Raw genomic sequence first — 144,179 nt, forward strand, 5'->3', positions numbered from 1 at the left:
GCGCACACAGTGCGAACTGCTTTGCGCGTTTTGCAGGGAAGTTCTCCGTGCACCTCATCTGATCTTCCGTGACATTCGCCTCATCGATTTAGGCCACTGTGACGTTTCTTAGGGGATTTCCAGAATCCACTCCGTACAGCGATCGTCCAAGGACTCTTGCACACTGGAAGGACAATATACTCTCAGCAGTAGCCCGCACATCCAGCTCTATGCCAGCCAGATTCAAACGGAAACTCAAAATTCGAAAAACTCAGTGTATTGATAATAAAGACATAATTTTCAAACACCTATAATATTAATCCTCGCATTATCAACGTTTTTCATGGAGACGGGGGGACTTTATGCGCACCATAAAAAGTAAGAAAAAACAAAATTTTTAATTGTTGTTGACATATATTAACATCATACTTTTGAAGAGGTATTGATGTGTAAGTTCGGCTTAGAACTTCAAACTATCTTTTAGCACACATACAAAAGAAAACTAAATACAGATTTCGTTATTTCTCACACCATACATTTAAAGAGATCTTTATGTCTAACAATGGTCCAAAAACTAGAACCTATGAAATCTCGTAGAATATTTAATCACAAAGACAAATATTTATTTCAAAATTTTAAGATACACTGACGAAAAAAACGAAACACCAAAAAATAACTTACGTAGAGTAATGAAATTTCGGGAATATATCTCGTCTGATGACGTTCCGTATATGTTCAAGTGGAAACAAACCTGGTACTCAAGCAGGCCAAGGCAACATGTCGGCACTATGTACAGCATGTTTGGTTTCAACAGCGGTATGCAGGCGAGCGTTATCTTGTTGAAAGACACCCCCTGGAATGCTATTCACGAACGACAGCACAACAGGTCGAATCACCAGACTGACGTAAAATTTCGGTCAGTGTGCGTGGGGTAACCAGGACAAAAAAAAAAAAAAAAAGGCTCTGAGCACTATGGCATGAGCACTATGGCACTTAACATCTATGGTCATCAGTCCCCTAGAACTTAGAACTACTTAAACCTAACTAACCTAAGGACATCACACAACAGCCAGTCATCACGAGGCAGAGAAAATCCCTGACCCCGCTGGGAATCGGACCCGGGAACCCGGGCGCGGGCGCGGGCGCGGGCGCGGGAAGCGAGAACGCTGCCGCACGACCACGAGCTGCGGACGTAACCAGGACAGTGGTCCTGCTGTCATCTGAGTTCGCACCCCGGATCAGAGGCCCAGCTGTCTTCAAGAACAACGGTGGGCTGGCAGCGCTCAACTTTCCAATCCATGCAAAGATTCAAATAAAAATTTCAAGAAGATCAGTTATTTGTATATACAGGGTGTAAATTTTAAGTTGGCAAACCAGAATAACTCGAAACATGCGCTTCACACGAAAGAATGTGTAGAATCCAAACATGATTATTTTCGAGGGGGACATCTGTTGGTGCTAAAATTAGCCCGCCACCCCAGCCCCCTTGGGTTGGGACGGGAGGCAACTTCAAAATTTGAAATGGGAACCCCCTTTTTATTGCAGAATCAGATTCTACATAAAAAAACTACGTACATTTTGTCTTAATTAATTGTTTTGATTCTTGGTAGTTGGCGCTCTAGTTCAAGAAAATTCATGTTCTCATTTTTGTGTGGAAAATGGTTACGGATAAATAACAAATTGCTCGTTCTCAAACCCCACCCTATGTGAGGAGACGGAGGGTTTTTGTGTTAGCGAATCAAAATTTACGAGCTAAATAAGTATGTTTTATAGCTCAATACACAAGCAGGTACTGTATCAACTTCGCCACAACAGCCAGCCACATCCACGACACAGCCTCCGTGCTTTTCCACCGTCCAAGCTACATGCAGTGAACAACAAGAGGAATGGAACGAGCACTACGTTCATTTCGACGTTCAATGTGCTACACGTCAAGTGCAGTGTACTGTGAAACTTTCTCGTTTCACGTCAATGGGTGTTATAGGTGTTTACCAACTCCCTCAGAGGTTATTCTCGACTAGTAGGCTAGAGTTGCTGGTTTTTGAAGATTGCGGGGAAGGTCAGAACAGACATACCATCAATAGGTCACTGAACCTCAGTCTTTGACACGACAGTGTAGCTTGCAATGTAGCTGTGGACGGCAAACGTAGTGAAACAATGGTTCGTGATGCAACTATGTACAATGTGCCAAATCCTACTTTGAAACAAGTGTTACAAGTTATTGAACATCAGGACTCATGTGATAGTGCCGTGGAAAACTTTGAGGTAGCTCCCATTTGCAATGTAACACAAAGTGACAAACAGATACGGTCTTGCCACCAACCACCACACACAAACTAGCCACCGCGCCATGGATAGAGTAAACAAGCGTTAACGCATGTTTCTGCTGTGAAATCATGTCAAGACAAAATTTCCCCTCGTGGAACGTGACCTGCTTTGCTTCTGGAATGCCAGCTCATGTGCAGTCTGTATACTTGCATCAGAAAAAGAACTCTACCCACGTTCGCTCTCATAAGTGTGAAGCACCTTCACATTCAGAGAACCTAGTTTTTTCTATCCGGCTACCGGTACTAGTGATGATTAAATACAGGATGTGCCTTCACCCTGCCAAAATGCTGTGCAACGACAGTGAGATAAACTGTTTGTGACCTTAGTGAGTGTCAGAGGCTGTTCAGTTAGGCACTGACACTTCCGTTTCGTTGCTTAATCGTGCCACTTATGAACAGCTGGGCTCGGCACAGTTCAGAAAATCTTGCACGCGACTTACTGAGGATAACGGTCAGGGCATTCCGCTACTTGGTACGCGTTGTTTACCTGCCACATTCCAGTCTCACACCAAAACAAGGACATTTACAATTCTGCGTTCACGTCGCTGTGAAAATATTTTTGGATCTGATTCATTTCATTTGTTTGGTCTTCCTATTCACGACAATGTACTTTCTGTTTATGCCTTCAACTCAAAACGCAGTATTACTCAATTGACTGTGGTGTTACCTGATTTATTTTCTGAAGGACATTCTCTTCAGTCGTCGTTGGTCCCGTTCTTGCAGGATCTTTTTCTGGTCGCAGCTATGTCGGAGATTTGATGTTTTACAGGATTCCTGATATTCACGATATACTCGTGAACTCGTCGTGCTGGAAGATCCCCCATTTCATCGTTACCTCGGAGACGCTGTGTCCCATCGCTAGTTCGCCGGCTGTAACACCACGTACAAACTCATTTAAATTTTGATAAACCTACCACTGTAGCAGCGGTAACCGATCTAGCAAATGCGCGAAATACTCGGCGAAATACTTGCTGTCTTATGTAGGGATTGCCGACCGCAGCGCCTTATTCTCCATGTTTACATGTCTCTGTATTTGAGTACGCATGCCTATGCCACTGTTTTGGCGCTTCAGTGTATATTACGTGTTACATGAGAATTTTCACATGTAATGTATGTGGTATCTTAGAGCTAAAATAACCCACTAAATATAGTTAACAAATAAATAATAACAAAAAAACTGTCGTAACAATCGTCAGTCAAGAAGTTCTGACTTTCAGGCATTCAAAGTACTAACTTCTTACTTCTTAGATCCCTACCCGACTGTGTTTCTCTCTTGAGATGAATATGAGACTACATGGTGCTACATAATGGTTAGGTAATTAATTGCGATAGTATGAAGCACGATAAAATATAACAGTGACACCAAAGGATTTGAGAAAATACGTAATGTTGTAGTAGACAAATTGTGGAGCAGAAATAAATGTGGCTATTAGTGTTCTGTATTGATTCGACTGTTCCTGCAGTAGCTATTACAATGACACCCACCTTAAAAATATTACTTACTTAAAATATAACTTCGTTCCTACGCTACATCAATATCATACCATTCATTTTTCATATTTTAATCAATGTGTTTCTCATTCATTACAGCTGAGAGGCAGCCCAAACATTCTGCGTCGCTTCACAAAGACGCAGTGTACATATCTGTCACCTGCCAGATGTTATTTCAGTGACCACAAATGCCGAGGAAGGCGCAGTAGGAACACTCAGCCGTAGCTGCCGAGCCAAGTGGACTCCGTGCTCCGGGGAAACAGGTTAGTGCTTTCATAAGTAATAATATACAATGACGAATAACTGCCATCCGAGTAGTTCGTAATTTAGTACAGAAGAGTCACATCTAAACCAACGGTCATTAAAGCTGCGGGACTTTGACCTTGAAGGCGACACGCAATAAACGGCAAATTAGCTGAAGTGCACAATATGCTTTTACATTCACATTGTTTGAATATCAGCGCTGACGCGCGACGTGGATAGGAATAACGCCACCTGCATATTGAATACAACTGAAGGACAAGCATGGTGTCTCTCATTCACAAACAGTATTTCCACGTTATTTGTTTCTGATATGACAAAGATATGCCTCGTGTAAGAAGGAGATATACCAGTACCTGCCGAATGTCGTCGATCTCAAGGGCTCAGCATTTGTTTGCTGAGTACGGGCTTGGCGACCCCACGATTCCTGAGCTGGGGACTGGTAAGCGCCGCCAGTCCCCTGCCACCGCAAACTCTGGGCACGCTTCAGCGACCACCGTGTGGCGCGGCGGTGGAACGTAGTGTGTCTCAGGAAATGGGGATCTTGGGTTCACTGCCCGGATCGCGAGGATGGAATAAACCGCTATAAAAAAAAATGTCCATCTCTAGGTGTACTGCTCGCTGGTGAGATGCATGGCTGTTGAGGTGGAACAGTCGTTAGCGGGCAACCTCTGGGGACGCCGCCGCGCCTCAGTCGTATAAGGCTTACGCAGGAATGTGGGGCTCTGTCTGAGTGGACCCTCATTTCCCTAGCTGCTCGTGGGACCTAAATAGAACCCTCGAAATCTTCTTTTGCTCTTCCCAGCGGGTAGGGTCTACCGCCTGGGAGTTCTCTCACCCATTCATCAAACAGAATGAGGGAGGTTAGTCCTCCTGATAATCAACTTTTTATCAGTAATGGGGCTCAAGGAGTCATGAATCCTAACGTCTTTGTAGTGATCAAAAGGAAGGAAGGGGTGTTTGAAAATGTGTCCCCCTCCTATAACCATAAAGGCTTAGAAGGGTTGGCTGGCTATTAAACGGTTGCGAAATGGTTCCTTGCTTGTCGAGACTTACCAGGCAAAGCAGGTGGAACTTCTTATGAAGTCACAGAAATTGGGCGAGTACGACATCATTGTTGAGCTGCGTAACTCCCTTAACTCCAGCCAAGGTGTGGTAACCTACGGTGATATTATGGACATAGACGTTGCTGAACTGAAACCAGAATGGGCACCACAAGCGATCATAGATGTGGGACAAAAGACACGCAGGAACAATGGAGAGACTGAGGAAACTGCCACTTTTATTGTGACCAATTCTCCAACGCTACCTGGACACATCACCACAGGTTTACTCCGACTTGTGGTTTGATCCTATATACCTAACACTATGTGAGACTTCAAATGCCAGTGTTTTGGCCATACAATGCTAAGTTACAGATGCGAAGCGACTTGTGGGAAGTGTGGAAAGGCAGCCCATGAAGCTCGGACTGACTATCCGTCTCCAGTAGTCTGCATTAACTGCTCTGGGAGCCACCAAATCTGGATCCGAGCCTGCCCTGTTTTTGCAGAGGAGCGCAAAACTCAGGAAATCAGTGACCAAAGGATCCCCTACGCAAAAGCCAAAAAGGACTATCAGGCAATGAAACCCCCTGTCTTTGCCACTTCTTATACAGCAGAAATCTGTCATTAAGGTCGACGCTTCGACTCAAACGACGTCCAGTGTACCATTATCGACCACTAGCACCTGTACTTGCACCTGCATGAGCCAAATCCGAGTGAGGACATAGCGATCCAGGCAGCTACAATGGAGGACACAAGCAATGCTTTCGCAGGGTGCAGCCCAAAGGAACCCCAAAAGCAGAGTGCCTCTCAACGGCAACTTTCTTCAAAGAAAGGTGACTCTCACGACCCCCCTTCCCCCTCATCCTTACTGGGAAAGGAACTCAACATTCAGGTCAAAAGCTGACCCTGGCGCCATCAGATGTCATTCTGGCATGTCTGACTGATGATGAGGACACCATGGATTTTGATGCCTCATCATCAGACAAAGTCAGCCCCACCACCCTGCATCGCTCTACAAGCGCCTCACCACCTCGGTGCAACGACAGGGGTAAATCAAGACCACATTGATGAAATGGCTCCCGTACTCCAATGTTATATCAATGGGAACAGGACTCATCTGGAGGAATTGACACTCCTTGTACAGGACAGCCATTTTTGCCTTTGCCTTCAAGAGACTCATTTTAACTAGACTGACACACCTGTACTTGGAGGGTATCACCTTTACAGAAAAGAAGACCTTTCTGGCGATAGGACAAAAGGTGGGGTTGCAGTGTTTGTAAAGGACACATTTCACTCCTCATCTATTTCCTTAACAACAATACTACAAGCGGTTGCTGTTCGGATAGTAGCCCATATTGACTTTACTGTGTGGTCTTTGTACCTACCACCCCGTGAGCCTCTTGACAGTGGGGTCCTCACTCATCTCCTTGATGAACTCCTCCACCCATTCCTCGTTTTAGGGGATTTCAATGCACGCAGTGCACTATGGAGTTCCCACACCACTTGCCCAAAGCGTCGGTCACTTGAGGATCTACTGCACACAACAGATCTCACACTGTTGAATATGGGACAAGTTACCGATTACAGCAGCACTACAGGTTCGTCTACGGCCATAGACCTCTCCTTCTGCTCGCCTGCACTTGGAGACACTGCTCAGTGGGCAGTGGACGATGACCTTCCTGGTAATGACCATTTCGCTATCTGGATCCATCTGCCTGATGGAGAAGATCCTGAAAGAAAGCCACCGAGATGGTTGTTCAGAAAGGCTAACTGGATGCTTTACAGGTAGTTGGCTGTTTTGGAGCAAGGTGATGACATCCATGCCATTGATGCATCCATCCCAAAGTCTGCGAAAAAGCCTAGGAAGTGACCTGTCCCTTAGTGGAACGATGAATGCCGTTTTGCAATCAGGAGGGCAGCAATGTGCAGATTTAGTCGACGCCTTACAGATGAGAATCTTGCAAACTTTCGAATGGCGCATGCAAAGGCGAGGAGAATAATTCGGGAGAGGAAACAGAGGTCTTGGCAAGAGTCCACACCCACATGTAAAGTATGGGAAGCCATTAGGAGGATCTCAAGGCACAACTCTCGCCTGCCAATAGCAGCTGTACGAATACACGGGTCTGTTGTAACATCGACAAGGAATATAGCTCAGACAATAGCTGAATCATATAAATCCATTACGGACGATTCCAGCCAGGATTACACTTCTGTCGATATCGGGAGGCACGGGAGAAGGCCGATCTTGATTTCCGTTCTACCATCATGGAAGAATACAACCAGTCTTTCTCTCTGTGGGAGCTGGATTCTGCATTGTCAGTTGCTTGTGATACGAACCCTGGAAGCGTCCTGATAACCTACAGAATGTTGCAACAGTTGGACTGACAGTCGAAGGAAGTCCTCCTTCAGCTCTCCAATGAAGTTTGGATAACTGGCGACTTTCCCAACTCTTGGAAGGATTGTATTTTAATCCCAATTTTAAAACCAGGAAAGGATCGAACAGACCCTCGTGGTTATCTTAGTGTTAGCCTAACAAGCTGCGTCGGAAAGACACTGGAGCGTATGGTCAATCGGCGTCTGGTGTGGATTCTGGAAACCAGGTACCCGCTCAGCCGCTCCCAGTATGGGTTCAGGAGGTATCGCTCCACTCTCGATAAACTGACCCTGCTCGAAGCTGCAATTCAACAAGCTTTCCTCCTAAGCAGCACCTTATCGTTGTTTTCTTCGTTTTGGAAAAGGCCTATGACACTACCTGGTGGCATAATATTTTGTCGCACCTCCATTAGTGTGGATTCCGTGGATGTCTACCTACCTTCATACCGTCCTTTCTCTCGGACAGATATTTTAGACACAGGATTGGCAATGTCCAGTCTGAGCGTTTTAGGCAGGTGAATGGTGTCCCTCAAGGGACTATTTTAAGTGTCACAGCTTTCGCCATCGCAATCAATAGTATTACAACCACAGTGCGACGTCCAGTAGTATGTTCCTTGTTCGTGGACGACTTCTCCATCTTCTGTGCATCCTCCAGCCTCACCACGGCTGCTCGGCAATTGCAACTGACGATCAGGCGGTTGGATGAATGGTGTTGCACCACAAGTTTTAAATTCTCATTAGAGGAAACAGATTGTTTTGATTTTAATCGTTCCCGCGGTCTGTTTAATTTCCCCCTTTCTAAAACTGGGGGACACTGTTCTCACTTTTAAGGGAAAGGTGTCGTACCTTTGGTGAGAAGTTAACATGGTTGCCACACTATCAATAACAGAAACAGATGTCTCAAGGCCTTAAACATCCTTGAAAGTGTCAGTTATAGGCCTTCGGGAGCCGACAGAGCGCGTCTGCTCCAACTCTATAAGGCCTTTGTGAGATCCTGGCTTGAATAAGGATGCCAGGTTTATGAGTTAGTGAGGCCTACATACATTAAAATGTTGGATGCAGTTCACCAAGAGGGTATTAGGCTGTCAACAGGGGCCTATCGCACGAGCCCTGTTGTTAGTTTGTGTGCGGAGGCTGGTGAGCCTCCGTTGTCTATTCGACGTCTCCTTCTCGTGGTACGCCAAGCATATAGGGCACTGTACGTTCCTACGTCGCCAGCATCCAGATACGTTGTTCAGCCGCCACTGGAATGGCTGTCTGTTCGATCATCGACCACAAGCAACAAGGCCATTTGGGATCCGTGCAAGGGAGAGCCTTCAGTTTTACAGGTGGAGTGCATTCAGGTCCAAAGCCAGGGATGGTGTAGGGTCTACCCCTGACTACTACCGAGGCTCTGATTGCTTTTAGAACTGACTGCTTACAAGAAGCATTGTAAGCAGACCGTGTTTTTAAAATAAAAATTTAATAATTTTTACGTAGCCACCCAGATTTTATTACCATCTATACGAATAGTTCTAAGCAGGGAGATGTTTTCGGTTGTTCCTCAGGATAGGGCTCCAAGAACAGTTTTCAGTTTATTACGTGGAACTGTTTGCTATCCTGAGGGCAATGGAGACGGCGTCGTGCCAAAAAAATTATAATCTGCTTCGACTCTCAACGAGCCCTTCTCGCTGTTGGACAGGTGTACCCAGCAGATCGAATGGTGCAACAAGTGCAGGACGCTCTCGTTCTGTTGCGAAGGCGAAACAAGGAAGTCATTTTTTGCTGGGTCTCAGGAAAACGAACTCGCTGATGCTGCTGCTAAGGATGCTTGCTCCCTTCCTCCTCCTGTCCGCTGTTCAGTCCCTCTTCCGGCTGTCACTTCATTTGTGAGCAGGAAGGCCATGTATTGGTGGGAGTCCCAGTGGCTGGAAGTGAGGAACAATAATCTATGTTCCATCAAGACTTCAGTGCGACCATGGATCAACTCCTTCCGCTCGCGACGGTGTGAAGAAGCAGTCCTTACTCGACTCAGACTGGGACATTGTCGATTGACACATGGCTCCCTCTTACGTCGGGAGGAGCCCCCAATATGTGAGAGATGTGGGGCACAGCTGTCAGTACTACGTCTTTTAACTGAGTGTGTTTTATATGACAAACTGAGGGTTGAACTGGGTCTCTCACACGATCTTCCCTCAATTTTAGCTGATAACGAGGCTAGTGTTGCTCGTGTCTTAAAATTTTGCGTTGTGTCCGGAAGTCTTCCAAAAATACCTAGTGTGAGGTCGTGATGTGTAACAAAGTGGCTGGGTCACGTATTATTTCTATGTCGTCATCCAGCCACATTTATTTGTGCCTTTTTAACAGCATCTTTGCAGGTATTTTCTCCATGACTTCATTTAGTTATCACGCTATGTCTGGCTGAGGTTTTATTACGGGCTTTTCTGAACCTCACCTTCTTGGGATTCCTTTAAATTTCCTGTGGTGGGTTTAACGTAGTTTTCCAGGTTATTCATCTTCTTCCATAGATTATGAAAATCTTCTTCGGTATAACATTAATGCAAGAGCGCAGATGACCTAGCTGTTTAGGGCCCTCCGCCATCAATCGTCATCATCATCATCATCACCGAATGTCGACAGCGTCAGAATCTTCGTTTAACAAGACTGCATCTTATTGTTCTAGGCTACTGCTGTTTGCTTTAATCGCAATCCTTCGACTCTCATGAGTCTATAGAACTGATAGGATCAGCAAGTTCATACCCGACGTCATGCTAGGTATCCTCGACAGTGGGAGGGCGCTGCGGTTTCAGGGAGCAGGTAAACAGGTAGACTGGGAAACCCCAGGTGCACTTAGTCACTGGAGAGGAACGTGACGTTCCAGCCAGCATGGTGGAAACGAGAGACTACCATACTTACTAAATAGACCAATATCCCATAAAACGTGATCGAAGACAGCTGTAACACAATTAAACACACTTACAGAAGCATACAAGTAGTTTATGACTTATGAATTATCTGTTGCAAATAATATGAAATTTTAAATTAATACTCGTATATTATCAAAGTCTTGGCTGAAATGGATAAACTATGTCTCAATGGATAGAGACTGAAGAGCTCCGTCAGAGAGTATCAGAAGAATACAAGATAATTTAAACTATATGACAGACTGTGTATTCTGTACTATTAAAAGCTCAGTTTTACACAGAACAAGGAATAAAGTGACGAAAGTAGTCGCAGTGTAATACATTAGGCTACGCTGCTTATCTGTAAATGTATTACCTCCTATATATTTATAATTTTCACAAAGTAAGACATCGTAGAACATTGATAACAGTGGCATTACTGTAGTTTATCAGAAATCTAAAAGACTCAACAGAAAGCGACGTAATTATCTTAAAGGTGATAGAAATTAAGTTCAGTCTGGCAAGTCATATCTATATGTGTAATATACGATATATGTTTGGTAAAATGTATGGTCAGCTCTGTACGAGATCTTTTGGAACGACGCTCTAAGGGCTTAAATAGGCGGTGGCCATCATGGTCAGGAACAGTCGTTGTAGAGGTCTGTAGCAGTGGAGACGTATTTATAAATCAGAAGTGAGTAAGTCGCGATCTGAATGTGTTTGTAATCTTCCGAGTAAAATTTTGTAAACTTGTGAAATTATCAGCGTGGTGATGGCGGAAAACGTAGCAAATTTTTTAGGAACAAATCATGTGCATTTACAATATTCTCGCGTGTGAGAGAGTATTTCGAACTTGCAATAATTCTTGAAAGTTGCTCATACTCAAATTAGCATATTTTTTGAGTCTGTACGCATTTTCAAGTTGTAAGAATACTTGCAAGTTGGGCAGATGCAACATAGAATATTTCCATTAGTCAGTGATTATTTGGACGTGTAATAATATTGGTACATATGATAGACTTAGTATAAACTCAGCTTAAAATATCTTCATGAAGTTTAGCTATTGCAGAGCTTTTAACATCCAACACAAGTGGCAGAACTTAAAAAAAGCTTTGATAGTTTGCTGGGAGTACATGTTAGCTAATGTGGTGCACGGTTTTGTTAATATTTATAAGAATCATTAGTCCTATCACTGTGATAATTCAACACAAAGGGTAATCAATAAACTATGCTAAGCCAAACCCAATGTAAGTTGAGAATATTGCTTGAATTTTTGGCATCATATATTTCAATCCTGTTTGTATTTACGACCTATATAATCTATAGAATGGGTAGTATGAAGACTGAAAGTGTGTTGCAGCAAACGAAGCGATAATGTTGAGCAAATGAAATCATTCTACAGGAAGCTGAACACAGTGCAATAGAGGCTCCTTAATGGGGACTGCCACCTAATTTGCGATGGAAGGTCAGTAAAGAATTTCTGATTCTCTTCGTGAACTCAGTATATTGGAAGAAACAAGTATAGCGATTAAGGTCCTCAATAGGAGTAGTGTATCCTCTACTGATGTGAATTTCCATCGCTGTAGACTGCTAGGTCAAATGTGAACGGAGTGTAGCCAGTTATAGTGTAAGAAATGTGGGAAAGTAGAAGACCAGGAGTTGAACTGCAGGAGTAAGGAGTATAATGGTAGAATATGAAATGCAATCAACTGTTAAATGTAATGGCAACTTCGAACCCATTGAACGGTGTTCCCAGTTATATTTGATGCTACAAGAAACCTGTGTAGAAGAAAATGTTTCTTGATTGGCAAGGGAGACAGAAGGTCCGTATGTCTGTGGCAAGTCTACAGGTAGTTAGACCTTCCACCCTATAGGTTATGTGGTGTGGGTGGAATAACGTTCAATCACAAGGATCAGCAACGTTAAGTAAGTATATTGTAGTACAAAAATTCGGGAACTGGGGAACAGGACGTATTGCCCCATACAAGTGGAGGGAACTGTGCAATCCTAGGATTGTTTTAAATTTATAAGCACCATGCTAACGCTGACATTTGAAAATTTATAGCGGACATTGGGGCCTTTGTTAGTACTAGAGGAAACTGTTGTCAATGATATATTTTTGCAAGGCTTATCTGTCATGAAGGAAAAACGAATTAAATTACTTACAAAGTTATTAAGACTCATTTTATGTGATAATGCACCACAAGGTACAAGGAAGCTACTTCTGGTGAATGTAGGAACAGAATTACTTGCTAAGTTATTGCGTGTGATAGAAACATTGTACAAGAACAATGAGTTGGGTACTTAGCAGTGTTTTATATGCAGAAGTGTGTAGGTGAAACAAATGGTGAACAAGTAATGCTGATCAACGTAGATAATTTTGATGCCGAAGCCTCAAAGCTCTCTAAATATTATTGATTGCCAATTTGGATGTTCTAGATAAGAATGATCTAGACAGGATAAGTTCAAACTTCATCCACGGGCAAGCCACTGATATAAATGCATTATGGGTACAAGTGGTAGATTTTGAATGGTTGCAAAAAGTACCTATCGAAAAATAATTTGTGGAATTCAAGGGGCTTTTTAATCCTTTGGGTCCATTAACAGAAACTCTGGAGAAGCATAGGAGTCCTGTCTGAACCCAATCACCTGTGCATCATAAGCCATACAGGTTACGCCATCTATAGCTAGTAATGCTAGGGTTCTTCACCAGCAATCACCGAGGAAAGCACAAGTCCATAGGGTACACCATTCGTAAGAGTGTCTAAGATGTCTTCAGATAGAAAAGGAAATATCACTTTTCCTTTTATTACAGGTACCTCAATACATGTACGACTACAGACAAATATCCAGTACCAAATACTATGGAAAACATAGGGTACTTGGGACAATGAAAATGTTTTTCCACATGGACATTATCAAGTAGATGTAGGGCAAGAGAAAACAGTATTTATAATTCTTTTGGATCATTCCCAGTATCTGTGAAAGCCATTTGATTCAGAAAACGATCAGTCACGTTTCAATGAGTGTTGGATGGATTTTTGAGAAGATTGAGGCTATAGAAGTGTATTGTACAGGATGGCGGGTATGGGCAGACGGTGGGCGTTATGGAATAATAGTGTAATTTTTAGAGAAAGGCCATTTATTGGCTAAAGCATGATGAAAAGGGGCTACATAGGCCTAGGGAGGTGAGGGTGAGCCAGAGCTTACAATTTGGCGAACATTGTTCGCGAAGCTACCGAAAATGGTTGTCTGCCAAAAGTAAGTCCACAGTGCCGCAGCACCGGGAGAAGCGGGAGATGTTCAATGCTACAGGGCGCGCATCCGACTCGCGGGTGAGCAAGAATACAAGAGAGCGGGCCCGGCGACGGGCGGCCGGGTAGGTTCGACGCACCACGCGGCTTCCTCCGCCCTGATTGGTCAGGACCGAGCAAACCGTGCGGGCGCCTGGCGCGACGGTGACAGCGGCGGTGGGCGGCGCGGCGGCGGCGGCTGGCGCGGCGGCGGATGACGGCGGCCCGGCCGGTCGCGCAGCGCAGCGAAGGCCCCTCGAACTCAGGCAGCGGGCAGCGCGGCGGCGCCCGGCTCACGTGGCTGACTAGCGTGGGCTGCCTCGCTGCAGCGCGCGCCCTGTGCGTGTTTAGTGGAGCAGCCACGGCCCACGTGGAGCAAACGTGGCAGCCGGTTGGCGCATTCCATGCGCGAAGTGTACGGCGTCTTGCCGGGAGAAATTTAGTGTAGCGCCAAAGTCACTACGGGAACGGCATCCCACTTCTGACACCAATTGTACAGGATGGCGGGTATGGGCAGGCGGTGGGCGTTATGGAATAATAGTGTAATTTTTAGAGAAAGGCCATTTATTGGCTAAAGCATGATGAAAAGGGGCTACATAGGCCTAGGGAGGTGAGGGTGAGCCAGAGCTTACAATTTGGCGAACATTGTTCGCGAAGCTACCGAAAATGGTTGTCTGCCAAAAGTAAGTCCACAGTGCCGCAGCACCGGGAGAAGCGGGAGATGTTCAATGCTACAGGGCGCGCATCGGCTAACCATCCAAGTGTAATAACATTCACATTGTGCGAGGGAGTGTCTCGTAACTCAATATATTTGCTAAACACCATAAAGTGAGATTGACAAAGGATGTAAAGGATGAGCCAGACAATAAGAGATTTTACTTTATTATATGAACCTCCAACCGATTTAACTTCATTTTTCCATTGCGGTCAAGCCACGGCCGGCAGTGTTAGCTGCCTGTAAATTCTTTCGTCCCACGGTCTAGTAACAGGAAGTCAGCACCGATGAAGGGCACCTTGTTCACGCGCCTCTCTCGTGTGCTGACGAGGTAACGCCGCCCCAGGCGCCGCTTAGCAGGCAACGCTCTGGAAAGTTCCATGCCGCCCGCACGGTTTGCTCGGTCCTGACCAATCAGGGCGGAGGAAGCCGCGTGGTGCGTCGAACCTACCCGGCCGCCCGTCGCCGGGCCCGCTCTCTTGTATTCTTGCTCACCCGCGAGTCGGATGCGCGCCCTGTAGCATTGAACATCTCCCGCTTCTCCCGGTGCTGCGGCACTGTGGACTTAGTTTCGGCAGACAACCACTTTCGGTAGCTTCGCGAACAATGTTCGCCAAATTGTAAGCTCTGGCTCACCCTCACCTCCCTAGGCCTATGTAGCCCCTTTTCATCATGCTTTAGCCAATAAATGGCATTTCTCTAAAAATTACACTATTATTCCATAACGCCCACCGCCTGCCCATACCCGCCATCCTGTACAATTGGTGTCAGAAGTGGGATGCCGTTCCCGTAGTGACTTTGTCGCTACACTAAATTTCTCCCGACAAGACGCCGTACACTTCGCGCATGGAATGCGCCAACCGGCCGCCACGTTTGCTCCACGTGGGCCGTGGCTGCTCCACTAAACACGCACAGGGCGCGCGCTGCAGCGAGGCAGCCCACGCTAGTCCGCCACGTGAGCCGGACGCCGCCGCGCTGCCCGATGCCTGAGTTCGAGGGGCCTGCGCTGTGCTGCGCGACGGCCGGGCCGCCGTCATCCGCCGCCCGCCGCTGTCACCGACGCGCCAGCCGCCGCCGCCGCGCCGCCCACCGCCGCCATCGCCGACCGGCCGAGCTAGCGCCGTCCGCCGCCAACACATTTGCCGCCGCCCGAGGGTCCGGACGCCGCCGCCGCCGCCCTCTGCCGCCCGCTGACCATCGCCGCCGCAGCCACTGCACCACGCCGTCGCCGCCACCACTGCGTCGCACCGCCTCCATCGCCATGTAAGTCGCCGCGATGCTTACAACTATAGCTTCGACGATCTTCCGCCGCTGGATTGAGAATTTTTGTGGCCGTCCTTTTCTTGTAACAATCATTACTTTTTTCTGGTCACTAGCGTCCCATAAAATTGTAAACATGCCGATGGGAACACGAGCGACGGAACGGGATACCCCCACAGAGGCACCTGTCTCGCAAGACCCGCTCGAGGCCGTAAATGCGCAAATGCGCCAGTTATTCGCGCAAAATCAGGAGCTACTTGAGCAAAACCGCGTCTTGAAACAGACGCTGGAAGCTAGTGCGCGAACTTCCATACCTGTGGCTAGCTCCACCCCTGTAACAAATGCTCAAACAGAGGCAACTAACACTAGTTCTGTCTCTAATACAAACGCAACAATTTCAGCTAACATGGCGACTGTAAGCAATTTTCCTGCGTCTGATTTCATTCCCACCTTTTCTGGAAAGTCCCACGAAAATGTGGCTATGTTCTTACAAAATATTCGTGATGTGGGTCGCACGTGTGCCTGGTCGGATGATCTATTGGTCAATGTAGCCAGACTGAAGTTGACAGGGGAAGCTCGAATGTTTATAGAAACGGTGGACGAATTGCGTGACACGCACGATTTTGAAGTATTGGCTCGCGGATTGACTACGCGTTATTCCGATACCAGAGGTACCGCATATTACAGAGATCAATTATCAACCCTTAGGCAGAAGCCTAATGAGGATTTTGATGCCTTTGCAGATCGCATACGAGCAGTATCTTGTCCTACCTACAAGCTAGGTGAAAATGCCAGTGAAAACAGAATTTTGCGCTCAGAAGCGGAAGCGCGTGCAATTGATGCATTTGTTCGCGGTATTGACCCCCGCATCGGAGGAGAAGTCAAAGCAGCCTCCCCCACTTCCCTGTTTGAAGCTGTTCGTTTGGCAATGTTACGCGAAGAGGTATTGCGTTTTTGCGCTGCCGCACCGCGCCCATCGGACCCAGTACCGGTCCCAGCAAAAGCAGTATTCTGTCAGCGTTGTGGGAAGCCCAACCATACGGCAATGCGTTGTCGCGCGCCGTATTGCACTATTTGCCAGACAGTAGGCCATGCTGATAATGTTTGCCCCACAAAGTCACCATTTTGTAATCAGATGCGCGGCCACCGCCGCAACGCGGGGTCGAATCAGGGAAACGCTTAGGGGGCAGGTTCCGCCACCCACCCGCGCCCCCGACAAAAATAATACACCCGGTTAGGACCGAAAAATGTAAAGAGGTGGAACATGTTAGTCTAGTTGGCATACTCGGGAACAAATTAGTTAGAATTTTAGTTGATACTGGTGCTCAAGTTAGTGTACTGTTTGTGGAGAAGAATGATCGAAGGGTGTTACAGCCACCCCGGTACCATATCAGTGGCCTTGGAGAGGAAGTAATTGTCCCTGCAGGTTCGTGTGTAGTGAATCTGCAAATAGACGAGGGTAAATACAGTCAGAGGATGGAAGTAGTAAGGCTAAAGAAGGGTGAATTTGACATCATACTAGGGAATGACTTCCTGCACCGTTATCAGGGGATAGTGGATTATCGAACGCGTACTGTGCAGTTCGGCGAAGCAATTCACCGATTTGGCAGTGCGCACCCCCGTCAGACGCGAGGGAGCTGCGAAAGGCGCCGTTCACAGTCTCCCATAAAACCGCAGATCTGGACGATAAAAACCACTGACCCTGTGAGGATAAAAGGCGGAAGTGGAAAGATTCTCTGGATAGATGTCAAAAGTCAAGAACAGCCTAAGACAGACATTCTGGTTGACCCGCTCACCCAGAATGATGTTTTAGATCGTCAGTCAGGAGATATAAAGAGAAGTATCTGCCGACCGGAGAGGAGACAGAAGGGTTTTGCGATACCAGTAAGTATAGATAATTTTGGTGTAAAAGATGTTGTGATACCGAAGGGTACTATTGTTGCCAGTGGACAGGAAATTTTTGAGGAAATAAGAGGAGCTGAGAAGCAGCGAGATAAAGATGACAAAGGAAGGAGAAGAAAGAAATGTTCACTTAGAGAAGTGCGATATGTCGCGTCGACGATAAGGAGTCAGTTAGAAGAGAAGTTAGGGCATTTAAATAGTGAGGAGAAAAGGATGCTGCAGCCAGTATTAGAGGAAGGTAAGTTTTTTGATTCCACATATTTCTGTATATAAAATACCACGGAAGGAGTCGCGTAAATACCGCCGCTGTTGTCTACAGCTGTTCTCATGCGCCGAGCCCCGCCCCCCTCAGTCAGCTGGCGACGCGGCCCCCTTCCCTTCCCTCTCACCGGCCTGCAGAGAGAGAGCGGCCATTGCAGTTCCCCCTTCCCCCACCCACCGTCTCTGTCATGGCGCGTGCAGCATCTGCACCTCTCCCCTCGCCCCTCCGCACCACCTTCCTATCGCCCTGCAGGCCACGTGCCTCAGCCACGCTACACATTCGCACATTCGTACGTTGCAGTTTAAACAGCAAACCTAAAGGGATGGTTATAGAAATAAAATCACCAGCTTAATATTGCCCTACAGATTTTATTAGTCTTATCTAAAGACGGGAATCTATTTTTGACGTCTACCCGTGTTTTCAGTATGGAACAAAAATCGTGAGAGAACTTTTTCCTGGTACGCATTGTCTAAACCATCAGGATTAGCAAACGTTGGAATTTCAGATCGATCTCCGGCTTTGTTGTATCACCACCACGGTTAATAAACGGATCTATATGGCGTCAAGGAAGCCGGCACTTGCCGCTATATTTGTCCTGTAAACGACCGCTGTGTGGGAAACGCATTAGCCAAGGAGTTGGGTTTGGAATGCCATCGCAAAATACAGTTTATCTAGAAGCCTGACACCTGCCAGTTACCTAAATTTTGGAAGAAGAGAGTGTTTAAGTAAAATATTTGGAACCAGATAGTTTTGTGATCTCCAGCGATTTATGTTATTAGAGTCCCTTAGAAAAGAACATCCTCCATGCATAACTGTCGTGAACAACATAAGATAACTCTGGAAGGAAATTTTGTAACTGTACCGAGAGATTAACTCCACGCGTAGCAAGAGGACGGACCCAGCGTGAATGCCAGTTATGCTGCCGAGCCAGTGAAACCGGACGCAGCCGTACTGTCAGCTGTGCTGTCAGCAACTTACAATCTCACGAGCGCGACGCGTGTCGCACCTTAGCACCTCAAGCTGCACTGAATCTCAACACAGAAAATTCTTAACCATTGTATAACGAACCATTTGAATAACTTTATGCACATTTTCAATACTAAGGAATTTACTTTGCTCCCCACACACTTTATATACTATATGACAAATGAACTCTAATTTTATTAAAAACCAAAGCACCGACAGGTAAGTCATATCGACGTCTTCCGAGATGCAACTAGCTTCGTCGAGCCGCCAATAATGATTATATGGAAGCAGGTAGGTGAGAGAATTAACAAAAGGAACAACAATCATATCCTTGAACGATTGACTGGGTGACTGATAATCACAAGTATTTGCAAAAACAAATCAACACAGGAAACGGTGTATCACATGTTTAATAATTATTGGTCTGTTCATTGAAGGCGACACAAAACCACTTTTCTTCAGAATCTTGTTAAAGGGAGTATTAACATGACATTACGCTAATCCACAGCATTACACACAACATTGCCATTACTTAATGACAGTTTTCTTGTGGGTAGAAGTACCAAAGATCGGTTGGAATGAAAATACAAACGAGAGCATAAAGGAATACCATGGGATACATACATTCATTTTGCTACGAAATGTAACTGGAGGATAAAGAAGTTTTGTTTGAAGGAAATAATATTTTAAACTTTTGCTTTTGTTGCGGTTTTGCCATGTCTTGTATCACTATGACGAGTTGCCAATTACTTATGTCTAATTACTTATGTCTAATTACTTATGTCTAATTACTTACGTCCAATTACTTAAGTCCATGTATTATCTTATTGTTGTTCATTTTGACTGTTTTATTACTACCTATTTAGAGAATTTTGCTAAAGTTTTGCCAGCACCAGTAATTTAGTGTTTGTATCAAAGTAGTGTTTCCATGTGTCACTCTGTTACTAGATTGATGAGGATAATCATTTTGTATGGTTTTCATGTATGCTAGGATAGGTTCCCGAGTACTGCCAAGTATTTGTTTAATAATATTGATGTCTTAGGTGATAAATTGTTTTGGAAGAGTAAATTAGGATGTAACCATGTTTTATTTTTATTTGTATTTGAATGTTCATCTGGAGGGACATACCACATGCCTACCCCCGTGATAGATAACCTAAACAGAGTGAATCACACCCACAGAATGAGTAAGCTTTGGCCATGTACCTAGCCTGTTCGATGAACAAGAGAACCACCCGCAAGGGCACGTACCTTACGTGACGCGGCTGGCACCCGCGCGGTCCCTTAGCTGTCTGTGTCGTTTCTTCACTTTTCAATTTCGCGACATAGTCCATCCTACCCACTTTCGTCTTTCTACTATCAACAGAACAACACTTGAAGAGTCATGCACCACCCGCAGGGGCACGTACCTGACGTGACGCGGTTGGCTCCCGCGCGGTCCCTTAGCTGTCTGTGTCGTTTCTTCACTTTTCCGTTTCGCGACATAGTCCATCCTACCCACTTTCATCTTTCCTCTCTCAACACAACACATGAAGAGTCATACACCACCCGCAAGGGCACGTACCTTACGTGACGCGGCTGGCTCCCGCGCGGTCCCTTAGCTGTCTGTGTCGTTTCTTCACTTTTCCGTTCCGCGACATAGTCCGTTCTATCCACTTTCATCTGACAACTTTCAACCGAACAACGCCTTTTGCAGTCTATTACCCGGGCGTATCCTAACACAAAACTATTCAGCCCACACTTTGCTCTTCCATCTCGAAGAAGAGTTCACGAGAACAGTGTTCCGTGCTCTCTGACGACAGCTGATCAGGCAACGTCAGACGCGAACCGCGTCTAGCCCGCAGCTAAACGCCAGTAAGCGGAAATCTCTGTTCAAAACCTTGAGCCGCCTTTGTTTTCCCATTGTATTTTCCGAAGAAATACCGACTATTGAAGTAGTAGCATTTAACTGTATGACATGTCCCAGGACACTGCGATATAACCAAGGATAGACGGAGTTTTAAGCAACCAGCTGGGACCGAGGAGGCCAGCACCATTGAGTTATAGAGACGGCGAGTTTAGTCGCAAAATGTTGAGAGGATGAAGACGGCGAATTTGGTCGCAAAGTAAAGTTAGTTGCAAGACGTTGAGAGGATGAAGACGGTGAATTTTGTCGCACAGTAAAGTTAGTCGCAAGATGTTGAGAGGATAAAGACGGTGAATTTTGTAGCACAGTAAAGTTTCTTTTTATGTAAGAGATGTAGATTTGAGGAAGAAGTATGAAGGAACTATCTTGGAGTCGCAGAATTGTCATTTACACAGTTAAGTAGGCGACACCGTCGTGTCAACGATGCGCCGTGCACTATACCTTCATAAAGGAAAAGTCCTTCAGAAATTACGCTCAACTTAGTCTTTTCTAATTCAATTCCTTACGCTTTCTGTTCCCACTGTGGAAATCTCTAGGTTCTTGTCGAGTTTTGCTTTTCCCTACCAACGGCGTTGAATTGCACTATACCTTCATAAAGGAAAAGTCCTTCAGAAATTACGCTCAACTTAGTCTTTTCTAATTCAATTCCTTACGCTTTCTGTTCCCACTGTGGAAATCTCTAGGTTCTTGTCGAGTTTTGCTTTTCCCTACCAACGGCGTTGAATTCCTCCAGGGCCGTGTACCTTACACGTTGCGGTTAGCGCCCGCAGAGAGCCCAGCTGATCGATTTATTCCTTCAATTTTCGGTTTCGTAAATCGATCGCCTACCTATCGCTTTCGTCTACGCGTCAGTGGCTCTTGTCTCCATATGACTACTATAGTCTAGCAGCGTTCATCCTGCGCCCAGCCTACTCTCAGGCTGATTTACTACTAAAGATCAAACAGTGTCACGCCCTTAGGGGATCCACCCATTCTTGGGTCCTTGCCATTCATCTCGTTTTTCCCTGTGTTATTTCCTGTTCTTGTGAGCACTTTTGACAAGTGCCACAGCAGACAGTCCGCCACCTTGTCAGATGTCCGCTTTCTAATATTCTGTCCTCCAAGATGGCAGAGCCTCCACAAATTACAGCAAGGCAACTGCTCCACCGAGTACCACACCTCGTTCGGAACCTAAGCCGTCTACCGACGAATCCATTACTTTGTGTTGCGGACTGCTAATTGTTACCCCTCGTTGGTCAGTTAATAGGGAGTGTTGGGGTTACCTTCCGGGGACTGGGAAGGTGAAGCTGTGGCAAGTCCGTTCTGCAAAGAATGCCGAACACACTTCTCCCTCCGGCGCCACAGTGAAGAACTGGAACAGTAAGGGGGTTTCCCTGCCTTTGGGGTCTGTCTTCCTTTTTCTTTTCTCGTTCCGAGCACTCCGAATCTTCTATTTCCTGAATCTTCTATTTCCTGTCCTACTTCTCGTCAGAGTACTCAGCTATCCGTCCCTCTGTCCGCTATGGACATCGTCTAGTTTTATTTTTCTCGTCTCGTTAACAACAGCGTCGACATCCAACGACACAATCTACGCCCCACCTGCACCAAACTGGTGTCACTTTTCTTTGTCAATTTCACTTGATATGTTCGGCAAAAATGTTGATGCATGAGGAACTTTTTCTCACACTTAGAGGGTCAGCCCTAAGAGGCACTTAACTTTCTTTGTTTAGTAATATGGAATATGCAGTAAATTTAATATGATATTTGTGTACTTCATTTTTATATTTTCATGAACCAATTTACTAATGCATAATGTAACAACTCATCCAGCTAGATGTCACGCGTAATCCCACTTCTATTTTGTTGTATTTGACAGTCGGCATTTGACAGTCGTAGACCCCTCGGCTGCCGCGTGCAGCCCTGACGCCGCGCTGGCCTTGGAAGTTATCTGCCGCGTGCGATTCTTACGTAGCGCGAAGATTCGGCCTTGCAGCCAGCTGCCACTCTGATGTAGCCTCCGCGCAGGTCTTTAGCAAACGGTTCCTGTTGGAACACCACTTATAACCTTTCATGCCACTAAGGCTTACTCAGTATTCGCGCCCCTTTAATTATGTTTTTTATACCTGACAGCCCATTCATGATTCCCTTGTCAACTAACGTGCCAGCTTTATCTAATAAATAAAATGATCACCTTCTATCGTCAATTGATGACTTGCTAAAAAATGAAAAAGGACAAATTTCTTACGTTCGCCTGTTGGCACTTAAATGAATGGTAAACAGCCACAAACTAAACTCAACAATAAAGAGAAAACAAGAACCTATCAGGCGTGTGCCCTCCCTTAGTTTTAAGAGTGCAATTCTATCACCTAATGTGGAAAAACTAGTGTAGTGTAGTGAAGTGTTCCCTTAGTGATAACTCCCTTTTCAACTGTGTTTTGAAACATGTGGACCTCCCCTCATACCCCCCTACCCTGCGCTGAGTTGCAGTGCACGGACCTGGCCACGGCCACGCCCCCTTCCTGCCGGCAGCCTGCGCGCTGCCCGCTGAGGACAACATACCACGCCGCCTCGCGCCAGGCGCCCCCGCAGTGACTCACCAGTGGTGTTATGTTTATATTTTCAACTTATTCCAACAAAAGCAAAAAAAAAGACATTTTTACTTCAACTTAGCAACAAGAACACTTGACATCTAATTCACACTGTCATGTTTTGTTCGAATTTTATTTTGATATTTTATGATGTTTTGATGTTTATGATTTGATGTTTTATGATGATTCTTGTATACACACAATATAGTTGACATGTGTAAGTCCCCTTGCGACCCTTAGGAGGTCTTTAGAGTCTCTATACCCTCCCATAGATTAAGACCCCTGCCGTCTTCCGTGAGGGCCATTCTTAATCAAGTCATGTTTACTTTGTTTTGCAAGCTAAATTTGTTTACATTCAAATAATAATTACATTGAGCGAATTCACATACGTTCTCCGCTCCCACGGAAGGGGGAGGAATGTAAAGGATGAGCCAGACAATAAGAGATTTTACTTTATTATATGAACCTCCAACCGATTTAACTTCATTTTTCCATTGCGGTCAAGCCACGGCCGGCAGTGTTAGCTGCCTGTAAATTCTTTCGTCCCACGGTCTAGTAACAGGAAGTCAGCACCGATGAAGGGCACCTTGTTCACGCGCCTCTCTCGTGTGCTGACGAGGTAACGCCGCCCCAGGCGCCGCTTAGCAGGCAACGCTCTGGAAAGTTCCATGCCGCCCGCACGGTTTGCTCGGTCCTGACCAATCAGGGCGGAGGAAGCCGCGTGGTGCGTCGAACCTACCCGGCCGCCCGTCGCCGGGCCCGCTCTCTTGTATTCTTGCTCACCCGCGAGTCGGATGCGCGCCCTGTAGCATTGAACATCTCCCGCTTCTCCCGGTGCTGCGGCACTGTGGACTTAGTTTCGGCAGACAACCACTTTCGGTAGCTTCGCGAACAATGTTCGCCAAATTGTAAGCTCTGGCTCACCCTCACCTCCCTAGGCCTATGTAGCCCCTTTTCATCATGCTTTAGCCAATAAATGGCATTTCTCTAAAAATTACACTATTATTCCATAACGCCCACCGCCTGCCCATACCCGCCATCCTGTACAGTATAGTGTATCTCGACGACATTACTGAATTTGCAAAGGATATAAAGCAAAAAGTTCAATTATAGAAGGAAGTTTTTAAAAGGTCCATTCTTCATGCCTTATATTAAGGGTAGAAATGGTACATTTTGCACTGAAGCAAGTGAAGTATTTGGAACATGGAATTAGCGAGTGTGAAGAAGAGGTTAGTGAAGGCTGTGTGAAATTTTTCAGTTTTTCCAATGATTAAGAAGATAGAGTGGTTTTCAAGATTAGAAAATTACTGTAGGAGGTTCACGCTGAGTTTTCCTATTATGCCATGATCACTCATTCATTTGTTGAATGAAGATTTGCAGTTTCAATGAACAGCAAAAAGGTCAGACAACAATTGAAAACTTAAAAGAGTTGCTACTAACTAGTCATGTTATGGTCCTCCCAGAGGTCTGTGAATGCACTTCTCTGATAGATTTTAACTGCAAATACAAGTCTTCATTGCTCAACTTGCTCAACACTAGTGTGTTGTCAGTCGAGCACATGAGACCCTGATTCTAAAAACATTGAGAAGAGTCGCTTCTCAGTCTTTTGACTATTTATTAGTACATATAGGACCCACAACCAAATGAGCCCTATTCTCCAAGAACAGTGGAGTCATGAGATTATTGACGAAGAACATGATGACACAAGTGCCTGACCTCCACCCCCATACTGTCCCCTCCCGCTCCTCTTCCCCAGGGGTGACATTCAACATACACAGTAAGCACAACTGTATCAGGTGAAACCTGATACTGCTCATACCGGTGGTTTTCTGGTTCGTACATGCCCATTGCTACAATATCCCGTAAAACCTGATCCAAGAAAGCTGTAATGTAATTGAACACACTTACAGAAGTGGAATGACCGAAGGGTGCTTGTAAACATGCCCTCAAGCAGAAAAGCAGTTTCTTTTTTGTGAATTATCTAAGTTTCGCTAATCATATGAAATTTAAAAATTAGTGCTCATATATTATCAACGTCTTGGGCGAAATTGATAAACTTTGTCTCAATGGGTAGAACCTGAAGCCCCCATCAGAGAGTATTAAAAGAATAAAAGGTAATTTAAATTATATGACACACTACATATTGTATACTACCAAGAGGTCAATTTTACACAAAACAAGTAATAAAGTGAGAAAGTAATCGCAGCGTAATAAATTATGCTAGTGTATTTATCTGCAAATGTATTAATTCCTACATACTTTTAATTTTCACACAAACATGGCAAACGTACGATTACATTGACAATACTGTTGTTTGTGAGAAATGTAAAATATTCAACAAAAAATTAAATACATTATCTTAAAGGTGATAAAAGTTAAGTCTAGCCTGGTATGGCATATGTATATGTGCAATATGTGATATATGTTTGGTACAATTTGGAAAACTTTCTATGAGATGATTTTTTGGAACCAACGTCTAAGGGCTTAAAGAATCAATGACCATCTTGGTATGGTACAGTCGTTCTCGACTGCAGAGCAGAACAGTGCAGACGTAAGTATACATGAGCGGTAAGTGGCGATCTGAAGTGTTTGTAATCCTCCAAGTAAAAGTTTGTGGAGTTGTGGAATTATCGGCGCGATGATGGCAGGAAACGTTGCAAATTTTTTAGGAACAAATCATGTGCATTTAGAATATTTCCGCGGGTTAGCGAGTATGTCGAACTTGCAACAATTGTTGCCAGTTGTATGTTCTTAAATTAGCATATTTTTATCAGTGTGTAAGAGTTTTGAAGTTTTAAGAATACTTGCAATTTGGGCAGATGCAACACAGAATATTTCCATGAGCCAACTATTCTTTGGACTCGTAACGATATTCGCATATGGGGCAGACTTAGCATAAACTGGACTTAAAATAATTTCATGAAGTTTAGCTATTGCAGAAATTTTTGACATCCAGTATAAGAGATACGACTTCAAAAAAACCTTGATTGTTTACTGGGAGTACATGTTTGTTAATGTGGTGCACAGTCTTGTCAGTATTTTCAAGAAGCATTAGTGGTATCGCTGTCATTATTGCAACACAAAGAATAATCAAAAAAATACACGTTTGTTATACCAAACCCATAGTGAGTTGATAATATTGTTTGAATTTTTGGCATGACATTTTTAAATCATACTTGCATTATGGCCTCTATAATCTATCGACTGGGCTGTATGAAGATTAAAAGAGTGTTGCAGCAAACGAAGTCCAAACATTTAAAAATCAATCGGTACGTATATTCTATTTACCGAACAGTCGCAATGCGCACTGCTGGTCATTGGAATTCTAAAATTCTGTTTTTGAAGCACAGTTATAACAAAACAAGTTCTTAAAATTCAGGAATCATTTCTTCGCCACAAAACGATGGTATTTTGTCTTATTTGTTTCTCCTATGGCGTTTCTGAGAAACAGTTACTATTAAAAATCTTAACATCGACAACGTAAGCACCATTATTAGTTTAAACGACGTTTTATCTTCTCTTTTTCAAATTTTTTTCTAGTCCACAAGTACTGTGTTGGCATGACTGGTTGGTTGTCTGTGCCAGTTTTCTCAAGTAATTATGCCAGTGTAGTTGGTACTGTGACGTATATTTATTTGCTGCTAGCTTTAATCAGAGTCAGAAGTGCCGGTTTTATCTATACCTTTCTTAGAGAAAATTGTGTTGCACAACTAACTACCAAAACTGAATTTTTGTGATTATGAATACCAGGATCTGGATTGGAGTAACTGGCCGTTGAGAAAACTGACTTCTGCATTGACGCTTGATGACAGAAACGAGGTGGGAATATCAGTAAGAATTTAACTGAATTTTATTGTACAAAGCAGGGAATCATACGAACAAACACCGGATTTTATCTTCAGAATGTATACAGCTGTGGACGGATTTAATGTGAATCGTTCTTCCTTGATAATAACAGATTACTTTCAGGCCCAAAAAGTACCTGTTGTCTATGGACATCTATATCAACAACATGGATTTGTCAGCTTCCCAGTTACTATATTCTGTGCTTACAGTAGGATCCATAGAATTTTACCTGATTCCCATCTAACATTGTTGATAACATTTTAATAGCTATAAAATTGGTTAGACGTAGGAATTGTTTCAGTTCGAAAGCGATAAGTCTACCGACCTGGAAGGATTTTGCATCAATTTGCGCTTAAGATCCTTTGATTTTTTATGCTGATTAAAGGCTTTGGAGTTGTACATTACTCAGGAACAAGAACAGTTTTGTACTGCTTTCAGATCTTGTACACCTGCATTTTTTCATCTAGTTATTCCAGTCACTGATGTAGCGAATGAAGCTGACGATACTGGGGACTGCTCGTAGATGTAAGTAAGGAATCATCATCCGGACAGTATTTCGAATAGAGTTAGAAGAAAAAATATTTTCTGTACTTATGAGGGAAGGAACTAATTTGTAGTATGTTCTGTTGGAAGAGAATCATTTTGAGCTTTTACTTTTGATGTGATGAGTGTGTTACATTAACGTTTAAAATATGGGTAGGTCTCTGGGACTATTTTATACAATGGGAGATAGTGACTATTAAAACTGAACCATTAAAAAACAGGTTTTGTGTTGGATTACGAAAAGTACGAGGCACCAGGGTTGTGGTTACTGGGGTTGACTCACATAAACTGAACAATTGAGATTTCCTTTATTTATACATTGCTGGGATAGTAACAAAAGCAAATGTCCATCAGTAGCACTACTAGCATTAGAGAAGACGAAATATACTTCGAGGCAGATTTACGTCGAGTGACTACTGTTTCTTATTAGTAAACATGACGACTGTTTTTTCACATAACTTACATAGTTAGCCAGTGACATATTTAATCTCAACTGATAATATACCAGCTGCAATCAGAACATACACTCCTGGAAATTGAAATAAGAACACCGTGAAGTCATTGTCCCAGGAAGGAGAAACTTTATTGACACATTCCTGGGGTCAGATACATCACATGATCACACTGACAGAACCACAGGCACATAGACACAGGCAACAGAGCATGCACAATGTCGGCACTAGTACAGTGTATATCCACCTTTCGCAGCAATGCAGGCTGCTATTCTCCCATGGAGACGATCGTAGAGATGCTGGATGTAGTCCTGTGGAACGGCTTGCCATGCCATTTCCACCTGGCGCCTCAGTTGGACCAGCGTTCGTGCTGGACGTGCAGACCGCGTGAGACGACGCTTCATCCAGTCCCAAACATTCTCAATGGGGGACAGATCCGGAGATCTTGCTGGCCAGGGTAGTTGACTTACACCTTCTAGAGCACGTTGGGTGGCACGGGATACATGCGGACGTGCATTGTCCTGTTGGAACAGCAAGTTCCCTTGCCGGTCTAGGAATGGTAGAACGATGGGTTCGATGACGGTTTGGATGTACCGTGCACTATTCAGTGTCCCCTCGACGATCACCAGTGGTGTACGGCCAGTGTAGGAGATCGCTCCCCACACCATGATGCCGGGTGTTGGCCCTGTGTGCCTCGGTCGTATGCAGTCCTGATTGTGGCGCTCACCTGCACGGCGCCAAACACGCATACGACCATCATTGGCACCAAGGCAGAAGCGACTCTCATCGCTGAAGACGACACGTCTCCATTCGTCCCTCTATTCACGCCTGTCGCGACACCACTGGAGGCGGGCTGCACGATGTTGGGGCGTGAGCGGAAGACGGCCTAACGGTGTGCGGGACCGTAGCCCAGCTTCATGGAGACGGTTGCGAATGGTCCTCGCCGATACCCCAGGAGCAACAGTGTCCCTAATTTGCTGGGAAGTGGCGGTGCGGTCCCCTACGGCACTGCGTAGGATCCTACGGTCTTGGCGTGCATCCGTGCGTCGCTGCGGTCCGGTCCCAGGTCGACGGGCACGTGCACCTTCCGCCGACCACTGGCGACAACATCGATGTACTGTGGAGACCTCACGCCCCACGTGTTGAGCAATTCGGCGGTACGTCCACCCGGCCTCCCGCATGCCCACTATACGCCCTCGCTCAAAGTCCGTCAACTGCACATACGGTTCACGTCCACGCTGTCGCGGCATGCTACCAGTGTTAAAGACTGCGATGGAGCTCCGTATGCCACGGCAAACTGGCTGACACTGACGGCGGCGGTGCACAAATGCTGCGCAGCTAGCGCCATTCGACGGCCAACACCGCGGTTCCTGGTGTGTCCGCTGTGCCGTGCGTGTGATCATTGCTTGTACAGCCCTCTCGCAGTGTCCGGAGCAAGTATGGTGGGTCTGACACACCGGTGTCAATGTGTTCTTTTTCCCATTTCCAGGAGTGTATATTTGGTTATTGTTTAAGTTTTAATGGCAGAGTGCTTTACATACAAATATACTGACTATCTTTGCTATATCACAGACAATATAATTTCACTCCTAAATAGTGTTATCTACGTTAACACGTTATCTTAAGAAAGGAATGTGTTTAAACATGAAACATTTAGAGTAACATTGGTGAAATTTACAATGAACTGTTTTGATTCAATCTGTTCGTTCACAATAATGTCTTGATGATTTATCATATATAAGAAACTCTCTATTTCTTGTAAAATATTTAGCACATGTCCTTTTTCATTGGTGTGTGGAACTTGTTGTTTTAACGGTGAGCCAATGAAGATAATACCATGGCAGTGATATTCAAATGTGGTATGAACATTGTTTTGAAAATTCCTTCTGTCTATTCTAATGTATATTTTATTTTGGCTTCCATATGTCAATTTATAAACACAAGGTCGAGTAAATTTACAGCACTGATCTAGAGAATGAGATATTTGTGATCTCATTATGTTGCGTATAATCATGTTTATTTTTCTCAGACTGTGTTTTTTTGAGGTTTAAGTGTAATTTGATCTGTTAGTTTTCCTCAACGTAGCAAATATTTACACTGTTTGACAAAATATAGGTACTATGAATGTCAAATTGGTAAAAGAAGCAAACGGTATATGGCAGGAATCATGTCCGAAACAAACTGTATGAAGAGAACGCTCAGGTCATGCCATCTCCACCATGCAGAGTCAACGTTCTTCATGCTAAACAAAAAACGCGAGAAAATCATCAGATATGACGCAACGACACCAGTCGAATCTCAACAGTCACCAACCGACCCCAACAATCTCAGCAGCCTCAGCAATCTCAGTGCCTCCAACAACCAGCTACTCATTGCTAAACAAATGATTCTCCTCACGAAACGGACTCTCCTGACATACATAACGGCGAAAGTTTTTAAAAGGTGCGCTCCAGGCGTAACTCGAGATGAAACTCCAGCATGTCCACAGAATCCGGTGAGAACCCAGTAATGATTGCTCTGAATGTTCTAACTAGAATTGTTATCATTGAAAATCTGGACTCCAAGGAAACCGTTAAGTCTTTTCATACCTGGACTGAAAGAATTCAACCTTGTACAATTTGTGATTTACATGAAATAAAGAAGAAACCGTGTCGAACTCACCACTCAGCAAACCGACTTTGAAACCAAACTTAGAAATATAAAAATAATTATAAATAATTGACAAGACTTTGAAAGATATAATTGACAACATACTACAACATTATATCACATGAACAAGCTGGTTTCAGAAACACAATCCCGCTGATCCATGATTAAGGCTAATTAGCAATGCAGCGGAAGCCTGGAGTTTCACAGGTGCAACTGCTACCCTCTTTCTGGACACAGAACGCGCTTTTGATAAGATACAGACATCTTCACAAAGTGCTAAAGCACAACTTCCCACCTGCAATAGTATCATTATTAGCTAACCTCATTTGAAACTGGAAGGTACGACTACGAGACGGGGGTCAAAAATCGTCCTCCTCCACACCCAGACCGCGAGTGCCCCAGGCTGTCGTCATATCCACTCAGTTATGGACGATATACACAGCGGATATCCCAAGACCCCGGTGGTGGAATGAAGACATGGTTCTATAAGCAGATGACACCACTTGATTGCAATCAATGAACAAGTCAACAGCTACATCAGCAAACTTGAAACGTAGCCCAGTGAATGGAGAATCTGATTGATCTACTACACCAAAAAGTAAACCTTTCCTTTTCAGACACGGCAATCTTACTAATCGCCGACTACAGGATAACCCAAAAGTCTACATTCGACTTTGTGGACAAGAAATTGCTCCACAACTAAACGTCAAATATCTTGTCTACAACTGTCTAGATGAACTCTTAAGTAGCCAGAAAGACATGACTGAAAAGATTAGATAAGCTGAAAGCCGACATAATTTTGTACGTCTCACGAAATATCAAACACATGGACTGGAGCTACCAGTTTCTCTTCTTACATTCTGATGACACGAAAAAATAAACTCTGTCTGCTAACCAGAGGATGCTTCAATTAGCTGAAGATCTACGATATAGCTTCCAAACAAAGTCCCTTCACGAAACAGTTAAAACCAAGAACACACTGCTGAAGATCTACGGTATAGCTTCCAAACAAACCCCCTTCACGAAACACTCAAAACCAAGAACATACTACACAGAATAAAAGAAGAAATCACCAGATTCAGGGTCAACAGACTACGTAACAACAGACTCACAAAATCACTCTTGTAGCCCTATAATACAACGTTAATTTTTCCGAAATTCAAAAGTTCATTTTCCCCTATATTTTTCTCGAAGCAGTATCCAATTCACTTTAACAGAATCCTCTGGAAAACGAAGAACTCAATGAAACTGTCCACAAACCAAGAGCACCTACAAGTATTTGGGATAATGTAGCAGCCTGATATAGAGAAGAACAACTTACTGAGCAATATTACTTCAATCAACTTCTATAGCAAAAGATAATATTCCCTGCAGCGGCAAGATTTTAACGTTTCTCGTCTTCCACAGAATTAGACAGAAACGTTTCTACACCAACGAATACAAAATCACACTATAGCATTATCAAGACCACTGAGACAATATGAACGTACATAAGACAAATAACGGGCAACAAATTTCTACCGGGCTTTTTTATGGACAGAGAGGTTTTTCTCTCAGACGTAAGGCATATGCAGGAACATGGCACGAAATAAACTTAATGAACAACATCTTACTCTCAGCTATCCATCTAGATCCAGTTAAAAGTTCTACAAAATTAAATAAGCATCCAGTTGTCCCAAATAAGTGGCGTCACAACAACACAGAATACAAATACTGGCTGGAAAGGCCTATAACCCAACATCTCCTTTAAGATGGAATGAAAGATTTTTAAAGAATGCTTTGTAGATGCTTGTCACTTAGGAAGTCCCGTCCAGATTGTCTGACTAATATTTCAGTTGGTAGGTTATATGCATATGTTTCAATGCGTTCCAGTCGTACTATACAAACACAAATTCTGGCTGCTCCCATTCAAAGTGCCAACTCTCGGTCAGTCAGTTAACGACAAATAGCCTGTACAGAATAAGGGGTGCTATCGTGATCTTCTGTATGTCCACAATGCCGTGAATCAGTTTCTGCTTCCTTATGCAATTCTGTTCCTCTGGCAGGCCGGTGTGGCCGAGCGGTTCTAGGCGCTACAGTGTGGAACCACGCGACCGCTACGGTCGCAGGTTCGAATCCTGCCTCGGGCATGGGTGTGTGTGATGTCCTTAGGTTAGTTAGGTTTAAGTAGTTCTAAGTTCTAGGGGACTAATGACCTCAGAACTTAAGTTCCATAGTGCTGAGAGCCATTTTTTTCTGTCTTTCTTGTGAACTTTTCCTGAACCAAACCACTCGCATTTTATTTAATAATTCATTATTAATATCGCGAAACTCAAGCGGACTGGAACATTACATCTACTAAAATTATTTGCAGAAATACGGCCTATGGTGCGAACTACACGCACAAATAAATTGTGAAGGTAAGAAAATTTACATGACAAAATGTAATTTTTTGTTATAACCCTGAATTCCCGTTCATGACATTAATGGCTAGTGCTTTTTATTCGGAACTGGGAAGAAAAATCCGTGTTGATTCTATTTTACCTCGGAGAGGGTATTAAAGTGGCTCTCGCTTGGAAACAAATGAATACCTATCACCAACACGTCTGTTCCAGGCCAATCCATTCTCCATGCACTCATTTTATCTTCCTTGTTTTTTACGAATGCAGACATAGCTGTAGTCATTCAAGTATTTTTTGACAGTCGAAAGATACGTAACTCTCTGTTCCCTGTGTTTATGCATTATTTCGGCGACCATAGCTGCCATGGCCGGTAGAACAAGAACTCCCTGCCGAACCTGTACACGCGTGGTCCGCGTCTTCAGGGTAAACAGGTTAGTGTCTTTCAGACAAAGTAATGTTTGATAATAATGGCACCCGTGTGCCTTGAAATTTAATACATTAAGAAATGTTTGTAAATTTCTGCCTATTAAAAGTGAAACAACACGAACATGAAGATGGCACGCAAGAAACAAGCAAATGGCGTGAATACTACTTGTACCACATTCTGGATGAGAGAAGTGGTTACACATAGGGTTTCTTATTCATAAATGGTATGTGAATGTTGATGATTGTAATTTGTATAAGAACGTGGACTGTCTGCCAACACATTCTGCAGCAGTATCATGACCTATCGGGTCTGCAGTTCTACAATGTTGCTGCACGTGTTGTTTTGCATGCCACGATTTCCACGTAAATAGGAAATTGATGAGATCATAGTGACTTTGCCGAACACCACGAAAGGCCTCAATGATCGCACGCGACTAGAGTGCGAGAGGACTGGCTCGGCCCTACAGCATCGTACAGTAACATCACATTTCTTGAGTCGGGAAATGGGCTTGCTTCCAGCAAGGCAAGAATGTATACGCGATGTGCAAGGACGAGTGGAGCACCACGGAATGTCAGCAACAGAGGGAGATACACCAGCAGAGGAACGGCAACAGTGGACACTAGAGTGACAGCACAGCATATTTTGAGACGAGTCTCTTCTCTACGTATTGTGTCCCGAGAGACGTATCCGTGTGCGCAAGCCTCTGAAGTCAGCGCGAGACTGTCGTATGGACACAGCACATGTCGTGTTGGTGTGGGATGTCACTGGGTACGCTACACGATCATTTCTGGTTCGCATAGTCGATAAGATGATATTTGCATTTCTTATCAGGTCGGTGGTCTCATGACGTTACATCTAAACAAGAAACTATGAAGCTGCAGGCTGCCAATCCTATTATGACGTACCTTGATACTGTTGATATTCAATTCTTGCCCAACTCAGCTTATTGTGGGATGTGTCATCTAGAGAAACTATCTGGTAATATGTTATAGAGTTACTGGAATGCCTTAATCACTAACTAATCACCCCCACGACAAAGTTTAAGCACACTGGAATGATGTGCCCATATCTGTGATCCAGCTCCGTTTCGGCTACGTACACTGCAGGTTTAGAGCCACTATTGCCATCTGAGGTGGAAGCTGTGTGTTATGAATGTCACTCTTTTGTTGTGCCACGGTTTTTTGTACTTGGTGTGGCCGGATTGATGTCAGTAGCCATCATTACTTGACAGAAGAAGGTACATGGTAGCAGGACAGAGGAGGGCGCCTACGCGTTCTTTGGCAAGGAGCTCTGAATGGACCGGTCTGTCACAGCAAAAATTACCATTCATGCCTTGCCATATACAAAGTTACCATACTTCTAGGAGTACCGTCTCCATCAGGGCCGAACTGTGGTGACAAAGTAGAAGTGATGGAGTCAGAATGTAGCAAGGCAGACCAGAGTTACCACACGTTCTGGACCAACACCTGGCTATTATTTTTCCTGCCTCAGCAAACTGTTCGTGGGTGAAACTCACATTAATGCTGCCCATTTTAGTCAGGCAGCATTAGCCACTGCCAGCAGAGTTCGAGAAATGTTCCGTGCTACTCGCTGACCTGATATGATTCATCTAGCTTCCACAACTAGAGGTGACCTACATTGGATGCTACTGGCAGGACCTAGGCCCGATACTGCAGAGTGTCGACCTGGTACCTTCAGTCGGGAGACCACTCACTGGCTGACAGTGGATTAGGGCTCGCACCTCGGCTTGACCAGTCGAGGAGTCATTGCGTCCCTACTGCATGTACACTCGGGTGCTGTCTTTTGCTGGCACACCAGTTCTGCAGGCGCCTGTCATTCCCGGCCACACTGCCTACCTCAGCACACTCGCAGCACCGTGCCTGCATCTCCTCGCCTCCACAGGAGCCTGACGCTGGCCCAGGGGCCTCACTTTGCACTTCTCCACCTGCAAAAGCACTGACGCCATTGACACCTGTCCTTGGCCTATCACCGCCGTAAACTGGCTGGTCTGTGGAGGCTGCTAGCTGAGTTCAACACTTAACTAACATCCAGGACCGACGTCATACCCTCGCTGCTGAGGGCAGCAAATCAACTGCTATAACTAATGGGATGGATAAATTAATCTTTCTTTCACACTTCCCTGACCTACTATCTGGCATCCCTTTGGTTGAAATTCATCTACACAGATAAATAACACTCACAATCACCGTAATGAGCAGCGGGACACCTGAATACAAGCGCAATCCTGACACCACTCTGCACCTTGTACATCTCCAATAAAAAAAATTAATAAAGTATTTCTCTGCCAAGCTGTTACATACTGTTGCACTGCAAGTAGAATTAAATTATTGACTATGCTTTTTGTTACTCTGTTTAAATGTCCAGCAGGGTACTCTTCGTATTTGGAATATAGTAGGTTTGAGGAAACAAAGAGAGGTGGGTACAGTGGTATAAGGAACAGGACAGCCTATACGAAACAGGACAACGCTAGATTCTATCGAGAGCACTTCAATGTTGTATCACAAAAGGAGAATGAGTTTGTCGAATGCTTTCTACACTCCTGGAAATTGAAATAAGAACACCGTGAATTCATTGTCCCAGTAAGGGGAAACTTTATTGACACATTCCTGGGGTCAGATACATCACATGATCACACTGACAGAACCACAGGTACATAGACACAGGCAACAGAGCATGCACAATGTCGGCACTAGTACAGTGTATATCCACCTTTCGCAGCAATGCAGGCTGCTATTCTCCCACGGAGACGATCGTAGAGATGCTGGATGTAGTCCTGTGGAACGGCTTGCCATGCCATGTCAGGATTGCGGGACCGTAGCCCAGCTTCATGGAGACGGTTGCGAATGGTCCTCGCCGATACCCCAGGAGCAACAGTGTCCGTCAACTGCACATACGGTTCACGTCCACGCTGTCGCGGCATGCTACCAGTGTTAAAGACTGCGATGGAGCTCCGTATGCCACGGCAAACTGGCTGACACTGACAGCGGCGGTGCAAAAATGCTGCGCAGCTAGCGCCATTCGACGGCCAACACCGCGGTTCCTGGTGTGTCCGCTGTGCCGTGCGTGTGATCATTGCTTGTACAGCCCTCTCGCAGTGTCCGGAGCAAGTATGGTGGGCCTGACACACCGGTGTCAATGTGTTCTTTTTTCCATTTCCAGGAGTGTAACTACCTATATTCTGATAAAAATTAATGTAGTAGCCATGTATTCTACAAGTTCGTAATCATAGCAACACTGTTATAGAATTGTAGTGCAGGACACCCCATATTCACCAATACTGCTGTAATAATATTTAATTCACTGTTCATTATATTTTTGTCAGAGCAATAACCCAGAAAATTAACAAAATAATGGTGCATGCTGTAACGAAAGTTGATGAGGCCAATAGCACCCGCGTATCAGAGGGAACGATGCCGTATAGTTGATGAGCTGGACTCTGGCTGCGGGCCAGTCGGCAGAAGTGGTGCAGCTCTAATGTCTCTGAGCACCGGAGAGTCGAACCCAGGAGTAGCCGGCACAGGACAGGAGCTGTCTGCGCCACCTCCATGGACAGCGCGCGCGAGGCCACTGTCACTACTAACACCAGTGGCGACTGCCACAGTATAAGCAAATTAAGTCTCACCACGAGCTGTTTCTGGTGCTGTAATGAAAGAGCGACAACTGCATTCCAAGATATACTGCACAGCGCTGTCACCATGAATAAAACTAAGAATATCTGATGGACCGAAATGACCTCCTGGGACAGGTTGGACAGTGCGACGTAGACTCTCCTCAGCTTCCGGTAGCGATCTGCAAGTGGTCGCCGCTGTCATCTCACTCGGGCTGTGGCTCTCAGACACTGGTTGAGCTGGCGTACGTCACTCCTCACAAGAACAACGAGGCCCACATACCTGGCAACACCGGTAAGTGCAATACAACTTGAGAACAGTGTTAACATGTGTGTCCATTTCATCTCGTTCCTCAGACGTTTCAACGTCACAGCAGCTACACGTAGCGCGAGAGAGCCTGCGAGTGCCACTTTGCAGGAGATCCTCACTGCCGCAGTGGAGAATTGGCGGGACCCCAGGATGCACTGTCGCGATAAAACAATAGACTGAGCATCCTCTGGTACTTGTATATGTTTCGAAACAGGTCGACATCGCCGTAGTGGCGTCGTATGTCGTCATATAGCCTACCGACCACATGAAGGTAATGAAGTCCTTTTTCCTTGCGTTCGTAGCTTGCAACCAGTCCTCCACATGCGCTGTTATCGCTAGGTTCATGACGAGAACAAAAGCTGCATACTGTGTACCAGAACGTGTTCTCCGCAGCTCACACTTCTCAATGTCGACTGTGAACGGCGTCGACCCGAAAACCCTGCAGACGGCGTGATATCGCGCTACAGGTCTTAAGAGGTCTCCTCTACTCGCCATTTCAACATCGGCTACCACTCCAGGATGCCTACGTTACCTGTGATGAAAAAAAAATTCCCCAGTTATAGTAAGTAAGATGCTTGCACTAAAAAGAGATTTAATCTAAAATTAACGACGTACGACTGATTAGCAAAGTGCACTCAGACTTGAGATAACTCTTCCAACATAAATGAGTCATGATTCCACAGATCAATAGGAGAACAATTGAGTAAACATAGGCATGATTAAAAATCTCCTTCATAGTCACTATTTTCCGGCACCTGAAATCGATACAAAGGTACGACAATTACAGCAAAACAAAACTTGACCATCCAGTACAGTTGCTGCTTCTTACAGACAGCAAATAGTGAAAATTGAGAACTCGAATCACTCACTTATAAGTTCCTGTGTAGACCTACATTCAAGGAAGTCAGTAAGACTGACCTTGCCGTAATATATTTATTAAATACTACAAGTATTATTATTGTTACCTAAAAACCACCTATCAAGCTCATTGCAAAGTTTACTGTTACGAATATCTTTAAGGAGTCTTGCTTACATCTCAGACAGAGTGTGTAAGATTTCAACATTTTGGGTAAAGTAACAAAATAAATGAAAATAAATAAGACAGTAAAGATGGAGAGGTAGGAGAATATATTGGATCATAATCGTAACCATTACAGACGGTGAACTAAATCATCTGAAGAGTGAAGTGGCGGTTGCCACTTGAAGGAGTAGTGACGACAATAATAAAGGTAAGCTAAGAAAACCTACATCACCTGTTTAAATAGAAATTCGTCTTCCGTGTCCATGAGTTTAGTATCCCAAAGTTTATCGGAAGTTTTTTTCCCAATATTGTATAACAGTAAACTGATCTTATTTGTTATCTTGTTTCCTCGTTAATGTGATGCTGCCTTTTATTTTATTTTGCTTCCATTTAGGTGTAGCTTTTTGTCGTGTAAATTTGAATAGTAGCCAGTTTTCTTCTGTTTTTTGGTATTTAAGTTAGATCTAAAAAGTTTATTTTACTTCGGTGTTCATGCTCGATTGTACATACATTTTTGAGTGAAATCAGATAATGGAATGACAGTATGAGAAGAACAGATTGCTGCTCACCAGGCAGACGAGACACTGAGCTGCAGACAGGCGCAATGAAAAAACAGCTTAAATCCTGAGTTTCAAGACAAAGTCCTTCTTCATAAATAGAAAACACACACATATTCAGACAAGCACACTCCACACGGACATGGCCATTGTCTCTGGACAGTAGGGCCTGACTCATGCTATGTCGTGATCCGGTGCCTAGGGACACTGGTTATGTCTGTTCGAGTTGTACTCGTGTGAATGCGTGTGTGTTACTTATTTCTGAAGAGTGATTTTGCTCTAAGGCTCAGTTTTGTAGCAGTCTCTTTGATCGAACCTCTCTGTGACTCAATGCCTCCTCATGTGGTGAGCAGCAGTCTATCCTTTCCATATTGTTTATATTTTTGTATAATTTGTTCGATTCAGTGGAATATATCTATTAATTTTCTCATCGGTTTTGTAATGTTAGGGTGTTATCTACACACCTGTACAAGAAAGAAATATTATTAATCCATGTGAGATGGTTATAGGGAAATTAGTTCTCAGTATGGTGTAGTAAAATACTAGCTAGTGTACCAACAAGGTAGTTTCCCATTACTGAACCGTATTCTAGTACATGTAGTTGGTTACTGGACTTGAAATAGTTATGGGAGAGTTATAACTTTAGTAAAGTAATGACATTCGTCTACAACTATTGCGTTCATCTGACGATGTGTGAGTATATTATATTTGACAATTTCAATGGTCTCATCAACTGATCGAACCTCTGTCGGTAAAAATTAAAAATGTTGATTAAATTTTTTTGGTCAGGTTGCAGAGCTCTTATACGGTTTATTACTAGAGTGGTAGGGCTGCTACGTATGTGACTTTTGGTAGTGACTGCAATGTATTTGCAGATGGGCTCATCATGGAGCAACATGTATTTTTCTCTTTTGTCAAGTAACTGTTCAAAACCATTTAGAGATTTTTTAATTTGTTTATGCAAATGAAGCTCGAAGATTCTTTTTCTACAGACTGTCTCCAACATGACTACTACTGTACTCCCTTGTCAGTTACTATAACGTTGTTAATGTTTATTTTCTCATAAATGGTACCGATGGTTTACATATTGAGGAAAGTGTCAGATAATATGAAACGTTCATGTCAAAAGTGCAAGTTGAGAATAATTATCAGATCACGCAACACAAGACAAACATGTCATTCTGTGGAACAACCCTGTAAATTCACACATTCAGGAGTGTAGAAGTTAAAATGCGGTTGCCATGAAATAACAATCATAGGACTAAGAGGAATATTTCAAAACAATGTTCATGGAATTTGCGAATTTCATTGACATGAAACTGTCTTCATTTAGTTCACACCTAAAGCTACAAATCTCAGTTAGTGACGTAACACGATGCCTGACAGTCCCAGCGACTGCTGAAAACTGTAGGCAAGTAAATGTTTTAGATGAAACATGAAGTTTTACGTATCTGACGACACATCCTGTATTGATTTTACACAGACACGGAGTTAGAAAACAAAAAACGCATCGTAAATTTCACGAATTCTCTTACAAATGTCTACTGTTGAAATACGAGTACATTCCTTTGTAAGATATTCTGTTAACAAAGATAATGTAATGTACAAATGATTAGGTATAACCTGTGATCAGTCAAGTTAATCGCCTTTGGATTTCAAGTATATCACATTTGACAGTCATCTACCATATCTACAGTGTGAGCCAAAATTATGTGCAGAATTTTATTTTTGTTTCCTTTTTTACTCCAGTTTGTTAGAACCAATGTCTGACATACACTTCAGCAGAGAAGAATGATTGCAAGCTTACTGGAAGTTGTGCTGCCGGCGAAAAAAGTGTGGCGAAGGCCTGCAGAACGATTTTCAGGTAGATGGTCACCTGCTTGTTTACCAGAAGATTTGTAGCAATAGGATTAGTAGCAGACAATTATCAATAAACTGTATTGCTGAACGTTGAGTGCATTAGCTGTGTTGATCAGGTTGAGACTTGTATAACGAAAACTCGGAGCAAGTCCTTTTTCTCAAATAGTATTCACATAATTATGACTGACCCTGTATGTGCTGAGTACCAGTGGCATACGCTCAGGTAATAATATATAAATTATTGACAAAAGTTTTTGGCATGTGCAAAGAAAAATATACGTAACTTGTGGGTTATATGAAAAAATAACTGATATGGGACCTATGCACCTGAGGAAAATGTCTTCTGTAGTGCTGATACCGCTGGAGATGAGTATGTATCCCAGTTCTAATATGGAAATAAGTAAATAAGAATATTATCTACGGGAAAATTTACGACAGCCAGCCTCAATCTATCACCAATCCTTGACAGCTCTGGTGTCCTACGCTCGTTATATCTGCATATTCCTTCTGTCTTTCATGTCCCAATACTTAAGAGTCGTTTTGCAGTTCACTTTTAGTAATCTTCACCTCACAGGGTATAAACTAATTCGAGAGAGTAAGCCAACCTATTAACTTTCATACAGCACACTCGTCCCCTCAGAAGTGAAGGCTCGAACTCTTTCTCTTCCCACAGAACTGAAATACTACGTGTCTCCTAATTCCCCTTCTTCTCCTTTGCCGTTTACCAGTTCCCTACGGGATCGAAATTGTTATATGTGCTGAAGCTATGTGGGTGACTGTTGGTGGCCAGATACCAGATACCGTTCCTGAGGCGACCACTTCTCGCGGCGCACAGTCTGTGTACCTCACCTGCCTGCGTCTAGTGTACAGCTCATGTCCGAGTGCTAAAGCTTTCTTCTAAATGTTTGTGCAGCAGGTATCTGGCGTGGGGTGGAGGCTACAGCCCAGTATTTACGCTGGAGGCTGGGGGAAAGCGCATAAAAACCACCTCTAGGCCGAGTGGCTGAAGAGCGCTCAACGTCAATCCGAGAGGAGAATTTGCGCGACACGTATCTTCAAATACTGCTCAATGAAGAGCCTCAAAAAGTGTGTGTAGTGAATACTCAATTGAGCTTGTTTAAATATTTGCGTTTGCCTCTTGGCAGTGCTTCTGCACCCGCCATTTTTCAATGGTATTTTGAACAGCTGACTGCTCAAGGTCCAAACTGTTCGAACCATTTTGACGATATTGTCATAGCAGGTCGTACACCTGAAGAACATTTGCAAATTTGCGTGCTGTGTTTCGTGTGTTATCTGATGCAAGACTGAAGTGTTGACTGGACAAGTGTGATTTTATTAAACCTGAATTGAAATATCTTGGTCATGCCATAAACCGTCAAGGTGTAAATCCTCTTTAGTCGCATTTGTTAGCTGTACGAGATTTGCCTGTTCCTCGCAATGTTACAGAATTCTCGTCAGTTTTAGGGAAAATGAACTATTATATTTGGTTCATACCGAATGCTGCACAAATTACAGTTCCATTCCATTGCTTGCGTCGGAAGAATCTCCCCTTTGTTTGGCCCGTTGAGTACCAAGTAGCTTTTCAAAAACTTAAAGATTCATTGGTGAGGGATCGATACTTAGTTCACTTTGATCCTGACAAATCATACGTATTGAAAGTTAACGCTTCCTCTTATGGCATCGGTGCCGTACTTACGCACGGAATTGATGATGTAGAGAGGCCTATTCATTTCACATCAAATGTGTTGTCCAGAGTTCAGTGTAATTATTCAGAAATTGAAAAGGATGCTTTGACCCTTGTGTATGGTGTCACCAAATTCCACCAGTATTTGTATGGCACAAAATTCTACTTAATAACGGATCACAAGCTTTTTCAGTCCTTGTTTCATCCCACGAAACCGGTTCCTTTCCGAACTACCCAAAAATTGCACAGACGGGCTTTGTTACTGTCTCAGTACCAGTACAAGGTTGTGTACCGTCCGACTGCTCAGCATGGTAGTGCAGACGCGCATTCACGTCTTCCGATCGGCCCTGATACAGATTTTGAAGCTTCTGCTGCACCTCGTTGTCACAACGATGCTCAGGTTTCAATCTTTCCGCTGAACTATAGGAAAATTACACAGTCCACGGAACCTGATCCAGATTTGTACATTTTGCTAACATCCATGCGCGCATCTTGGCCTCGTTTCATGTGTAGCATAAAGAAGTCTGTCGTGCGCCGAAACTTTGCATGTCGGCGTAGCCTCGCTATACAGAAAGGGGTGATTCTTGTTCAGAATAACAGTGGACATCCATGTGTGTTAATCCATAAAGCTTTGCAAAAAGGAGTGTTCCAGTTACTTCACCGATGGGGATTGTTCGGACGAAACTTTCAGCGCGTCGACACTGTACTTGGCTGGGTATAGAGGCCAAAAAAACAGATGACGTCACAGAGTGACGCATGTGCGGAAAATCAGTCCGCTACGCCACACACATCACCATGGAAATGGGTGCACATAGACTTTGCAGGACCTTTTTGGAACACTCGTTGGTTCATTGTGGTTGACTCGTATAGCAAGTTTACTTTTGCTGTGCCAATGAACTCGACAACGTCACGTAGGTGTTGTCCTCTATTTTTTGCCTCGAAGGTGTATCTGAAGTAATAGTGTCAGACAACGGACCTCAGTTCACGTCAAATGAGTGTGAAACTTTCTGTGCACGTGATGGCATACAGCATGTAACTAGTGCACCGTTCCATCCACAGTTGAACGGCGAAATGCAACGTTTTGTCAGAACCTTCAAACATGCCTCCTATCGTTCGCACCCACGAGGTGGACCGTCGCCGGCGGAATTGCTTCACAGCTGCCGCCATCGGACACTGCTCCCCCTGCTCCACCCTCCTCAGCATCCGGCGCCAAAGAAAGCCGCAAGTATCGCTTCGCGTCGCATATTACTGCCATTTACAGGGTGTTTAACGGCAGCACATGGTGGGCCCGAGGCGAGATCGTCCGTCGACTTAGCGCATGCATATATTTTATTTCAGGTCCAGACGGCATGCAGCGCCGCCATCAAAATCAACTTCGCCCCTGCCATGTGCACGGTGATCTTTCTGTGTCTCTTCCCCCACATTCATGGATCCTGCGGACAGCGCGGCCACAGCAGCTGCCAGAGAGTGTCATCAATACACCGCGGGATGATCCCATGGAGACGGAGCCTCCTCCACCTTCCCTAGTCCTACCGCTGGAGCTGGATCCGCCCACACAGCAGCAGTCGACACCTTGGGCATCAGTTTATTGGCCTCTGGAGGCGGATGCGTACCCTTCTGGTTGTTTTCCGGAGGACGTTTCCATCAGAGCGCAGGCCGGACGGAGCGGTACGAGCCGAACCGGAAGTTCGACGCCCCCCGCAGCCACAGCTTCCGGTCTAGCGCAGCTTCCATCCTCCGGCCTCCCCTGCCGTTTCCGCGCTCTCTACCCGCCGACGATCCGTCACTTGGAGGGGGGGGGGGGGATTTTCCGGCGTAACATCAAGCACCGGCACGTCGGGATTGAAACTCACAGTAGAGAAGGCTGTGAGACGACGTCAGCCAATAGTAGGCTGACTAGGACGACACCACGATAGGAGCGGCACCTATACGAAGAGAATGTCAGTGCTGCTCCAGCTAGCCTCGATCGCACTAGAAGAGCCGCCCCAGAAGACGAGCTGTGACGTAAACTCCATAGCAGTGACTTATGAGCTTGTATGATCTGCTTGCATGGAAATTGTATATATCGAGAGACATTAATTGTTGCACGTCGCCATTTGCTTGTTGCCCATCTTTGTAGAAACGCATGTGTTGTCAATTTAACATATTGTAATAAACTCTATTAATAGGATTTGCTTGAAATGTTGTTTAGCTATCTGAGAAAGGAGGTTCCTAGGCACCCTGCATTACACGATTGGGCAGGATCCCACAAATGGGATCAGTCAGGTCCTTCGAAAATTCTTCAGTCACCTTCCTTGGCACATCAGTTGATGGTCCCCATAAGAAAGCGCCTCATGCTCGGTGTTTTTCCTGCTGTAGAATGATTCTATATGCCTCAACATTATCTCTTCACTGATAAGTATTAACAATGATCCACTATCTCATATCTACACTCCTGGAAATGGAAAGAAGAACACATTGACACCGGTGTGTCAGACCCACCATTCTTGCTCCGGACACTGCGAGAGGGCTGTACAAGCAATGGTCACACGCACGGCACAGCGGACACACCAGGAACCCCGGTGTTGGCCGGCGAATGGCGCTAGCTGCGCAGCATTTGTGCACCGCCGCCGTCAGTGTCAGCCAGTTTGCCGTGGCATACGGAGCTCCATCGCAGTCTTTAACACTGGTAGCATGCCGTGACAGCGTGGACGTGAACCGTATGTGCAGTTGACGGACTTTGAGCGAGGGCGTATAGTGGGCATGCGGGAGGCCGGGTGGACGTACCGCCGAATTGCTCAACACGTGGGGCGTGAGGTCTCCACAGTACATCGATGTTGTCGCCAGTGGTCGGCGGAAGGTGCACGTGCCCGTCGACCTGGGACCGGACCGCAGCGACGCACGGATGCACGCCAAGACCGTAGGATCCTACGCAGTGCCGTAGGGGCCCGCACCGCCACTTCCCAGCAAATTAGGGACACTGTTGCTCCTGGGGTATCGGCGAGGACCATTCGCAACCGTCTCCATGACGCTGGGCTACGGTCCCGCACACCGTTAGGCCGTCTTCCGCTCACGCCCCAACATCGTGCAGCCCGCCTCCAGTGGTGTCGCGACAGGCGTGAATGGAGGGACGAATGGAGACGTGTCGTCTTCAGCGATGAGAGTCGCTTCTGCCTTGGTGCCAATGATGGTCGTATGCGTGTTTGGCGCCGTGCAGGTGAGCGCCACAATCAGGACTGCATACGACCGAGGCACACAGGGCCAACACCCGGCATCATGGTGTGGGGAGCGATCTCCTACACTGGCCGTACACCACTGGTGATCGTCGAGGGGACACTGAATAGTGCACGGTACATCCAAACCGTCATCGAACCCATCGTTCTACCATTCCTAGACCGGCAAGGGAACTTGCTGTTCCAACAGGACAATGCACGTCCGCATGTATCCCGTGCCACCCAACGTGCTCTAGAAGGTTTAAGTCAACTACCCTGGCCAGCAAGATCTCCGGATCTGTCTCCCATTGAGCATGTTTGGGACTGGATGAAGCGTCGTCTCACGCGGTCTGCACGTCCAGCACGAACGCTGGTCCAACTGAGGCGCCAGGTGGAAATGTCGTGGCAAGCCGTTCCACAGGACTACATCCAGCATCTCTACGATCGTCTCCATGGGAGAATAGCAGCCTGCATTGCTGCGAAACGTGGATATACACTGTACTAGTGCCGACATTGTGCATGCTCTGTTGCCTGTGTCTATGTGCCTGTGGTTCTGTCAGTGTGATCATGTGATGTATCTGACCCCAGGAATGTGTCAATAAAGTTTCCCCTTCTTGGGACAATGAATTCACGGTGTTCTTATTTCAATTTCCAGGAGTGCATTAAAAGTCTTAGTTATCTAATTAATGGGACTTCATTTCTTCAAAATTTTCCCTTGCTTAGTATTGTACAATACAGCCGAGGCGTACAAAGGTGGACGTATTCAAGTCTCTTGTGTAGTACATCCAGTTGTTGTCCATGAAGACGAATGCCTCGCCAATATGCTACCGATATGGTTGCACCATCGTTCGGAGGATGGCATTCACGTATCGTACAGCTTTTTCGGCGCCTTCCATTACCGCCAGCGGAGTACATCGGACCCACATAATGCCACCCAAAAACAGCAGGGACTCTCCTCCTTGCGGCACTCGCTGGACAGTGTGTCTAAGACGTTCAGCCTTATCGGGTTGCCACCAACACGTCTCCAACGACTGTCTCGTTTAAAGCATATGCGACACTCATCGGTGAAGAGAACGTGGTCCCAATCCTGAGCAGTGCATTCAACATGTTGTTGGGCCCATCTGTATCGCGCTGTATGGTAGCGTGGTTTCAAAGATGGACCTAGCCATGGACGTCGGGAGTGAACTTGCGCATCATGCAGCCTATTGCACATAGTTTGAGTCGTAACACAACGTCCTGTGGCGGCACGAAAAACATTATTCAACTTGGTGTCGTTGTTTTCAGGGTTCTTCCGTAGGTAGCGGTCATCCACTGCAGTAGTAGCTCTTGAACAGCCTGAGCGAGGCATGTCACCGACAGTTCCTGTCTATCCATATCTCCTCCATGTACGAACAACGTCACCTTGGTTGACTCCGAGACGCCTGGACACTTCCCTTGTTGAGAGCTCTTCTTGGCACAAAGTAAAAATGCGGACTCGATCGGACTGCGGTGTTGACCGTCTAGGCATGGTTGAACTACCGGCAGTACAAGCCGTGTACCTCCTTCCTGGTGGAATGACTGGAACTGATAGGCTGTCGGACGCCTTCCGTCTAATAGGCGCTGCTCATGCATGGTTGTTTACATCTTTGGGAAGGTTTAATGGCATCTCTGAATAGTCAAAAGGACTGTGTCTGTGATAAAATATCCACAGTCAACGTCTGTCTTCAGGAGTTCTGGGAACCAGGGGGATGTAGAACATTTTTTGATGTGTGTAGAATCGTTAACGACAGCTCCCCGGCAGGAACCTAGGACACATGAAGAGCAAACAGAACCTGTTGATCAGACTCGTCGCCACTTATGGTTGTGCCCTCCTGTGATGTTTTGTGGTTCCTGGCTGGATGAGGAGAGGGTAGTATGATAGGTGGGTGGACGGTTTCCTCTCACTACAACAAAAAATGCACACGTGGTACTTAATTTCCATGATGTCCATTCTTTAGTTCTTTGGTTAACAGCAACCAAACATCATGTACTAATTCTTGACTCTTGTCTGTGTCCATATCACACCTATATACTATGACTAACGTTTCCTCATAGCTAGCTAAGGTGCGAGGCGACGGCTATCGCTGTGTAAGACTAGAGCACAGTGCAGCATATTGAGGCGCAATGCCAACTGAGTCTCGATGCGACATTGGAAGGCAATGTACATAGATGAGAGAATGGGAAAGCTCGTCTTTTTGTCTGTATTGGATTTCGATCCCCTCCCCTTCCCCCTCCCCCCAGTGGGAATGTGGGCTGCAGCAGCTTAGTACGCCACTCTTTAGCCTGCAGAATATTTAAAAACGTAATAAGAAGATAATAAATAATAAAAGCAGGCGATAAAAGCGGTGACTTTTTAAATTGTAAAATGGCGGAAATTCAACACTGAACACTCACTTAAACACTGCACTAAAATGTTGTCACGGAGATGACACACCACAGCCTAAGGCACAAGGAAGGGGGGGGGAGGAGGGCAGATGAGGGGAAGAAAGGGGGGCTGAGGAGAGAGACAGGTATTTTTTTTCTTTATTATGATTTCATTCCCCTGCCCCATATGGGCAGGGGAGGGCTGTCAGCAGCACAATCCACCGCTCTTCAGCCGAGTGACACGACAACTAAAACAAGAATAAAATAATACATACAGAAGGAGATAGAAAAGGGGAACATAAAACAGAGTAAGGGGAGAAAATGGAGGTAAAAAGACATGGACATGTAGACGTTCATGGGGGACAGTTAAAAAAGTCACCAGCAGGTTAAAAAACACAGTTGGCGATTCTTAAAACACAGAGAAAACACTGGATGCTCATGCACAGGTTAAAAGTTGGCCACAGTATTAAAAACACTCCGAAACAACACACTTAAAACCCACTTGGAGCACACACGACGAAGAATAAAACTACCAGGTGGGACCTGCCGAGGGAAAGGTCAGAGAGGATGGAAAAGGAGGGGAGAGCATGGGGCAGCTGGGGAAGCGGCGGGACGAAGAGAGGAGGGGCAACTGTGGGTTCACGAAGAGGCAGGAGACACATGGGGCGGGAGAGGAAAAGGGAAAACAGGAGGGAGCGCAGAGACACTGAAAGAAGGCACAAGAGATGGTGGGGGAGTAGGAGGGGAAATGCGCTCATAAGGAGGGAGGGGGAGGAGAGGGAGCCCTGAGGAGGAGGCAGGAAGAGGGGGTTAGAGTTGGTAGGAAGGGTAGATGTCAGGGCGAAGCTCATCATCTGGGAGGGGTAGATGGTGGAAGTTGCGTTGGGTAAGGAGATGGAGGGTGTGGAGATGGAGAGAGGGAGGGACACAACGGTAAAGGCGCGGCAACTGGTTGGTAGTGGAGAGGAAGGGAGACACCAGGGGGTGAGGGGGATCAAGGCGGCGGACAATATATAGTGTGCGGATGTGTTCAAGGAAAAGGAGAGTGTGGGGGAAGGGGATGAGGTCATAGAGGATGTGGGTGGGGGACGGAAGGCGGATGCAGAAGGCGAGGCAGAGTGCATGGCGTTCGAGGATTTGGAGGGCTTTATAGAACCGGGGAGGGGCGGAAATCCAAGCGATGCTGGCATAACAAAGGATGGGGCGGATCATGGATTTGTAGGTTTGAAGGATGGTGGAAGGATGCAGACCCCACGTCCGGCCAGACAGGAGTTTCAGGAGGCGGAGGCGGTTGTGAGCTTTGTTTTGGATGGTAAGGAGATGGGGAGTCCAGGGGAGGTGGCGGTCGAGTGTGAGGCCAAGGTATTTGACGGTAGGTGTGAGGTGGATAGGACGGCCATAAATGGTGAGGTAGAAATCATGGAGGCGGAGGGAGTGGGTGGTGCGGCCTATGATGATCGCTTGGGTCTTGGAGGGATTAACACGGAGGAACCACTGGTTGCACCAAGCTGTGAATTGGTGAAGGTGGGTTTGGAGGGTACGTTGGGACCGTTGAAGGGTAGGATAAAGGGCTAGGAAGGCAGTGTCATCAGCAAACTGGAGAAGATGAACAGGAGGGGGAGGTTTGGGGATATCAGCAGTGTACAGGAGATAGAGGAGAGGGGAAAGGACAGAACCTTGGGGCACGCCGGCAGAGGCGTAGAAAGTATGGGAGTTGGAATTGTGGATAGTCACATAGGAGGGACGATGGAAGAGGAAGGAAGCAACGAGATGGGCGAAGTTGATGGGGAGAGCATAGGTCTGGAGTTTGAAAAGGAGCCTGGGATGCCAGACACGGTCATAGGCGTTCTGGAGATCAAGGGAAACAAAGATAGCAGAGCGACGGGAGTTAAGTTGGAGGGAAAGAAGATTGGTAAGGTTAAGGAGCTGGTCGTCGGCAGAGAAGGAAGGCCGGAAGCCACATTGGGTAAGAGGAAGGAGGCGGTGCTCTATAGGTGGCGGTGGATATGGCGAGAGGGGATGGCCTCAAAGACCTCACTGAACACGGAGGTGAGGCAGATGGGACGATAGGAAGAGGTAGCAGAGGCTTAGGGAACAGCAGGACACGGGAAGTCTTCCACAGGTCAGGGTAAAATCCACTGGAGAGGAGGACATTGTACAGGGTAGCAAGGACAGACAGAAAGGATGGAGGGGATTCCTTGAGGTGACGGTAGGTGACGCCATCATGACGAGGGGCGGTGTTGCGTTTGGAGCGGAGGACGAGTGTGATGGCTTGCGTGGTGATGGGAGTGTTGATGTCTGAGGGGGTACAGGTAGGTCGGCGACGGCTGCCTATATGCACACGACACAGGGGGCGCCATTGGCGTGTACCCTGGGGGCGTGTCCTGGTCTCCTCTTCTCATAGGCGCTCCTAGTTCAGCGCCTGCTATACAATGTTTCCCAGTGCCGACCGGTGTGCTGGCGAAGGCGTACGCTAGCAAACTGTGGACCTCTGAATACGGAATTCCCTAACGATTACCGAAGTGGAATATCCCATGCGTGAATCTCCAGTTACTATCCCACGTTCAAAGGGAAGCATTTTCACATGAGTCATATGATCATATGAGTACAAACGACTGCTCCGTCAATGCAGTGCCCTTCTACACCTTGTGCACGCCATACTAACACCGTCTGTGTACGTATATATTGCTAACCCACGACCTTTGTCACCTCAGTATAAATGAAGCTGAGCTGAGAATATTTTTAAATGACTCTGAAACGATTTTGTTTATAGAACATAGGATCTATGGTCGTACTGAAGTAACTGAGCCGCCCATAACCACATTTTTCTGTAAAGAATAGTTTGTGACAGAAACATCTGTAAACTAGTTCTGTGAGGAGCAGTATTTAGTTGTGCACGCTGGTGAACTCTCGAAAAGTCAGTTATTAAGCAGATAAATTTAATAATACCTCCAGGCTTAGGGGATGAATTTATCTGATATCGAAATTTGAACAGCGATCTTTTGTAAGTAAGAATAACGAAAATGGAAAACTGGCAATCATTAATTGTAACGCTCATTGTCCTATGAGTTCTAGTGGATATGTGGCTGTACACCAACATATATCATTCGAGATATACCTGTGTAAGGAAATTTGGGTGCAGCTAACAACTTACGTGCTATAACTACAATTATAGGATATTTTCTACATAAAACTCATTTATTTGTTAACTAATTTATTTACATACTTATTTTACGAGGCAATAGTAAGGAATTCAGCCCTTTCTTATGTCTAAACTGTCTTGGGAGAGTTAACGCTGAACTTTGCCTAGCTCATGAATTGCATCTCATAATAGTAAGAATACCAATACTGCTACTACCAATACTAAATAAAGTGAATGTATGCTGTTACAGTAGTGCCGGTGCTATCAAAATTGTGTTAAATAATCATCACATAATGTTTCATTCCTTTCGAATGGAAACAATGATAAACTGTAGTACAAGTCAACTAGTTATGATGGAGTAATATCGGATGATGTAGATGAATGCTCCGAGGAAGAGAAAGAAATAATACTGAAAAGTTAGCGGATGAGTTTAAGGGAGTATTTAAAGAAATAGTTAGTTTGGAGGAAATCTGGGACAGTCTTGACTATGAGCCAGAAATACTGATTCCCCGGTGGACGGAAGAAAGACAGCGGGGATATAACGAGAATGAAACTTGTAACACCACAGCTCTTATGCTGTATGAATTTATTTTGCTTTTCCTCTATTTAATGTTACGTTGTTGATTTTCTGTAAGTGTGATTGAATCGATAACGTAAAATTGTGTACTCTTTTCTTTGTCAAACCTTTGATGTCATGATTTGATTCTATGCAAAGTTGTGTATCTGCAATTTATATTCTTTGTCCCATTTGGAGGGAACTGAACTTATTATACGTAATTGTAATTTTGTGTGAATAATTTTTTGTTGAAGTGTCAATATGTGAAAATGTTCTGTTTTATTTAATGTATTTATTTGTTATTATGTAAATTGCTGATCCTCACTTAGGGCTCTTAGTTATTCTGTATATAAAAGGTGTAGTGGTTCCCCTCAGGAACGGAAATCTGTAGCGCGCGCAAATTGTGGTTGGCCTAGGTGGAAAAGGTGGAACTGATAGTCAGTCGGAGACGAGCAGTCAGTCGGAAAGGAGCTACGAGTCTGTGCACTGTCATTATAACGGTGCATATTGTGATGATTCAGAGAGAGGCCTTTCCTGCTTCTTTCCAATGCCTCGGATGGGTTGATAAATAGCTGGAACTATTCTGGAATTTGTATGAATCATCGCCATGAAGATACGATAAAGTCCGGCAATTCTACCTGCAATTCCACCTACCAACATGCAGTTGCCACCCCATTGCGCAATCACTGTAACGTAATACCATATTGATGTACAGTGAAGGATCAGCCTAATGGATTTGTTAGTGTGCTGAAATATAAGGTAATTCATATCGGAATTTATTTACCTACCTTGATTTTACTCCTCATCATAACACCTCTCAGGGTCCTCTCCGTTTGAAGTAAAGTGATTACCGAGTGTACTTACTGAAAGTACGTTGAAGCCTAGAGCTTTGTTAAATAATGCCTCTTGAACTTATTAAAGAGAAAGTTAAAGTCAATGATAATTGCTGAAAACAATTTTCCTAGTAAAACTGCTTATCAAAGTACTGTTGCTAACGGTAAAATTAAAAGTCCTTAAGTAAAGTAAATGAACACATTGTTGCCTGTAGTAAATTCTAAAAGGAGAGTCAGTTTCTTGCAATTTTGTCAACATTGTGTTTCGTTGTAGTAAAAGTGAGAAGGCGGCAGTTGTGAATCGTTACATTCTCATGTATGCCAAGTGTTTGTCTCTCTTGTGTGCATATTAACAGTATAAAGACCACTCAGTTTGTGTAAACCCTGAAAGTGATAGCGTTTTTCTGTATCTATTATAATTTTGAAAATAGTTCCTGCTGCTCTAACTGTTAGCTTCAATCTTAAAACATATGTGCGTCAGAGTTCATTGCACTCGCATGTTACTAAGTCTAGGTTGTGTCTGTTGTGTTGTCCATTATAGTTACTTATACCTACTTTCATAAACGAGAATGTTAATCTTTCTCTTGCCTAATTAGGCTGGCGACCGTTTCCCTTATTCTATAAACAGTATAGCTAAACAAAATTTCGTTTGTCACTATTCCAATATTAACGTAATTCTGACTTTCATTTCCGATAAGCCACTTCCATTAGGAACAATACGGTCAACTTAACAAAATTCCTCTCAGAGGGTAACACTGCTCTGTTGCTTTGTGCCATAGTTGCTTTTACAAAATTGTTTTATGTTACAACCTGCTTCCAGCATTGAGGTTATGGTACAGTAGTAGCAGACAGGGAGTGTTATACGTGGCGCCGCGTGACAGGACGTTGTTCAGTTTGCATCTACAGACGGAAAAAATTATAAGTAGTTAGCATCTTACAAACATTGAGTGAACATAAAACGTCCAGCGGCACGAACCTGTACATTACTTGACAGAACTAGTAGTGAAAGTTCAGATTAAATAAAAAATAAAAGGTATTAGTACTTAATAATAGCTAAAATGGACAGGAAATTAGAAATAAATGTAGACACACGAGAGCAGAATGCAACCGAGAGCAGTTCAGGCAGCACACCAACAGATGGCATGACGCGCGAGTTAAATTACGTACGTTATCACGCAGACGTTTATAAACAGATCGAAGCTATGTGTGTAGCGCGTACTAAGCAAGACAATGTAGGCGATGTTGTCGAAGACAGTGGCTACACTGATGAATCGAGGGATATGTTTGAATCACCAAAACCAGAAAGGAGTGTAGGATCTGAACACGAAAAGGCAGTAGAATCTAAAAGTGAAAAGACACTAGATCTGACTGACTTGCTTAAAATACTGTCTGCGCAAAATGAAAATATTAATGCACAAATCGCAGCACTAGGGCAACAAAATGTAGAACAAAGACAGCTAATTGCAGCACACAGTGACAATATTAATACACAAATCGCAGCACTGGGGCAACAAAATGTAGAACAAAGACAGCTAATTACAGCACAGAGTAGTGATATTAGTAAACAAATGCAAGAGCAGGCTACCAGACTTAGTAAACAAATTGAAGAAGTCAACTCAAGGGTAGGAACAGTGAGTAATGAAATCAAAAGTATTAAAAGTGAAATTACTGTCATCAATGGCAATATTGCCAATGTACAAGAACAAATTGATGACATTAACGAAAGATTTGACACTGAAGTAATTAAAATTCAAGATCAAATAGAACCCTTAGTCGTCACTAAAGTAGACGAAAAGGTATTCGGTATTAAATCCGAAATACAAACAGAATGTAACCTGGAATTTGCCCAGATTAAACAATCTGTAACAGAAACAAGCAGAGCTCTAACCAAACAGATTCTTACTTGCGAAAAGAAGTGTGAACATAACACTTCACAAATCCAAGGCAAAGTGTATGACTTGGAAAGGAAAATACAAACCGGACCTACACATTTTACTGAAAGAATGCCTCTCAGTAAAATATTAGAGGGCGAAGAGAAATTCGACCCTGCAAAGAGGCATAACGGATGGCACCCCCTAGACTTTGTAAAGAACTGCGAAAGAAATTTTCCTGAATATTTGTCTGATCAGGAAAAAATTAATGTTGTAATTAGTGCACTAACGGGAGAAGCAAAAAGATGGGGTTTGAATCTGGATACTAACCAGATGTATTTTGAAACGTTTAAACAAAAATTTATTGACGAATACTGGTCAGAACAAAAACAAGACCAGTTGTGGCGTGAGTTTTTAATGGCCAGGTTGTATGACATCAGAGGTAGGCAAACCATGAAAGAATTCTGCGAATCATGGTACAGAAAACTGATACATTTGAAGGCTAGAAGAACTGAAGCTGAGATCGTTTGGGTTCTTTGGCAGAAACTGCCTGAGGATTCGAAACGATATGTTGGGAGTACACACAGTAGTTTTTCTGCGTTCTTGGAAAGGGTAGAAGATGAAGATCACTGGCGAAGAAATTGCGAGTACCGTCCCCAAAATAACAATAATTATTCGCGAGAAAGTAATGACCGAGCTGAACGACAGGAAAACGATAGATTTCGTGTAAACACGATTCAAAGAGGTCGTGCGAGAGGTAGAGGAAATTATACGAGGCGCGGCAGAGGATACATAGCACGAAATTCCCAAACTAGAGACGAAATGGAAAACTAAAGACCGCGTGTGTTACGGGCCGGATTCACGCGGAAACCGGTTTTGGGCCCAAAGAAAAGAAGCCAAATATTAGATTCGAGAAGGAAAGATGTAAACTATGGGGCAGGAAGGTTAAGGACGCGCCTATAGCAGACGGGCGCGGAGTGATACATAGTAGCGTTCCCAGTGCGAAGTCACGTGACCGTTCGTGCTCGAGCCAGCGGTTACCGAAGCAGCATACATTGCACTTGGCAGTAGACACAAATGGCAGACGTCAGAACAAGATGGCTGCCGAAGAGAGAGACAGAAGAGGCGGGATCGGACACTTCCGATGGCCGATTTCAGTAGTAAATGAATGTAGGAATGAAAATAAAGTTAATACGTCATATGATAATGATAACTCGGTATCGGAATCGTGCGAAAAGACTTTATTAAAGAATAAAAGGGAGCCAGAAAAGGCGAGTGAAAAGCAGAACATTTGTACTGTTAATGATGTATATGAGGTAAAAGACGTAGATGTGGGGGAGGTTGTGATGAATAAAGAGGAAAGGAAGGTAGAATACGCCACGCAAAAGACGTGTGTACAATTAATAATAGGCAAAAATGAGGTAGAGGAGGACGTTAGTAATCATGACATTATGAGCAGTGCAGATGAAATTATTGTTGATGGAAAGGTGTTTAATAGTTTTGATGCAGAAGGGTCTAGTAAGAATTTCGCACGATTACCTGAAAATGACAGCATGGAAGAAAATGAAATGAAAGTTATCGAAGTATGTGACGATTATACTAAGTATGAAGTTAAGGCTGAAATCGTTCAAAGTGATATAACAGAAGTGCCTGACTGTCCAAACGATGTACATTGTGTAGAAAATGAGTCGGAAAACGAAGTGACTGAAACATCTAGTAATAATTTGCCTCACTGTTTAAAAGTTGCTTTCCTGCTCGAATCTGATGACGAAAAGGAAATCAGTGATAGTTCAGATGATGAAGGGTATATGAATACAGATAAGAATGAATATAATAACTTTCCCTATTGTTCTAAAGTCGAATACTTAAGTGAATCCAATAGTGAGGAAAAGAGTAGTGATGACTCCAGTGAAGATGAATTCTCAGGTGTAAATGAAAGTGAATATACTTTTACTGAAAGAGGGTATGAGAAAATTAGTGATATTTTTCCAAGGCAAGATACAGAAAGTAAATCTGGGCCAAAACCGAATAAATTATTCAGTAATGTAACACAGGGGCATAATTTGCAGGAACCTCCAGATGATACTATACTGGGGCAAGCTTTAACAAATGTTTTGAAGGAGTGTAAATTACAGGAACAAAAAGGACCACCTGATAAAATAACAGCAGAACAGGAAATGTTGTACCTTGCTAAAGACTTTGAAATTCCAAAACCTAAAAAGCCACCTGATGAAACAAAACGTTGGCAAGATCTGAATAGCTTAGTGAAAAATGTAGAAAGTAGGAGGCCTAAAAAGCCACCAGATTTAAGTCACTGTTTATGAACCATAAAAGACTGCCTTGTTAATAAAGTGACTGGGGGCAGATTGCTGTATTTGTACATAATTTTAATATAATGCATGACTTTATTATTATTATATCTGAGTGATACCTGAAAGTGGATTATTGTTTTGTTGATCTTGAAGCCTGTGGCAGGTTGTTGTTCATTTACTATAGTATACTGTTTGACTTTGCTTATAAACTGTTATTTTCAATTGAATACTTACTGTTGCCAGTCTAATTATGAAGACAGGGCCATGTAGTGTGAGAAACCTGAAAACTTAATGACTAATGATGCTTATAGTAACTTAACAAGAGTACAAAGAACTCCATATGACAATAATTAATTTCTAATATACTTAAAGATCAGAAAGGGCTTATGTTTGCACCATCTTGTGTATTTAAAAGTACATGTCCTCTGATGAGGGTTATTAACCCTCAGGGGGCAATGCACTCTTTGCATTGTCAGGTGCCTGACGAGCACCAGGGACCCGAGTTGTTGCCAGCACTACTTCCATTTCTTTACGTGCTGCCAACCTTCCTCTTCATCATTCAGAACTTTTACTATCATCTTTCCTTCTTCTCTATCAGAGTGTATTGAATAGTGTGGCAATGATGTAAGATATTGTGTATTGTTTGTGGATAAGTAAATAAATAATTACATTGGATACACAAGAAAATGACTAAGAATAATGAAAGTATAGTGGGTATTGTAAAAGGAAAAATGTAATGGAAAAGTAAAGGGAAAAGTATAGATGAGAAAAGAATAAGAATATTGTAAAGAAAAAGTAAATGAATGCCATAATATAATTAAATGTAAATGTTTTTGAAAAAGAAAGGGGCAAATATGGTATTGAAAAACTGTATATGTGTTTAAAACTGAGGAGATGAACCTGGCTAAGGTATGTGTAAAGTAGATATGAGATGTTTATGTCTTGTGCCACAAAAAGAGTTGGCAGAAATCACTTGCAATAGGATATGAAATTATTGTCCTGATCCTGATGTATGTAATGACCTAACTGTGTGTGGAAAAGCAATGATAAAGGAGTAGTAAGAAATACTTTATACTAACTTGATCCTGAATATGACATTTAATTTTTTTTCTCGATTAATGTATATGTTACCTGATTGTGTCATTTGAAAAGAAATGATTTTGTTGCCAGTGTCTAATTACTGTTTCAAAGTTGCAGGTTATATGTTTTATACCATTAATGCAAATTTTACCAAAGATGTGACATAAAGATGAAAAAACTTGGAAATGATGACAATAAACTGCTCAAAAATGTGTTGATGGGCAGTAAAACAAGACAAAATAATAAAAATGTTGTGGTCCTGAAGCTAAGGACTACAAAATATATGATGTGAGCAGTAACCAAAGGACTTGCCATTGTGGGGCAAGGAGCTGATAAGTGGTCATGAACTGCCAAACCTAGAGGATGGGGCAGTGTGTCAATTTAAAAATGTGTTTTTTTTGTGTTCTTAATCTAAATTGTGTTTTGTGTCTAAATGTGTATGTAAAAAGACTGCTAAACCAATAATGGGCAGAATGTGTAACATGGACTGCTAGTGCTGAGGCAAGCAGTGAATTAAGTTAGGTTTTTTGAGCAATATGTTATGAACTGACTATTCTTATTGAAGTCAGTGAAAAGTTATTATAAAATATATATGCAACTTATTTAAATGGATGTAGATGTTTTTGAGACTAAGTTTGCTTGGATAACTTAAAGTTTTGGACTGCCTTGTTTTAAAACACAGCAGTGATGATTAAAGATAGGCTCTGAATATGTTAGTGTGTTTATGTGTAACAAATATTTTGGACTGCTATTAATGAAGAGCAGCTTTAAAGTTAATTAATTTGAAAAAACCTTGCAAAGTTACTTTGGTAATTAAGGAGTCAGTTGGAAAAAGTTTCTCATAGTTGTTTGTATAAATAATTGTGCATATCCGGATGCAAACTGAAATTTTCAATATTTCATTAATTGCTGAACCTTGTAAAATGTACTGTGATCATTAATATGCTCGTGTGTCTGTGAAATTTTACATTCTTTTAAAAATTATTGAGAGATAAACTTCTGTTTTGCTAACTTAGAATGTTCTGTGTTGTTGTATATGTGTATTTTCTTTATTTTATTTGAAGGCTATACCATATTCTACTAATATGCAGATTAATTTTGTACTGTTTGTCTATTAATTGAACTGTGTGTGTATGAAATGAACATGCTTAAAGATATTTTGGGTAATGATGAGAATTAGTTTCCTTAAACCAGTGTGAAATTGAAAATTGCTTTAGATGTTTTACTCTGAAAATCTTTTGGAAGAAATGTATGCAATTTCTTAATGTATATACTGTATGTGTGTAAGGTGTGTATTTTTTTTCTCCCAACTGAAGTTGGATGGAATAATTTTTTTTTTTTTTTGCAGCTAGCACCACTTAGGTGTTATAGATGTTTCCTTGAAGTATCCCTTACAGGAAACTTCGACGAAACATGGGGCATGTGTAACACCACAGCTCTTATGCTGTATGAATTTATTTTGCTTTTCCTCTATTTAATGTTACGTTGTTGATTTTCTGTAAGTGTGATTGAATCGATAACGTAAAATTGTGTACTCTTTTCTTTGTCAAACCTTTGATGTCATGATTTGATTCTATGCAAAGTTGTGTATCTGCAATTTATATTCTTTGTCCCATTTGGAGGGAACTGAACTTATTATACGTAATTGTAATTTTGTGTGAATAATTTTTTGTTGAAGTGTCAATATGTGAAAATGTTCTGTTTTATTTAATGTATTTATTTGTTATTATGTAAATTGCTGATCCTCACTTAGGGCTCTTAGTTATTCTGTATATAAAAGGTGTAGTGGTTCCCCTCAGGAACGGAAATCTGTAGCGCGCGCAAATTGTGGTTGGCCTAGGTGGAAAAGGTGGAACTGATAGTCAGTCGGAGACGAGCAGTCAGTCGGAAAGGAGCTACGAGTCTGTGCACTGTCATTATAACGGTGCATATTGTGATGATTCAGAGAGAGGCCTTTCCTGCTTCTTTCCAATGCCTCGGATGGGTTGATAAATAGCTGGAACTATTCTGGAATTTGTATGAATCATCGCCATGAAGATACGATAAAGTCCGGCAATTCTACCTGCAATTCCACCTACCAACATGCAGTTGCCACCCCATTGCGCAATCACTGTAACGTAATACCATATTGATGTACAGTGAAGGATCAGCCTAATGGATTTGTTAGTGTGCTGAAATATAAGGTAATTCATATCGGAATTTATTTACCTACCTTGATTTTACTCCTCATCATAACACCTCTCAGGGTCCTCTCCGTTTGAAGTAAAGTGATTACCGAGTGTACTTACTGAAAGTACGTTGAAGCCTAGAGCTTTGTTAAATAATGCCTCTTGAACTTATTAAAGAGAAAGTTAAAGTCAATGATAATTGCTGAAAACAATTTTCCTAGTAAAACTGCTTATCAAAGTACTGTTGCTAACGGTAAAATTAAAAGTCCTTAAGTAAAGTAAATGAACACATTGTTGCCTGTAGTAAATTCTAAAAGGAGAGTCAGTTTCTTGCAATTTTGTCAACATTGTGTTTCGTTGTAGTAAAAGTGAGAAGGTGGCAGTTGTGAATCGTTACATTCTCATGTATGCCAAGTGTTTGTCTCTCTTGTGTGCATATTAACAGTATAAAGACCACTCAGTTTGTGTAAACCCTGAAAGTGATAGCGTTTTTCTGTATCTATTATAATTTTGAAAATAGTTCCTGCTGCTCTAACTGTTAGCTTCAATCTTAAAACATATGTGCGTCAGAGTTCATTGCACTCGCATGTTACTAAGTCTAGGTTGTGTCTGTTGTGTTGTCCATTATAGTTACTTATACCTACTTTCATAAACGAGAATGTTAATCTTTCTCTTGCCTAATTAGGCTGGCGACCGTTTCCCTTATTCTATAAACAGTATAGCTAAACAAAATTTCGTTTGTCACTATTCCAATATTAACGTAATTCTGACTTTCATTTCCGATAAGCCACTTCCATTAGGAACAATACGGTCAACTTAACAAAATTCCTCTCAGAGGGTAACACTGCTCTGTTGCTTTGTGTCATAGTTGCTTTTACAAAATTGTTTTATGTTACAACCTGCTTCCAGCATTGAGGTTATGGTACAGTAGTAGCAGACAGGGAGTGTTATAAACTATGCCGACGGTAAAATGTTAAGCTTTAATCTTCTGTTGAATGGAAGGTGGTTTTGAGTAAGGTGCACGTTAATGGGTGGTTTGTGAATTTGACTACACTATAAAAAAAGGGGTAGACGAAAAGACTCGCAAAATTACAGACCAATGTCTCTAACATCGGCTTGCTACAGGATCTGTGAGCGTATTCCCAGTTTGAATACAGTAAATTTTCTTGATACCGAGTCGCTAATGCCAACGAGTCAGCATGGTTTTCGAAAGCATCGCTCATGCGAAACTCAGCTTGCTCTTTTCTCACATGCTATACTGCGAATTACGGATAAGGGAAACAGGCAGATTCCATATGGGATAGATCCCCAGATATGCGAGTGGCTCGAAGACTAAGAGAACCCAGTATGTTGTCCTCAACGGCGAATTTTCATCAGAGACAAGAGCATGGTTAGGAGTGCCCTAGGGAAGTGAGACACAACCATTGTTAATTATTATATTCGTAAATGATCTGTGAAGAGGGTGAGCAGCAATCTGCAGTTGTTTCGTGATGATGCTGTGTTGTACTGGAAGGTGTCGAAGTTGACCGACTGTAAGAAGATACAAGTTGACTCATACGAAATATCTAGTTGATGTGATGAATGGCATCTAGAGCTAAATGTAAGTTAATACGGATGAGTAGGAAAAACAAACCTGTAATTTTCGGATACAGCATTAGTAGTGACCTGCTTGACACATTAACGTTTAAATATCTGGACGTAACGTTCCAGAGCGATATGAAACGGAACGAGAATGTGAGAACTGCGGTAGGGAATGCGAATGGGCAGCTTCGGTTCATGGGGAGAATTTTGGGAAAGTGTGATTCATCCGTAAAGGCGACCGCATGTAGGACACTAGTACGACCTGCTCTTGAATTCTGCTTATTTGGTTTGGATACGTACCAGGTCGGATTAAAAACGAGGACATCGAAGCAATTCAGAGACGCGCTGCTAGATTTGTCACTGCTAGGTCGGAACAATATGAAAGTATTACGGAGATGCTTCCTTGAGGGAAAGCGACTTTCTTCTCATGGAGGAACTAGAGAGAGAGTTCTATAAAGTATGATAAATGACGATCTGTGACATATCTGCCGAAAGAGTAGAATGCTGGTGCACGCAAAGGTATTTCGGAGGACCCAGTTCATGGTATGTTGTTGAACATGGAGCTCCGCAGCAGACCACGCCTACATGTTCACATGTTGATACAACGACATCGTCAGTTATGATTGCAATGGGCCATTGGGATTCTACAGTCGATTAATAGAAACGCGTACACCCTTAGGGTGAATCACAGTTTTGCTAAATTAAGTCGCTGGTCGTCTCCACAAGCGCCGCCATCAAAGTGAGCAGAGGCTCGAGACGTGCACCGCAGCACGGACGCAGGTTGGTGGGAGCAGTATTACGCTTTGGGAGACATTCCCCTCTGCATCCCTTAACGCTTGATGTCTTTCCCGCCGGCGATGTCATCTTCCAGCAGTACAATTGCTCGTGTCTCGGAACAAGATCCTTGCTACAATGGTTTAGGAGTGAACTCATGTAAACATCTAGACGACCAAAATCGTCTGATGTAAATCCTATGGAACTATCTGGGTCGATATCTGGGCCCATCATCCGGTATGTAAATCAGCGGCCTTTTGTTCATGCGAGTTACATGAGCTGTTGGTAGACACAAGATGCAACATACATCCACAAACCTACCAACAAAATGCCGGATCCCTGATACACAGAATGAGTGATGTATTTCGTTCCAGAGACGAACAGACACGCTATTAAGCACGTGGTCGTAACTTTCGGCTCATCGATGCACAGAGAGTCGTTTTCGCCTCGTTCTATATGCGTGTGGAACAGAAAAGGAGATGACTAGTATTGGTTCAGGGTACGAGGGAACTCTCCGCTACGCACCGCACAATGGCTTGCGCAGTGTGTATAAAAATGTAGATGTACGTTTCCTTGTCCCACTTCAGGTTGCTAACCTGCTAATGTGTTTCACACACAAAAATAAGTTTTCCAGACGTAATCTATGAGTAGACGTAAACTGCACTGCAGTCTCGCATTTCTTACTGACCTAGAAACCAGCGAAATATAAACGAGAAACTACAGAATTGTGTTTGTACTGGGAACACAGCAGTTGTCAACATTAATAAAGTGAACACAGGCTTAAATCCTTTTTATTCGTTTTATTGGTAGTTGCTGTGTTTTGAGCACATTCAACCACTTTAAAGTGATCGAAAGTCAAAATTACAATCGTGAAAATTGTAATAAATAGTACAATCGATAGCGAATATCCTGAAATTAAGCAAAACGAGAGAGAAATCATTTCCTAGCTATCAAGATAATCTTTTCCTTAGGATTGCATACAATAACCTAAATATCTATGTAAGAAGTGTCTAAACTGTACCACTTTTGAGATTTTATTTTTTGCAGAGTGAAAAGTGTGTTACAAAATTATTTAAACATTGCCACCCTCAACTGTCGGATGTTGTTCTCGTTGTCTGATTCAAGGAACTGAAAATCTTGGAAAACTGAACACACTACACTCAATTTTCTAAACATCTACAGGCTGAAGAAACTGAGAGTCTGGTTTCTTAATTTGTAACTTCATTATAAACTACATCCCTGTACTTAATGATACCTATTAGTCTAATTTTAAGGAAATGTTCCCTGATTTAGTTCTTACAACACTATTTGTAAGCATTGGGATAGAAGTTTTGCCCTGCGTTCCCTATCCCTGTGCACTTGGCAGTAGCTCACATTTTCTTATTTCATTCGTCTGGTCGTTTCTTACATTTGGTCTTCACCGAAAACTCACTACACCATTTCTGTGTTTTAGGAATGAGTTTCTGTTATGGCTTCCCACTGTCTCCGATACACTTCCATTTCACAGGTCGAACTGTAGTTCTAATTTTCTTCACCTCTGATTGGATGGACAGATTCAGCATAGTTTTTGTGTGTCATTGCTTCTTCTGCCTCGAAATTATGGGACAAGCAGACTCGTTCTGCAAAGTCTAACTCAATTTTTATTACATCCGAGAAGCTTAAATGGACCATAATCTCTTGGAATTTAAGAGTATATCATGCCAATTCGTTTTCAGCTTTGTTGGAAAACATTTTAACATGCCCGTTGGCGTTTTCCTTCTCATTTTGAGCATGTCTCATTATATTTAGCTTAGGGACATTTTATATTTGTTCATATACATTTAACCTATGATTGCCATTTAGATATACTGTTACAACTAAGTCCAATTCATCTGCGCTTCACTTGCCATAACGCCATTGTGTTACCATATTATAACACTATTGTTCGATTAATAACTTAGCATAAAAACGCTTAATAAAATGCACGACATCATATCTAAACATTATGTTGCACTAATAATGCTAAACAAGTTTTTTCAACTCGAGTATAGGAACAAGTTTCTTAAATTGTAACTGAATCTTATAACGGTACATTATAGGCAACGTCGCCTTTTTCTTGTCAGTTCCCTACAAACCACCCACAACGAATACAGAGCCATGAACGTCTGCAAATTAAAGTTGTCTCGTGTACATTAATCAAAAATAGAACATTACGTGCCCATTTACCTTGTAATGTTAATTCTCTTCGCCACGTGCGCAAAAGAAAAAGGCTACGGTAGAAGAAAACTACAACAAAATGAAAGCTGTCTTCGGATGACCCGTTCCTGAATAAGCAGCCGATAATATAGCTCCAAGAAGCACGTATTTCGCGCTGAGGTCGGACAAAATGTCGGACAGTGCGTGAGGTACTTATTTTGTAGTTGGAGTACGAATTAGGAGCCCGTACAATAAAGACAGCGCTCCCCTGCATATGTCAATTGTAGACGACAAATTGCGGATTAACATCTAATCTCATTTGCTTCTCTTTATTAGAATTTTTAACATTAAATTTGTGGAGAACATTTAGCATAATATGTGCAAAAAGTTTCAGACATTCCACGGTAATATATATATATCAGAAACAGACTCTGTACTGATATTTTTATCGACACGCGCCTAAACAGGAACCAAAATCGCGAAGAGATTTGACCTAAATTAAATAGCAAATTTATTGCACTATAGGGACGCAAGTAGCAACAGATGGTACCGCAGCAAGATATTCGTTAGGAGATCAATGAGATGGAAACAGTACCACACCAGTGAGAGAAGCAAAAGGTATACGTAAGCTTCAGTTGACTTAAAAAGTTGCTGTAAGAAACAGAATACTAGGATACGTACAAAAATGAGGGAATGGTAACGTGTAGGACCATAGCTCAGCACGACTGAAACATAAAAGGAAACGAACTGCAATATCACATCTCATTTTTGTAAAATAATGTAGTTCTGAAGATATACAAAGCAATTAGATATTAATCGATAAGTGACAAACAGCACTCTATGCTCACTGAGAAACTAGAAGGTAACAAACAACAATGTTAAAAAAATAAAGCTGAAAATCCGATTAGGCTATAATCTCATTTAATAGCTTTTAGTTGCAACAGGTTCCTCGCCAATGGTAAACTTCTTGAAAGTAATTGATTTCCTGGTTTGTTTGTTTTTTGTATCCGTTTTATTTTTACCTTGTGTACCACGATGTTTCCTCTTTGTAGGCACTTTCAGTATAATGTTAAACTCGTTAAACACATGAGCTGTAGCAATGATAACCGATTCCGTACGAACAGCAGCACACAGTAAAGATTTTTACTAGCGTGATATGTCTCTGAACTGTGTACAGCGTTCTTAACGACTTTTTCGCCAGAAGATGTCACTGTACACAGTTCAGTGCTCCGTAGCGCTAGTAGTAGTAGTAGAGGGGTTTTTGGGAGCACGACAGCAAGGCCTTCAGCGTCCGTTCCGTAACATAGTGAGACGGTTATCAAGGAAAAAAAAAACACGGGGAACAATCGTTGAAAAATATGTGCTCACCCACACCGAAGCGTGGGATGAAGCAGGGTGTCAGCAGTAAAACATGGACAAGACAGGAAGAAAGTGGTAGAGGGAGCTAAAACAATATAGCACATGGAAGTGGCCGGCTGACCGCAAGGAAAAAAGGGAAGAGCCAGCCACTCTGCAATACACTAAAACCTCCAGCCTAAAAGCTTAGGCCAGAGTCCAGACACATCACAAAACTTTAAAAACCTAGACACACACGTCTCATCATTAGCTAAAACACAGGGCAGATCCCCATCAACTTGTGCTTCTGCCCTTGCATCACGGTATTAAATGCAGTCTGTTAAAATGTGCCGAACAGAGATGTGCACACCACAAGCATCACAAAACGGAGGATCCTCCCGCCGTAATAAATAGCTATGTGTCAGAGGACAGTGCCCGATCCGAAGACGTGTGAGCGCCACCTCTTCCCGCCTAGGCAGCCGGCAGGAGGAACGCCACGGCCGAGCGGTCGGCTTTACCGACCGCAGTTTATTGGCCGTCACCGCCAGCCATTCGTCCTCCCACAACTCCACGCACTTCCTGTGGAGTGCAGCGATGACTGACTGCAAGGGGATAGGACACTGGACCACATCCTGCTCTCTGCAGGCCTCCTTGGCAGCCCGATCAGCCTGTTCATTGCCACATATGCCGACATGACCACGCACCCAGCACAAGGATACCTCTTTACCCCGCCGTTGGAGCAAGTACAGTTGGTCATGTATCAGCTGGACCATCTCCTCAGTTGGGTACAGGTTCTGCAGTGATTGTAAGGCACTAAGAGAATCGGAGCAGAGAAGAAATCGATCGCCCCGAACACGACACTATTCATCTGCTCCAGTGCCTTCAGGATCGCATGGAGCTCCGCTGCGAAAACGGTATATTCAGCAGGGATGCGAATCCGGGTAACATGATCAGGGAACACCACAAAACAGCCAAGGAAATTCTCCTGTTTGGAGCCATCACTGTAAACGACAGTGAAACCGTGATGCACATATGAAATGTTAAAAAACAGAGATTAGAATGTAAAATCTGGTGTGCCATCTTTCTTAAAATTAGTCAAATCTAAAATAGGTTTGGGTCTCCGGAGGAGCCAAGGTGGAGATCTGCTCCAACCAGCCATAGAAACCGCAGCGAGGCAATCCTGTGCGCGAATCCCAAAGGGCTGCGTCGCAAGTTGCCCGTTATGAAATAACGGTGCCAGAGGAGGCTGAGCAACGGTATGGTACGCAGATGTGTTTGATGTGGACAAAGTTTTATACGCCTGGCGTACTGTAAGTAGCCGTCGCCGCATATGAAGTGGCGGTTCACCAGCCTCTGCACAGAGGCTTGGTATGGGGCTAGTTCGGAATGCCCCAGTGGCCTACCGAAGCCCTTCATGGTGCACAACGTCCAACATCTTTAAGTAAGAAGGCCTCACAGACCCATACACCGTGCACCCGTAATCGAGCCGAGATCTCACAAACGCCCTGTAAAACTGGTGCAGACACGTCCTGTCAGCTCCCCATGTATTGTGGCTAAGACATTTTAAAATACTAAAAGCCTGAAGCGACTGCCGTTTCAGGTCTTTAAGATGTGGTAACCACGTAAGCTTCAAATCAAAAATGAGCCTCAGAAATCTCACCGTGTCTTTAAAAGTAAGAATAGTGTCCCTCATCCTCAACTCAGGAAAGGTTAAAATCGAACGAGAACGGTGAAAAAGAACTCATACGGACTTCTCGGTGGAAAACTTAAAACCACTCTTCTGCGCCCAGTCATCCAAACGTCTAAGAGTAAGGTGCAACTGACGCGTTGTCGTTGCAGGGATTGAAGAAGAACAAAACAAAGAGAAATCATCCACAAACAAGGACCATTGGACAGGACTTTTCACTATGGACGTAATGCTATTAATAGCGATGGCAAAGAGAGTCACACTTAAAACGCCACCCTGAGGGACACCGTTCTCCTGCTCAAAGCGATCAGACAGGACGTCACCAATTCGGTATCTAAAATATCGTGGCGAGAGGAAAGACTGAATAAAAAGAGGAAGACAACCACGAAAACCCCATTCGTGAAGCTGCTCCAGGATGAGACGCCTCCAAGTGGTATCGTAGGCCTTCTCGATGTTGAAAAATACACCTAGAAGGTGATGACAGCGTAGGAAAGCTTGTTGTATAGCCGCCTCCAGGAGGGCAAGGTTATCGAAGGTGGAACGAAACCTCCTGAACCCACACTGAGAGCGACTAAGGAGTTGCCGGGATTCTAACATCCAGACAAGGCCGCGGTTGACCATACGCTCCAAGGTCTTCCCCATGCAACTAGTGAGGGCAACACTACGGTAGCTACTGGGGCTCGTGCGGTCTTTCCCAGGTTTTAAAAAAGGAATTAAAACTGCCTCACGCCACGCGTCAGGAAAGTGACCCGACGCCCAAATGGCATTAAAAAGTGCGAGAAGGATTTCTTTGTTGCGCATTGTGAGGTGCCATAGCATACTGTAATGGATCCTGTCGGGACCAGGGGATGTGTCACAAGCTGCAGACAATGCAGAATCCAGCTCCCACGTAGAAAATGGGCAGTTGTAAACTTCATGAGAGGTGGACTGGAAGTCCAGACTACATCTCTCAGCAACCGCTCTATGGCGCTGGAAACCTGGATCCTGACTGGTTGACACAGTAACTGTGGCAAAATACGCTGCCATAGTCTGGGCAATGTCCCGCGGATCTGTGTGGAGCGTGCCGTTATTCATTACAGCAGCTATGGGGCACCTCCCTCCTCTGCCAGAAATTCTCCTGATGGTCTCCCACACAATGAAACTTTTGGTGGAACGATTAATGGTGTTCAGGAACTTTTGCCACGACCTCTTCTTGCTCTCATGAATAATGCGGCGACATCTTGCCCTCGCCACCCGAAAGGCTGCAAGATTCTCAGCAGTCGGCCGACACTGGAACCGACGCAGAGCAGCACGCCTGGTCCTGATTGCAGAGCGGCATTCGGCACTCCACCAAGATACAGGTGGCCTCTTCCGGTGGCCTGTGGACTGTGGAATTGATGTTGCAGCGGCGTGGTGGACCGTTTTGGTAATATGATTCACCCATGCCTCCACATTCGCACAGTGTTCGAACTGGGCCAACTGGCTATAAAATGTCCAGTCGGTTCCACTGAGCACTCATCGCGGTGGTCTCCTTTCGGGACCCACGCGATCTGGCGGGTGAATCCAGACTGGGAAATGATCACTGCCATGCAAGTCAGCGACCACTTCCCAATGAGCGCTCACGGCAAGAGGTGGAGAGTAAAGCGAGAGATCAATGGCAGAGAACGACCCAGTCACCGTGCAGAAATGAGTGCTCTGTCCTCCATTGAGCAAGTAGGCACAGGATGACAGGAGAAGCCTCTCAATTGCTCTACCCCTGGGACAGGTAATTGCAGAGCCCCAAAGCACATTGTGGGCATTAAAATCACCTCAAATAATGAATGGCGGGGGAGCTGTGTAATAAGGTCGGTGAGGGCCGCTTCATCAAGTGCATCATGTGGGGGCAAGTAAAGCGAACATACAGTCAATGGATGACGCACGTGCACGGACACAGCGACGGCCTGTAGAGTCGTCATAAGTGAGAGAGGCGAGGAGTGGTAGTCCGTCCGGACGAAAATACCTACGCCTCCTCTAGCTCTCTGTCCACACAGGTCGTCCTTTTTGTGGAGTGTATAGCCTCGTAGCTCAGGGGAGTAAGAAGGATGGAAATAAGTCTCCTGGAGACGTAGACACAGTGGTCTACCCTGAGATAGTAGACGAAGTTCCTCCACATGCGTCCTGAACCCTTGCAAGTTCCACTGAAGTATGGGAGCCATCTATGATGGGGGTAGCACTTTCATCCTGTCTCTCCGACGGGGTGGGGAGACCGCAGCATGTAGAGGGGCAGGCATGGGGCGAGATGATTGCCCCACACATACATCGTATTCCATCAACTCTGGGGAAGAGTCAGATGAAGCCTCACGTAAAACAACATCTGCATGGTCAGACGGTTTACCACGGGATTTGACCCGCTGTTGCTGCTGTACGGGAGCTTTCTGCAGTTTGGTGGGCTTTGGGGGAGCTGATGTGGCAGTGGTAATGTCTGTACTGGGCTTCGGAACATCCTCAGCTGTTGGAGGCGCCAGGGGCTGGCCCAAGTTCGCCACTGTACCTTTGTCTGCCGTTCGAGTAGGGGTTACTGGCTCTGAAACACTGGCTGCGTTGCACGTGCACTGACAGCTGCAGGTATTAGTGCCAACACTCACCAACTCTGTCTGTGTTGAGGCATCGACTTTTGGAGTAGGCTTCTGAACTAGGAATACAAAAGATGTAGCAAATGTGGGAGGTTGCATCGACTTATAGATCTTCTTGGCCTCACCATAGGGGATACGCTTGGTTGTTTTTATTTCTTGGACTTTGCGTTCCTCTAAAAATATTCGGCAGTCCCTACTCCAAACAGGGTGGTTCCCAGAGCAATTGATACATTTGGCTGGAGAGGAACAACCAACTCCTTCATGGGCAGCCTTACCACAGTTGCCACAACTCGCTTCGCCTTTACATCCTAAGGTGGTATGCCCAAAACGCTGGCATTTAAAACAGTGCATTGGGGATCAAGGCCTCACACAAAGGCGAAGGAAGCCAGCTTTAACATGTTCAGGAAGTTTCGTGCTACTGAAGGTCAGAATAAAGGAGTCGGATTTGACAAGATTGCCATCAACCCTCCTCATGCTATCTTGAACATCAACGATACCTTCCGGAGCCCACTCAAGTTGCAGTTCTTCCTTGGGAATGTCAACTAGATCCCGGCATGTCACAACACCTTTGCTGTAGTTCAAGATGCTGTGCAGTTCAGTGTCTATGGCATACTCTCCAAGGCATTTAGCAGACTGGAGGTTAGTTGCTTGCTGGGAAGTGGAAGTTTCCACTAGCAAGGTCCCATTACGTAAGCGCTTCACCAGTTTTAAGGAGCCACAGATTCCCTCCAAACCCTCTTGTATATAGAAGGGCGAAACTTCCTCGAGACTACCCTCCTTCCGTTTCACAGTGAGAAACACATTCGGATTACCAGAATGCATTCTGTTACCTAAGACTGGACTTGTCAAAGAAGTGCAGGAGCTCTCTTAAGAGACTGGGTGTTAGAACCTTCCAGCGTCTCACCCTTTCCGCTGGGAGGAAGAAAAGAGGATTTCGAAGGATCCATCTCGGTCCCACGAGCAGCTAGGGAACTAGAAGTCCACCTAGACAGAGCCCCGCGTGCCTAGGTAAGCCTTATACAACTGAGGTGCGGCAGGTTCCCCAGAGGTTGCCCGCTAACGACTGTTCCACCTCAACAGCCATGCATCTCATCAGCGCGCAGCACACCTTGAGATTGAGGTTTTTTTTATAGAGGTTTATTCCATCCTCGCGATCCGGGCGGTCAAGCCAAGATCCCCATTCCCTGAGACACACAACGTTCCACCGCCGCGCCGCACGGTGGTCGCTGAAGCGTGCCCAGAGCTTACGGTGACAGGGGACTGGCGGCGCTTACCAGTCCCCAGCTCAGGAACCCCGGGGTCGCCAAGCCCGTACCCAGCAAATGAATGCTGAGCCCCTGGGGGCCTGTGGCGCTAGTAAATGCCTCGGCAGCGTGCTGATGTTTGTACAGCGCCAGATACGCTTACAGATCTCAAGCACAGCCAACCACGTGCTGTTCAAGAAATTATGCAGCTGTAACCAAAAATGTCTTTCCAGAAGTTTTTTAAAATTTCAGACCTCGTCACATTGCAAAATCGTTCGTGCCTTTACTACTGAGCACTTAATGACATTAAACTATAAAATCCGTCTCTTGTAAGCCACCGATTGAAAATACGAGAATAATAATAATAATTTTCCACATGCAGGTAGTAACAGAGGAATAGGGTGACAGATGCATGAGAAAATATTTAAATGTTACTGACAGGTCTACAACTTAGCTTCCGATGTTTTTTCTCGAAGTTCTAGACTTTATTACGGAATGCTTATAAAAACTGACGATTCCAAATGGTCATCGCGGGCGGTTAGCATAAGAATCCCGCAGCGGAAGAACTGGGCGTCGTTTGTGGAGATCCATGATTCGACTTTATTCTGCACTTTCTCATAATACCGGAAGCACTGGTCAGCCAGGCCGTGTATTATTTTCCAAGAAAGGTGGTATTTTCCAAGAAAGGTGGTAGTCAGAGGGAGCAACGTCTGCAGAATACGACGAGTGGGATATTATTTCCCATTTCACTTTTGACGCGTTTTGCGACAGTAGGTCGAGCACAGTCTGCTGCAAAATGAGCGTTTCGTGTCTGTCGCTGTACTGTGGCCACATGCCTTTCAGTGTTCGGCTCAAACGTGTCAATTGCTTGCGACAAGTATCTCCTGTCATTGTTTCCACTTGGTGTCAGTCGCTTTGAAAAGCTTCCCACTTCTACCGCCATGCAGGTTTCCGACGTCAAAGTCACCGCTATTGAAGCGCTGTAACCATTCTATACAAGTACTTTCACTAATAAGTATGTCACCATAGGTCTTACTAACTTACTAACTCCTTGGCGGTACAGCCCGTGTAGGGCCTTGGCCTCCTCGACAATCTACGCCCAATCTTCTCTGCTGGGAGCCCCGGCTTTCCATCTTCTGACTCCCATTCTTCTCAGTTCCTCCTCCACGTTGTCTAGTCATGTTGTTCTTAATTTGCCCCTTATACTGCGTCCCCTTGGTTTTACTTTGAAAACTTTCTTGGCTGTGCTGTTCTCCACCAGTCTTTGTATACGTCCCAGATAAAGCAGTCTATTACTCTTTATTTGTTCACGATACCTGCTTTGTTATACACCTCTCTGATCTCATTATTTGCTATTAGCTAAAGCTCCCCTATCACCCATTGGTCCATCAAAGCTTTTTAAGTATCTTCCTTTCCTATCTCTGCAACAAATCCCAATCATTTAGCCTTGTCGTCCAAGTCTCCGAAACATTCATCCCTACAAGTCTCACTGCTCTAGGATACACAGTCAGCTTCAGATTCCTACTAAGACTTCTTGCTTTTAACACTTTAATCCATGCAAAGTAACTCCTGTTACCAGTTGCAGTTCATGTATGCATTTCTTCTCTCATATCATTATTCTCAGTTATCAGTAGCCCAAGATATTTTAAGCTCTCACAGTGATCATATTCCTCACCATTCAAAGTCGTGCTTCTTTCTCCTTCACCATACCTTTTCCTAGAAGTTAACATATACTGACTGATTAATTGTCAGTCACAGCTCCGCTCCATATCTCTCTAATTTTTTAACCTTTTCTCCCAGGTTCCGTCTCCTCCTGGATAACAAATTATTATACACTGAAACACCAGAAAAACTGGTATAGGCATACATATTCAATTACAGACATATGAAAACAGGCAGAATACGGCGCTGCCGTCGGAAACGCCTATATAAGACAATATGTGTCTGGCGTAGTTGTTAGATCGGTTGCCGCTGTTGCAATGGCAGACTATCAAGTTTTAAGTGAGTTTTAGCGTGGTGTTATACTCGGTGCAAGAGCGATAGGACGCAGCATCTCCGAGGTAGCGACGAAATGGGGATCATTCTGTACGACAATTTCACCAACATACCATGTATACCAGGAATCCGGTAAAATATCAAATCTCCGACATCACTGCGGCTGGCAAAAGAACCTGCAAGAAAGGGACCAACCACGACTGAAGAGAATCAAATGGTTCAAATGGCTCTGAGCACTATGGGACTTAACATCTGAGGTATCAGTCCCCTAGAACTTAGAACTACTTAAACCTAGCCGGCCGCGGTGGTCTTGCGGTTCTAGGCGCTTCAGTCCGGAAACGCGCGAATTCTGTCTCGGGCATGGATATGTGTGATATCCTTAAGTTAGTTAGGTTTAAGTAGTTCTAAGTTCTAGAGGACTGATGACCTTAGATGTTAAGTCCCATAGTGCTCAGAGCTATTTGAACCATTTTTGAACTTAAACCTAACTAACCTAAGGACATCACACATATCCATGCCCGAGGCAGGATTCGAAGCGGCAGTCGCGCGGTTCCGGATTGAAGCGCCTCGAACCGCTCGGGCACCGCGGCCGGCTGAAGAGAATCGTTCAGTGTGACAGAAGTGCAACCCTTCCACAAAATGCTGCAGATTTCAATGGTGGGCCATCAACAAGTGTCAGCGTGAGTACCATTCAACGAAACATCATCGATTATGGAGTTTCGGAGGCAAAGGCCCAGTCTGTACCCTTGATGACTGCACGACACGAAGTATTACGCCTCGCCTGGGTACTTCAGCACCGAAATTGGACTGTTGATGACTGGAAACACGTTCCTGGTCGCATGAGTCTCGTTTCAAATTGTATCGAGTGGATGGACGTGTGCGGGTATGGAGGTAACTCCATGAATCCATGGACTCTGCATGTCTGTTCAAGCTGTTGGAGGCTCTGTAATGGTGTGGAGAGTGTGCAGTTCTGTGTTCGTGCCTGATACGTCTAGATACGACTCTCACAGGTGACAAAGTGCGTGATCATCCTGTCTGATCACCTGCATCCATTCATGTCCAATGTGCATTCCGACGGTCTTGGGCAACTTGAGCAGGACAATGCGTCACCCCAAACGTCCAGAATTGCTACAGAGTGCTTGACTCTAGGAGCGCTCTTCTGAGTTTAAGCACTTCCGCTGGCCACCAGAATCTCCAGACATGATCATTATTGAGCATATTTGGGATGCCTTTTAACGTGCTGTTCAGAAGAGATCTCCACCTCCTCGTACTATTACGGGTTTATGGGTAGCCCTGCAGGATTCATGGTGTCAGTTCCATCCGGTACTACTTCAGGCATTAGTCAAGTCCATGACACGTCGTGTTGCGGCACTTGTTTCTGCTGGTGGGAGCCCTTCACGATTTTAGGCAGGTGTACCGATTTCTTTGGCTCTTCAGTGTAACTGCTCTGAGTTCGGATCCGTTATTTATATCTTTCACCGGCATATACATTTTCCTTGTTTCCTGAGCAGTCTTTCTCTCCTCTAACCCATCAGACCGCCGTTTTTCAAATTCTCTCTTTTTACTCCTATGTTCCTTATGTACTTCTCTTTTCCTGGTATTCTTTTACAGTAATTCTTATTCTCCTCTCCAGCATTCTTTTTATTGCCTCATTCCTATCTTCTGTCTTCTGTCTTCATCCTACAATCTTCATGAAATCAGACCTGGGATCTCGATTGCTTCTTTCTAGCCTGTATAGTTTCAGCAGTCTCACTGACCGTTTCCATCTTTCTTCAGTACCCTCTCCTACCCGATCTTTGGCTTCATTAAGTCTATTTGCCAAAATTGTTTTACACTATTGTTCTGTATTTTCATCATTTCTTAACTTGGCATCATCTAACCGTGGCACAGTCATGCTGGCAAATCAGCTTGTCATGACTGTCACTGTATTGTGGCCATTTGTCTTCCAGGATTGGGCTCAAATGCATAAATTGCTTTCGAGAACATAGTTCTCCTGTGATTGTTTCCGTCGGTTCCAATAACTACGACGATCTTTTTTCTTCCACCGCCGCTCCGGTATCTGATTTCAAAATCACCGTTTCTGAAGCACAGAAACTATTCTCTTCAAGTTATTTCACTAATAGGAAACTCACCACATATCTTACCCAGCATTTGATGAGCCTCTGCCGCAGAAAATTAGTAGTTCTAGCAGGCGACTAGAACTGCGCACGGAAGTTGATATATTCCGTCGAGTTTAACTTTATGATGCCATCACAAACAGACAAATATTCTGATGGCACTATGCTCACAGAGGCATCAGCTTATTTTGTGACACTTACTAGCTGCCACCTGCACCACCACTTTCCGCTGCTGCCATCTATTGCAAGTGGCGAAAGCAAAGTTGTAGACCTATTAGATTAGTTTATGAACGACGAAGAGGAGCATAAGCTATAAAGTTAGACTAGCCTAACCTTAGGCATGGCGTTTAATCGGCCTGTTTCACACATATCATTATTCAAGGGAGCGTTGATTGTTTCACTTTATACATGATTGATACATTAAACACCAAAAGACAAAAATTTCTTAGTGTAAGGAGGAGGAGTTAATTCAACAGACTTTCAGTCAAGTTAGTTTGATAACCAAACACAATGTTGACGCAAAAGTAATTAATGGTAAACTGTTTAGAACCGTCACGATAAAAGGCGCGTCAACCAACCACGAATATTGGCCACGTGTCACAGAAACGAATCTTCGTTCTTTACTGCACCCAAACAATTATTTTTTAATTTTTTGCTTTTTGTACAGTTTTATTCACCCAAGTGAGCTTTTATTTACAGCTACTTCACGACTAAGAAAGTACGTATCGGCCTTCCGTAATCCATACCTTCCAGCGTAAAAGCATGGTACACTGGTTATATAAGGTATAACAGAGAAGAAGTATGTTCTTTACCTCGAGTAGTAGGCGCCCGGTGTCCACCAGGTTGCAAAAGTACGGCGATGTATAGCAGTGAAGCTTCTTCTAAATGCGGCAATAACAACCGGGTTGACCGGTTCAAAAGAACATTGCCTAGCAACGGACCAGTGCTGCGTTCACAGAGCGTAACAATGAGAGTAGCTGGCGTAGAAGCCAGCAGCGTGGCACACACACACACACACAAATAGTTGTTGTAGGGAGGTGAGTATGAAAGAGACACCAATTGAGGAATTATTGACTGCAGTAAACGGGGTACTAATCGCGTAGGGAGAGTTGTAGCGGTTGTGAGCGTATTCGACATGAATCTGTAACTGTTAACAAATACAGTGTGTAATAGAAAAGCGGGCCTATTTGGATATAGCGAAACAGGTAGAGAAATATACTGTAAGAAATTTTCAATCACAACAAAGAAACCCTTGCGTATTGCCATTGCACGCACCGTTCATGTTTGGGAAATGATGTTTTGTAGGTGGCCACCATTGTTACGTTGACCCTTGCAATCTTCGCTGTAAATCGTTTATGGGACGTACAAGCAACTTTATAGGAATGATTCAGATTTCAGCGTGAATGCTGTCTTTCATTTCGGCAATTATGTGCAGAAGTCTATCTTGCGCCTTTGTTTAAGGGACTCCCAAAAGAAATAATCACAGATCGATAAGTCGGAAGGTCTTGAAGGCCACGAAATGTCCCTAGTCCTTGAAATGATGTGGTTGCGAAACCCTTTGGTTAGTGCTGCCACTGAAATTTGAGCAAAATGAGGCGTAGCCCCATGTTGCCGTTACCAGTAGTCATTGGCAGGAAACAGTTCAAGCTGAGGTGCGAGGAATGTGCCAACCATGACAGCATACCGTTGAGATATGGTTGTGGTCGCAAGTTCATATTCGTCCTCAAAAAAGAAAGGATCCGTTATGGCCATTGAGGAGGCAGTCCACCAAACTGTGGCTTTCTGGCCGTGTAAGGGGCGTTGATGTAGCTATTGAGGATTACACTCGCACCAGTAACGTCCTCTATCCGTTCCTGTGAGTGACAACTTCTGGGCCGTCCGGGCGATTTCAGCTTTAGTGCACTTCCCGTTGCTTCACAGTTTTTCACCCACAACATGATCTCATGTGCTGACGGTAAAGCATCACCCCTTCTATCGCCGAACTGATGGCGGTATTCCCGTCTAGCAGCAGCGACACACAGCCACCGTCCTCGTGAGAGGCCTTCACAGCCACAGCACGCCCAGGCCCTCTCCACTGCTCCATCTCGGCAAATGGCGGACCTGTCTGGAACGCGTGGCAGACATTTAAGTGTTGCCTATTATAACATTCCACTTTTAGAGTTCGTTTTTCTGCAACATCCTGTACTTTGCTTGACAGTGGGAAAATGGAGAGTTTGGACCAATACTGTAGCTACCGCAAAAGTCTACTAAATGAAAATACTGATATCTTGTATCGCTAACTAGCTTAAAGTTGGACCCAAAGATATAATTAACTAACGTCGATGTATTTGCTTTGTATTACTTCGTTGGAACCCATTGTAATCGTTACTGAGTGAACGTTAATTTGTGATTTTGTATTGTAAACTGTTCTTCGTAAAAAAAGAGAATAATTTGAAATATTTTTGAATTTTTATAACGCGGTGAAACAAAGTTCACGCATTACACCTTCAGTTGCAGATAGCAAATGAAAATATGAACCTGAAGCGATGCTAGTGGTCCGGCATTAATGTATACTGACCTCGGAGGAGAATAATTTGGCAACAGGTCCAAGCGAGTCAACCACAGAACACACGATAGCGCTAACGATATGCGTCGTGCAGTTATTACTCCACCACTCGTGCATTGATTTATTGAAAGGGCTCGGTATACGTTAATTATTCCATCATAGAATGTGGGAAATAACGAAGGCAAGAAACCGAGCGCGGGAAACGTGTGCTCAGACCGATCGAGGTGGCGCAGAGGTTAGCACTCTGGACTCGCATTCCGGAAGACGACGGTTCAAACCCTTGTCCGGTCACCCTGATTTATGATTTCCGTGATTTCTCTAAACCGCTTCGGGAAAATGGTGGATGGTTTCTTTGAAAGATCACGGCCGACTTACTTCCTCATCCTTTCCTAATCCGATGGGACTGATGACCTCGTTCTTTGGTCCCCTCACCCAAACCAATCGACCATCCTGTGCCCATCTTAAACAGGTAGTGCGCCACCTCCTTATAAATACGACGAACCTGTTACTGCGGCGTATAGTGTTACAAGGCACACATAATTTTGAGTTGAAGTGACTTAGTGTATCGCACATATGAATATCGGATATTCCATCCCGTTAGAGCAGCTAAAATACGTTACACTTCAGACACTCGCTTTCCAAACCTTTAATAGGTTGGTTTGTATTGCTGAGGAACTGCTCCCAGTGCTAGTGTTTAATGAGGCCATTATTTCATAGAAGTGTCAGTTTGTTTTTAAGGAAAGTACAATCTTAGTAATCAGGATTTTTATTTGAGACAGAATTGTCCTTTCGCTAATCTATCATTGGGTGCATTTGCTAGATCTTTTACTTAGCTTTCGCATGTTCTTTCACATGAGGAATTCCGTGTCGACTTTGTAAACTCGCACAACATGTGGTTAACTAACGTATTACTAGTTTGCAGTTTTGACACTTGTACGTGATGGAAGTGACATTCATCAAAACGTCCTGGAATTTCGTCGAAGTCGTACGAAGGGAAACCCAAGGATATTTCATCATTGCTACTACTAACGCACACGCACTAGCATGGCTCATTAAAAAGACCAAGTGAGAAAAATTATACGGAAGATTATTATTCTTAGTCACATATTTGATATCGGTAATGTTATTCTGTAATATAAAAAGGTTTGATAAATACATAAGAAAATAAATATAGTTTTGAACTTGCCACGAAACAATTAAAAAATTTGACTTTAAAATACGTATTCTTCAACGAGATATTAAATTATTCAATACAGCAGTGACGTTTAGTATTGCAGAGTTCTAAATTTAAGGATCTGTGGTTTAGCAATGGGGGGAAGTACGGTAGTAGAATAGTTTATAGTGTGCTTTCTGGGTTCTATATCTGAATAATTACTTGTCACAGGTACAATCCATAGAAAGTAAACTAATTTGTTTCCATAACAAGTAAGTTACCTTATTCCTCTTGATCCTCTTAGATTCTAAGTACTATTTTTTCATAGAAGTAACCCCCTCTGCCCCCCACTCTCCAACTCCCCCAAAACAGTAATAATTACTTAAAGAATCAGCCTCACATGTATGAAACATCTTCAACATTGCTTTACAAATGCATAAACATTTGACGTATTGTGCTAAACACTTAATGTAAGAATAGTCATATACTTCTTAATGATTATAGTTTGGCAGCATTTTAAACTGCGTAAATACGTCAATATAATCAATTTCTTGTTGCCCCTGGAAACCGCTGAATAGGCAGACTGCAACTGGGCCCAGTGATCTTTTGATATTTTGTAATAAAGATTGGGAAAAAAAGAATACATTGATAACTGTATATTAATATATCACATGTTATATGAGAATTTTACCATGCAATGTATGTGGTATCTCAGAGCTGAAGTAACTGACTAAAAATAGTCAACAAGTAAATAATAATAAAAAACTGTTGTAACAGTCGTCGCTATGTGATCCAGTAACAGGTTCTCACTGCATTCATCCAAAGTGCTAACTCCCTACCTGTTAGTCTCCTGCTCAACTGTGTTTCTCTTATGAGATGAATGTGAGACTACATGGTGCTACATAGCCGTTAGATAATTAATTCCGAGAGTATGAAGCAGATAAAATATAACATTAACACCAAAGGATATGAGAAAATACGAAATATTGAAATAGACAAACAAATAAATTATGGAGCAGAAAAGAAACGTGTGGCTTTTAGTATTCTGTATTGATTCGACAGTTCCTACAGTGGCTATTAAAATGACAGCTACCATAATAAATAATACTTCTTTAAAATATGACTTCCTTCCCACACCATGTCAGTTTAAGATCACTTCTTTTTTCATGTCCTAATCAATGTGTTTCTCTTTCATTACGAATGTACAATAGAGTGACAGCCCAAACCTTCTGCGTCATTTCTCACAGACGCAACGTATTTATCTGTCACCTCCCAAATATTAATTCAGCGACCAGAAATGCCGAGGAAGGCACAGTAAGAACTCTCAGACGGAACTGTTAAGGCCAATGGACTACATGCTCTTGGGAAACAGGTTCGTGCTTTACATAATTGTAATCCATTACATAATAGCAATCCATAATAAATAACTGTCATCCTCGTGCTTTGTAATTTAGTACCGAAGAAACAAATCTACACCAATGTTCATTAAAGCTGCAAGTCTTTGATCTTGAACGCGACACGCAATAAACGCAATTTAGCTGAAGTGCACTACACGCTTTACATGCGGATGGTTTGCATATCAGTGCAAAAGCACGACGTGGATAGGAATAATGCAAATTAGATATCGAATATAACTGAAGAACAAGCATGCAGTTGCTCATTCATATACCGTATTTCCACGTTATTTGTTTCTGAGATGGCTGAGTTATGCCTCGTGTAAAAAGTAGAAATGCCAGTACCTGCCGAATGTCGACAGCATCTGAATCTTGGTTTATCAAGACTGTATCTTTTTGTTCCAGAATACTGCTGTTGGCGTTAATCGGAATCCCTCGACCGTCATGGGAAGATGAAACTGATAGTATCAGAGGGTTCATATCCGACATCTTGCAGGGTATCCTCGACAGTAGGAGGGCGCTGCGGTTTCAGGGAGCAGATAAACCGGTAGGCCGGGAAAACACAGGTGCACTTGATCACTGGAGAGGAACGTGACGTTCTAGCCACCATGGTGGAAACGAGAGACTACTAACACTTGCAGCAGAGGCACTGTGTTTTCTTTGGCGGAATAAGCGTCAGTGTCGTGCTTGCCTGTGTATTTCCGCACACCCTGGCGTGATTCTCCCCTCTCTCCCACACCCCATTTGTCAGCCATCCTGGTACGTTAGGTCCCCTGCGGCTGGGGGATCCTAACAAGTTTTTTGCTCGATCGAACAGTTGACGAATGTACTGCCGGTTCATAGTGTCCAGCGGGCACAATATTTCAGCGGTCACACATGTCGCCTTCGTCAGTCACGCTGACGAACTGAGCCACTGAGGGTGTTGGGCTGTCTTATATCCCTGTCGTTCCCTCCGGGGTATCCGCTGGAGGCAGAGCGTCAGCACTCACGGAGACGATAGCGTCGGCGTCTGTGATGGCGTTGATATACACTCCTGGAAATGGAAAAAAGAACACATTGACACCGGTGTGTCAGACCCACCATACTTGCTCCGGACACTGCGAGAGGGCTATACAAGCAATGATCACACGCACGGCACAGCGGACACACCAGGAACCGCGGTGTTGGCCGTCGAATGGCGCTAGCTGCGCAGCATTTGTGCACCGCCGCCGTCAGTGTCAGCCAGTTTGCCGTGGCATACGGAGCTCCATCGCAGTCTTTAACACTGGTAGCATGCCGCGACAGCGTGGACGTGATCCGTATGTGCAGTTGACGGACTTCGAGCGAGGGCATATAGTGGGCATGCGGGAGGCCGGGTGGACGTACCGCCGAATTGCTCAACACGTGGGGCGTGAGGTCTCCACAGTACATCGATGTTGTCGCCAGTGGTCGGCGGAAGGTGCACGTGCCCGTCGACCTGGGACCGGACCGCAGCGACGCACGGATGCACGCCAAGACCGTAGGATCCTGCGCAGTGCCGTAGGGGACCGCACCGCCACTTCCCAGCAAATTAGGGACACTGTTGCTCCTGGGGTATCGGCGAGGACCATTCGCAACCGTCTCCATGAAGCTGGGCTACGGTCCCGCACACCGTTAGGCCGTCTTCCGCTCACGCCCCAACATCGTGCAGCCCGCCTCCAGTGGTGTCGCGACAGGCGTGAATGGAGAGACGAATGGAGACGTGTCGTCTTCAGCGATGAGAGTCGCTTCTGCCTTGGTGTCAATGATGGTCGTATGCGTGTTTGGCGCCGTGCAGGTGAGCGCCACAATCAGGACTGCATACGACCGAGGCACACAGGGCCAACACCCGGCATCATGGTGTGGGGAGCGATCTCCTACACTGGCCGTACACCACTGGTGATCGTCGAGGGCACACTGAATAGTGCACGGTACATCCAAACCGTCATCGAACCCATCGTTCTACCATTCCTAGACCGGCAAGGGAACTTGCTGTTCCAACAGGACAACGCACGTCCGCATGTATCCCGTGCCACCCAACGTGCTCTAGAAGGAGTAAGTCAACTACCCTGGCCAGCAAGATTTCCGGATCTGTCCCCCATTGAGCATGTTTGGGACTGGATGAAGCGACGTCTCACGCGGTCTGCACGTCCAGCACGAACGCTGGTCCAACTGAGGCGCCAGGTGGAAATGGCATGGCAAGCCGTTCCACAGGACTACATCCAGCATCTCTACGATCGTCTCCATGGGAGAATAGCAGCCTGCATTGCTGCGAAAGGTGGATATACACTGTACTAGTGCCGACATTGTGCATGTTCTGTTGCCTGTGTCTATGTGCCTGTGCTTCTGTCAGTGTGATCATGTGATGTATCTGACCCCAGGAATGTGTCAATAAAGTTTCCCCTTCCTGGGCCAATGAATTCACGGTGTTCTTATTTCAGTTTCCAGGAGTGTAGCTGCTCTGCCCACCATGGTCGCCAGATCGTTTCATTTGCTAACAGCATGAGTTTCACACTCAAGATTCTTCGATTTTCACATTGCCTAAACATATTATTTTTCTTCAACTTACTCCTGAAATCCTCCATAACTGGCTGGTGATAACGGAGCTGATCGAAACTATAAATAAGGAGCCAAGATTAGGAAAGTGTTGGGAGGAATGTTGCTCGAAAACGGATGTGTGATGCTTATGTTGGGAATAGCTGTTACCTGGAATATAGTAAGTAGGAGGTACGTACCTGCTCAGATATCCGAGTGAGTTACGTTACCGCACTGCTTCATTGATTCCGGGAGGTGACCCTGGCTCAGGTGGAACTTTCCTAATGGATTAACTACGAGCGCTCTTCACCCAGCCAGCCTAGAGGTGGCTTTTATGCGGATTCCCACATCCACCTGTGTAGATACTGCGCTGTAACCTCCGTGCCGCGTCAGATACCTGCTACGTACACATTTAGAAGAATGTTCTCGCACAAAAACATGAGCTGTACACTAGACACAGACAGATTTGTTACACACACTCTGTCCCTCAGGGAGCGGTGGGTTCAGGAAGGGAATCAGATCAACAGCAGTCACTAACATTGCTTCAATCCATATAACAATGTCGATACTGCATGGGGCTGGGAAAACGCGAAAGTGACGAAGAACAACTAGGAGATACGTAATATTTCAGCTCTGCGGGACGAGAATGAGTTGGAGTCTTCAATTCTGATGGGTGGCTCTCTAGGATTACTTTGTACCTTGTGAGGTGAGGTGGAGATCAACAAAACTGAACTGGAAAAAGTCTTTAAGGTATTGGGATACGAAAGATAAGTTGAATGTGCAGATATAATAACTGCACTAAACGAAACTTGTGCATGATTGGTGACAGAATTACGCTGACCTCCAGAAATTGTCCAATACATAATATTCTTATTTATTTACAGATTGCAATTGGGACACTTGGGAAACATACCACTCAACAGTGGTATCAGCACTGCAGAGTCCGTTTACCTCCGGTGTGTGCTGTTCCACACCAGTTATTTTGTCATGCAACTAATAACTTACATATACTGTTTTCAACACATTCTAAAGACCTACCGACTGAAGCGACGAGTGAAAATTTGGCGTAGTGGTTAACGGATAAACAGTAGATCTCGGTTCGATTCCTGACCTTGGTACAAATTTTCACTTGACTCTAGAGTGTGTATAGGTAAAATAATAAATGTGTGAGACCAGAGAAGTCTCTGAAGTTGTGTCATTTCAATCGTAAAATGACAAGACGTTTTGTCTAGTATGTGAGGCTACATAATTCATCTAAAATATTTAGTTAGCTACGTTTTTCAGCAATGGTTGAGACTGCGAAGAACTGTGCTACGCCTCTATCTGAATGTTTTCGTAGTTTTAGGTGTGAACTAAATGAAAACACTTTCATGTCCGTGACGTTCACGTTTCCTACCAATATTGTTTTGAAATCATCCTGTCAGTGCTATGTATGCTATTTCAAGGCTACCGCATTTTAACTTATACCCTCCTGAATGGTGGAGTTTATAGCATTATTGTGGGCAGTGACAACGTTGTGTTCTGGTATGTGTTCTGATGCTTATCCCCAGCTTGAACTTACGACATGAACAATTTATATTACCCGATAATTTCCTCAATAAGAAAACAATGACGCCATTTGTGAAATAATAAACACTAGCAATCCGGTAGGAAATCACGAAGGAGATTCGATAGTAGTCAAGACAGTCTCTACAAGAAGAATCTTTAAGTTTCCAACAAAAATAACAGCATATGTATAGAAGAAATAGCCAACCAGCTTATGTATGTCCTAATGAAAAATACCTAAATAATACTGAACATTCACTTGACGGAAGGAAAAAAACGTTTCGCCCCAAGGTAAGACCATTGCAGTCACTACCAAATATCCATAAAGAGACAAACCCTATCATTCCAGTAATAAACTGTATAAATAGCCTCGAATTCTGACTAAAAGAATAATTTATATACTTACTCAGATGTCGACATCCTAGACCACTTAAAACATATTTTGTTGGATGAAATCAGCGCGTGCAACAACAGACCTGTGGGTGAGTCCACTAAAATTGTCAAACATGATATACCCGCACATCATAATACAAATGCAATAATTGTGGACCAGTTTTAGTACTTTACTAGAAGCGTAACTCTTCCACAACTATTCCAAGTTCAATGAACCACTCATGTACTAGAATAAGTAATGGGAAATTACCTTGCTGGTACACTACCTAACATTTTATTACACCATACTGAGAACTGATTTCCTCATAAGCACCCCAAATGGATTAAAAAATTCTTTATTTCTAAAGATATGTAGATGAAACATTAATGAGTGGAATAATTAAACAAAAATATGAACAGTATGGAAACGATACACCGCTACTCACGACATGAGGAAGCGTTGACTCCCAAAGTGGCTCTGTCAGAAAGACTGCTACAGTGTTGAGCTTTAGCTTCCTCTGGAGTGGAAAACACACACACATTCACACAAGCACAACTCACACAGACATGGCCACTGTCTCTGGACGATGGAGCCTGACTTCGCATGAGTCGCACTTTGGTACTCACAGGCAGTGACCATGTCTGTGTGAGTTGTGCTTATGTAAATATGTGTGTGTTTTCCATTTCTCAAGAAAGACTTTGTCTTAAAGCTTAGTATTTAGGCCGTTTTTTCATTGTGTCTGTCTGCATGTAAATGCCTCCAATATGTGATGAGTAGTAAACTATTCATCCTGTATTATTATTATTTCATTATTTGATTTCACATAAAACAAATTTATGATCGATCATGAGCACCATAGTGAAATAAACTGTTTAGATCTAATTTAAGTAGCAAAAATAGCAGAAAACGATGGTTACGATCCCACTTTAGTCGATAAATTTTTTAGTATAAAGTTATACGCAAATAAAAATATAATAAAAGGCGACATTATGCTAACAGGGAAACATGATAACAAAAAAGCTCAGGTCACTGTCATACCACATTGGCAAAAATTTTCAGATGAAATCTGAGTTGTTAAACTCGTATATGAGAGAAATGTTCTATGAATTTCCATTCTTCCAGATGATTTCGGTTTGCTTGGGTTATCTTTATGACTGTTGACACTGGTCCTTCAAGTGGTAACCACTGCTTCCATCTCTAAGTGATTTAGTGCGCCATCTATAATTTTCCCGATTGTGATCAAATATTTCCTCGTAACTTTCTTTCATTACTGTCTTATTTACTTTCATTTATTTAGTTACATTAACCAGAATGTTTAAATATTTCACGTTCTGTCTGTCATATAACCAAGACTCCTTAAAGTTACTGAAAACAATAAACTTTGCAATGTGCTTTATAGGTGAGTTTTACGAATCAGTAAAAATACTTGTAGTACTTAATAAACGTATTACAGCAAAGTCAGTCTTCTCAATTTTGTTAAATGAACATATGACCAAACAACCAAGATTTACTTACTCATCATACTCAACAACTTGTGAGAGATTCGAGTTATCTTAGTTTCCACTATTTGCAATTTGCAGAGATGCGGCAACTATACTGGATGGTCTACTTTTGGTGTTTATACGTAGGCTATATCTTTGTACTGATTTCACATTTAGGAAAAGAATAATTATGACAGCGCTTATTAATCATGGTTATCGTCGCTCAATTTCATCATGGTTTGTGAAAACATTCGTTAAGGAAAACACGTTTATGTTGGAAGTGCTATCTCAGGAGTGAGTTTACTCTATTAATCAAATCTATGTCGAGATATTTGGATTAATTCTGTGTGTAATGCAAGCAGCTGTAACTGGGGAACTTTTTTTATTTATCACAGGTAACGAAGGTATCCTGGAATGGTAGCCGACGTTGAACTGGCCAATAGAAGAGACCTCTTAAGATCTGCAGCACCATACCACGCCATCTGCAAGTTTTTCGGGCTGACGCCGTACACAGTGGACACTGAGAGGTGTGAAATACGGAGGACACGTGCTGGTACACTGTACGCAGCTGCTGTTCTCGTCATGAGCCTGGCAATAACAGCGCTGACGGTAAACTGGTTGCAAGCTGTGAACGCGAAAAAAAAGGATTCCATCACGTTTCTGCGGTTGGTAACCTACATGATGATACACTGCGCCTCCATGGTGATGGCGGTCGCCGCAGACCTGTTTCGGAACAACAACAAGTACCAGAGGATCGTCACTCTGTTGTCTTATAGGGACAGTGGCGTCCTGGAGTCGAACCATTTCTCCAGCAGGGCGGTAAGAATCTCTTGCGAATTGGTGTACGCAGGGTGTCTCGTGCTACATGTAGCTGCTGTGACGATGGAATACCTTTGGCACGGCATGAACTGGGCATATTTATTATCATTGTTCTCCAGTGGTATTATACCTACAGCTGTTTCCAGGTACGTGGGACTTGTTCTCCTTGTGCGGAGTGACTTGCGCCAGCTCAACCAGTGTCTGAGAGCTACAGCGCAAGTGAGATGCCAGCGGCGACCACTTGCAGATCGCTACCGCAAGCTGAGGAGAGTCTACTCCGCGCTGTGCCACCTGTCCCAGGAGGTTCTTTCAGCGCACCAGATACTCGTAGCTTTATTCGTGATGACAGTGCTGTGCGGTACTTCTTGGAATGCAGTTGCCACAGTCTTAACACAGCAGCAGAAACAACCAGTGGTGATACAGATTTTGGTTCTGTCGTGGCAGTCGTTACAGATATTCATGGTGATAGCAACCTCGCACGCGCTGTCCAGGGAGGCGGCGCAGACAGCTCCTGCCCTCTGCCGGCTACTCCTGGGTTCGACTCTCCGCAGCGCAGAAACGGTAGAGCTGCGCCACTTCTACCGCCTGACCCGCAGCCAGAGTCCCACTCATCAACTTTACGGCTTCGTTCCCTTGGATACGAGGATGTTGGTGGCGTCCTTGTCTTTCATTACAACTTGTACCGTGATTTTGTTAACTTTCTGGGAAGTGTTGTGAAGAAAAAAGTCGAGTGTGCTAAATGTTACTACAGCAACATTGGTGAACATGGACTGTTCTGAACTATAATTTTATAGCGGTGTTGCAATGATACTGAGCTTGTAGAATACACTCCTATTACATTAATTTTCACATGCACCACAAGCAGGCATTAAAAGTCTGTAGTGATGTAAATGGTGAGCCTTTTCTCCTTAAAAATTTTTTCTTGCTTAGCAGTACACAACACGGCCAAAGGCTACAGATATAGTCGTATTCAAGTTTGTTGTGCAGTATATCCAGTTACAATGTGGCTAGCTTCACTGAAACCAATATATAACCTACCATATGTGGATAACAAAGCAGAAAAATTAAAAGTGCTGCGCTTTCATCACTACGTTAAACTTTCACGCAATTGTTAATTATTAGTAGAAAGACTGAAATGGTTTACTTAGATATAAACAGCACGTATTTGAAATTCTTAAGGCACATAATGAGTTATTGCTTTAACTGAAAGATAAATTTTCATAAACAATTGGAATGTTTTTTATCGGGGACAGGGTGTCGCAAGAGACTCTAGGGAATCTGTGTTCCTCAGTAGAAGACGGAAGGCTGACAAAGAGGTTCAAATGCGACCCAGAGCTACAGGAAGCAAGAACAGCGTGCGGCAACAGAAGAAGGCCACAAACACTACCTCAAGTAGGCGAATGTAAACGGCGTTACTTCACTGTCTTTAATCGGACATCAAATATGAGTTATTGCAGGATGAAAAACCTATCTCTATCAAAATTATACAAGTGTGAATCTCTGACATAAGGGTGAATGATACTTGCTTTGTTGCATAGAGAAATGGGGCCATCGCAGTCTGGAATAATCATCGTAAATCTTGATCGAGTATTAGTGAAATGAGATCCATACCGAGACCTTAATCACAATTGTAATTTTTCTCCACACAATACACTATTTCTCACGCTACCCGAAAGGACCATTTCACTTTTGTATCATGTGGACATACAAATTTTCTCTTAAATGGCCAACCTTTTTAAACAACTATCACAGAATGTCCAGTGATTGTAACAGATCTACACTCATACAGACACAGTGTAGAGCAAGAGTCGGAAACAGCATAGAAAATGAGAGACGAAATATGCACGACCACGGCAGGAGTGACATTGAACCTGCTGCAATCATCACATACATAGCGTTAAGATGGTAAGCTGTGACACACCAGATTCCTTCCCTCCTCACAGGATACTCACTATGGCTCAAATATCGACCAAACGAGGCATCTTTCACGTTGTATACCCACCTCACACAGATCGAGAGACCATCACTGCAAATAAAATCTCACTTTTCAACATACTGAGACAGAACCATCTCTTCATCCAGACAACTGTGGAATCATACAGTTGTAACTAAAACTTTTGAAAATACGAATATGCATAACATATCAGATGGTGCCTACACTTATCTTCCATGAAGCCTGATTTCTATCAAAGAAGGTCACGTATTCAGGGATACATCAAATATAACATCAAGTAAAGGTTAAGCATAACTGGCATAAATGCTCCTACATAACATTCACAGCATATACTGAACCTTACTTCATAGAAAATGTCCACTCATAATCACGTGTCACAGTTTGAGATCCACAACAAACAAGTTCTTGCCTGTATCTTCTCGTTATATCACACATTATTCACATAAATCCAATACACTATATCAAAATATTCATGAAAAACGTATGATGAAACACGACATTCATCAAATCAGATCTGATACTCAAAGAATAAGCTGCATAATGGATGTAGCCAATTACCTCATTAAGGAATAAACCAAATATAAAACAAACATTAAATTTATGGAATATTCTGTCAGTTCTTTGAGCAAAATAGACATATTAATAACTTCAATACAAAGTATAAATGTTCCACAAGAATATTTATCAGTCTGTTTTTACGAACAGCCTTTCAGCTTCTGAGGCCATCCTCAGATAACCTAATGCTAAACAGTTAGTCCACACAACTTCAGCGAGAATTTATAGGTGTATAAAGAATGCTTTACTAAGACATGTGACATTTTAAAACTATATCAACACGGAACAATCATGATGTAACACCTACAGAACCTCTGAATAAATAAATCTTATATTAAAGTATATTCAAACACTAAAACTATTTGAGTGTATAAAAAGAAATGTTCTACAAATGAGTAATGGCACAGAGTGCTGTGTCTTATTTACAAGCTGGTGAATATGATGAACAGACTAAATAAAGTGAGAGGAAGAAAAAAAGTCTATGGAAAGCTTATTAGCCAATGGTGAGAGCAATAATAACTGGATGCAACTTTAATAATGCTGAGTAATAGAACTGTGTTTGGTCACTAAGGACCAAATCAGAAGTCTGTGACTGGGTTCATTAATGGACAAAATTTCAAGTAATGTAAGTTTTCTCCATTTAGTTCCTTTATGAAGAACACATTTCCCATCATATGAATGAAATTCATTCAAAGCATGTTCAGTGAAGGTGGGCGGTCTCTCTCAGTCTCCAACTCTCTTCATGCTCAGTCTTGTGGTTATAGCCCTATATGATTTACCTACGCATAATTTGCATCATAGACTGCAGAAAGTTCTACAAATCCCATCCTGTTCTAAAGGTGGAATCTGATTTTTGCTGTTGAACACAAGGTGGGCAACAGTATTCCTAGTGTAAGGAGCTGGAATATATTTCCTGGATTTTGGATTCTGGCAAGAGCCTATGAAGTTCATATATAGCATAGAGGTCCCATTTGTTATCAGTGTGGTTTTGTACTATCTGAAGTGGATAAAGGAGAGCTGTTACCCTCTGTCTCTTCTTCTTGCTGAGTGTATTGTCAATGAGGTGTAGGCCTATAACCATTACTTTATGCTGTTTGTTTAATTATTTTCTATTCATTTTCAAAGTGTGGATTGGTTTTAATTGCAGATAGCATGTGGTCCACCTTGGAGTGGAAGGTTGCATGTTTATGTCTTCAGGGAAGCTGGGAACTATCTGGTACTACTGTGGATGCTAAGGTTACTTTCCTGTACGGTTTAAATCCATGCTGTTGGTTCCTGATGTCAACGGTGAAGCCTAAAATGTTGCTAGGGTCTTCTCCCAGATAGTGGACAGGTACGCCCATACAACTGAGTAAATTTTTTCAACAGTTGATTGCACACCACAGTAAAATGAAGTTCAGAATGGACTTGGGAGAAGACCATCAACTTATAGAACAGAGTGGAATTTATAGAATTGCCTATAATCTGTGTGGCAAATTATATGTAGGTCAGTCAAGTAGAGTTATAAGTTCTAAACTAACTGAGCATGAAGGTAGCTGGAGACAGAGAAAGAGAGATTCCACCTTTGCTCAACATGCTCTGAGTAAATGTCATTCATATGATGTAAAGTGTGGCGATCTCCATAAACTAACTAAGGGGAGAAAACTAATATTACTTTGAATTCTGCCCAATGATAAACCACGGTCAAAGAACCCCGAGTTGGTCCTTAATAACTAGACACAGCCCCATTACTCACCCTTATTAAAGTAGCATCCAGTTATTATACCCCTCATCATTGCCTAATAAGCTTGTTATAAGCGTTCCACATCCCATAGACTTCTTTCTTCCCCTCTGTTTATTTGGTCTGTTCATTACATTCAGTAGTTGCCCGTATTACATAGTAGCCCATGAAATTACTAACTTGTAGAACATTTCTGTTTGTATACTCAAATAGTTTTATGTTCGAATATGCTGTAATATCAGATTTATTTTACCAGAGTCCTTAGGTATTACATCATGCTTGTCTTTTGTATGGATACAGTTATAAAATGTCACATATCTGTACAGCATTCTTTTTACAGCGATGAATGCTTGCTGAAGGTGTGTGGAGTATCGATTTAGCATTAAATTACCTGACGATGACCTTAAAACCCGACAGCCAGTTCATAACGAACTAATAAGTATTATTGTGGAACATTAATACTTTTTATTTAAATTTTTAAGAAATTATATATTTTACATGATGTAAGAGCACCTCAAACCATCTCATTTGTCATTATGCTAAAAAAAAAAAGGAAAAAAAACGTGGCTCTCAACTACGTACCCTCAGCCTCGGAGTTGAAATATTTAAAGTTTTGGCTAGTTTCGTTGTCTAAGGGGTGGGGTACGTAGTTTCCACATTACATACCACATACTGCTGAGTCTACAGTATACAATACGAATACACATATGAATCGAATTGTCGAAGATTCCTGTCACTCGGCAACTGCGTGTTGTGAACGTAACATAGAAATTTATAAATGAAAGATTGCTATTAAATAAAATTTGCAGGTTCTATTTTAACGACTTTAAATGTTGAATACCATAGCAGAAGTACTTTTAAGAATGCCGTATATTTCAGCAAAACACTTATTGATGTCGATGGTCCAGCAATTAAATAAAATATAAGTTGAGTAACAAGGAAACAATAGATTTCTACTTCATATAATTAGTTATGAACAACAACATAGCTCACGAGATATTCACTTCTAAACGCATACTACGTCTCCACTGCAGAAGCCAAGGAAATCTCACAAGTGCACAAATCGGCACTACGAAATATTTCTGCCTCCCGTGACCACGCGCAAACTTCTCAACACTTTTCAAGTGTTTCACGCGACCCTTCGTCGCGCCTTCCCGTCCAGAGCCCCCTCGTGTCCTGTGCTGCTCCCCCACTGCCCTACAGTCTCTGCATTGTCTTCAGTAGTCTCCTACCATTGTAACGAGCGCTGTGATTGGTTAGAGCGCTCCCGCCATGTCTCCAAGCCAATGCACATTCACAAAAATATTGAAACACGTATGAAATACTGGATTTACATTTAAATAACTTCAAGTTAAATAAAATTCCTATGGCTGGACCATAAACACTCTCTAACAGACATTATTAAATACATAAACAAAATACATGAACGCACATCGAAAGAATAGAATCAAAAGTAGGCCAGTAGCCTACTGTCTCTGTGCCTTCTGAAACACAGTACATATTTGACCAATTTCTTCATGAATAGTATAAATCAGATGTAAACAAAGACATAGACTAATAAATATATATTTATAAGGATGCTACTACCGTTTTTTCATGTAACTGTGGAGTACTTATGGCGTGAGGTGATCAGTAGTAATTGGCCACTTTGACCTCCAATAATTCATGTATTATTCAAGATACACGCCTGTAATTCATATTAATTTAGGTTTACACTAACAGCTTCCTAAAGACATATTGATCGACAAAATCGGATGAACCGTTTAGATTTTGGAAATTCGTTGCTGGGTGTTACTTGTATAATTTACAATCAGATACTAAACTTCAAACTAATAAAGATATTAAAAGTCTTATTACACCATCAGAATTGTCGTGCAAATAATGGTAACGTACATATTTCTTTTTGAGGTATCATGATTCCTCAGCCTACTATTAATTTCTACATGAACTGTGAAATGTCTGTCATTATGGTTTCACAGATTCCGCCATCTTTGGCGCTTCCGGCATACAAATCTCCTTCCAAGGCCTGACACTGCTGAACTTTCTTGATCGTGTGAGCTCTGATGTGGCAAGATTATTGGATATATTGCCACTCGTACAGAAGAAACTAGCTAGAAACGTGACTAATGCCTCACTCATGCAAAAAAAAGGCCTTTCAAACGTGAAAATATACTCAAAAGAGAGCACATGGAAACAACCTAGTTACAAAAAGAAACGCAGACACTAGATATGTTATGCTAGATTCCTCATCATAAAATACACTACCTCCACACACTGAGCTCTGCACTTGACCTGCATATCTATACATTCTAAGACTAGTGTTTAACTTCCAGTTAACATTGAGGTCATTGGAGACAGTCATCTAGTAGCAAAAATGCACTACTAGCCACTAAAATTGCTACACCACGAAGATGACATGCTACAGACGCGAAATTTAACCGACAGGAAGAAGATGCTGTGATATGTAAATGATTAGCTTTTCAGAGCATTCACAGAAGGTTGGCGCCGGTGGCGACACCCACAACGCGCTGACATGAGGAAAGTTTCCATCCGATTTCTCTTACACAAACAGTAGTTGACCGGCGTTTCCTGGTGAAATGGTGTTGTGATGCCTCGTGTAAAGAGGAGAAATGCATACCATCACGTTTCCGACTTTGATAAAGGTCGGATTGTAGCCTATCGCGATTGCGGTTTATCGTATCGCGACATTGCTGCTCGCGTTGGTCGAGATACAATGACTGTTAGCAGAATATGGAATCGGTGGATTCCGGAGGGTAATACGGAACGCCGTGCTGGATCCCAACGGCCTCGTATCACTAGCAGTCGAGATGACAGGCATCTTATCCGAATGGCTGTAACGGATCGTGCAGCCACGTCTCGATCCCTGAGTCAACAGATGGGGACGTTTGCAAGACAACAACCATCTGCACGAACAGTTCGACGACGTTTGCAGCAGCATGGACTATCAGCTCGGAGACCATGGCTGCTGTTACCCTTGACGCTGCATCACAGACAGGAGCGCCTGCGATGGTGAACTCAACGACGAACCTGGGAGCACGAATAGCAAAACGTAATTTTTTTCGCATGAATCCAGGTTCTGTTTACAGCATCATGACGGTTGCATCCGTGTTGGCGACATCGCGGTGAACGCACATTGGAAGAGTGTATTCGTCAATGCCATACTCGCGTATCACGGTATGGGGTGCCATTGGTTACACGTCTCGGTCACCTCTTGTTCACATCGACGGCACTTTGAACAGTGGAAGTTGCATTTCAGATGTGTTACGACCCGTGGCTCTACCCTTCATTCGATCCCTGCGAAACCCTACATTTCAGCAGGAAAATGCACGACCGCATGTTGCAAGTCCTGTACGGCCCTTTCTGGATACAGAAAATGTTCGACTGCTGCCCTGGCCAGCACATTCTCCAGATCTCTCACCAATTGAAAATGTCTGGTCAATGGTAGCCGAGCAACTGGCTCGTCACAATACGCCACTCACTACTCTTGATGAACTTTGGTGTCGTGTTGAAGCTGCATCTGCAGCTGTACCTGTACACGCCATCCAAGCTCTTGTTTGAATCAATGCCCAGGCGTATCAAGGCCGTTATTACGGCCAAAGATGGTTGTTCTGGGTTCTGATTTCTCAGGATCTATACACCCAAATTGCGTGGAAATGCAATCACATATTAGTTCTAGTATAATATATTTGTCCAATGAATACCCGTTTATCATCTGCATTTCTTCTTGGTGTAGCAATTTTAATGGCCAGTGGTGTAGATGTATGGTAGTATTCATGAAAAAATTCGTGTTTTCAAGATTTACTCCTTGATGGGACAGCATTCACAAAAAAATTGTAGTTTTGAAGTTGCTTCTCCTCACTAAACTTTGCCTAGTTAGTAATAATTCAGTTTCATCAAGGCCCATGACGAGTTCTATAGTTCAACCTGTTCCTCCTCTACCACGTTAACGCCTAACTCATGTTTTACATTTACTGTTAATAATCCTAGCTCAGATTCATCTCTCAATGCAGGTTTGACACGTACCGTATGGTCAGCAGGTGCACTCACCAGCTCCTCCTGACACACTGTTAGCTCTGTACATAAGCACTGACCTTCAATTGTCTATCACAGCTCTGCTTACCACTAGCAGCCATTTGGGCGACAGCAGTAGCAAGTTCAATACTCTGTTTCTTGAAACAAAATTTTCTGTGTTGACCTGAATTCTTCTACTGCATGTTCAAGATTTTCCAAAACTGCTGCATGAATAGCTACTTGCTCGTTAACCTGACTTAACAGGCTGAATTGGAGCAGCTTTTAGTCTATCATGTAACTCAGATTGTTAACTTCAACAAAATCTATCCGCCTGGAATTTCACTTATTTTCAACTAGTTTTGACAGTTACAATTGTCTAAGATTTTGCTCTTCAACTGCTATTAATCTGTTAAGTTCTATCATTTGTTTGTCGTCCTATGCGTTTTGTTGTAACATTAGAATTTCATCCCCTGCGACACCTGAATTCTCTCAAAGACACTTCTGCAGAGGGATAACTTAGCGACTGAAGTAACATATACACATTGAGCTGAATCCAAACCTCCTTCCCACATCAAAAAATATCAATTTCACCAAGGGTGCACAGTAAAGGGTAAAGTAATAAATCAGCTTGGCATTGGTACTGAATTCGAGCAGCAGACAATCAAAACTTGTAGTTTGAGACACTTGAAATTTCTGGCATTAACTTGCTCATGCGAGAACATTTACAAAGTCGAATATACACTTCCCTGGTCTAATAAATCTACTAGAGTCATCAGACTCATGTATGTTAATGCAGTTCGTTCTCTTAAGGAATGCGAAAATGACTGTAAATTCCGCTCTAGTCAAATCACAGTTAACGTCAGCGTGAAGGTGGTGGGTAATGGTTGAAGAAGCTGCAAATTTTCACCACTGCAAAGTACAACGATGAAATTGACAATCAAAGTTACTCTGAGTACTCCATTAAACTGCCTGTTGCAACAGACCACAGAAAGCCAGTAATAACTTTCGTTACAGATACTGAAATCACCAACTGTCAACAGATAAACTGTAGATAAGTGTGAATGCTCAATGGCACAGACACAGCTCCAGTCAACAAGTTTCGAAACTTTTAGGGTACGATTCCATACAATTAGGTACATTTAATCTACAGCAATATTTGATAAAATTAGCAGAAAAAAGTTTTTGACTTACAAGGGAATGGTCAGACTTGTCATGTCGAAACCTGTGTTGCTTTTTTTACCACTGTGAGTTAATATTGCAAGAAGTCTGTATGCAGAATTTTAGCTGCTGACATGACCTGGAAGTCTGTAAACAATTTTATGAAGTAAGACATTATTGTCGCATGGTTTCCGCGCTTATAACTGCCTCTTGTACAACCCTGACCTCTCTCGCTACGTTATACCAACGCCATCTAGGGACAAGGTGGCGTCAGCTACGCGCCGCTCTCTCGCCACAGCAGTGAGAGAGCTGATACCCCCAGTGAAAGCGATCGTATGATAATGAAACATTCGTTGACAAATATGGCTGATATTTTAACTACGACATTCTTTCCAAATAGCTATGAAATAGACACAAATAAATATACGGTTTAGAACACGTCCAAATTTTATTTCTTGTAGTTACCGCAAAAATGCGAAATATTGATACAATGTTCAAAACATAGGTTTTTTGTGCACCAAGAACATACAAGCAAAGACTACATATGGCAGCCCTGCGAATCACAGACGTTGTTAGATGTCCGTAGACAAAACTGGGCTGGTGTTAGGAATGGATCAGGCCTAGTATCAGTATATTTCGACGAGTGCCACACATATTTAATCAAATTCTGAAACCGTGGGGAGGAAAATTGATAATGTACTACTGACTGCAGCTTGAGAATATTGTCACGGTGATAGACAGGAAATTGCAATGATCTGCACACAATAATTTTCTGTTAGTTTTCTGCAAAATGCCTTCCATAGACGGAAAAATTCTCTGTCTAAAGGTTGGATTACGTTCGTCGTGCCAGGTGGAATCTGAAGTATCTCTACTTCTTTGTCAGGGTGGGCTCGAAATACAGCTTTTAATTAATCAGACCTTTTATGACCTGACCACGAATCTAGAAGAAGAGATTTGTTCCCGCAGAACGAAAGAAAAGCATGACGCATGAAAAATGTAACATTTTCATTTCCCATTTTTCCAGACTTCGATGCCTCTACCACAAGATTGTTTGCGTAGAACATTGTTCTTTTGACACGTGGTCCAAAACGTCCAGTTTGTTCTTGAAGACACACATATAGTTTAGGCAGCAATGAACCATCCAGACTAATTATGGGCATTGTAGTATATGAATGGGTGAGTGCAGTCGTGGTCTGCGCAATCACCTCAATATGTTTTTCCCCTTTCAGTGATAGTGTTCTTTCCGCACGCATTTCTTTTTGAAAACCTGACTGACCTGCATTGTACACGTTCGATTCACTAAAACTAGCGATCTCATTTTCTGCATTCGTAAGAAAAGCTCGATACAAATTTTGTTATTTTTCTTGCCACAATTTTATGTGATCTTTTGAAGCGACTAATCAGCTTCGAGAAGCTGTAAATTCTTTAGCGCCTATAGCGTTGGCAATCTCGCAAAGTTGTATCGCTGACACTAAATGACTGTTGTCTGGCATCGGTAAATAGCTCAAAAAGTCGCGCATTTATCTCCGTCGCAATTTCCAGTCGACTCTTACGTCGTCCAGCGACTTCCTTTTCCCATCTATACAATTCACGTTCAGAACGGACAAAGCGATACTTATTTTGAACAGTACTGACACGTGGGCGTTTCTTACCACTTTCGTTCAACCAATACGTCACCGCTTTTTCTTTGTCTGATAATGTAATTGTAGTTGCTGGTGTTACTTTCGGAGATAATTGATGATGGTACGTGGCACTATCACTCGAAGAGTTTTCATGAGTGCAACTTTCGTCGGTGTCTTCGCCGTCTGTAGATTCACAGTCTGCAATATCGAGTGTTTCAGTTGTTTATAGCCACATGTCTGCGCCATTTACATGCTCGTCTAGAAGTTTAACAACCATGTCGCACAACACACAGTCTTCACGCGTGTTTTCTGTAGATTGCTTCATTTGGCGTCTGTGGTATATCTCCATGGCAAGCAGCAAAACATTTACAGGGTTCGCCATCACCTGTGAGGCGAGATTGAATGTTCATCGTAAAGTGGCTTGCGGAGTATAGATGAACATGTACAGAATATCTTTCACATCTCTAACCAGTTTCAGGACGGTATGTTTCGAAATACGTACCGGAAATTAAAAGGACGTGCATGCCACAGAAACGAATATTCGTTTCCCCTTTCCACCAAAACCGTGCAGCGATACTCCACTTTAATGAACGCCGCGATAAGACGGCCGCACTTCCCGACCATGCGCACAACGCTCGCGACTCGCCATTTCCAGGGGTGGCCAGCTGTCACTGGAAGCGCCAAGCAGCAAACACAGCCATGTTCCTGATTTTTTTTAGGTGACTTCCAGTTCATGTCAGCAGGTACAATTTTGCATACGGACCTTTTGCACAGTTAAATAACAGTGCTAAAAAAAAGCAGTACATATTTCGGCATGACAAGTCTGACCATTCTCTTGTTAGAATTTCAATATAGATCTCACATCAAGTGGGCTGTTCCAAAAATATGTATCATAAATGTTTTATTAATGTAAAACTAATATAGTATTGATTCCACAAGATCAGAAAATATTATCCTATTCAGTAATATCACTTACGAAGTTCTACCTATCGGAACATCACTAACAGGAACATCACCTACCGGTATTACTAACTTTGCTGACCCTGACAAATCCCTTGAGCCATTCACTATTCCAAAATATCCCTCTCCTACTTAACAATCAGAAGCGTCTCAAAGCAAATGACCTGACGAAGAATGTCTACATAAATTAATGGACTAGCAACTGACACGTGACCACTCAATGGAATTACAAGTTCCTTTTGCTGGAAAGCACACGAACATTTGCCCCTCCAAATTAAACACAAGGAGAAAACATAAAAATATCCAAGTACAGACTAATAACGTCAGTATTATGCAGAAACCTATTTTCATGAAATCAACCCAACATATTAATATGTCAGCCCTGATAGTTGGCTATTTATCTACTCATAACACGAATGGTACCCCAAAAGAAGAGATAGATGGTAGCTTAGCAACAAGCAACATAAATGCACTTTGTGAAATGTGAATTTAACATTCCACTCAGTGTTTACTCAACAGCCTCCACTAACAGTTCATACACATGTGTATCAAATACTGTGCCAGCATTTAATGAGCAAAGTAGGAAAAAATCATTAAGATTATGGGTTGAGCGTGAATAGAATTAATATGCATGAATGTAATAGCTTTCACTACAGTATATTTCAGTTCGTATAAATTACGTTTCATTAACGCAGACCAAGTAAAATGAAGTTCAGACATCAAGCGATTAAAAATGGACTGTCAGGTTCAAATGGTTCAAGTGGCTCTGAGCACTATGGGACTTAACATCTATGGTCATCAGTCCCCTAGAACTTAGAACTACTTAAACCTAACTAACATGAGGACATCACACACATCCATGCCCGAGGCAGGATTCGAACCTGCGACCGTAGCAGTCGCGCGGCCCCAGACTGAGCGCCTAGAACCGCTAGACTGGACTGTCAGGACAACGTCATATTGTAAAGTACGTATTGCATCGAATAAACGGAACAAGCGCTGAGAGATTTTTTTTTCACAAAAATTACTGTTGTTGTAGACACAGAATCCCTATATTTCAGCCCGCATCTCGTGGTCGTGCGGTAGCGTTCTCGCTTCCCACGCCCGGGTTCCCGGGTTCGATTGCCGGCGGGGTCAGGGATTTTCTCTACCTCGTGATGGCTGGGTGTTGTGTGCTGTCCTTAGGTTAGTTAGGTTTAAGTAGTTCCAAGTTCTAGGGGACTGATGACCATAGATGTTAAGTCCCATAGTGCTCAGAGCCAACCCTATATTTCAAAATATTATTACCCACCTGTGTCACAGTTGTTTCGCGAGTATATGGATATTTACGCTAGAGGCTGCAATCTTCCGAATATTATTTCAAATTCATATTACGAGAAAAAAATAAATGAATACAAATAGTGGAGTAGTGAAGCCGCAATGCCCCACAACTGTTAAATGAAATGACTGTCGTAGCGGCAGACTACCACACGAGGCTGTGAAGTGGGAGAGCTATCTCAGCAACAGCAATGTCATTCACAGTTGGCATGATGACAATTTATCTTAACAAACTTGACCAGTGAGTGCATGGACACAATTAAGAAAACATTTTACTGCATAAAATACACAAATGAAATGTAATTACACAGCAAACAATCTGTAATTAAGAAAAGTATTTCAGAACACACGGTTAAGCATGTCTTAGCCGGAATTTCAATAAATTTGACATTTAAGAAAATACGCGTCTAGCGCTGACTGAACTACCTGTCAACAACAATTTAGGTTCTCAAAACAGTTTCATCAATGTTTGAAATTTTAGAATAATGTGCGACTGGCATTTATCAAAGTCTGTTAATAACCTTCCAGTTAACAAGTGTGATTAAGAGACACGCGCCACTGCGCCTTTAACCTCTCCGCGGCTGCAGGGGCCGAGCAGGGGGCGCAGTGCAGAGCGGCGGCCGACCCAGCCAGGCCTGCCTGCGGCCGCTGCGGGCTTCCCGCACCTTCCGGCGCGCTCACAGCCACTGCTCAGCAGTGTTCTTCCTGAAAACAGTGTGCCCTCTATGGTCACAGTGGGTACAGTTTCTCACAACCGCGAAAGAGAGCTCCGGAACTAACCAACGCTTCCATTTATATGTTTGTTACGGGCTAAAAAACAGTTGGTTTAGAAATTGATGGGCACTCTTGCAGTAGTAATTCCTGTAACTTGTGACTTAGACCGTCGATGTATGGGTCTACAACATATTAAAATTTCATCAACACCGAATGTATGTGTTTCAAGGTACATAGTGAGTAGTGCGTAGCAGAAACGCCCAAATCTCGGACACTTCTTGCTACTATCTTAAAAAATAATAACCGAAATTTAAAACCAAATTGTGTCACGTATCCGGACTCAGAGTTAAACAAAAAATATATCTGGACAGCTCTTTTGCAATAGGTTCATGGCTTCGTTTGTAATTAAAGCCTAAATTCGATTCTCCACAGTACGAAATCGGATAGTAAACGTCTACCTTCTTCTTGCTCGCTGTTTTCTTTTCCAGCTCGTCACGTTCAGTTCGGTTTACTTTAGTGATCTCCCACCCTCTGTTTTGACGCAGGCTTTGGGCTACGCTGGCTGGGTTAAAAACCATTTTTTTAAATTTTTATTTACTTTCTTATGTTTATTTTTTACCTTCCTTTACTTGAAACGTACACAGTTACCAAAATATCCTAATATTTCTTTAGTGAGTGATATTTTTCGAAACACAGCGCCATGCAGGGTGCGACATCAAACTTTCTACAACTTATCCATGTCAATTTTCGTTGTGAATGAGCAGTATACACTACACAGCGTCTCTGAGGAATCTCCTTTTTCTCCGTTGCTACGAAGAACCCTGGTCAATGTCCGCCTTTATTCTGCAGTCGGAAAGGGATTTCTTCTTTGGCTGTCCGTGGGATCACACTTTTACGCGGTTCACTATGAAATTTTTCAAGCAACTGACGGGTTAGCTCCAAGTGGTATTTCGCTAGTGGTGTCTTCTGTTGCTTCAGTACTTCCAAAAGAGGTTTTGCATTAAACACACACAAGTCAGTCAAGTGAAAGAATACTTTCTTGTACCACTTCATTGTCTTTCGGATGTACTATACAGATGATAACAGCATGTCTGTCTTATCAACTGCACCCATTGACTTATTACGGCTGACAACACAGGTAGGTTCCAGTTTGTTTTCGCATGTCGGATGTTCTTTTTTGTCTGTCTCCACAAACTCTGATTCATTTACTGTGGAAAGCATCCAGGCTTCATTTTTATCCATCCATTCTAGTTCCATTAATGTTTCACAGGACTTGAACTGCACTTCCACACTTTTCAGCTTATGTGGCAACGTTGATAGATGTTTCATGTTTTTCCGTACTATTCCGACGGCGTTTGTACATTTATTACGGAGCCACAACAATAATTCGCGGCTCGAATATCAATTGTCCAAATAAATGGTACGACCTTTGCTAAGGTATGGCAAAAACAAATTCACAAAAACATCGCCTTATTTTCCCCCATCAGCATTTCCAGTTTCTATTTTCGTGGCGGCAGCAGTGTAGACAATATTATCCAAAATAAAATTACTTTGTACATCACGGAGGACGAAAATTTTAATGTGGAGACGGCTACGTTTATTTGGTATGAGCTGCTTAAATCGGAGCCTTCCTTTGAAAAGTAGCAGACTTTCGTCGATCACTAGATTTTCAAAGAGTACTACTGACTCGCGAAATTTATATTTTGTGTAATCTACGACGACACGTATTTTTACAAGAGTATCTTGAGATGCAGTGAAATTGCCATTGAAGTGCAATAAACGCAGGATCAACTTGTACCGGTCCCTGGCCATTATGTTAGAAAATATTGATCTTTGAAGCAAAGAATCTGTCGACCAATATTCATTCACTTCTAACTTTCTACTTCTAGGCATAAGCAGAGAACTTGCTAACAAGCAATAAAATTTTGCTAGTCCTTTATGCTTCCAGCGCGCTTATCTCCTGGGTACTGTCGTCATTTTTTCAGTAATAAATTTACAATAACTATTCATCAATGTACAGATGACATGAAGTAAAAAAACCTAAATGACTTGCTGACTCTTGCTTTTAACCTGCTAAATGTGTTTACAAAACGGTGTCGTTTCGTCACTGGATGATTCTCCGTCCAGTCATAATTTCACTCAAGTCATCATCTTTTCCGTCTTTAGAGGAAGAATGTTCTATTCGTAATGTCGACAATTCAGCAATACCTCCAGACGCACCCAACTCTCTGTCGGAAGGAAGCTCCGAAGCATATCTACAATCTTCGTTGCAGCTATTCATAAGAATATCCTTGATTTCCTTGTCCGATAAATTGTGTCCCGACATGGAAAAGGCTACACATGCGAACGCTGTCGTCCCACCGGAAGCGAAAAGAGGACTGGCCGATTGGTAGACTTGTAAGCAGAAAGGGCCCAGGGGAAAACTAAAGCGCTTTTCTAGACAACAGAGAAGACCAGATAATGATACTGTTGTCAGGAATGCGGACAACAGCGAGTAGCCGTTCTACTGCGTACGTTTACCTACTCCCGAGCTCGGGCGTATACAGTATGAATGCCATTAGCCATCTGGAACTTCCGCCTGCAGGGCATACACGAATACCAGTAGCCAGCTGGACTTCCCACCCACTGGGCGTGCATCCACTCCTGTAGACGTCCGGTCTTTCTACATGGCGGCCATACATATACGCCCGCAGCAGCGAAAGGGTTACCTTATAGAAATTCCGCTTACAAAGTGTTTAAGATCATAATGCGCCACGGCGTTCATAAGATGATTAATTAAATACCAACAGGTCAGTGCGAAATAGCCTCGCAACTAGATCGTTAACAGCCATCACAATAAAGCCACAGGTGTTTAATAAAGTAAGATACACACAATAAAGTTATTACTGTTTTACAGCTCCGACCTCGAATTGTCAGCAGACCGACACATCTATCGGTCGGTCGCTAAGAGAGCGGCGCCAGACCCGTGGTCGACCAGGGCAGCGGGAACCCGCCCTAAGGTCTCGCCTGTTAACCAGGGAGATGACACTGGCCCCCTGATGGACCAATCTGCAACAGATTAAAATTCTAAATGAACAAGTTGTTACACACACAAGGATGAACAATTACAAATGGACAACAAACCCATTCCACGAAAGGGAAGTGAGAGTGACGTTCTCACGTAGCTCCGCAGAAACACTGTCTGTACTCATTAGCAATGCATTAGCAATGGCTTTGAATTCAAATTACAAGAAACTGGGAACATCAAGGACCTCGGAACATCTATACCGGGCACCAGACCCAAGGCAGAATATTACGCTTGCAATAGCATTGTGATGTGTCTCGTGGACACAGCTATGTAACGTTGTGACTATGACATATTATACTACTTCGTTGTATTGGGTGTCTTAAGTGGCGGGTTACTACTCTTCAACATATTGTAGAATTCTTGTCTGTAAGCTATATCCTGTGGATGTAAACATGGCCTTACCTGACGAAACGACTCACCAGATTCAGAAAATGGAACTGGACGCACGGGCTGCCGAGAAGTTCAAATGGTTCAAATGGCTCTGAGCACTACGGGACTTAACATCTGAGGTCATCAGTCCCCTAGAACTTAGAAATACTTAAACCTAACTAACCTAAGGACATCACACACATCCATACCCGAGGCAGGATTCGAACCTGCAACCGTAGCGGTCGCGCGTGCCGAGAAGTCCTGGATGGGAATTAGCACCTGAAGGCTGTCGCTCCTCCCAGCAGTGATATCTCCATTCAGACATCACACACGCGAGCACGACGGTAGTAACCCGACTGACGAAGGCATCGGCCCCCTCCTCAGCTCCACACATGCCACTCGCCGCATCCACTCCAAGTTCCTGACTGCCTCTGCTCTTGGCACAGTGTGGCGCCCCCTCTGTATCCCATGGCCTCACTCGCTGCCAACGTACACTTGCACCATCTCTCTGACTTTCCTCATATCACCATCCAGCCAATTGTGAATGTAAGGATCGCGACCCAGCCCGCTAGCGATGTATCGAATAGAGTGCTACAGGTCATCCTTCCCCACCAAAAACCTAACACAGCACGTCAGTGAATTTATGTCAAACAAAGAACAGAAAATTTACCTCTCTCCCTTTACCTTGTTGACATGTGCTCTAGCAAACTTCCCAGTACCAAAGTTAAATAACAATAGCGTGACTGGGTAATGAAACTTGGTTTACCTCACAAGGTTTTACAAAGCGAGGTGCCATTTTATCAGACATTGGGGTCTTACTTTGACCCCAGAGAGCAAGATTTTGGACAAAACCTCCATCACCGTCACGCATCTTTAACTCGTTTTGCGAAGATTATAACAGCATGTATGCCTCTGGGGTGTAATACTAACATTTTACCATTGTTGTCACCAGTTCTCCTAAATCAGACCAGATGGCACTTTGTCAGGGAGCAGGTCCTTAACTGACCACAGATTGGCCAAGGATGATTTGAGGCTACGACCAAACATCACACAAGTGAAGGAAGTTTTAACATCCTACATGGATGGCGGAATTCCACGCCAAATTAAGCCATGGTAGTAAAGAACCCCACTTGTGGCTTGAATGAGAATGGGAAATAATTAAGGCTGCCTTCAGGTTGTAGTTCACTCTCTCTGCAAATGAAGGCCGCAGACAGTATGGTATAGTCGGGGAGTGAGGTACACACTGTCGAAGGAGAATCTTTTAAACTATTGTGAAAGACTGGCAGCAGCGTTATAACTGACAAGTAGGGGGTAGCTTGTGGTGATATGTTGGTTAATGCTTTTAAATATGGAAACGGATGTACAATTTGTGCTATTAGTTGATGTACATATAGTTTCAATCTGACAGGGGGTACAAGCTGTTAGTATGATGGTATACTTGTAAATGAGGTCAAACCCCTTGTACATCTGGGTGATGACACGTTAACATTACTAAACAATTATGGTAAATATTAAGGTGTGATTGTGTGTGTGTGCTCACTGCAAATTTATTAACGTAGGCAGTTGCTGAAAACAGAGATGATACTGTTGTAAATATTGCCGTTTTTTTCATTTTAGATGGATTCAGGTTGTTTTGTTTGGTGCTTGTATATTTGAAACCTTTCAAGGAAGTCTAGTTTTTGCCTTTAGGTTGAATCTGTAGGATGCTGATGCTTGCGTTCTTAGTGCTTTGTTTCATACAAATGACTGGCTATTGCTCATGTGAGTTATTTTTTGTCCTTTAGCGAATGTTCTTTGAATCTAATCTCAAATGATCTACCTGTCTGGCCTATGAAGAAGTAGCCACTGTCCAACATTTAATTTTGTACACACTTGTGTGATGAAGTGGGTTTTGTTCGTTGCTGTTGTGAGTTAACTTCTGTCCAATCTTGTTGTCTCTGGTAAAATATATGTTTGTGTCTTTTAGTTTTAATACATTGGCAATCTGATATGAAATATTACCTAGAAATGTAAACAAGAAACTGAAATAATAAAACAAAATGATATTTAAAATGGTTATACAGTAGAAGAAGAAGGGTAGCTTTGAGAGATGAAGTGGTGAAGGCAGCAGAGGAACAAGTAGGTAAAAAGACGAGGGCTAATAGAAATCCTTGGGTAACAGAAGAAATACTGAATTTAATTGATGAAAGGAGAAAATACAAAAATGCAGTAAGTGAAATCAGGCAAAAAGGAATACAAACGTATCAAAAATGAGATCGACAGGAAGTGCAAAATGGCTAAGCAGGGATGGCTAGAGGACAAATGTAAGGATGTAGAGGCTTATCTCACTAGGGGTAAAATAGATACTGCCTACAGGAAAATTATAGAGACCTTTGGAGATAAGAGAACCACTTGTATGAACATCAAGAGCTCGGATGGAAACCCAGTTCTAAGCAAAGAAGGGAAAGCAGAAAGGTGGAAGGAGTATATAGATGGTCTATACAAGGGCGATGTACTTGAGGACAATATTATGGAAATGGAAGAGGATGTAGATGAAGATGAAATGGGAGATACGATACTGCGTGAAGAGTTTCACAGAGCACTGAAAGACCTGAGTCGAAACAAGGACCCCGGAGTAGACAACATTCCATTGGAACTACTGACGGCCTTGGGAGAGCCAGTCCTGACAAAACTCTACCATCTGGTGAGCAAGATGTATGAGACAGGCGAAATACCCTCAGACTTCAAGAAGAATATAATAATTCCAATCCCAAAGAAAGCAGGTGTTGACAGATGTGAAAATTACCGAACTATCAGTTTAATAAGTCACAGCTGCAAAATACTAACACGAATTCTTTACAGACGAATGGAAAAACTGGTAGAAGCCGACCTTGGGGCAGATCAGTTTGGATTCCGTAGAAATATTGGAACACGTGAGGCAATACTGAACCTACGACTTATCTTAGAAGCTAGATTAAGGAAAGATAAACCTATGTTCCTAGCATTTGTAGACTTAGAGACAGCTTTTGACAATGTTGACTGGAATACTCTCTTTCAGTTTCTGTAGGTGGCAGGGGTAAAAGACAGGGAGCGAAAAGCTATTTACAATTTGTACAGAAACCAGATGGCAGTTATAAGAGTCGAGGGACATCAAAGGGAAGCAGTGGTTGGGAAGGGAGTGAGACAGGGTTATAGCCTCTCCCCGATGTTGTTCAATCTGTATATTGAGCAAGCAGTAAAGGAAACAAAAGAAAAATTCGGAATAGGTATTAAAATCCATGGAGAAGAAATAAAAACTTTGAGGTTCGCCGATGACATTGTAATTCTCTCAGAGACAGCAAAGGACTTGGAAGAGCAGTTGAATGGAATAGATAGTGTCTTGAAAGGAGGATATAAGATGAACATCAACAAAAGCAAAACAAGGATAATGGAATGTAGTCGAATAAAGTCGGGTGATGCTGAGGGTATTAGATTAGGAAATGAGACGCTTAAAGTAGTTAAGGAGTTTTGCTACTTGGGGAGCAAAATAACTGATGATGGTCGATGTAGAGAGGATGTACAAAGTAGACTGGCAATGGCAAGGAAAGCGTTTCTGAAGAAGAGAAATTTGTTAACATCGAGTATTTATTTAAGTGTCAGGAAGTCGTTTCTGAGAGTATTTGTATGGAGTGTAGCCATGTATGGAAGTGAAACATGGGCGATAAATAGTTTGGCCAAGAAGAGAATAGAAGCTTTCAAAACGTGGTGCTATAGAAGAATGCTGAAGATTAGATGGGTAGATCACATAACTAATGAGGAAGTATTGAATAGGATTGGGGAGAAGAGAAGGTTGTGGCACAACTTGACCAGAAGAAGGGATCGGTTGGTAGGACATGTTCTGAGGCATCAAGGGATCACCAATTTAGTATTGGAGGGCAGCGTGGAGGGTAAAAATCGTAGAGGGAGACCAAGAGATGAATACACTAAACAGATACAGAAGGATGTAGGTTGCAGTAGGTACTGGGAGATGAAGAATCTTGCACAGGATAGAGTAGCATGGAGAGCTGCATCAAACCAGTCTCAGGACTGAAGACCAAAACAACAACAACAGGTAGGTCAGTGCTTACGACAACAACATAAGAGCTCCATGATAGGCACTCTTAAAACACTCAGTGGTGGAAAGCAATCGCGTCACAAAAAATAAAAAGATAACACCTGCCACATAGTCCCATTCCTAGCTAATAATTAAGACAGGACAACCTTCAGGGACAATCAAAATGTTCAAATGTGTGTGAATTCCCAAGTGACCAAACTGCATAGTCATCGGTCCATATACTTACACACTACTTAAACTAACTTACGCTAAGAACAACACACACACGCATGCCCGAGGGAGGACTCGAACCTCCGGCGGGAGGGGCCGCGCAACCCGTGACGTGACGCCTCAAACCGCGCGGGCAGGTGGAATCTCTAATATTCTCCATCGGCCTATACTACACATAGTAATACCCCACAGCAAATGCCCACTGGTTGTCTGACAACCCATTAAGCGGCACATATATCCCATCGGTAGTGAATGGGCTAATAAATGAACCATTTCCCCTTGGTGATTTCATACACTTTAGCTCGACGGTAGATATAACTTTCATCGCAAACTGTTCCAAATAAAGAGCCAATAAGCTACGTGGATGTCCATTCGTACTGTGGGAACATGACAGAGAGGCCTTGGCTGAGTTACTGGATCGCCTGAACAGCGTCCACAGAAACATAGAGTTGACAATGGAGCTAGAAGATAAGAGATGTCTTCCCGTTTTGGACATGCTGATAAGAGGAAATACAGATGGTCTCCTAGAACATGCAGCTTACGGAAAAAAGACCCACTCAGATCTGTACCTTTATGCAACGAGCCGACATCACTGGCGCAGAGATGCTCTGCAAAAGCTTAGACTGTATGCTGCCAAGAAAATAGTTCAGCGAAGGGCAGACTGACGTGCATTGAATGATACAGCAATCCACAAATAAGAGGAAGAGAAAGAGGAACAGAAACGTGCCTTTATTACCTGTGTTGGGACTCTATAATCAAAAACTGGGAGAAACTCTGGGGAAGAAAATGGCCTTTTTTCGATCAATATGAAAAACGAAAAGTATGTTTAGGTCGGTAGAGGACATAATTCACTTGCGAATGCCGGATTTATATGACATTCCTCAAAAATGTCGCTGCCAACAGATCGGAGAAACGCAGCACAGCACACAGCATCTCGTAACGGTGGATGGAACACATTAGATGCGTACGTCTAGAGTATAAAGACAAATAAGCACTGGCTAAACTCAGCCTTGTAAGACGTATGCGTTGCCGGCGATGGGCGAGGCATGGCAGAATCTCTGACCAGAGATGCTTGTAGTTAGTTTTTGCTTGTCGCTAGTCGGCATTAGTCTTGAGTAGTCTGCGTGAGTCGGCAGTAGTCGACAGTAGTCGGCGCGTGCCTGCGCGTGTCGGCAGTCTGCTCTGGTCGGGACTCTGGAGGATGAGTATTATTGTAGAAGGTAAAGAAGCAGCCTTGCGCATATCTAGTAATGTATATTAACTGTCATTAATTTCTTTAAAAAAATGGCCCCAATAATAATTTTTATATTATAAAGTAATTATTTTAAGAAAAGCATTCATTTCAAGTTAAAGAATATTTCCAATGTATGATCATTCCTTCCAAGAATCAGAAAAAAATATAGGCCAGCATTGCACGAAGCTGTGCCCAAAAGTTTTTAAGTAAGAGCAGATATATTCGCAGTTTTTATTGAGGTAAGACTCTTTCCTTTTTTTTATTCATAATACAGGGCCGAGGCGCAGCGCTGCTGTCGTCAAAAAATTTACCAGGTTACTGAATTTTTTTATTATTTCCGGATTTACGAATTGAATTTTTTGGTTACATTAAAATTAGTTTTGTTCAGAGGTTACAATGCTTTAAAAATTCATTTAATTATTATTTTTGTGCGGAGGTTACACTTGGTTCTTGGTTCATGGTTCATATATATTTGTGGGGAGGTTACAGCCTCAATGAGAGCTTACGTTACAATTTGAGAAAGCAAACATGTTGTGCGAGAAAGTGAATTTCGGGAGAGCATTATCAACGAATTTAGCGAGGTTAAGCTCCATGACGGTCTCGTCGAAAGACAAGGACCATCAGCTAAGTTTGGCAAGGGACCCTGTGTTGGTAGCCTTACGCCGAGGCCACAACCAGCAGTTGACGCTTCGCGAGTTCGGGATCAAGACTGAATGCACCGAGGGTCCAGTGGTGGTCCGTGCCCCCCCCCCTCCCCCCACACGGCACACCTGGGGAGAGTCGGCCACCACTCGCGTGTATACAGGATGTAGCGGCTATAAGTGCAGGTAATCCTGTTGTTGGTTGAGGGCGGTGGTATGAACGACATTACGTCAGTATTCACGTCATCAGCAGACTCATAATTATAGCATTTTACGCTTTTAATTTGGTTAGCCTCTCCAAGTATGTGTGGCAAGAGGAAGAGGAAGCCATTAATGTTTATTTCCCCTGGGCAGCAGGTCAGGTTTTGAAGTGTGGACACGTGGACGTAAAACTGTTAGTCTACTCTGAAGCGTGTAGTCAACTTAGTGGTGTTGTTAAGACAGTGAAGGAAACATCAGTTCGTAAAGTTTGAGACGTCTTTGTGAGAATACTGTAAGATGGAGGGAAAACAACCAACACCTTCATGGGTGTACTTGTCAAGGTACCACAGCATTTATATCCGTTACATCATGTATATTGTACACCCACGGAATCTCGACATTTCGCGACACGGTGATGGGAGTGACATTCATCAAAATGTCGCGGAATTTCGACAATGCTTCACGGATGGAACCCCAAGAAGATATCGACATTGCCAGTAACGTTTACGCACGAGCACGGCAGGTTTCGAAGGTCAAGAGAGAAAAATTACATTTAAGTATTATTATTCTCAGACAGATCTTTGAAATCGGTAATGTCATTTTGTAAGGCAAAGAGCCTTGGTAAATACAGAACAAAGTAGTAATTGTTATGAACCTACACAGGAACAATAGAAAATTTCACTTTAAAATATGTCTGCTTTAACGAGATATTAAATTACTCAATACATCAGTGACGTTTAGTGTTGCAAAACCCTACATTTGGGAATCTGTTGTGTAACAAAAGGGAAAAGTACTTTCGTATACTAGCACTTTGCGGGCTATCTGGGACCTACAGCTGAGTGATTGACTGTCACAGGAACAATCCATAGATAGTATGCTAATTTGTTTCCGTAACAATTAATTTATCTTATCCTCTTTGTTTCTCTCAGATCCTAAATACTTTATTTTTACATAATTAACTTCCCACTGTCCCTCCCCCTTCCCCCCTCCTCAAAAATATCCTGGTTAGTTAATGAATCAATTTCCTATTGAAAAACATCTTCAACATTACTTTATAAACGAATTAATATTGACATATTGTGCTAAACATCTGACTTAAGAACAGTCGTATACTTCTTAATGACTATAATATGGCAGCGTTTTAAATATGTCAATAATTATACTATATAAACGTAAAAAATTTCTTGTTGCCCTTGGAGGCCCATGCCTAGACATATTGCAGCTGTGTCCAGGTCACCTTTTGCTGTTTTGTGATAAAGACTGGGATCTTGTTTCATTATGTATCTTAATATATCATGGGTTGTATGAAAATTTTCATATGCTACGTATGTGGTATCTTAGACCTAAAATAACTGATTAAAAATAGTCAATAGGTGAATAATAATAAAAAAACTGCCGCGACATTCGTCGCTCCTGCTGTGTGACCCAGAAACAGGTTCTCACTGCTTCCATTCAAAGCGCTAACTCCCTCCCTGTTACTTCTCTGCCCCTGTGTGTTTCTCTCGTAAGATGAATATGAGCCTACGTAGTGTAACATAACCATCGGATAATTAATTCCGATTGTACGAAGCACGATAAAATGTAACATTGACCCCAAAGTCTTTGAGAAAATACGAAATGTTGTAATGGGCAAACAAAAATGAGCAGAAAAAAAATACGTGTGGCTTTTATTCTTCTGTATTGACTTGACGGTTCCTGCGGTGGCTATTAAAATGACAGCCACCTTAAGAAATATTACTTCCTTAAAATATTACTTCCGTCCTACACTATGTCAGTTTCAGACCACTTCATTTTTCATGTTTTAATCAATGTGTTGTTTCTCTTGCATTATGAACGTACTATTGAGAGACAACTCAAACCTTCTGCGTCGTTCCTCTCTGTTGCAACACACTTATCAGTCACCTCCCAGATGTTATACCAGCGACCATAAATGCCGAGGAAGTCTCAGTGAAAACTCTCAGCGCGACCACAAATGCCGAGGAAGGCTCAGTGAAAACTCTCAGCCGTAACTGGTGAGGCAAATGGACTACGTGCTCTTGGGAAGCAGGTTAGTGCTTTCGTAGATAACAATACTGAATGACGAGTAATGTAGGTCCTCCTCCTTTTCGTATTTTTGCGTGAATGCTAAAATATAGTTTATTAAGATGTTGGGTGACGATGCCTTTGATATACAGGGCCTGTTCAGTTTATCTTTATTTAAAGCTGGCAGGACGAGTCACAAACTTCATTAAAATCTCTTGAAACACTAACAGCAGACGTAACGTGGCTTGATATCGTCGTAAACGGTTTATTCAGAACACGTTATTAAGCAAGCTCTGTCTAATTCGGCGAACAAGTACTATTTGTTTTTAATTATAATTAATTTCAAGCACTCAGAATTAAAACAAATGTCTTGACATTTTATATTCGTCGTCATCACGTTTTCACGTCAGATTACAAGCAGAAAGTCACAGAGGTTGTTACAATGTAGTCGGTCAAATTCCTCAAATAAACGACCGATTGCTCTTTGCTGCGATCGGAAGTTAACTTTTTCATGAAAATTGTTTAACTGCTATTGAATTTAGCTTGAGTTCAAAATTATAGTAAGTGCAGTCTAGTATTTTTAAACCAATCAGCCTCAAATGTAAGATCGTAACACTACAATAATTGCACATACTAAAATCCTTAAATAACGAAGCTGAATCAGAGGTTACTTTTGATTCTGTTTTATTCGTAACGTCTACGAAACGAAACTTTCACAAATGATACTTTTCAACACCAAACATAAATGTAATCGAGATTCTGACTGAGGGAGAGCTAACAGAACAGAAGATATCGCTATAGTCTGAAACATATACTTCTACCTTTAAAAACAAAACACTGAAAAACTTACTTGTTATTCTGAAGACTTTACCTTCCTTGAAAAAATTTACGTTATTTTATTATGTTAATGAACTTGTAAATTTCAAAAAACTGACTTAATAACTCAACTAAATAATTCAAATTAAATTAAAATAATTGCTACAATTACTATACTACGAAACAGTGGCTTCAGTAATCCCCATCCATGTAGTTTGTAATTTAGTACGGAAGAAACAAATCTACACCATGGTCATTAAAGCTATAGGACTTTAACCTTGAAGGCATCATGCAATAAACGGCAAATTAACTGAAGTGCGCTACATGATTTTAGATGCAGATGGTTTGCATATCAGCGCAAACGCACAACGTGGATAGGAATAATGCCATCTACAGATTGAATGTAACTGAAGAACAAGCATGGTGTCTCTTGTTCACAAACCGTATTTCCACGTTATTTGTTTCCGAGATGGCTGAGATATGCCTCGTGTAAGATATAACATTACCTGCCGGATGTTGACAACATCTGCATCTTAATGTTCCACAATACTGCTGTTTGCGTTAATCGGAGTCCCTCAACAGTGATGAGACCATGGAACTGAGAGGATCAACAGGTTCATATCCAATGTCATGCGAGGTATGCTCGACAGTGGGAGGCCCTTGCTGTTTCAGGGAGCAGGTAAAGTGGTAGACTGGCAAAACCCAGGCGCACTTGGTCACTGGAGAGGAACGTGACATTAGCCACCGAGATGGATACGAGAGACTATTACACTTACCAAATAGACCAATATCTCGTAAAACCCAATCCAAGAAAGCTGTAACATAACTAAACACTTTTACAGAAGGGGAAAGACCGATGCCTGCTTGTAAACATGCCTTCGAGCAGGCAAGTAGTTTCTGATTTATAAATTAACTAGGGCTTGCAAATGATATGAAATTTAAAAATTAATACTCATATCATATCAATGTCTTGGGCGAGATGAATGAACTATGTCCCAATGGATAGAGCCTGGAGAGCTCAATCAGAAAGTATAAACAGAATTCTTGCACATACAAGGTAATTTAAACTATGTGACAGAATATAAAACAGTCAGTTGTACAAAAAGCAAGTAATAAAGTGAGGAAAGTAGTCGTATCGTAATAAATTAGTCTACTGTATTTATGTGCAAATATATTAAATCCTATATATTTATAATTTTCACACAGTTAAACATCTAAAACTAACGATTACATTGACAATACTGTAGTTTATGAGAAATCTAGAAGACTGAACAAAAAACATAGTACATTATCTTAAAGGTGACAAAAGTTAAGCCATGTCTGGTACGTCATATATACAGGGTGGTCCATTGATAGTGACCGGGACAAATATCTCACGAAATAAGCATCAAACGAAAAAACTGCAAACAACGAAACTCGTCTAGCTTGAAAGGGGAAACCAGATGGCGCTATAGTTGGCCCGCTAGATGGCGCTGCCATAGGTCAAACGGATATCAACTGCGTTTTTTAAAAATACGAACCCCAATTTTTATTACATATTCGTGTAGTCTGTAAAGAAATATGAATGCTTTAGTTGGACTACTTTTTTCTCTTTGTGATAGATGGCGTTTTAATAGTCACAAATATGTAAGTACGGGGTATCACGTAACATTCCACCAGAGTGGACGGTATTTGCTTCGTGATACATTACCCGTGTTAAAAATGGACCGTTTGCCAATTGCGGAAAAGGTCGATATCGTGTTAATGTATGGCTATTGTGATCAAAATGCCCAACGGGCGTGTCCTATGTATCCTGCTCGGTATCCTGGACGACATCATCCAAGTGTCCGGACCATTCGAAGAACAGTTACGTTATTTAAGGAAACAGGAAGTGTTCAGCCACATGTGAAGCATCAACTTTAAATCGGCCGCGGTCCCTTAGTATACGTCGGACCCGCGTGGCGCCACTATCAGTGATTGCAGACCGAGCGCCGCCACACGGCAGGTCTAGTCTAGAGAGACTTCCTAGCACTCGCCCCAGTTGTACAGCCGACTTTGCTATCGATGGTTCACTGTCTACATACGCTCTCATTTGCAGAGACGACAGTTTAGCATAACCTTCAGCTACGTCATTTGCTACGACCTAGCAAGGCGCCATATTCAGTTACTACTAATGACCTCAAGAATGTATTCTAAACAGATAATATTGTCAATCAAGTACCATCAAGAGCGACGTTCATCATTAATGGATTAAAGTTAAGTATCAAACTAATTACGTCCGCTTACTGAATTCTCATTCCTTGTCATGTTCCAGACCGCAGGTCAGTATAGTTCTTCCCTCCTCACGCCAGCCTGCGTGAGCTAAAACGCGTGCACTTCGGCCTCCACTCGTAACACGGTGTTGGCTCTTCTGCTAACACAAAATCAACCACGACCAGCAACAAATGGTGATGCCCAAGTAGGTGTTTTAGCTGCTGTCGCGGCTAATCCGCACATCAGTAGCAGACAAACTACGCGAGAATCGGGAATCTTAAAAACGTCGGTGTTGAGAATGCTACATGAACATCGATTGCACCCGTACCATATTTCTATGCACCAGGTATTGCATGGCGACGACTTTGAACGTCGTGTACAGTTCTGCCACTGGGCACAAGAGAAGTTACGGGACGATGACAGATTTTTTGCACGCGTTCTATTTAGCGACGAAGCGTCATTCACCAACAGCGGGAACGTAAACCGGCATAGTATGCACTATTGGGCAACGGAAAATCCATGAGGGCTGCGACAAGTGGAACACCAGCGACCTTGGCGGGTTAATGTATGGTGCGGCATTATGGGAGGAAAGATAATTGGCCCCCATTTTATTGATGGCAATCTAAATGGTGCAATGTGTGCTGATTTCCTACATAATGTTCTACCGATGTTACTACAAGATGTTTCATTGCACGACAGAATGGCGATGTACTTCCAACATGATGGATGTCCGACACATAACTCTCGTGCGGTTGAAGCGGTATTGAATAGCATATATCATGACAGGTGGATTGGTCGTCGAAGCACCATACCGTGGCCCGCACGTTCACCGGATCTGACGTCCCCGGATTTCTTTCTGTGGGGTAAGTTGAAGGATATTTGCTATCGTGATCCACCGACAACGCCTGACAACATGCGTCAGCGCATTGTCAGTGTATGTGCGAACATTACGGAAGGCGAACTACTCGCTGTTGAGAGGAATGTCGTTACACATATTGCCAAATGCATTGAGGTTGACGGACATCATTTTGAGCGTTTATTGCATTAATGTGGTACTTACAGGTAATCACACTGTAACAGCATGCGTTCTCAGAAATGATAAGTTCACAAAGGTACATGTATCACATTGGAACAACCGAAATAAAATTTTGAAACGTACCTATGTTCCGTATTTTAATTTAGAAAACCTACCTGTTACCAACTGTTCGTCTAAATTTGTGAGCATGTGTTTGTGACTATTACAGCGCCATCTATCACAAAGCGAAAAAAGTGGTCCAACTAAAACGTTCGTATTTATTTACGTACTACACGAACATGTAATAAAAAATGTGGTTTCCTATTTAGAAAAACGCAGTGGATATCCGTTTGAACTATGACAGTGCCATCTAGCGAGCCAACCATAGCGCCATCTGGTTTCCCCCTTCAAGCTAGACAAGTTTCGTCCTTTGTAGTTTTTTCGTTTGACGCTAATTTCGTGAGATATTTAGCCCGATCACGAACAATGGACCACCCTGTATGTATATGAAGTATATTATATGTTTGGTAAACTGTAAGGAAACCATTGTATGAGACCTTTTGGAACAACGGTCTAAAGGCTTCAACAGTCTTTGGCTATCTCGGTATACAACAGTCGTTCAGGAGATATGGAGCAGTACAGACGTATGTATATGTGAGCGGTGAGTAAGTCGAGAGCTAAAGTGTTTGTAATCTTCCAAGTAAAAGTTTGTGGACTTGTGAAATTACCAGAGCATTGATGGCAGAAAACGTAGCAAATTTGTAAGGAACAAATCATGTGCATTTAGAACTTGCAATAATTCTTCTAAGTTTGACATTTTCAAAGTTTTTCTGAGTATGTAAGTATTTTAAAGTTGTAAGAATACTTGCGAGTCGGACAGATGCAACACAGAAACATACATTTCCATGAATCAGCGAGTTTTTGGACTTGTAATAATTTTCGTATACTGGACAGACTTAGCATCAACTGCACTTAAAATAATGTCATTTAGCTATTGCGGAACTTTTTAACCTCTAACAAAAGTGGTAGGACTTAAAAAGAGCTTGGTAGTAAGGACCACCATTACTTTACACGTTTTATATTCTCTTTTTCAAACTTTTTTCTAGTCCACATGTGTAGTATTGACATGACATTTTCCCTGTACCAGTTTCCTGATGTTATTATGCCAATATAGTTGGTACTGTGATGTATGTTTATGTGCTGCTAGATTTAGTCAGCGAGAGAAGTGGTGGTTTTATGTCGAACTTTTTTAGCGAAAATTTTATTACGTGACTTACAATCAAAACTGAATTTTTTTGTTTGTGATTATCAGGATTTGGATTGGACCAACTAACCATTAAGTAAACAGATCATCGTAGATATATTGTTCTCTACTGACAGTGTTAGACGTCGTAAGAGCCAAACGTTTATGAGAGAAATATCGAGGTGGGAATACCGGTACGAATTCAACTGACTTTTATAGTACAAAGCAGGGGATTATGTCGACAGAAACCGTATTTTATCTTCAGAATGTATAAAGATATGTACGGACTTTATGTGAATCGTTCTTCACTTGATAATAAAAGATTACTTTCAGGTCAAAAAATTAGCTAATGTCGATGGAGCTCTATGTAAGGCACTTGATTTGTCAGTTTCCCGGTTACTATATTCTGCGCTTGCAGCAGAATTCATGAACTTTTAACCGATTCCCATCTAACACTGTTAAAATCTTTTCCTATCCACAAAGTTCCTTAGATGTAGAAATTGTTTGAGCTCGAAAGCGATAAATCTACCAACCTGTAAGGTTTTCCATCAATTCTCACGCAGGATCCTTTGATTTTTTATACTGCTTAAACGTCTTTGGGGTATGTGTATTACTCAGAAGCGAGAATAATTTTGTATTGTATTCAAAATTTGTGCACCTACAGTTTTCCATCTAGTTATTTCAGTCATTTATGTTATGAATCAAGCTGCTGATAGTGGGGACTGCTCGTGGCTATCAGTAAGGAATCATGATCAGGACAGCACTGGCAATAAAGTTAGAAGAAAAAAGTTTTTCCTGCTGATGAGGGAAGGAACTAATTTTTAGTATCCAAGCACTAGGAGGTATTTAATATTTAAGTTCTGCAGGAAGACAATAATTTTTGCGGTTCCACTTGTGATGTGACGAGTGTGTTGCATTAGAGTTTAAAATATAGGTAGGTCTGGCTCTAGGCTGTGAGCACTACGCGACTTAACGTCTGAGGTCATCAGTCGCCTAGAACTTAGAAATAATTAAACCTAACTAACCTAAGGACATCACACACATCCATGCCCGAGGCAGGATTCGAACCTGCGACCGTAGCGGTGACGCGGTTCCAGACTGAAGTGCCTTTAAGCACACGGCCACACCGGCCGGCTATAGATAGGTCTTTGAGACTACATTGGGAGATGGTGGTTATTAAAACTGAACCGGGAAAACGCGGTTTTGTGCTGCATTACGAAAGGTACGTGGCATCAGGCTGTTGGATTTGGTGTTATAAACTGAACAATCAAGAATTTCATTATTTACACATTGCTGCGAAAAGAACAAGTACAAATGTCCATCATTAGCGCTACTGGTATTAAAGATGACAAAATATCTTTCCAGACAGATTTACGTCGAGTGGTAGTGTTTCTTATTACTTAACGTGAAAACTGTATTTTCACACATCTTACATATACTGACTTCTTAGCACATGTCAGAGAATTAGCCAGTAACGAATATAATCTGAACTTGTTATGTGCTAATGTTAATCAGCACATAGAGTTGGAGATTGTGTAGTTTTCAATAACAGTGTGCTTTACAGAAAAAGATAATGATTAACTTTGCTATGTCACAGACTACATAATTTCACTCCTAAATAAGGTTGTTTATGTTAATAATTTATCTAAAGAAGGGAATGTGTTTCAACATGAAACGTTTAGAATAACACTGGTGAAATTTACAATGAATTTCTTTTGGCTAGACCTGTTCGTTGAAAATACTGTCAGGATGTTTCGTAATATATACGAAACTTTCTATTTCTTGTAAAACATTTTACACAAATCCTTTTTCGTTGGTAGGTGTAACTGACAAGCACTGTATACTGTTATTGAACTTGTTGTTTTAACTTTGAGCCAATGAAGATAATTTCATGACAGTGATATTCAGATGTTTCCAGAATGAGATTTTCACTCTGCAGCGGAGTGTGCGCTGATGTGAAACTTCATAACAGATTAAACCTGTGTGCCGGTTCGAGACTCGAACTCGGGAGCTTTGCCTTTCGCGGGCAAGTGCTCTATCATCTGAGGTACCCACGCACGACTTTACGACCAGCCCTCACAGCTTCAATTCTGACAGTACTTCGCCTCCTACCTTCCAAACTTCACAGAAACTCTTCTGCGAACCTTGTAGAACTAGCTGAGATGATAGAAAACTTGGCCGCGAAAGGCAAAGGTACCAAGATCGAGTCTCAGTCCAGCACACAGTTTTAATCTGCCAAGAAGCTTCAGATTCAGATACGATAAAATATCGTTTTGAAAATTCCTTGTATATATTCTAATGTATATTTGATTCTAACTGCCATACGTCAACTTATAAAGACATGGTCGTGTAAATTTACAGGACTGACCTAGGGAATGGCAAATTTGTGATCACATGATGTTTTTTTATGATGGTTTTTCTCAGACTGGGTTTTTTGAGCCGTAAGTTTAATTAGATCAGCTATTTTTCGTCAACGTAGGAAATATTTTTACTATTTGACAAAAAATAGGAAGTATAAAGGCCAAATTAGTAAAGCTAACAATTGGTATATGGCAGAAACGTGTTCAAAACAGAGTGTATCAAAAGAAAGCTAAGGTTATTCGGCAAAAAACGTCATTCACAAAAAAGACACCGAAAATATCAATTCAATGTCCTATTCCTAGGTAAAACGGAACTTCTGTTTAACAAAGAAAATTAATGGAACATGATGAACCCATGTTCTCCTAAACTCTGGACCCAACCAAAAATTAATAATGAAAGCAGCCCTGTCACACCAAAAGCAAATAACTGATTAAACTTGCATTCCTGCCAAGTTATATTTATGTTATGTTTGATGTTTGCTTTTGGTGTCAGAGGTTATTGCGTGAGCTCGGCCACGCCATATTTGGGGCTCCTTTTGTGAAACCACAGACCCCTGTTTACATATATTTGTTAATGGATAGTGATGGGCATGATAATTTAGTGCCATTGAGGCGTCAATTTTGTAATTTGTCTGGGCACGAACTTCCATATACCACAGTTGCAGCATGTAATTGTTCTAAGTGTAGTCGAATTTGTCATCTGGATAGTAACTGTGTTAAGTGAAAATGGTCGGTGATTCACTGGAAGGATTAATGTGTGGTTAGATTCTTGTGTCTGCGATGGTTAAAAGTGAATGTGTGTGTTTTTTAAACACTTGAATTAGGGTACAACTACAGTACAGAAAATGGCGGAAACACGTCTTATCACTAACACGAATGCAGCGTTAAGAGAAGCACCGTTAAGAGATGAATTGGAGCACGAGAGGCAGAGAAATTTCAAAATTTATCGTGAGCTAAAAGCTGGAAAGGCGATTCAGATTCTATTGCAACTGAACGGAAATAGCTCCGAATTCAAAATTTAACATGTTTTAATAACAGGCTCAATGAATATCGTATGCACTCGTGGGGAAAATTAATAAAGTCCCAGTAAGAGAGACTTTCGAGGGAACAAATCTGGAAGCGTTATATGGCCGTGCGGTTCTAGGCGCTGCAGTCCGGAACCGCGGGACTGCTACGGTCGCAGGTTCGAATCCTGCCTCGGGCATGGATGTGTGTGATGTCCTTAGGTTCGTTAGGTTTAAGTAGTTCTAAGTTCTAGGGATCTGATGACCTAAGATGTTAAGTCCCATAGTGCACAGAGCCATTTGAGCCTGGAAGCGTTATACATCATTTCCCGAAACAGCAGCAGCACGGTGTGTTAGTAGTAAGCGTTTCGGCTGCCATTAGTGGCGTGTTTCTGCATTCCTGGGTAATATGCAAGCAGGCACACGCTTAGACGTGCCAATACACCAATTACCAGTGGATTTGTTGACCAGCGTTGACCTTGGAAGTAATAACTTTTAAGCACTCATTTAGTATGTAAGGGCATAATTGGGCTATGTGGCATTTGGTTAAGTATGGAATGCAAGTGTGGGAAGCAGCTGAGTGTGGGGACATTACACTGTGCGTTGGGGGGGATTGAGGTAGTTCAGTGGGAGCGAGTTATTGAAGATTTGGACAGTTCTACTCGGAAGTGATGAGGAATGCTGCGCCACGAATAATGTAGTCATGGATTCATGGAATTCTTGAAAATTTAGGACAGCTATCTCCGGAAGGTAGAAGTCAGCAGAGCGATGAACATATCATGTAGCAGGCACTGGCAATGTTGTTATTGCGCAAAGGTTTCACGTGGCAGGTTTATGAAACCACTCACAAACACTATAAACATTTGTGGAGACGAGGACGAATACTACGGCTCCTAACTATCTGTACGTCGGGTCTAAAGTGAGCAAGAAAAACAAGATTGTGTAATTCTTAAGGGACATTCCACTTATCCGTTACAGAGGCGCTACGTCACAGGTATAGGAAAATGAGTATATGTAAGGGAGCCCAGAGGCTCAAGGCAATCACATGTGTCGTCGTTCTGTCCAGCTCTGGAACTGGAGAGAATAACGATTGTTTAAATAGCAGGCCAACCACGGGGGCCCCTCTAGTATTGCATACTGGCGGCCTACCAGCCCGCTGTATCAACCGCCAAGCTCCGCCGTACAGACGCGACACAGCCGTGGCGAGGCGGGTCCGACACCTGCGCCTCACTGCCGCGGGGAGGAGGGGGGCAGCCGGCCTCCGCTCCCTGGCTGGCGTCGTCCGAAGGACTCCGAGCCGCCTTCCGCAAGGGCGGGGCCGGGGAGCGATCTCGCGGACCTACTACATCTACATCTACATCTACATCTACATGAATACTCTGCTAATCACATTTAAGTGCCTGGCAGAGGGTTCATCGAACCACCTTTACAATTCTCTATTATTCCAATATCGTATAGGAAAGAATGAACACTTATATCTTTCCCTATCAGCTCTGATTTCCCTTATTTTATCGTGGTGATCGTTCCTCCCTATATAGGTCGGTACCAACAAAATATTTTCGCATTCGGAGGAGAAAGTTGGTGATTGGAATTTCGTGAGAAGGTTCTGGCGCAACGAAAAACGCCCTTTTTTTTAAAAAAAAATGATGTCCAGCCCAAATCCTGTATCATTTCTGTGACACTCTCTCCCATATTTCGTGATAATACAAAACGTGTTGCCTTTCTTTGAACTTTTTAGGTGTACTCGGTCAGTCCTATCTGGTAAGGATACCACACCGCGCAGCTGTATTCTGAAAGAGGACGGTCAAGCGTAGTGTCGGCAGTCTCCTTAGTAGGTCTGTTTCATTTTCTAAGTGTCCTGCCAATAAAATGTAGTCTTTGGTAAGTCTTCCCCACAATATTTGCTATGTGTTCCTTCCAGTTTAAGTTGTTCGTAATTGTAATACCTTGGTATTTAGTTCAATTTACTTCTTTTAGATTAGAAGTTTAACGAGTTCCTTTTAGCACTCATGTGGATTACCTCACACTTTTCGCTATTTAGGGTCAACTGCCACTTTTCGCACCATTCAAATATCTTTTCTTAATCGTTTTGCAGTTTGTTTCGATCTTCTGATGACTTTATTAGTCGATAAACGACAGCGTCATCAGCAAACAACCAATGACGGCTGCTCAGATTGTCTCCCATATCGTTTATATAATACATAAGGAACAGCAAATGGCCTATAACACTAGCTTGTGGCATTAGGGAGGACGACGGTTCAATCTTGCGTCCGGCCATCCTGATTTAGGTTTTCCGTGATTTCCCTAAATCGCTCCAGGCAAATGACGGGATGGTTCCTTTGAAAGGGCACGGCCGACTTCCTTCTCTGTCCTTCCCTGATCCGATGAGACCGATGACCTCGCTGTCTGGTCTCCTTCCCCAAAACAACCCAACTACCTTGTGGAACGCCATAAATCACTTCTGTATTACCCGATGACTTTTCGTCAATTACTACGAACTGTGACCCCTCTGACAGAAAATCACAAATCCAGTCACATAAATGAGACGATATTCCACAGGCACGCAATTTCACTACGAGCCACTTGTGTGGTACAGTGTAAAAACCCTTCCGGAAATCCAGAAATGCGGAATCGATCTGAAATCCCCTGTCAATAGCACACAACACTTCATGTGAATAAAAAGCTAATTGTGTTTCATAGGAACAATGTTTTCTAAACCCATGTCGACTGTGTGTCAATAGACCGTTTTCTTCGAGGTAATCCATAATGTTCGGACACAATATATGTTCCAAACTCCTGCTGCTTATCGACTTTAGCGATATGGGCCTGTAATTTAGTGGATTACTCCTACTACCTTTCTTGAATATTGGTGTGACCTGAGCAACTTTCCAGTCTTTGGGTACGGATCTTTCGTCGAGCGAACGGTTGTATATGATTGTTAAGTATGGATCTAATGCATCAGCATACTCCGAAAGGAACCTAATTGGTATGCAGTGTGGACCAGAAGACTTGCTTTTATTAAGTGACTACAGTTGCTTCACTACTCCGAGGATATTTACTTCTACGTTACTCATGGTGGCAGCTGTTGTCGATTCGAATTCTGGAATATTTACTTCGCCTTTACTGGCGCTGCAGGCTGTTACCCTACGGCACCCTGCATGTTGACTACAAAACTACAAGTAATATGGAAAGGGTAGATTACTACGTACCACATCCGGAGGCGTTGAGTCGTAGAGAGGTTCGACCAAAATGACTGTTACAACACTGAGCTATAGAGCAAAATTCTTCTTCAGAAATAAGAGACACACACTCATTCACACAAGCACAACCCACACATACGTGGCCGCTGTCTCTGGTTGCTGGAGCACGACTTGGCATGAGTCAGGCCCCAGTGGCCAGAGGTATTGGTCATGCGTGTGTGAGTTTTGCTTGTCTGAACACGTGTATGGTTTCTGTTCCTGGAGGAGGACTTTGTCCTAAAGCACAGTATTTAGGTTGTTTTTTCATTGTGCATGTCCACAGCTCAATGTCTGCTCATGTTGTGAGTAGCCTTCCGTTCTTAACATATTGTTATTCCATTATTTGAATTCACACAAAAATATATTTACAATCGCGCATGAACACCATAATAAAAAAAACTTTTTAGATCTAACTTAAATAGAAAAGTATAGCAGAAAACGATGGCTGCTATTCCACTGTACACGAAAAAGCGTATAATAAAAAACTACACCTAAATAGAAGTAAAATAAAGTAAAAGGCAGCATTACATTAACATGATAACAAAAAAGCTCAGTTCACTCTCATATCATATTGGGAAAAAAATTGTCGATAAAATCTGACTTACTGAACTAGTGTATGGGTGAAGCGGGATATGAAGTTCTATCCTGACAGATGATTTAGGTTTGCTTGCCTTATATTGATGACTGTAGACACTACTCCTTCAAGTGGCAACCACCACTTCTCTCTCGAACGACTTAGTGCACCGTCTGTGACGGTTCCGACTATGATCCCATATCTCCTCTTAACTTTCCTTCTTTGCTATTTTATTTATTTCGTTGCTTTACCCAGAATGTGTAAATCTTTCAGTCTCCCTCTGAGGTGTAAGCAAGACTCGTTAAAGATATTCGTAACAGTAATTCTTGCAATGAGTTTCATAGGTGAATATGAAGGTGTTTCTTAATCATGCCTATGTTTACTCCATTGTGCTCAAACTACTTTATGAAAACATGAGTCAAGGGAAGCTCATTTCTCGTGCAAGTTCTATCTTAAGGCTGAGTGTATTCTGTTAATCAATTGTATGTCGATGCTTTTAGATTAATTCTCTTTCTAATGCAAGCATCTTGCTTACTCTAACTGGGAAACGTATTTCTTTCATCACAGGTAACGAAGGCACCCTGGAGTGGTAGCCGATGTTGAAATGGCGAATAGACGAGACCTCTTAAGATGTGCAGCACCATACCACACCGTCTGCAGGGTTTTCGGGCTGACGCCGTTCACAGTGGACACTGAGAAGTGTGAGCTACGGAAGACACGTGCTGGTACACTGTACGCAGCTGCTGTTCTCGTCATCAACCTGGCAGTAACAGCACATGTGTTAAACTCATTTCAAAGTATGTACGCGAGTAAAAAGGATTCCATCACCTTTGTGTGGCTGATAGCCCACATGACGACGCGTTACGCCACCACGGTGATAGCGGTCGCCGCAGACCTGTTTGGAAACACCCACAAGTACCAGAGGATGCTCAGTCTGTTGTCTTATCGGGACAGGGGCATCCTGGAGTCGCGCCCTTTCTCCAGTGCGGCGGTGAGGATCTCCAGCAAAGTGGTGTTTGCAGGCTCTCTCGCGCTACGTGTAGCTGCTATGATGTTGGATGTTCTGGGTAGTGAAGTGAAATGGATACACATGTTAACACTGCTCTCAAGTTGTATTGCACTTACCGCTGTTGCGAGGTATGTGGGCCTCGTTCTTCTTGTGAGGAGTGAGTTACGCCAGCTCAACCAGTGTCTGAGAGCCACAGCCCGAGTGAGATGCCAGCGGCGACCACTTGCGGACCGCCACCGCAAGCTGAGGAGAGTCTACTCCGCACTGTGCAACCTGTCCCAGGAGGTCCTTTCGGCCCACCAGATATTCTTAGGTTTATTCATGGTGACAGCGCTGTGCAGTATATCTTGGACTGCAGTTGCCGCTGTTTCATTACATCACCAGAAAGAGTGGGTGGTGAGATTTATTTTGCATTTATCGTGGCAGTCGTCACTGGTGTTAGTAGTGACACTAGCTTCGCACGCGCTGTCCAGGGAGGCGGCGCAGACAGCTCCTGTTCTGTGCCGGCTACTCCTGGGTTCGTCTCTCCGCAGCCCAGAAACGGCAGAGCTGCGTCACTTCTGCCGACTCGCCCGCAGCCAGAGTCCCACTCACCAGCTTTACGGCGTCGTTCCTGTGGATACGCGGATGTTGGTGGCCTCCTTGTCGTTCGTTACAACTTGCACCGTGATTTTGTTAACTTTCTGGGATATGCTCTGAAAAAAAAACTAAAAAGAACATTGACCTACTGCAGTATTGGTGAACATGGATTGCTCTGCAGTAAAATTCTACAACAGTGTTCTATGATTACGAGCTTGTAGAATACGTGCCTATTACATTAATCTTTACCAGACTCTCAGGTACTTATTAGAAGTCTGTAGTGTTGTAAGTAATAAGACCTTATTTCTTCAAAATTTCCCTTTGCGTAGTATTGCACAACACAGCCAAGGGGTACAAATAATGGATGTTATCAAGTCTGTTGGCAGTATATCCAGGTATAGTGTTGCTAGCTTCACTCAAACTCACCATGTAATGTCTCGTCGGTGGAAACCGTAGGAGACAAATCACAGCTGCCGTACTTCTTTCACTACGTTACACTTTCAAGCGATTAGTAATTCTTAATAGCAAGACTGAAATGATTTACTTATACAAGGATATAAATTGCACGAATTTACAATTCTTGAAGCACACAATAAGTTATTTCATTTAAGTGAAAGAGAAATGTTCAGGAACAACAACTCGAATGTTTTTAGAAAGAAAGAGTGTTGCAAGAGGCGACTGAGAAGCTGTGTTCCTCAGAAGAAGATGGAAGGTTGACAAAGAGGTTCAAATGCTACATGGACGTACAGGAACAACAGGATACGTCAACAGAGGAAGGCCATGATCACTAACTGACGTAGGCAAATGTAAACGATGTTTCGTCACTGTCTTCAGTCGGACGTCAAATATGAGCTACCAAAGTTCGCAAAATCTACCAGCTACAAAAATTATACTAGTATTAATCTCGGACATAATTATTACTGCTTCTTGCTTTGTTGCACAGTCTTGAACACGACGAAAATCTGGAGAAACCATCATAAAACATAGTCAAGCATCAGTGAAACGAAATCCATATCGAGACCTTATTACTTTCCTTGACGCAACCCACTTTGCCTCACTCAACCCCAATGAATCATTTCATTTTGTATCATGTGGAGGTACACAGTATCTTGTAGATATTCAACCTTTACAAACAACTCTCAGACAATACTCAGTGCTTGAATAAATCTACATTCACTTAGACATAGTGCAGAACAATACTAGAAAACAGCACAGAAAATGGAAGGCGAAATATGCACTGCCTCGACAGGAGTGACCTGGAGCTTTCTACACTCGTCATATACACAGTTACTATGAAGCGCTGAGTGCCAAGTGGTAACCTCAATGAACACCAGATTCACTTTCATCCACACAGTGTACTCACTCTGGCTCAAATGTCGAACAAATGAAGCATCTTTAGCATCATATCTGACACAGATCAAGAGACAACCACTGCCAGTCAAAACTCACATTTCAGCATACTAGGACAGAGCCATCTCTTCACCCGGACGACTGTGGGACCCCACAGCTACAACAGAAACTTTTGAAGAGTATAAATATCCACAACATGTCACATCGTGCCTACATACACTCCTGGAAATTGAAATAAGAACACCGTGAATTCATTGTCCCAGGAAGGGGAAACTTTATTGACACATTCCTGGGGTCACATACATCACATGATCACACTGACAGAACCACAGGCACATAGACACAGGCAACAGAGCATGCACAATGTCGGCACTAGTACAGTGTATATCCACCTTTCGCAGCAATGCAGGCTGCTATTCTCCCATGGAGACGATCGTAGAGATGCTGGATGTAGTCCTGTGGAACGGCTTGCCATGCCATTTCCACCTGGCGCCTCAGTTGGACCAGCGTTCGTGCTGGACGTGCAGACCGCGTGAGACGACGCTTCATCCAGTCCCAAACATGCTCAATGGGGGACAGATCCGAAGATCTTGCTGGCCAGGGTAGTTGACTTACACCTTCTAGAGCACGTTGGGTGGCACGGGATACTTGCGGACGTGCATTGTCCTGTTGGAACAGCAAGTTCCCTTGCCGGTCTAGGAATGGTAGAACGATGGGTTCGATGACGGTTTGGATGTACCGTGCACTATTCAGTGTCCCCTCGACGATCACCAGTGGTGTACGGCCAGTGTAGGAGATCGCTCCCCACACCATGATGCCGGGTGTTGGCCCTGTGTGCCTCGGTCGTATGCAGTCCTGATTGTGGCGCTCACCTGCATGGCGCCAAACACGCATACGACCATCATTGGCACCAAGGCAGAAGCGACTCTCATCGTTGAAGACGACACGTCTCCATTCGTCCCTCCATTCACGCCTGTCGCGACACCACTGGAGGCGGGCTGCACGAAGTTGGGGCGTGAGCGGAAGACGGCCTAACGGTGTGCGGGACCGTAGCCCAGCTTCATGGAGACGGTTGCGAATGGTCCTCGCCGATACCCCAGGAGCAACAGTGTCCCTAATTTGCTGGGAAGTGGCGGTGCGGTCCCCTACGGCACTGCGTAGGATCCTACGGTCTTGGCGTGCATCCGTGCGTCGCTGCAGTCCGGTCCCAGGTCGACGGGCACGTGCACCTTCCGCCGACCACTGGCGACAACATCGATGTACTGTGGAGACCTCACGCCCCACGTGTTGAGCAATTCGGCGGTACGTCCACCCGGCCTCCCGCATGCCCACTATACGCCCTCGCTCAAAGTCCGTCAACTGCACATACGGTTCAAGTCCACGCTGTCGCGGCATGCTACCAGTGTTAAAGACTGCGATGGAGCTCCGTATGCCACGGCAAACTGGCTGACACTGACGGCGGCGGTGCACAAATGCTGCGCAGCTAGCGCCATTCGACGGCCAACACCGCGGTTCCTGGTGTGTCCGCTGTGCCGTGCGTGTGATCATTGCTTGTACAGCCCTCTCGCAGTGTCCGGAGCAAGTATGGTGGGTCTGACACACCGGTGTCAATGTGTTCTTTTTTCCATTTCCAGGAGTGTATATTTTCCATAAGGACTGTTTTCTGTCAAAGAAGAATAACACTCATTCAAGGAAATATAAAATAAAGTATCAAGTAAAGGCTAAACATAACTGTAATAAATCATCCTTCATATCATTCACAGCATATATTGAACCTTACAACATAGAAAATATCCACTCATAATCACACGTCACAGTTTCAGGTTCACAAGATACATGTTTTTACCCTGTACCTTCTCACTGTATCGTACATTATTCAGATAAATCCAATATCGCAACATCAAAACATTCATGAAAATCATATTATAAGACTAGTCGTTTATCAAATCGGACCTGACACTAAAAGAAGAAGCTGCACAACGCATGTGGAAATTTGTCTCATTACATATGGTAACCACATCTCTAATCAAATCATGTGTAAGAGCACTGTACATCGTCTCACTTGGCCTCATATTTAAGAAAATTACTGAACACTCTCTCATCAATAGTAATCCCCAAGAGTACTAAATTCTTCATCACATGTTGTAACTGTAGTAGTAACTGTCATATTGTGCAACAACCAAGTGTCACTCTCTCAAATCCAATAGCACCTGGGATATCCAGAAGATAACCCATCCATATACTAACCAGGCCTGACAGTACTGAATTTTTTTGAATGTGTGAAATCCAATGTGGCAAGACCGTTGGCTGTATTGCCACTCATACGGAAGAAAATATCAAGACATATGACTAAGACCTCACTCATGAAAATTAAAAAAAATTTAAAACGAGGAAATATGCCCAAAGGACAACACTTACAAGCCGCATAGTTACACAAAGAAACCATTTCAGGACATAAGCAAAAACACTACATATGTTACACCGGACACCCGAACATCAGAAAATACGGTACCTCCAAGGTAGCACACACTGAGGTCTGCATTGACCCTGCATAATTTCTATAGATTCTAAGACGGGTGTTTAAATTGCCATTGACACTGAGGCCATTACAGACGGTCATTTAGTAACAAAAACAGACATATGTTAGTTTTCAGGAAAAAATTTCGTGTTTTGAAGATTTACTCCTTGTTGGAATAGCATTCTCAAAAACACTGTAAGTGTGAAGTCACTTCGCCTTTCTAAAGTTTGGTTTGCTACCTCTACATCGTTTTCTATTGGGGGTTTCATTTATTGTATTTTATTTCGTGGGATTTTATTTTTGTGATTTGAGTGTGCCGGTTTTTTCTTGTACGGCTGCGTGTGCATTTTTCATAGCTCTATACGTTCGGTTGCTTGTGAAGTTCTCTTGTGGTTTTAAATTGTGTCTAGTGTTAAACTGTACTTCGGAGGAAATAATTTTTCATAATAGATTGTTTTTTGTGAAACATGGATACACGCAGCCTCTCGAAGAGCAGTCCCAGATGTAATAATCCTGAGTGTAGCATGGCTCGAGAGGTTCTGTTCTGGAATGTTGATTTCGAACCTATAGAGATTTAAGGAGTGATGCAAGAGTTTCTCCAGCAAATATGGAAACTGATTAACAGATTAGGGAGGCAGGTTTCATTAGTGCAGTCCTAAACTTGAGAAGCAGGCTCCACTAACAAGTGAGGAAAATCAAAGTAACGCAGCAAATTCACAGAGTAATAACGGAGCGGCAGCAGTATCCGCAACTTGCAGTGCCACAAGCAAGCGATGGAATTGGCGAATATGGGCCAAATCTTATCGGATTTGCATAGTCCAGTTAAAGATCTGTGTTTGGATAACGTGAAGCTCAGGACAGATTTATCTGTGGACAATCCCAAACTGCAAGAAAATGTGCAAACCATGTTAGAATTTCAGCCACTGTAAGAGATTAAAATGGAAATTGTGTGTGAACTAGATTGTAAATTTCAAAGCATAGAACCGCGCTTCTAAAGAGAGGGAATCGCAATGACTGTTATTGGAAATAGGAGGCATACTACTGGAGAAAACAATGGAAAGTGAGGAAGGAAGATGAGTCGTTAACTCCGTGAGAAAGATTTCGATTAGGGAGGTACATCTTTCATGTGTTTTGGACTCTAGAGATTTCCTGATCATTCTCTCTGATACGGTGCGTCGAAGGTGCGCTGAAGTTGCAGCTTGGGCTGCCTTCTGTGGTGAGGGCACAGGTGAGGGGAGCGATTCGTGCAGTGTGTTGGGGTATTAAGACAGACTTCTTTTCCCTTTGACAGGGAAGACAGTTTGAATTTAATTTTTTATGATGACTTTGGTGACCCAGGAAGTTATTCTTGTGGACCGACTTTGCATATGCCGAACAACTAATAACTGGCCTGGCTTCTTTGGAAGCCGACGGAGGCCCCGTTCATTTAACATTTAATGAGCGTTTTGCGGGACGAATCCGGAGTGAGCTGCCTGAATTTCCACACTCGGTAACAGATCGCGACACGAACTGGAGCTCATCGTGTGTTTCAGTGGGTTGGGTCATTTCATTAGAGTATACGTACAATATACACTCCTGGAAATTGAAATAAGAACACCGTGAATTCATTGTCCCAGGAAGGGGAAACTTTATTGACACATTCCTGGGGTCAGATACATCACATGATCACACTGACAGAACCACAGGCACATAGACACAGGCAACAGAGCATGCACAATGTCGGCACTAGTACAGTGTAAATCCACCTTTCGCAGCAATGCAGGCTGCTATTCTCCCATGGAGACGATCGTAGAGATGCTGGATGTAGTCCTGTGGAACGGCTTGCCATGCCATTTCCACCTGGCGCCTCAGTTGGACCAGCGTTCGTGCTGGACGTGCAGACCGCGTGAGACGACGCTTCATCCAGTCCCAAACATGCTCAATGGGGGACAGATCCGGAGATCTTGCTGGCCAGGGTAGTTGACTTACACCTTCTAGAGCACGTTGGGTGGCACGGGATACATGCGGACGTGCATTGTCCTGTTGGAACAGCAAGTTCCCTTGCCGGTCTAGGAATGGTAGAACGATGGGTTCGATGACGGTTTGGATGTACCGTGCACTATTCAGTGTCCCCTCGACGATCACCAGTGGTGTACGGCCAGTGTAGGAGATCGCTCCCCACACCATGATGCCGGGTGTTGGCCCTGTGTGCCTCGGTCGTATGCAGTCCTGATTGTGGCGCTCACCTGCACGGCGCCAAACACGCATACGACCATCATTGGCACCAAGGCAGAAGCGACTCTCATCGCTGAAGACGACACGTCTCCATTCGTCCCTCCATTCACGCCTGTCGCGACACCACTGGAGGCGGGCTGCACGAAGTTGGGGCGTGAGCGGAAGACGGCCTAACGGTGTGCGGGACCGTAGCCCAGCTTCATGGAGACGGTTGCGAATGGTCCTCGCCGATACCCCAGGAGCAACAGTGTCCCTAATTTGCTGGGAAGTGGCGGTGCGGTCCCCTACGGCACTGCGTAGGATCCTACGGTCTTGGCGTGCATCCGTGCGTCGCTGCGGTCCGGTCCCAGGTCGACGGGCACGTGCACCTTCCGCCGACCACTGGCGACAACATCGATGTACTGTGGAGACCTCACGCCCCACGTGTTGAGCAATTCGGCGGTACGTCCACCCGGCCTCCCGCATGCCCACTATACGCCCTCGCTCAAAGTCCGTCAACTGCTCATACGGTTCACGTCCACGCTGTCGCGGCATGCTACCAGTGTTAAAAACTGCGATGGAGCTCCGTATGCCACGGCAAACTGGCTGACACTGACGGCGGCGGTGCACAAATGCTGCGCAGCTAGCGCCATTCGACGGCCAACACCGCGGTTCCTGGTGTGTCCGCTGTGCCGTGCGTGTGATCATTGCTTGTACAGCCCTCTCGCAGTGTCCGGAGCAAGTATAGTGGGTCTGACACACCGGTGTCAATGTGTTCTTTTTTCCATTTCCAGGAGTGTATTTTCTTAGTGATCAATAGAAGTGATAGATGGAAGGGTACCAAATTAATCAAGATAAGCGATGGGATTATCCTTTATGGGGACTGTGGTGAGTGCCATCAATTACGCACTGGCATTTATGACATGACTCAGCAGTGAAATCGGTAAGAGTATTTAAATCTGTTAACAACCAAATCCGCTAAATTAACATCCCTTTCCACAAAAGTGGCGTAACGTTGATACAACGTAAACGCTATCTGCGCAAAAAGTAACAGGAAATTAGTAAAGTGGAATTTTGCGCTGAATTGGACTGCGTGCATCACTCGTTGCCAACCATAATGTTAAAATAGTACTGGGTGATATTAACCCCAAACTGGGTCAGGAAGGCATGTATAAACCGATGATCGGCAGTACCAATCATCATAAAGAGAGCAGTGACAGTGGCATCCATACGAGCAATTCCGCACTCGCCAGTGAATATCTGCATCGTGGTTACACTGCTTCAATATAAAAGATGCATAAAGGAATAAGTATGGTACCAGACAGGCAAACCCTATATCAGATGGACCATCTACACTCCTGGAAATGGAAAAAAGAACACATTGACACCGGTGTGTCAGACCCACCATACTTGCTCCGGACACTGCGAGAGGGCTGTACAAGCAATGATCACACGCACGGCACAGCGGACACCCCAGGAACCGCGGTGTTGGCCGTCGAATGGCGCTAGCTGCGCAGCATTTGTGCACCGCCGCCGTCAGTGTCAGCCAGTTTGCCGTGGCATACGGAGCTCCATCGCAGTCTTTAACACTGGTAGCATGCCGCGACAGCGTGGACGTGAACCGTATGAGCAGTTGACGGACTTTGAGCGAGGGCGTATAGTGGGCATGCGGGAGGCCGGGTGGACGTACCGCCGAATTGCTCAACACGTGGGGCGTGAGGTCTCCACAGTACATCGATGTTGTCGCCAGTGGTCGGCGGAAGGTGCACGTGCCCGTCGACCTTGGACCGGACCGCAGCGACGCACGGATGCACGCCAAGTCCGTAGGATCCTACGCAGTGCCGTAGGGGACCGCACCGCCACTTCCCAGCAAATTAGGGACACTGTTGCTCCTGGGGTATCGGCGAGGACCATTCGCAACCGTCTCCATGAAGCTGGGCTACGGTCCCGCACACCGTTAGGCCGTCTTCCGCTCACGTCCCAACTTCGTGCAGCCCGCCTCCAGTGGTGTCGCGACAGGCGTGAATGGAGGGACGAATGGAGACGTGTCGTCTTCAGCGATGAGAGTCGCTTCTGCCTTGGCGCCAATGATGGTCGTATGCGTGTTTGGCGCCGTGCAGGTGAGCGCCACAATCAGGACTGCATACGACCGAGGCACACAGGGCCAACACCCGGCATCATGGTGTGGGGAGCGATCTCCTACACTGGCCGTACACCACTGGTGATCGTCGAGGGGACACTGAATAGTGCACGGTACATCCAAACCGTCATCGAACCCATCGTTCTACCATTCCTAGACCGGCAAGGGAACTTGCTGTTCCAACAGGACAATGCACGTCCGCATGTATCCCGTGCCACCCAACGTGCTCTAGAAGGTGTAAGTCAACTACCCTGGCCAGCAAGATCTCCGGATCTGTCCCCCATTGAGCATGTTTGGGACTGGATGAAGCGTCGTCTCACGCGGTCTGCACGTCCAGCACGAACGCTGGTCCAACTGAGGCGCCAGGTGGAAATGGCATGGCAAGCCGTTCCACAGGACTACATCCAGCATCTCTACGATCGTCTCCATGGGAGAATAGCAGCCTGCATTGCTGCGAAAGGTGGATATACACTGTACTAGTGCCGACATTGTGCATGCTCTGTTGCCTGTGTCTATGTGCCTGTGGTTCTGTCAGTGTGATCATGTGATGTATCTGACCCCAGGAATGTGTCAATAAAGTTTCCCCTTCCTGGGACAATGAATTCACGGTGTTCTTATTTCAGTTTCCAGGAGTGTATATATCCAGAAGTGCTACGCAAACAGCATCACATATACGTAAATCTATAGAGCAACAAATGGTGACACTGACTTCTTCCTGCTGGTAAGTAAGATAGACATTAAATTTTAAGGTGGGTGGAATAGCTAGGCACACCTCATTATCATGTAAATAGATTAAAAGAGGGAGAGATTAAAAGAAAATAAGACTCAACGGTGGCAGAAAACTTAAGTAACTGAGAGGAAAAGGGCAGGAAACTGTGATATCAAACGCGACTGGTCTCAAAATTAAAGAAACAGTAAACAGGGTAGAATCCGAAATTCTAGGCAAACGCAGGAGGTCACATAAGGTGTGTTTCAGTGAAGCCAGCCAGCAAAGCACTGAAGAGAGAAGGTTCGCGGGGAAGAGGTTGTTAGAAGATGTGAACGCTCAGGAGATAAAACACAGGCACATCACAATAAGGATGGAAACGGCGATTATACGGAGGCAGGAGAAACGGAAAGATTACAAGGAAGTAATAGAAGAAACATAAGAGGACTTTATCTATCAAAGGACAAGACAAACGTACCAGAAAGCAAAGAAAGTGACGCAAAAATATAAGAAAAAAGAATCATTTGTTAAAGATACATAGAGGAAGATACGAATGAAATTGAAATAGAATATTGATCGGTAGAGCTCATCGCAATATTACTTAACTGTGATGATCCCATGACAGCGAAGTACAGACCTTCAACGAAGAAGAAATAAGACAATAATAAAAACCAAAGAGCAATAAGGCTTCCTGTGAATTGCAGGTGAGCTAATAAATAATGGGACACCTTTAGTGACAAAAATAATTACCAAACTTTTAAAGAACGTATGGTAATGTGGGAATTTGTCTGATTACTCTAAACTGGCCGTAATCTGCCCTGGTATGCATTGAGGGATTGCATTGCTTAACGCAAGCTACAAAATTCTATCTCAGGTCTACTGAAGACAATCATCCCAATTGCAGAAGCAATTATGTGGAAGTAGCAATGTGGTTTCAGAAGGAACAGATCAACTACAGACCACATTTTTGCTCTCAGTCAGGTAGCCGAGCAAGATTGGGAACATTGATATTCACATGGTTTTTGTTGACTTCAAAAAAGCTTATGACAGCATACATAGAGGAATGATACCCTTGTTTTGAAAGAATTTCAGTTTCCACAAAAGTTGATACGTATAGTACAGACGTGTTTATTGGAAACCTTTTGCAGAGTAATGATCGTTACGGGAATGTCGGAGCATTTTCATCTCAGAACTGGTTTTTGACAGAAAGAATCATTAGCTCCAATACTTGTTAGTTTAATTTTAGTAAATGTAGACAGAGAACTCCACACATTAAACCAAGCTGAAATAAAACTGCGTCATAACACAATATACCGGCTTGCTTATTTGGATTACGTTGCTCTAATAAATAGTAGCAAAAGAGACATGCGACTAATGACAACTTCTTCTAGAAATATTTCAAGTAAATCAGGATTAAAAATTAATGATGACAAAACTGAGTACATGGACGCGTCTACACAAGCCAATAATGGTACCCTATTGCCAGCTGACGAAATCACTTTTAAAAGAATAGACACAAACTTTTGATGGACATTTTTAGCTTGTGGAACAGAATGGAAACAGAGTAAGGCAAGGATCACAGTGCCAAGCAGAGCATATTTTGGCTTACGGGACGTGCTGTGCACGAGAACTGTTTCGAGAATTTCAAAATCAGACTCTACCGGAGTGTAATACTTCTCGTAGCTATGTGTGGGTGTGCAACTTTTATTCTCCATTACGAGAAACAAATGAACAAACGCTGCTAGTCTTCTAAAAAAGATATTAAGGAATAGATTTGGCCCCAAGAGGGACACCTGGTCACAGGAATGGGCGATATTAAAAAAGGAAGAAACAGAAACTGGCAGGCCTATACTGAAAAGCTGATGTGCGAAGGATGGAGGAAAGAAGACTGATGTGGGCTGGACGCCTAGTTAGGATGGAAGAGGAAAGACTACTGCGGGTATAATTCTCAGTATTCATGGAGGGTAGAAGCAGCGGAGGATTGTCGCGGACGACATGGAAGGATGATATTAACAGGTATACGGAATAGACGGGTCTGAGAAAAGACCAGGACTTTGAGTCTGGTATCCCACGTGTGTGTGTGTGTGTGTGTGTGTGTGTGTGTGTGTGTGTGTGTGTGTGAGTGTGTACAGATTATTTATTGAAATAAATGAAATGCATCCGTACGTTCTTTGAAACATTTTGTATTTCGTTTCGTGTTTGTCCTGTGTAAGAGGCAGGCAGATGTTCACAGGGCAACTTAGGACACGCTGTCTTTTTGTCTGTTAGGGTTCATGTGCAGCAGCTGTTCGTTTGTGGAAAATGCAGCACGTTTGTTAGTTCCCTTGATTCATAGGCTGGCTTGGGAGGTATTTAGTCAAGGCTCGCTGGGCGGATTGAAGATTTAATGGATGTTCAATTTGCAGCATGTGGCTCGCGATTACGAAGAAAATCAAATAAAATTTAATTTTTATTGGTATTCGTACATTTGTCTAGCGTCACGATTGTTTTATAGCTGACAGACTTTGATTTAACCATCGCCAGTCAATCAGTGAAATCAGTTATAATCACGTAATTTGTTGCTGTGCGGAGGGAGATCCCAAACTAAGGTCAACTTCGCAACACTTCTTCCCCAAAAGAGGTTGCTAACAAAACTCGATCGAGCTGCTATCTACAATTGCTCGTCAAGACGTGGAGAAAGAGGCTTTTATTGGTATTCCTTGAGAACAGGGAAGGAGTGGGTTGCCAACCGCTCTATCCACACTGTCGGTGGTAGACGCGTCATATGAATAAAGAGCACAGCACGTCAAAAGCGCCAACTGGGCACGTGACATCGTGCGACGAGACGGGAAATCGAATTAATGAAGAATCATCACTGTCATTAAGACCGAAGTCTTGAGGTTACACCACAGAAAAGCCAAGATGTCGAATCTGAGGTCCAAGAATGTATCACAAAAAGATGAGGAACCAACACGAGCAGGCAAATCCGTGATCACACACAGTATTCTGGCTAAACTTCAGTATTAGTCAAAAGTGAAGAAAACTGGAAACGGTAGACAAAGGCTGTTGTAGCTCCTCTTGCGAAGAATATATAAACTAGATGAAATTCGTTGAGGAATTGTTTCGTCAAAAATGTAATAACGGTAACTACCAGTTAGACGTAGCCAATACCGAAAAGCTGAGAAACGCTGCGTTAATGCCTACCGACAACGGAGACGCTGTGACTGATGCACTGGTATTGGGAAGAACTGGGCTCAAATCTCTGTAGGGTGATAGTGTCTTGGCAGTCTAGCGCCCACTAAATATCTGTGTGGTACATCCGGTTCTCTGAGGCTATAAATACAGCGCTAATGAATGGCTTAGTAGACACTTCAGTTGAAGAGAAATGGATATCTCTAAAAAGGGCAGTCGCAGATTTGGAAGAGAAACATAGGTACTAGCAAGATAACAGCGAAGAAACCACGGATAACAGAGCAAATACTTCAGTTGATTGACGGACGAAAGAAGAACAAAACTGTTCAGGAAAATTCAGAAATACAGAAATAGGACCCACTCACGAATGAAATCAATAGGTAGAGCAGGGACGTTAAGGTGAAATTCTGCATGAAAAATGGGAAGAAATCGATAAATTATTGTCGGAAGGGCTGACTCAGCATACAGAGAAGTCAAATCACCCTTCGGTGAAATGAAAAGCAACGGTTGTAAAATTAAGAGTGTAAAAGGGAATTCTACTGTTAAACGCAGAGGAGAAGAGGGATAGGTGGAGAGTACAAAAAATGGTTCAAATGGGTCTGAGCACTATGGGACTTAACATCTGAGGTCATCAGTCCCCTAGAACTTAGAACTACTTAAACCTAACTAACCTAAGGACATCACACACAACCATGCCGGAGGCAGGATTCGAACCTGCGACCGTAGGGGTCGCGCAGCTCCAGACTGTAGCGCGGAGAACCGCTCGGCCACCCCGGCCGGCGGAGAGAGTACATTGAAGTATTCTATGAGGGGAAAGACTTGTCTGATGGCGTGTTATAAGAACCAACTGGAGTCGACGGGGACGAGACAGGGGATCCAGTACTACGATCAAGCTTTGAAAGACTTTAAATAAAATAATTCAGGAGGGGGTAAATAACATGCCATCGGAATTTCTAAAGTCATTGGGGCAAGTGGCCTAGCGGGGTAGCGCAGTAGTGCAGTGGTTAGCGCACTGGACTTTCTTTCGGGAGGACGGACCCTCCTGATTTAAGTTTTCCGTGATTTCCCTAAATAACTTAAGGCAAATGCCGGCATGGTTCCTTCGAAAACGTATGGCCGCTTTCCTTTCCCATCCTTCCCTAATCTGAGCTTGTGCTCCGTCTCTAATGACCTCGTAGTCGAAGGGACGTTAAATACTAATCTCACGTGGGAATCGGCAACAAATCCACTATCCACTACGGCGTGCAGAATGTATAAACATTTTAGATATACCATCAGACTTTTGAAAAACATCATTCACCGTATCGCGTAGATTACAAGAGCCGATTACGACGGGAATTATAGGACAATCAGCTGAACAGCTCTTACATACAAGTCGCTGACAAGAACAATATACGGAAGAATGAAAAAAAATTGAGGTTATATAACGCTGAGTTTGTCTTAGGAAAAGGTAAAGGCTCCAGAGAGGCAGTTCTGACATTGTGGTTGACAAACGGAGAATGACTGAAGAAAATCAAGACATGCTCAGAAGATTTGTCCACCTAGAAAGAGGTTTCGACATTATAAAATGGTGCAAGATGTGCGAAACCATGAGAAAAACAGGGGTAAGCTATAGGAAAAGACGGATGATTTGCAGTATGTACAAAAACCATGAGGGAACAATAAGAGTGGAAGACCAAGAACCAAGTGCTTGGATTAAAATGAGTGTAAGACAGGGAGGTAGTCTTTCGCCCCTACTGTTCAAGCAGTACTTGGAAGAAGCAATGATGGAAATAAAAGAAAGTTTGAAGAGTCGGAATAAAATTCGAGGTCAAAAGACAAAGGTAAGATTTCCTGATTATATTGCTATCCTCAGTGAATGTGGAGTTACTGGATGGTTCAAATGGCTCTGAGCACTATGAAACTTAACATCTGAGGTCCCCTAGAACTTAGAACTACTCTGGAGTAAACAAAGCTAAGGACGTCACACAAATCCATGTCCGAGGTAGGATTCGAACCTGCGACCGTAGCAATCGCGCGTTTCCGGACTCAAGCGCCTAGAACCGTTCGGCCACAGCGGCCGGCCCTGTTACAGGAAGTCTTGAATGGGATGAACAGTCTAATGAGTACAAAATATGGATTGAGAATAAATCGAAGGAAGATGAAAGTGATGACATGTAGCAGAAATGAGAAGAGCAGGAAACTTAACATCAAAACTGGTGATCATGAAGTAGATTAAGTTAAGAATTTTTGCTACCTAGGCAGCGAAATGAGCCATGACGGACGAGCAAGGAAGGTATAAAAAGCTGACTGGCGAAAGCAAAAAGGGCTTTCTAATCAAGAGAAGTCTAGTCTATTAGTCTCAATCAGAGACTTTAATATGAGGAAGAAGTTTTTGAGAATATACATTTTTAGGACAGCATTGAATGTTAGTGAAACATGGACTGTGTTAAAACCGAAACATAAGAGAATCTAAGAATTTGAGATGTAGTGCTCATGAATATTGTTGAAAATCTGGTGGATTGATAAGGTAAGGAATGAGGAGGTCTTGCGAATAATTGGCGAGGAAAGGAAAATATAGAAAATACTGCAAAGAAGAAGCGACAGGATAATAGGACATGGGTTACGTCATCAGGAAATAAGTTCTTGTGGAACTCGATGCTAGATGGAGCTGTAGAAGAAGTCAGAGGTTTGAATACATTCAAGAAATAATTGAGGGTGTAGATTGTAATTGCTGCTGTGGGATGGAAAAGTTGGCACAGGAAAAAAGGTACTTCGTAAGGTCAGAATTGGTCTCTGTCACCATTCGGTGGTGCAAAGGTCTTGTCTTGGTAAAGCAGCGCTGCGTTGTGATCAATTCGTTTACTCAGAATCACACACTGCGTCAGGCTCGGCGTTGGACTTACGGAGAAATGTGAGGGCGCTCCTATAAAGGCCGCCCAGCGTACAGATAGCAGCAAGCGACCGGCGTCACGTGGCTTCGTGGGGCCTAAATAGTGCCAGCTGCGTTCGGTGATCGTGACACATTTTTTTTAAATAGAGGTGGACCCCTCCACGCCCACACCGGCATGATGGCCAACACAAAAGGTCTACTGCCATCTCTGCATAAGGGTTAGTATTCACTAAAGTGAGGTGTCGCAGGATGTGGGTACTGCGATGTTTGCGTACGTCTGGTTAGGATTAACCATTAATACGCGCTCATCTGGAGATAGATTGGTCGAAATCTGACGAAGGGTAGCGGTTTGAAGGGCAGAGGAAAAAAAGTGCCAAGGCAAGAGCCAAGGGAAAAAAACCTCTGCGAAAGTTAGGTCGGGCGGCAAGAGCAGTAGCGGTTGTCTTGCTGCCTGCGATAGGTTGTGCAAGGATAGGCTTTGTTAGTAGTGGATATCATGCATGTCGATACCTTGACGTTGTGCGTTTGTGCTGCTCGGCGGCTGGCGCTGGGTGCTGGTACAGAGTCCTCGTTCAGCGTCCTGCAACCTGCAACAGTTATGTTTGTTATCGGTCTTGTGTCCGATAGGTCATATACCGGAGGCACAGTGTGAGGGAGTGTTGGGAGATTGTTCGTGCGTCTGTGGGCGAGCTCGTCGGTGTCCCTGCTGTGGCCTGTTGGTCGGCTCTAATAGCAGCTGGTAGTTGCCAGTCAGTGTTGCTGATATGCAGGGGCTTACCGACGTTTGTCGCTGTTTGCGTATGTTAGTTTACCATAGGTGGTTATGCCCTAGCTAGCAGTGTCTTTGGTCGCTTGTGCTTCCACCTGTGGTTGTGATCGTAGTTTCCCAGAGTGAGGATGAAAGGATTGTTCGAGTGTCTCGAGTTCCTGTATAGTCGTGTGGCGTGTTTCTTGAATACTTCCTTGAGGGTATCAAGGCGGCATTCACGGAGAAGATCCATGGTGCGTGTGTAGCGTGGAGCATTGCTAATGATTCGTAGTACTTTGTTCTGTATGATCTGCAGGCGGCGCAGTCGTGTGGGAGCTGCATATCCCCAGACGGGAGCTGCGTACGTCATCAGAGGTCTAATCAGTGTCATGTATAAGGACCTCGATACCCTCCTATTCAGTGTGCTTTCCCTGTTGAGCATTGGGTAGAGCTGTTTGAGCCTCGCGTGCGCTCGGTTGGCAACGTATTCGATGTGGTCCCCCCATGTGTTTCCGGTCCAGCCAGACACCAAGGTATCTGACTTTCTCTCGGAAACGTATTGGGCGTGTATGTAGTGTTATCGGTTTACAGTGTTGGTGTTTGCGCAGTAGTTTCGGTCTGCGTGTGAACAGAACTGCTTCGCACTTGTCGACGTTTACTTTAATACGCCATCGCTCCAGCCAAGGCTCAGCTGTTCTGAGTGCTGTCTGTATTCGTGAGTTGATGTTCGACGGTTTCCAGTCTTGCGCGAGGATGGCTGTGTCATCCGCGTAGACGGCTAACGTCGTGTTTCGTGTCGCTGGGAAGTCATTAATGTACAGGTTAAACAAGATGGGCCCCAGGATGCTTCCTTGGGGTACTCCAGCTTGGATACCGTGTTGTGTTGATTGTTTATCCTGCACGTTAGTGTTGAAACATCTGTTCGTGAGATATGAGTGTATGAGACGTACGAGTCCGTCTGGGAAACCAGCTTCGCTTAGTTTGCGTATGAGTCCGTTGTGCCAGAGACGATCGAAAGCCTTTTCGATGTCTAGGAACACGGCCCCTGTGGCTTTGTTCATGTTGTAGCCGTGTGTTATATGTTCGACTACGCGGAGGAGTTGT

The sequence above is a fragment of the Schistocerca cancellata genome, unplaced genomic scaffold (assembly GCF_023864275.1).
Source record: "Schistocerca cancellata isolate TAMUIC-IGC-003103 unplaced genomic scaffold, iqSchCanc2.1 HiC_scaffold_718, whole genome shotgun sequence".
Classification (NCBI taxonomy): Eukaryota; Metazoa; Arthropoda; class Insecta; order Orthoptera; family Acrididae; genus Schistocerca; species Schistocerca cancellata.